This window comes from Mizuhopecten yessoensis, unplaced genomic scaffold (genome assembly GCF_002113885.1).
Source record: "Mizuhopecten yessoensis strain PY_sf001 unplaced genomic scaffold, ASM211388v2 scaffold2711.2, whole genome shotgun sequence".
NCBI lineage: Eukaryota > Metazoa > Mollusca > Bivalvia > Pectinida > Pectinidae > Mizuhopecten > Mizuhopecten yessoensis.
In genome coordinates this window covers 1,858,314-1,988,751 of record NW_018485984.1, presented here as the reverse complement: position 1 = coordinate 1,988,751, position 130,438 = coordinate 1,858,314, and the positions used below count along the sequence as shown (strand labels likewise).

At 34.0% G+C, this 130,438-nt stretch overlaps 1 protein-coding gene across 2 annotated transcripts; it reads right to left on the bottom strand.

Moving 5' to 3' along the window:
• Positions 1-31,870: 31,870 nt before the first annotated feature.
• Positions 31,871-101,137, bottom strand: LOC110445097 (homeobox protein Hox-D12-like). Of its 2 annotated transcripts, none has more exons than XM_021489487.1 (2): positions 100,207-101,137; positions 31,871-33,575 (listed from the first exon to the last, which is right to left on the bottom strand). In XM_021489487.1, the coding sequence occupies exons 1-2, from the start codon at positions 100,676-100,678 to the stop codon at positions 33,280-33,282; spliced, it is 768 nt and encodes a 255-aa protein (XP_021345162.1). In that variant the 5' UTR covers positions 100,679-101,137; the 3' UTR covers positions 31,871-33,279. The 2 variants fall into 2 exon arrangements, with proteins under 2 accessions (XP_021345162.1, XP_021345164.1); XM_021489489.1 differs by having other exon boundaries at positions 100,465-101,137.
• Positions 101,138-130,438: the final 29,301 nt, after the last annotated feature.

Genomic DNA, 130,438 nt, shown 5'->3' with positions numbered 1-130,438 from the left:
CTACATTGTACGTTTTGTGTGCTGCATAATTAGTTTTGTGTGCTACATTATTAGTTTTGTGTGCTACATTATTAGTTTTGTGTGCTACATTGTTCGTTTTGTGTGCTACATTATTAGTTTTGTGTGCTACATTGTACGTTTTGTGTGCTACATTATTAGTTTTGTCTGCTACATTGTAAGTTTTGTGTGATATGGTTAGTTTTGTGTGCTACATTATTAGTTTTGTGTGCTACATTGTAAGTTTTATGTGCTACATTGTTAGTTTTATGTGCTACATTTTAAGTTTTGTGTGCTACATTGTTAGTTTTGTGTGCTACATTATTAGTTTTGTGTGCTACATTATTAGTTTTGTGTGCTACATTATAAGTTTTGTGTGCTACATTGTACGATTTGTGTGCTACATTATTAGTTTTGTGTGCTACATTGTACGTTTTGTGTGCTACATTATTAGTTTTGTGTGCTACATTATTTGTTTTGTGTGCTACATTGTTAGTTTTGTGTGCTACATTGTTAGTTTTGTGTGCTACATTATTAGTTTTGTGTGCTACATTATTTGTTTTGTGTGCTACATTGTTAGTTTTGTGTGCTACATTGTACGTTTTGTGTGCTACATTATTAGTTTTGTGTGCTGCATTATTAGTTTTGTGTGCTACATTGTTAGTTTTGTGTGCTACATTATTAGTTTTGTGTGCTACATTATTAGTTTTGTGTGCTACATTGTAAGTGTTATAATTACTTTGTTACGTTTGTTGCTACTGCATTTTCGATTTTAGTGACGTTATGATTGTATATTTTATAAACGCTACTTGAATGATTTAATAAATGTTACATGTACAACTATTTATTTATTTTCATAGTTATAATGCTGCTACAACTGTTGCTATCACCATCGCTGTTGTTACCAGTGTTGTTGGTGTACTTCATAATAAACTAAATCTCGGGAAGCAGACTGCGCGCTTAAGTTTGCCATTCTTGTCAACAAGGTATCAAGTTGTATCAAGCACATATTGAAACTAATTTCTGCTTTAACCTAACAAAACACCATTGTGAAATACAAAATTTATGCATTTTTTTCTCTTTATATATTATGAGGTGTAATGTTTATTATTCATTTGCAAAAGAATAAAAGTAAGCTATTAATACAATATCTTTAATATATCGATCATATTTCATTCTTTGATTATATTTTGACGATAGATAACTTTCAACATAGTCAAAAATGTTTAAATTCATTAAGACGGTGCAAGTTGGTAAAATCCAAAGCTCACAAATTCGTTCGACTAAACTTTTGTTTTCAAAATGAAGGCAAAATAGTGAAAAATAGCAGAACAGGCGCTCGAGAAAAGATAGGTTACCTCTGAAATTGCAAGTATTTATTGTTATTTTATGTGTTTTAAATGCATACATAATTTAGACCACACAACTCGAACCAGAAGTGTTCGTTTTAATTAAACTATTATTTTAATCAATAGGACTTTCCAAGAATTGAATGGAGGACGAATTGATGGGACATCAAACACATTTGGTGAGTTTATGGTACATGTGCACTTACGGTTTAATATTTTCTTTCTAAATATTCCATAGATAAACCCCAACATGTTTACATATATTATCAATGCATTACATAGATATAAACACCTCTGTATCATAATTTAAAAGCCCATTGATACAGACACCAAAGATCACATTACAGACACATTAGAGGAAATGTGTTACCATTGAAAAAGCAGATATTGATATTTTATTGATGTATACTATGCATCTTTAATTAGTATTACACACTTCGTACCAGAGGAAATGATGCGTTTTATTGATGAAACAGGAATAGGATACGCTTAAAAAGGATATTTTATTTACTTTTAAATTATATTAAATTTATATAGGTTTTGACACACATGGTTGGCCATAGGATCGATGCATACATTCTCGAGTAAGGGATCTTAATAAACACTTCCTAGACCATAAATGGTATTCCTAGTTATCATAAGTTTAAATTTACTATATTCATTTTATATAATGTATTTAAACTTATGATAGCTAGCAATATATGTAGCTAGGTGATTTATAAATCTTACCAGTTTCGACTTTTGAATATGCGCGAATAAACATATTAAATCATTTAATCTAAAAATGTATCTGAGTTTTTTTTTTATTATACCTAGATAGATTTCAATAAAATTATTGCCGTCAATAGCAAAAGCATATACAAATACCACAGCATCAACAGACAAAAGTGGATCTCAAAGTTTTCAAGAACCGGCTAGATACCGAAATAAAAGAGAAGACAACAAGAACCGGCTAGATACCGAAATAACAGAGAAGACAACAAGAACCGGCTAGATACCGAAATATAAGGAAAGACAACAAGAACCGGCTAGATACCGAAATAAAAGAGAAGACAACAAGAACCGGCTAGATACCGAAATAAAAGAGATGACAACAAGAATCGGCTAGATACCGAAATATAAGGCAAGACAACAAGAACCGGCTAGTTACCGAAATATAACGGAAGACAACAAGAACCGGCTAGATACCGAAATATAAGGGAAGACAACAAGAACCATAAAGACAGGCAGAAACCTGAAGATCAGGAAGAATAAACTTTTCCTGTGCCAAAAGAAACACATGTTATGATATTTTATTTTCTTATTTCGGACAGTATGTCTGTTACCAACTCGGTAAAACATAGCAGTAAAACTTCACATATCTAGCATAGCCATTCGACTAGTATCGGGCAAATTTTATTATTTACTCAGGCTTAAAAAATGTTTTCCCGGACAAAAAAATGATAGAAATATGTGGTCGCCTTATTGTTAAGCATTGTAATTTATAAAACAAATGGTTACAATAACTTATTTATTGTATACTCTTTGCACAAATAAGAGAGTAGCACTAAACGGGTTATAATCATTACGTCTTAAGAGCTATGTTTATCGACTCAGAGTATTTGTTTTCGTTTTTCGTGTTGGGTTGCAGTGGATAAGTTCCGAGTTCGATCCTTGTAGCTTTTGCTCACTTTTATTATTATTATTTTTTTATTTCAAATACTTAAATGTTTCATTTTGTGAAATGCGTCGCAACTTGTGATTAATAATGAACAGGTCTGAAGAAATTGACAACCAATCATTCATAATAGCGATAATTTTAATAGTATACATGTATATTGACTTGATGGTCAGCTTTATTTTTCTAAAAGAAAAAGTCGACTCTCTGAAGTGATTACTTTAGTTGTGTTTTATTTTGTTTCTTACAATAACATAAAACACTAAATTAGACGTAATAATCGATACCGTCATGACACTGGAAGTCATACCCGCACAGTCAGGACACCAGAGTGACAAATGTTGTCGAACCCTAAAGATTCCACTGCAATCTAGAACAAGTCCAAATGACTGTGTTAGTGAGGTTCCTAAGCATTATTAGTCCACATAAAATCCTCGGGCGTCTGGGATGTTACCAAAAACACATATTTCAGATGTCAAACGTGTGCCATCTTTCCAGTAGCAACAGTATCATGTTGTTTGTAATTTGACTTTCTTCTAGAAACAAATAAATTAAATTAAGAGTACTAAAATGAATTAATGTACAAATTATTTTGTATTTATTGCAGTTGTGTTATATTTCAAAAGATCATCAACATTTTATTCCTTTACGCCTCTTAAAGAACAAAGAAGCGCTAAGGAAATTGATGTTCTCTTTGTTTAGACGAGACAAAAAGTTAAAGAATAATTTTCTTTTCATTTAGTTTTTAATGCAGACAAATACGTTTGAATGCCACATGCAATCTTTGTATTGATGATTTACTTGTAGTGCATACGTTCTTTACTTGGGTTCGAGCCTCATAAAACACATTAAAAGCCAAGCATTCATGCTAGCCTGTATACAATATTGTTTTTTAGGATTCCTTTTTGACGGTTATAAATATCATTTTGTAATGTAAACTATCTTCATACACTGTTTTCTGACGATTCGTATTTCAGAACTTTATTTGAAATGGATACATTCGCGAAATGGCCTATTTGAGATATATTCGTAGAGATGAGTATTAATTCTGCCATATTATAAACTGTTGCCATGCAGTGCTCTAAATTCCACAAAGAGTTATTATTCATCCTGTTTTCATACACTTTGGTACACGCCATTGTTTTATATATAGGTTCATGGTAGATGTTTTACTTTAATGTTAAATGTATGTATATGGTTGTTGCTTTATTGTACTGACATATATAAGATGTTAAGCGTAATATAACGATTATGTCTATGGTAGATGTTAAGCGTAATATAACGATTATGTCTATGGTAGATGTTAAGCGTAATATAACGATTATGTCTATGGTAGATGTTAAGTGNATCGATTATGTCTATGGTAGATGTTAAGTGTAATATAGCGATTATGTCTATGGTAGATGTTAAGTGTAATATATCGATTATGTCTATGGTAGATGTTTAGTGTAATAGATCGATTATGTCTATGGTAGATGGTTAGTGTAATATAACGAGTATGTCTATGATAGATGTTTAGTGTAATATATCGATTTTGTCTATGGTAGATGTTAAGTGTAATATAACGAGTATGTCTATGGTAGATGTTAAGTGTAATGTTACATGTATGTCTATGGTAGAAGTTAAGTGTAATATAACGAGTATGTCTATGGTAGATGTTTAGTGTAATATATCGATTATGTCTATGATAGATGTTTAGTGTAAAAAAACGATTATGTCTATGGTAAATGTTAAGTGTAAAATAACGATTATGTCTATGGAAGATGTTAAGTGATATATAACGATTATGTATATGGTAGATGTATAGTGTAATATAACGATAATGTCTATGGTAGATGTTAAGTGTAATATAACGATTATGTATATGTAGATGTATAGTGTAATATAACGATTATGTCTATGGTAGATGTTAAGTGTAATATAACGATTATGTCTATGGTAAATGTTAAGTGTTATATAACGATTATGTCTATGGTAGATGTTAAGTGTGATATAACGATTAGGTCTATGGTAGATGTTAAGTGTCATATAACGATTATGTCTATGGTAAATGTTAAGTGTTATATAACGATTATGTCTATGGTAGATGCTAAGTGTTATATAACGATTATGTCTATGGTAGATGTTAAGTGTCATATAACGATTATGTATATGTTAGATGTTAAGTGTCATATAACGATTATGTCTATGGTAGATGTTAAGTGTAATATATCGATTATGTATATGGTAGATATTAAGTGTAATATAACGATTATGTATATGGTAGATATTTAGTGTAATATAACGATTATGTCTATGGCGGATGCTTAGTGTAATATAACGATTATGTATATGGTAGATGCTTAGTGTAATATAACGATTATGTAAATGGTAGATGTTAAGTGTAAAATAACGATTATGTCTATGGTAGATGTTAGGTGTAATATAACGATTATGTATATGGTAGATGTTTTGTGTAATAAAACCATTATGTCTATGGTAGATGTTAAGTGTAACATTACGATTATGTCTATGGTAGATGTTTAGTGTAAAATAACGATTATGTATATGGTAGATGTTAAGTGTAATATAACGATTATGTATAAGGTAGATGTTTAGTGTAATATAACGATTATGTCTATGGTAGATATTAAGTGTAATATAACGATTATGTATAAGGTAGATGTTTAGTGTAATATAACGATTATGTCTATGGTAGATGTTAAGTGTAATATAACGATCATGTCTATGGTAGATGTTAGGTGTAATATAACGATTATGTCTATGGTAGATGTTTAGTGTAATATAACGATTTTGTAAATGGAAGATGTTTAGTGTAATATAACGATTATGTCTATGGTAGATATTAAGTGTAATATAACGATTATGTCTATGGTAGATGTTAAGTGCGATATAACGATTAGGTCTATGGTAGATGTTAAGTGTAATATAACGATTATGTATATGGTAGATGTTAAATGTAATATAACGATTATGTACAGTGTATAGGGTCACTAATTTATAACATAAAATACATTTTTAAAATGTATTGTATGTAGATAATCTCTACTGATATTGTTTGTGACGTCACTATGCTTGTTTATTGATGACGTCACTAAAATGGTTGACTATGCAAATATTGACCAACGGTGATACATACACATCAAACCGCCTGAAGAAGCCCTAGAGGGCAGAAAGGCCTAGCGGAAGATCTGACAGATTTATGTTTTATTCTATATTTTCCTTCGCAAAGACTTGTTTATTCATTATCTACTATATATATGTTATATATAGGTATGTGACAGACAATTTTATCTCTTTATGAAAGTGACGTAAGATAATTGACTGAGACATGGGACACCTGACAGGCCAGCGAGCTATTCGGTACATTTCCTAGTGCTTAATTTAATTTTATTGTTTCAGACGTCTTTGATTCGATTGAGACTACTGTCGGTTTTACAGCTTAATTCCAATCGCGAAATTACAAGGACATCTCTGTATCAAAATAAACGATTGAAGTAAATATGTGTGCTAAGTTCGGTTCGTTATAAGTAAAATGGAGAAAGAAATGCTCCATCCTCAAAGATTAGATTAGAGTTAAAGACTAAATCGAGCATTATACTCAAATCGATCATTAGTACGAAAAGGTCAAACGTAATGGCAGTTTTACAGTGTTGTCACGTGTTAATTATCCACTGTCAAATGTTTAACTATTATGAGTAATGTTTGACATATGATAATTATATCGTTGTATTATTCGAACAATATCTGCGAGACGTTCAATTTAAATACAGCCACAAGACGTTGTAGTGGTGTTATCAATTGTTAATTACCATTTGTATTTGTTTGTTAATAGATACACAGCTAGGTAATGTAAATAATATTTGTTTCGTGATTGGCTCATATGACACACCTATATATATATATATATATATATATATATTATAAAAGCAGTAAAATGATCTTTACGGACGAAGAAATATCACAAAAAGAAAAATTCTCAACAACGAGTCTTTAGAACTTTCATCTCGTCAAGGAGGTTCTTCAGACTCATATATAATATTGATTAGAATGTTAGCAAGCAAGTTTTTACAATCTGCATACGGGATATTAAGGTGACTATAACAGGCGTTTTAGACCGTTAAAATGTGACAAATCTAGAAATAACACTAATGTAAATGTGAAATATCTTAAAAAATCACCGATGTCAAATGTGACAGAAAATGTACATTTAGCGTCACTTGCACAATTGAGCTAAAGCATGTGTACTGTAGGAAGATATAATGGGACAAAAAGAAATCTGAAGGGTTGTGACCAAAAAGTGTGTAAACGTTATAAAATGTGACAAAAAATGTGTATAACATCTCATAAAATGTGACAAAACATGCATTAAAACCTTTAACACATGACAAAGCACATATGTAACCCTTAGAAAATGTGACAAAACATGTATAAAAACCCTTATAATACAAGACAAAGCACATATATAACCCTTTTTAAACGTGACAAAACATGTATTTAACTCTTAGATAATGGGACAAAACATGTAACAAAACCCTATATCATGTGACAAAACATATAACAAACTCATATATCATGTGACAAAACATGTATTAAACTCCTATATCATGTGACAAAAAATGTAACAAACACCTATATCATGTGACAAAACATGTAACAAACACCTATATCATGTGACAAAACATGTAACAAACCCCTATATCATGTGACAAAACATGTAACAAACCCCTAAATCATGTGACAAAACATGCATTTAACTCATATATCATGTGCAAAAAACATGTAATAAACCCCTATATCATGTGACAAAACATGTATTTCACTCCTACACAATGTGACAAGACATGTAACAAACTCCTATATCATGTGACAAAACATGTATTAAACTCCTATACCATGTGCCAAATATGTAATAAACCCCTATATCATGTGACAAGACATGTATTTAACTCCTATATAATGTGACAAAACATGTAACAAACTCCTATATAATGTGACAAAACATGCATTTAACTCCTATATAATGTGACAAAACATGCATTTAACTTCTATATAATGTGACAAAACATGTATTTGACCCTTATATAATGTGACAAAACATGTATTTGACCCTTATATAATGTGACAAAACATGTATTTGACCCTTATTAAACGTGAGAAAAAACGTGAATATAACGCAAGTAAATTTTGAAAAACGTGCAAATGTAAGTCTGATAATATGTGATAAACAGGTATAAAACACTGGTTAACTGTTACAAAATAATGTGCATTCGTATATACAACTGATAAAAAGACAAAACAACTATGGTAAAAAGTGACAAAACAGACAATGAAATGTGACAAAACAGATAATGAAATGTGACAAAACAGATAATGAAATGTGACAAAACAGATAATGAAACGTGACAAAAAGACTTTTGTATAAATAACTCATAACTGATAAAACATGAAAAAAAATCCAGGTAATAACACTGGTAAAATGAATTGACCATTGTAAAATGTAAAAAAAATATCCTGTGGTAACACTAACAAACAGGAATATTACCCCTCGAAAACAAAGGATACATAAACATGTCATTAAAAGTTAACTAAAAGTTAACTATTACTACCCTTAACACAAAATATCAACGTCTGCACTAGGAACCAAGGGACACCTAATTTTGGATTAATTTCAGTTTTTTGAAGTATCTGGTAACATGTTAGCTGATGTATGTGTAATTAGGATTCAAAATTAATAATTAAATATACAGCTTATATATATTGTTGTGGTAACTGCATCGAGCTATATCAATGATAATACAAATATTTCAATTGAAATCTAATTTAAACACAAAATAAAAATATATAATGAGAAAAAAAAAATCGTTAGTTCTGAAAACAAGTCCACATAAACATTCATTATGTGGTTCCTCATCCATTTTACGTGTAGAGAATGTATTGGTTAAATGTTACATTGTGCATGATCAGTGATAACCATCATTGAAATGGATTACGTCACATGGTTTATGAAGAGGCACGGTTAACGTGTTATTTATGTTACTACAGTCAGTCATTATTTATCAGTGGCTTCATTTATTTTAAAATAAAATTTTGTCAGAAAAATAAAATTATAAACAGAAGTAAATTAAATGTTTTAATTTAAATGTACTGGAGTGATGCCGTAATGTTAATGGCAGCCAGAATGACGTAATGCTAATGAAGATATGATTGGAGAACGACTTTCAAGGTGGAGATATTTCATTCGTCCAAAATTTTGTTGTGAATGTCAATCAAAATAGATAACATTTGTATAGATTTAAGTGATTTAAATCTCTTCACACAGAACAAGCTGCGCATGCATTTCCTGATGGCAAGATAGCAGTTCATACAACGCTAGCAGGGTGGCATGGAAGTTATCTGTGCAATGATCTGTTATTACGAAATTTTCACTTTCATCCATATGCCATGCGAATGGAATGTGGATTATGTCATACGATTTAATGAAACCTCCATATGCTATACCTTAACGTTTATAAAAGTCATAAAATTGGGAATGAAAGGGAATGTTACATAGTCTACCAATGGGGGCATGTCTCCTTACGAGGACAGTGTTGCGTATAATCCACAATATCACTTATCAGAAACATCGTATAACATGTGAGCTGTGTGTTTCATCTGATACCATTGAAATTAATAGTAATTGTTATTTGCCGAATTGTCTCTCGAGGACCGTTCACCATACGAACAAATCCCTGTTGTTCTCACCAAATATATCTCAGTATGAAAATAAATAGAATCTGTGATGTTTTTCATACGAAAACCTGTACATTAGATACATGTTATTATAGTTTAATTTGTGATAACCAAAATAGAACTGTTCCCAATTGTAACATTTCTTAGAGAATTATTGCTAAAAACAAATGTGTAATGCAAATATGCAACGAGTCTGCACCATATAGGTGGTGGTTGAGCATGTACTGTTATGATCAATGTGTTGTCCTGAAAACGATAAGCCAAATGAATGTTTAGTCGAAAAATGCTTTGGTTTTTGTTTACATCGTATTCTACTCAGAAAACCACGTGATCGGAATCTTTAGTCTGGGTTGTGTTTCAGCTACAATAGTATCTGTTGCTTTCTATTTCGTTTTACAAGGAAGTCGTTTCATGTCTCAATTTTGCTATTATGTCGTTATTATCTAGAATTTTGATCTCTCTGAGGTAATCTTTAGACAAATTTGATTTTGTCACTTGCTATGAGAAGAAGTGGTTGCGCTAATGGTACAAAAAGATAAGACCCTGCCAAAAAATACAACACAGACATGCAGCCATTCTCAGGAATTGCGTGTTACATTAATGATAAAAAAGCAACTTGGAGCGAAAGTTTGATTCGTAAATGTAACACTGGATAAAACGGCATCATGATAGCCAGTCATCGCCAAGCTTCCTATCACGTGACGTAACATTGGGTGTCCTTTGCATTACTTGGTTCACGAAGAAATATTTGTCTCTCGTTTATTCAGAAGAAGTGTCAATATCGCATATATTTATCAAGAAACCGGTTTATGGTTATTTCTGTGATTTTGCTTTTTTTAAAACTGTTGTTTGAATCGTAAAAAAAATTGCCCCATGATGATCATAAGAGAAATTAATAGCTATAATTGGTCAAGTGTAATAGAAATGAAATATTTGCCTGTCACCAAAGCGACACCACACCAGGACAAAATCCGATATCGGAGACGATACAAATATACGACACAGGACGAGTGACGTCTAAAGGAAAGCATGGACAACAAGAACATCAAAAAGTTATCTACCCATGGATATATCAGTAGTTCTTAGTTAGCGTAAAAATATTCTGACTTGAAGATTATAATTAACTTCAACTGTTAATATGCTTACGTAGGTCGATATTTGGATGAAATAGTGCTATATTTCCTAGAAAAGTTAAAACACTATTGTCGACTTATTTAAGATATCAAATTATATTCTGACAAACACTTTTAATACTGAGATTAAGATTTTTTTTTTTTATAATAAATCATCAAATTGCTGAAATGACAGTTATCCATTTGATGATATCACCTTGTGTTGATGAAAACTGGAAAAAAAAAGATAAATCTTACCCGAACATGAATAGAAAGTTGACATATTGCCACAAGTCTATTCCAACTTTGTACGTGTGTGTTGTCAATGTGGTTTATCATTTTCTATTTCACTTAAACTCAAGATCAGACATCTTTATTAGGTTTCACTCGCAATGGTAACATACAAGTTAAAGCCATTCACAGTTTCTATTAATCAGTTTAGTAGACGCTATAAATAGTTACCAGAGTTGTAAGTACAGCTGTAGTTACGTTGTAATTATAGTCAACTATGTTTTCTCTGGTCGCTTGTGTCAACTGTATGTAACTATACTTATAGTTCAATACGTGAATTCACGCAAACCAGTTTAGTAAATGTTATAGGCAAGTGTTATGCGAAATAATGTTCGTCTCCAACATGCTACTGTCTACTTCTAGTGGATGCAATCACAGTGATAGTACAAGTAGTGAATTTACTTATAATGTGGTAAATGAAAGCTCACTGGAAGCGCACTAGCCATTCAAGTAGTAAACATATTTATATCAGGAAAGCATACGTCTCGCATGTCGTACGTTTCGTACGTAAAATGAAAATTGCTGTATTTGGCAAGTAGAAGACAGGTGTCTGTAATCCTAAGTACGTTTAAGACCTGCCTTTTAACCCCTAATTTTTAAATGTGTTTGTTTCCAAACAAAACTTCAACCCATGTACTGTTGTACCAATCATCACAATGGGGGACAATGGAAGCCATTATGAAACAGTAGCCTTTAGAGCGAAGCTAGAGAAGGCGGCAATGATCCCATGTTCAATTAAAACTGGCCTAAATATACTAACAATGCTCGTAGGAGAAACTAATATAGTTATATCAGATTAGCAGATGCTAGGTTTGACTGCAGTCAAGTATATAAATGGGCTACATTTATTTGAAGTCTTGATTTATGCCTTTTTCATGCAGATTTAGTCATTAGTATTAATTCTGAAATTGCGGAAAATGCAAAATATGATCCAACGCTTAAAAAACCCCCCAAAAAACTGATCAGTAAAAGGTTAGTTGATAAGCAAGATTATAAATCATTCGAAATCTATATTCAAACATAACCCCTTCCCGTAATGGTTTTAATAGTATATAAATGGCTCATGAAATACATAAATCCACACCTAACCTTTAATATACATGCAAATCCGATACCCAGTATAAAATACATAGAATGAAAATGAATTAATTAGTGGCGATGTTTCATTTTTTACCTAACAGGAATATATAACAACAAAACATTAATACATGGCAGTAAATCATATTGATTCGACATCAATAGCTGATTTTTTTTATTAGTTTGAAGTAGGCTTTATTTGAAGATTTGAGATAAAATCTTGTTGTATTTTATCTACTTCCAAGATATATCAAAAGGTGATACTGGCGAGCCCGATTTTTTTCTAGGTATGATTGAACTGTAGAATGATCAAACGACACCCAACCGCTGGAGACGATCACTTTTAAGATTTTCTGTTAATCGTGTGGTAACCATGTCCTATACCTGAGCGCCACCTGCAAAGACCATCCCCATTAACGAGACGCTGGTACGGTAAAATGAACATGAAAGGAACGAGGTACATGATGTTATGACTGATAACAGGCAAAGCTACAACACGTACACATTCACCGCTTTGATTCATGGACCGCGCACATTGTATCTGAACATGCAAGATAGCATCACGTGGTATGTAATCAACCAATCAAAATGTTTTCTACATAATGAAAACTTAGGTTCAATAACCGAACCATTCAGGAAAAGCATAACATGTATTGAATTGACAAATTGGTCATTTTTTTCATGATAGCATGACTGCGCTACCATTATGTGATTAATTTAATTTGAAGACGAATTACAAAAACGACAAAAACAGATTTAACGCAATCACTTATCAACGAAAACTTTAAAAAAGGATTAACTAAAATGACAAAGGAAACACATTTGTTTAAGTTAATGATTTTTTTTGTTATTAGTGAGTAGACTTTGACATGACATATAAATGTGAAAACCCGTATAAAATCCTGAAAAAAACCCAAGAAAAGAAAACAAAAGAAAAATCATCATGAACTGCCACAAAACAAACTGGAAATGAGACCAGATACGTCAGAAGGGTAAGCGTTTCCTCTCCCGCTTGTGACACCCGGCATGTTGTCTCCCGTCATCAAACACAGGAACGTTTTTAAAAATCACCAAGATCTCAGAACAAATCTTTGATCATGTGTAGACACTAACATTTCATTATCTGGAAATAATATCAGATCATTACTTTTCAAAGTGAATTGAGGTTACTATAGTAGATAACTCTTGTTAAATAAGAATCCATTAGTTGAGAAATCCTTACAGTCCTATAGACTCGGCTGTGACCAATCAACTGTGACATGTAAATCCCATAGGCATAGGAAGCTGATAAGTCACGCTGTTATTTAATATGGCAGTGGCGTCACAACTGTCATGCTTTAGGTAAGTTGGATACAAAGGAAGGGGACTGCGTGGTTTCGGTATTTTAAAATTTAGAAGACACCGAGATGAACGTTTTTTTTCTCATAGAAATTTATGTTATTCTTTGATAAAACTGTATCAAGAATTTCCATACCACACCAATAAACTGTAATTATGCATTGGAAAGAGTTTTTTTCGCATAATTATAGCTTTGTTAAATCATTTCTGAACACAAAACCAAACCTTGTGGGAGGTTGAAGACATAAAAAAGAATCTATTCAACAACAGTTTATTGGGAGAAAAATTCAGAGGGTCTAGACCGGGATACAAACTCTTGGTCACTTCAGATTGTAATACCATCGGTCTAAATGACACAGCTACCTGGTCAACGAAAGTGTCCTGGCCGGGCTGTGCTACAGTTATATCTAAACGGAAGTGTCCTGGCCGGGCTGTGCTACAGTTACAGGGATCATAAATATAAACATGAATGTGAAAGTATTTAATCTTCCTTTCTTTTATATCTCATACGTCAGTATAGGAATAAAAAGAAAAGCCCGTTGAAATGTTAAAATGATTTCATCAAAAAAATGTTGGCGATCAAGTTGTATTATTAAGTCGTCATTGACAGACATCATGACAGATGTCACATGTGAATGAGAAGAAGGCTACCCGTCTTTATGTTTTTCCCTCAATGTCCGTGTCTCCTTCGTTCCTGGCCTTTCGTTTCGACTTTTAATTCCCCCATTTGGTCCTGGTGTGTTGACGCTGAATATGTCACATGCAATATCCTTTGTCATGTGCATACCAAAATATATAACAACTGAAATTAATATGTCACATAAAGGTTAAAGCGTTTTCTAGTGCTGGTAGTTCATCCAGCTGCCAACTAACTTACAGAACATCGACTGGTGACACTTGAGCATCGCGAGTTAGTATTATTGACGCAAAAAAGCGATTATTGTCCCTCTCATTTGCTCAGGAAAGATCTACATGGTTTAAAAATAAACGAAACAATAGCTTAGTAAACCATGTGATACAGTCTATGATGCTGATTGGGTAGTTTCATGGGTACAGTGAAGTGATAGTACCATCTCCTTGCAGTAAAGCAAGAGCACTATCACATATATGGTAGAGCGGCAGAGTAGCTGGCACCAGCTATCGTTACCTTTGGGCCAGTGATCACCTCATACGGAAGGCAACGAACAATTTGCGTTTCGTTCTCATTCAATTTTTTAACATATTGTTGCCTTTTATTTGTACATAAGAAAAAAAAGAAAAACAACCGGGCTTAGTATCAAGTCATCTAATATTCAGAATAGATGTTATCAATTTGCTAACTATACTTATACTATTTTCTATGCAGACACTCTGATTGGAACGTAAGAACGTGACGTTTTGTTTTAATTATGATTGATTATTCTTAAAAATAAAAAAAATGGTTGTAATTTAGTTTTAACTTCGCATACATCACATAAACAGCAACTGAAGAGGCACTAAATAAAAAGGGAAGTCAACATTAATTCACACAAAAATTGCGTGGCACTCATTACTATTCTTCCATTATTAACTTTGAGATGAAGTAATTACATCAAGTCATTGAAAACAAGTAGCAAACGATCTCTTACTGAATAACGACAAAAACTGTTGTAATTATTACTCGTTATAACCAGGTTTAAGACATATTTATATAGATTTCCCAGAATAACATCCACCGTTCTTTATTTACCCCAAAATTTTCCTTCGAAGGAAGAAACGCATAAGCTTAAAACAAAAAGAAATAAAAAAGAAAGAACACATATATTTACCGGTTTTTTAAATTTCATCTAAATATTTTGAAGAACACTTTATGTTAAGTAGACGAAAGAGGCATGTTTTTCAGGTCGTTAATACAACCATATATATTAGTCACGCTAATTAACGGTTACCTGTACGCTAGGTTACGGTAATATCTTCCGAGACGTGCGCCCCTTACACGCCCGTGTGGTATATGAGGATGCCTCGGCAGAAACGTCACAGTTAATGCTGGCTGTGCAGCCAGATTGGCAATATCTATCAAAGCAGGGTGCCAGATTAAAGAGAATATTGTGAAAACTTTTAACATGTAATGTTTAAAATCCAATAAATGTTGAATTAATATATTCATTATTTTAATGTTATTGTTGTAAATCGTAATTTGGATTGATGTGTCTGAAATGAACCACCTGTTTATTTTTACTTGATTGTTTTAAAGTACATATGACCAATTTTAGGCGAACATGAATCTCTCCGAAAAGCTATAGTCGCTAGTTGCCGGTATGTCTGGGCGGTAAATATTATAACAGTTCTTGAAATGAGAAGCAGTGCTTATTTGACAAGATATAACTAAAATGCAGTTATTTTTTTTTCATATCTTTTTTGTAAGATATGAATGTAAATATTTGAATGTCAAATAGTTTAAATCGCAGGCCATTCATTATCCTGTTCCCAGAGAGACAAATTGGATTTATTTGTAGAGTGGTAGGATGTCATTCTACTTTGCAATGATGATTACTCTTCAAAATAAATGGTCACACAACATTCAAAGTTGGAACGTCCTTGCATATCATTAAGGGATAACCCAAAATACCACCCACATGGAACGTTTTAATTGGAGTCGGGAACCTTTATAAACAGCAGACATACGATTCAAAAAGTTCGCCATTACATATTAATTCAAGAGGCGCAACTTGGAATACAATCCAGTTTAGCGTTTACAACTTACTGGAATATCATTATTTCGTCACAAATGCGCAAAAAATGGAATAAGCCATCTCATTGGTTGAGAGGCTGATGTAAGGGATAATCATGTTGACATTATTAATTATCATATTAATGTATAACAATTTCACTCGCATTTTCTTTTATTGATCTATCAGAAGAACATTTGTTCCCACTGATCATGTATTGCACTATATTTAAAAGGCTTATTTTAAAAATAAGTTTCAATATTTAGTCATAACTCATTTGCGGAAAGTAAAAAACATTTATTTTGAATTAAATATTTCTTATTTTTATAATAAAACCACTGCTATTAGCATATGGTAATTTGATATAATTTCCTGTCTAACAGAGCTAAACCATCTGGGAACAACTGAGTATCCTTTTTTTTTTTTACATTATTTCCGAATAAATATTGGCCCATAACATATAAAAGTAAGTCTGATATAAAAAAATAATCAATATAGAATATGTTAATCTAATTATTTAACAGGACAAGGTATTGTGCTTTAATCATTCAAGTAAACGTCAGTCTAAAACCTGTAATAAATATGATATAAGTTTAAAACTCTACAATAATTTTGTTGGATAGTCTTTCAATGCAATGTCGAAATTCAAGTGTCTTGTCGCGGTCTGTATGAAGTAACTAAAGCATTTCCACCTCTTTTTCACAGCCCGGGACTAATCAAGAACGTTAAAAAGCTAACAGTTCACGAGGAAACATTTATTTCCTTTAACTGAGCGTTGTTAAATAGTTATTATTTTCATGGTGATATGATAACGTTTCTTTACAGTTTTAATGACGTAGACTAAAATTTCGAAAAGTTTAGATCGCATTTATAAAAGGTGTTGTAATACTTGTTGAAATCAGCTGGTGTGATAAGGATGAGAGAGGGTATATTATCTTATTGCATCTATGTAACGTCGTATAGTAGTAACCGATATATGATAATGCATTATACTCCACGGAAATATAGTTTCCATTGAAAAAACGAACATACAATAAAACTTATATGACTACTCTCTTGTGTCTGTTCTTGAAAAGAAATATTCGTTACTTCTTTCTCATCTCAGAGACGTGAAATGATAACTTAAGTTCTCCTTTTGTTGAATAACTTGTAATTCCTAATTTCCTTAACGATAATAATACCATTACAATATCAAAAAAGTAAAACACAAATTCTGGCAAACGATTTGAATGTGCATGACTTTTTGCATTGACCTTTTAAGAAGTGTAACAGGAATATTTCTGATTACATTTCATAGATAATACTGATGCAAGCATAAGGTAAAAAGTTTCAATGGGAATTATTTATACAGAAATTTGGGAAGAAACAACGAACAGAATAGTTGCTATAACAGAGGTAAAACGTAGCTATGCTTGCTTTGCTAGCATTTAACTTTATTTTTTGTCACGGCAACAGCTGGGATAGGGATATCTTATTCAATCAGTTGTCTGGCTTGCTTTTTTTATCCTAAAATTATCAAAAAGGGAATTTATTTTTTCGTAAATGAAATCTGTGTCATTAAATTGTATTATTATAAAGTCACAAAACAATCAGGTAAAAAAGATCCTTGACAGACATTTGAATAAATAGTAGCATTTAAAAAAAGTTATAATCAAGACCGGGTTATGTAATTTATTTAAATGTTGCAATCTAGACTAACTATCGAAAACAACTTGTTGTTTATTTGTCATGTACCATAAAAAATGACAAATTATCTTTTAACAGATGTCCAAAACATATTCACGACTACGAGGCCCTATTATTTCTAGAACGCTTTCAAACACGGCTACACAGAAGTAACATATACTAATGTTGATCTCTGAGGTGTGTTCTGGTTATCCCTCAAAGTAAGTAACCATAACCATGAAATTCATACAACTAAAAAAGTAATAAGAATCCGTACTACTGTTGAAATGAAACTCAAGTTTGTTTTTAATTACAAGTATAATTGGGGCACACTATTGAGAAAAACATTATTTTGAGGGTTTAGTTTTACATTTTTGCCTTAACACCTTGTGTGTAATATCGATATCGAAGTAGCCATATGTACATCGAAACATGATTCTAAGAAGATATTCGCATCTAAGTCATGCATTCGCTGGCTACATTGAAATAATGTAATTTCTTTGATAATTTTTGTGAGATATCATAGAATGACAATTCTGTTCACTTCACGACCAAATACTAAGACAGACGCAATGAGTTTAATTCCACGATATGTAAATTACCCTTTCCTCAGTAGAAAGATTCCTCCCATGTTTATGCTGTTGTCACATTACAATCGGTGTTCCATATTCTTTTCGAAATATAAGAATAGATGTGTCATGTTGATCAATAAACTATGTAGCCAGGGGTTTCTACCTGTGATGCTTTAATCTACACTGAGTACATTTTACATCCGTCATGAATTCTACCTATGATATTTCAGCATATACCTTGATTAACGTTTATGTTCTCTAGACCTTAGGTGACCGTTTTTACGGACATTTTGACGGTGCCACATATGGTACAGAGAGTCTTTCGTCTACATGTATATTTCCGAATTACCTGGTTATGGTACATGTTTTTTTATCTGTTTAACTATTTTGAGACATTAATGATGCATCATTTCATGTGTTATTTTGTATTTTGTTATTTCTTATTAAGTGTTAAAAAACAAAAATCAAAGAACGTCAATGATGGCCCCCTTTTTATTTTCGCTCTTTCGATCTGAACACTATAGAGCGAGTTGAAAAATAGAGCGAAAAATATCTATAATTAGCAGTACCGATAAACATTGGTGGGTGAATTTAACACAGAGCGAATTTGGTAGACAGAAAAGGTTATTGTTTACAATATAGTACCTAAATATATAGTCATTGAATGTAATTTACTAGAATACCATATTCCTTAAAATATTTGAGTATATCAATTGATGAATTATCGTATCGTTCACCAAAACAATTTGACGGCTATATTTGCATACAATTTGAAATGGAAATAATTCATATGTTTTCATTATAAGATTATTTAAATAGAAAACGTAATTTACAAATAAAAACAGGATAGTGTTTGGTTTTGGTTTGAACACTGCTCGATAATGGGCGGCATGTCACTTCAATTAATATTTTTTAATATTTTAATCAGTATTGCATTGCACTCTGTTATTATCAAAGCAATCTTGAATTTTTATTTTAGGTTTTACATGGTGTTCAACAAAAGAATTACATTCTATTGTCAGTATGTTTTGTTATCAACTGAAAACAGCTGCAGCAATGCATTTTGCTATTGATATCCATTTTTATTGTTTCCTACCTATATCTAATATATCAATAATTTGCTATATTAAGTTCTTACAATGATAAAGATGCATCGAAAGATTATAAAATGTAGTTATAACGTAGATTATCTGTTAAAAATAACATTCCGTCAATAACATATAAATGGTACTTTGATAAATTTCAATATGAAAGTACATTTGTAGAACACAACTATCGCCAATACACAAGGAAAAATCCGAACTCATTCAATACGAACAAACAACAAGAACCCCACGAAAATACGGATGCGAAATAATGTACACTGGAAGAGTGAGCGTTTCCTGTAAACAAGCGGAGGTAGTCATATTTCCGTAAAACTCAGAAAAACGTGTAAGTCACAAACAATTAAAACCATAGTTACTAAGTCTTTAATTGTGGTAGACGCAGTTATGTCATAGATAGAACATTAATTATGTTAGGACGACAATCAGCGTAGATCGATGTCCGTCTGGTAGAAAACACTGGTTAAGTAGTAGATTGTTCAGCATGAAGTAACTACGAAGAAAGGCTTGATACACATAGGTGTTACAGAAGAGAATCAAGGTTCATTAAGCATGAAAAAGAAGAAACGGTTAGGGTGGTGTTTGGAATGTATTAATGAAATTAATCAGTATACTTATTTCTTTCTCTTTAATAGATTTTTGGATGAGTTAGACAAACATATAACTCTTTATTGGAAAATAATGAAAATTCATGCAAGGGAACTGGTTTCAAAACATCATTGCTTTTCATTAAATAGAAGAAACGTTTAATAACCTTATATTCAGACCAATTTACAAAACCAAAGATTATGCAAATAATAGTTAAGACAAATGAAGCAGCTCTATTATAGCCCCTTAAATGTTTACAAGATGAGTCTTACTGGTTTTTTAAACGTTACATTTCCTTTTTAGAATTACAGTTAATGTCTACACTGTACAGTGTACAAATATATAAAAATGTTAATGACAATGTTTGTTGTTGAAAAGTAGCACTAGCAAGATTATATTAGCATTGGCGACATAACGTCTTTATTAAAGGAGGGTATATACTTGTCCTGTAAACTGTAAATAATGATATCCTTTCATCTGTCAACATGTTTATAGTCGTGTTTTCTTCATTTTTGTCAAACACAGAATATACTCAAATATCTCAACAGACTTCTGAAGATGTGCAATAAGCTCAACTCGCCTTCACGTGTCAGTGAGCATGACCTCAGCTCTATTCATGCCAGCCAAACCTTATTACGCCCGTTGAACATATTTGAAATTTACGATCCCAATTTTGAATTGTTTGCTCAAATTCACAATCCTTATTGTCTGGTATTTTATACTATATTTATTGTTTATCGATCTGTAAATGACAGGGTCTATTTACTTGTCAAACTTGTTTTTAAACGTCAACATCTGTTCTTAATCTATATAATTATTTATATGTTCGTAATGGTTTTAACTTCATCAGATAAAACATTGTCACCTTTTACGCGTGTTTTTATTGGTAGTTTCATCCTGGACAAGTACAGTTCATGCTATTTTCGTCGACAGCTGGTAATACGTTAATGTGTCAGCTCTGTTTCATTAATCCGATGATGTGATCATTATACTTTGGATACAGAATTAATCCATTTCCATGTTTCATATGATGTTTAGTTCCAACATACATCTATTTCGAAGTATAATTTCCTCAATGTTGCTTAACAAACGCCTAACTCAATTACAACGTCAAAATGTTGCCTGACAATTGATGGCAACATAGAGAAGCTTAACTGTGCATTCCTTTCTCGACTTTTAACTTTTAGCTTCAATTAAATTTATTATGTCAGAATATTAATACATTGTTCTTTCAAGAATGTCATTCTTTGAAGTCACTGTAACGAAATTAATTGAAGAACGAGTTCCATGTTACCTATATCCAGATTGGCCTCACTATGATATAGGCTTTTTCATGAACATAAGAATTAAACGGCATTTGTTTCAACTTCATGCTGTATGAACCTAAATATTCCTAAAAGCACACTAGTCTTCATTGTAAAAAATGTATTTAACCAGTTTGCGTTCATACTGGCATGAACATTAAAAAATGTCGTTCAATTCTGATATTTACATTGTAGATATTAAGTTATCATTGACATAAATATAGATCTTCCCTTATCGTTTCAATATTGAAGTATATGCGTTGTCAGTGCAAACGTTATTCATGGAACAGCCAAAATGTTGCTTAGATGCTGGAGGAGAATCTTCAAAATGACGCTGATCTAATTGCGTTCATAGCTGTATGAATGCAATATCGTCTTGTAATTCTTATAAAAAGAAGAATTTGTCTGCGCAGTACAATGTAAAAACGATGAAAATGTTAATTCAACAGGTACACTGCTTTTATATTTTCTATAGTAAAACAATTGCACTAGCGAAACTTTATTACCATTGTAGACATAACTCCTTTATAAAAGGTTTTGGTATACTGTAAAATAACCATATCCTTTCACCTGAAACACAAATAGATTCGATATAATTCATTGACAGTGTCAGTTTAAAAAAATCGCTGTTTAGACTTATGTATTATGAAAATATAATGACATTGTTTGGATTTGAAAGTGAGTAATTATAACAATGAAAGTGTCATTTCAAAAAGGGTAAAATGAAAAAGTTAAGGTAATAAATGTATTAATTAATGAAGCATTATAACATTATAACTTCACTTTTTTTTTTAATACACAATCATCATTTTAATCTTCAAAACGTTGTTAGTAGGTACACTAATTATTCTGTCATTATGTTCGAAGTAGGTAAAAGTTTGATGATGTCTGTGCAGAACTTTTGACTTGAGATAATGCCAAAGCATCAACAGGAACCAAGGAGCCACCAGAAAAATGAAGAGAAAAAACAAAAACCGAGGATAAACCAAAACAAAAGGGAAGACAACAACGGAAACCAAGGAGACATCAAAACAAAAGGGAAGACAACAACGGAAACCAAGGAGACATCAAAACAAAAGAGAAGACAACAACAGGAACCAATGAGACATCAAAACAAAAGGGAAGACAACGACAGAAACCAAGGAGACATCAAAACAAAAGGGAAGACAACGACAGAAACCAAGGAGACATCAAAACAAAAGGGAAGACCACAACAGGAACCAAGGAGAAATCAAAGCAAAAGGGAAGACAACAACGGGAACCGTAGAGACACCAAAACAAATGTGAAAACAACAACAGCAGCCGAGGAAACATCAAAACAAAAGGACAAAACAACAACAGCAACTGATAAATAGAAAAATAAAAGTGAAGACAACAACCAGAACCGAAGACATTGTCAATCAATCGAAATGTCTTACCCACGGACGCTTTCGGAGGTCAATATGTATTTTATGGTTTTTATCAATTCATCCGTCGACAACAGCTGAAGTATGCAGTTGTTTTATTGTTTATTTAAAGTTAAATTACAGTTCTTATTGGTATTCTATTTTAAAAGTGAGTCTATTGTAAGAAACATCCATTAAGCACGCGCTTCAAAGAAATACAATAAACTGTCAGGTGACAGTATAAGTGAAATGGGAAAAGGTATAATATAGGTATTTGCGACAGTTATCCAGTAAGAATGAATCAATGTCTGCAAGAGGGAAATGATTATCAATTTCAAACTATAGTTTTTTTCCTTTTTTCTAATGGTTTGTAGTACATACGTTTTGAGTTTTTGTCATTATGTGTTGATGCTGTGGTATACGCTGTCATTGTGTTCTTACATTGTAGCGTTATTTGTCATTTTATATTTTATCAATACTTACTGCCGCTCGGGTGTATTTTATCCTAGTGCAATGACGGCGGGGTATAGTTTGTCTTATTTTGGGGAACAGTTTGTCCTTTTTTTAGCCCTGTAGTTTATCTTGCTATTTGGGATTGCCACGAAGACATATGTTGTGATTTTGTCATTCTGGGTTGACTCTGTTTGGTATTCAAAGCCGATATACCTATATACTAAGAATCCTTCATATCCCTTAAAACCTTAGGCATAAGGTTGATCTATCTCTACAATGTATGCAGAAACAGTTTACATAATTTATTAATGCATATAGCTTCAGGAAGTGGCTTTGGTGTCTTCGCTTCGGGCTTGGATTCAGACTCGGGATAGCAAATTGGAAACAGCGATATTGTGTCGGTTTAAACATAATAGTTTTATCTTACTGGTTCGGTAAATGCAAGGGGCGTATAGATAGTCCTTGTTCGGAGTGGATTCATTTAGGAGCGGGTCCATGGCGGGGTCTTGTTAAGGGGACAAGGGGACAAGGGGATGCAACAATCAGTGCTTTTGTTTTGTTTTGTTTGCTAAGAGGATCCATCTGTGTACCAGGGTATAGGCAGCTACACGGCCGAAATGTCACATCTTTGCTGCTTATGTAACTATAAGCACATCTTCCCTGCATTCCGATACATTATCTCCCTTCCATCCCTTCACGACTTTGTCGACTGTTTCTTACTGTAGAGAGACCAAGATATGCATTTCTCATTTAATTGGAACTTTGGTAGTCATTTTATTACCAATCAAAGCACTTTAACGATTTGATTTCCATGTCTTGGTGGTGCGTTTTCATATAAATGATGAGTGTGTTCTCTAGGTATGCTATACGTTTTACGTGTAACTTGGACGTTATGTAAATAAAGTGCGGCCATGCATTCTTAAGTAAAAACTTTATAAAATATTCAGGAAAAGCTGCTTTCATAATTGTCTATAAATTCATAAAATGAAATGGAAAAATGGTATGCAATGTTTCAGCATGTTTTTGCTCATTTGCGTATGTAAACTTATAAAAAAGCATAATTACATTTTTGTTTTGTATGGTTTTAAATGCTTATTTTGTGAATGTCTAGAGATTGGATTGGAGTATTTGCTAACCATCTTGCGTTCTAATCTCAACACATCATCTTGAACACTTCTGCAAATGAGTATGATGTTAGCGGCATCAGAGTTACTGTATACCGGTAAATGTTCGCCGCAGTTTCACTTTCGCTTTTTCCTCAATAAGGGCGAATTAATCATGACAGCGAGTTTTAGTACGCAACATGCAATATACAGTAATTACATGTGAATGGGTGAAATTAACACTAGGCGCACATGTATTTTATCAGCAAAGGGCGAATATTTAACTGGGCGACAGTTATCCGGTACTGATTCTACATTTCATGTTACAGTGAACAATACTGGGTAACTATACTAAAGATATACAGAGTAATGTTCGAATGTAATTATACATTAGTATTTGTTACACCTCAAGTGAATTTCTAGCTATTTGATTGGTTGGGAGAAAATTAAACAAAAATCTCTGTCACCCTCCGAAAATACATTGGTTTTAAGGGGCGCGGGTGATATTGCCATGAGACAGTTAAAAATATCACATGCGCAAAAAATGTGCGTGCACCGCTTCGTTTCCCCACCGTGATGGTCACAAGAACGTTTGACGGCAACAGCCAATTTCATCAAGCGCCGGTATATAGCGATTGTAAACAGCAGACTATCAACAAACAAGATGTCATTATCGAGGTTTGCTGCCGTTTCTGCATGAGCTACAAAGACTTTTGGTGTAACAAAATAGATAAGACATTCATTAGCAGGTGACAGTGAATAGTGTCAACCCTCAAAACCCCATTGTCACCCTCGGCTTCGCCTCGGTTGACAATGGTTTTCTCGGGTTGACAATATTCACTGTCACCTGCTAATGAATGTCATATTTATATATTATAACATAACTTGTTATACGTATTCAATCCCATATATGAAATTCCAAAAAGATAAAGCTAGCGCAAAATATGAACAAAGAAAAGATTTACAACATTACAAGGACTCGTGGCGAATACGACCAAGTGTTCCGGAAGGGGAAGCTTATTCTGCTTCCTCGGCGACAACCGTTATGCATATCTAGTTTAAATTGTAGTAATATCACATACTCGAAGCGAAAACCAGGGTATTAGAAACGAAGCAACAATGCAATTACCGTGTAATGACATACATAACACCATCAACAGACCAGGACGAAGTTTTAAGAACAATGTTAACTCAACATTAACGCAGGTTTCAAAATGTAATATTGGAGAAATACCTAAAATAAGAACAATCCGTGTTTTCGTTGTTTTTTTCGTTGCGTTGTTTTTGCCTTCAAAAGATCATCCCGAGTCCCTCTAAGTGTAATTTTAGTTTTGCATTTTAATATTTTTGAAAATATACTAGATGAACGTTTTAATAAAATTTGTTGTTAATCTTAACAGGTTTGAACGACTGGGTCCAGCTGTGCTATTGAATGTTGGGTTATCATTGAAAATGACAACCTGGTGTCCTCAGAAAGGGTAACCTTTTTTTCAAATTTAAACCTGGTTTTGTCAGATAACAAGGAAAGAATCAGTTCCAAGTGATAACATATCTACTTAGTTCTGTTCTATGTTTTAAAATATTTCTGTAACTTTTTGAGCATTAAAGTGAGCATAATGTTCTGAATGTGTTCATTAGATACAATTCTAACCCGTAGTTGTAATATAATCCTCTGAATGTCGAGTTTTCAATATCATAATCTTCCATTTTATATGAGACATTGAAAACTAGTTACTACACATGAAACTTTAAAGTTTACGTAATGTGCTAGCAGTACATAATGTAAATGTTATTTAATATTAATGATATATTCCATTAGTGTTTTTTGTTATCTCTTTATTCATTAAACGACAGAGATAATCATAAGTGTTTATACGTTGATTTTGTTAAAATCCTAAACTAAGACACATGTTGTTTTAATATGCATCAAGGTTTACGTTTTTACACAAACAATGTACGTACCAAATATGTAGCAACGTTTCAAGACCGACTGATTCCTTTGCCAAGGTTTATGCACCAAACGTGTTGCAACGTTTAAAGGCCTTGGTTCCTTTTTCACTCATCTTGATTGGGACCTTGACAAAAGAACCAGTCGGTCTTGAAACGTTGCGACACGTTGTTGACGTAAACCTTGACAAAAGAACCAGTCGGTCTTAAAACGTTGCGACACGTTTAGTGCGTAAACATTTACAAATGAATCAGTCGGTCTTGAAACGTTGCGACACGTTTAGTGCGTAGACAGTGACAAATGAATCAGTCGGTGTTGAAACCTTGCGACACGTTTAGTGCGTAAACATTGACAACGGAATCAGTCGGTCTTGAAACTTTGCGACACGTTTAGTGCGTAAACAGTGACAAAGGAATCAGTCAGTCTTGAAACGTTGCGACACGTTTGTTGCGTAAACATTGACAAAGGAACCAGTCGGTCTTGAAACGTTGCGACACGGTTAGTGCGTAAACATTGACAAATGAATCAGTCGGTCTTGAAACGTTGTGACACGTTTGTTACGTAAACATTGACAAAAGACCCAGTCTGTCTTTAAACGTTGCGACACGTATCAGTCGGTCTTGAAACGTTGCGACACGGTTAGTGCGTAAACATTGACAAATGAATCAGTCAGTCTTGAAACGTTGCGACACGTTTGTTGCGTAAACATTGACAAAGGAACCAGTCGGTCTTGAAACGTTGCGACACGTGTAGTGCGTAAACATTTACAAATGAATCAGTCGGTCTTGAAACGTTGTGACACGTTTGTTACGTAAACATTGACAAAGGAGCCAGTCGGTCTTTAAACGTTGCGACACGTTTAGTGCGTAAACATTGACAACGGAATCAGTCGGTCTTGAAACTTTGCGACACGTTTGTTACGTTAACATTGACAAATGAATCAGTCGGTCTTGAAACGTTGCGACACGTTTAGTGCGTAAATATTGACAAATGAATCAGTCGGTCTTGAAACGTTGCGACACGTTTGTTACGTAAACATTGACAAAAGAGCCAGTCTGTCTTTAAACGTTGCGACACGTTTAGTGCGTAAACATTGACAAAGGAACCAGTCGGTCTTGAAACGTTGCGACATGTTTAGTGCGTAAACAGTGACAAAGGAATCAGTCAGTCTTGAAACGTTGCGACACGTTTGTTACGTTAACATTGACAAAGGAACCAGTCGGTCTTGAAACGTTGCGACATGTTTAGTGCGTAAACAGTGACAAAGGAATCAGTCAGTCTTGAAACGTTGCGACACGTTTGTTACGTAAACATTGACAAAAGAGCCAGTCGGTCTTGAAACGTTGCGACACGTTTGTTACGTTAACATTGACAAATGAATCAGTCGGTCTTGAAACGTTGCGACACGTTTAGTGCGTAAACAATGACAAAGGAATTAGTCGGTCTTGAAACGTTGCGACACGTTTAGTGCGTAAACAGTGACAAAAGAACCAGTCGGTCTTGAATCGTTGCGACACGTTTGTTACGTAAACATTGACAAACTAATCAGTCGGTCTTGAAACGTTACAACATGTTTGTTACGTAAACCTTGACAAATGAATCAGTCAGTCTTGAAACGTTGCGACACGTTTAGTGCGTAAACATTGACAAAGGAATCAGTCGGTCTTGAAACGTTGCGACACGTTTAGTGCGTAAACATTGACAAATGAATCAGTCGGTCTTGAAACGCTGCGACACGTTTGTTACGTAAAATGTTAGAGTAAAACGTAAAACCTTGATACATACATCTTTCCAAACTGATTAAATCTTACCGAAGATATGGTGGTTTGATGTTGAGCGACCTCTCCTTGAGGTCGATGTTCTAATGGACCTTGTTGTGATGTTGTCACTTCCTGTGATGTTCTCGCTATGAGTACCTGAGATTATATGTCGGATGACTGTGTTCCAATGAATCAGAAGACGGTTAGCCATTTGGAGCACCAGGGCTTATATTTATTCACATACTTCATGTAGAAAGATAAACCATTGTATCCAATGCCAAGTGAAGTTATTTAGTTGTTGAAAAATGTTGCTATCGTTCTTGTTGGGTTATTTCGAATATGCATAGAAAGTTTGTTTCCATCCTTATGTCATGGATCCTAATTGAGTTGTGTTGTCTTTCACAGTCAATGAACCAATCAACTTGCTGTATTACGTTTCGAGTATATATACTCAGATGTCAATTTTATATGCAATAACTCTATGCGCAATATTTGCCTACAAAGCTTAACTATTTCCATTTTTTCACGTTTTTTGTCATATATATATGTGCTAATATTTTTCACATTAAAAGAAACTTGTTCCTGTCTGTTTTTGTGTTGTTACTGTTCGCTCGTCCGTAACGCCTTTCTTTCTCTATGTCTGATTTTATCCTTTGTTAATTATCGATACCGATAATGTTTATTTAGTTTGATAGGTTTTTCCCGATTTACGATATAAATTATCTCTAGAAAATAATGTAATTGCGAAATGACTTTTGTGAGAACGCTGCCGATTCTCAGCTGATGATGCACAAGTGGTAGGCCTAGTATTTTTAACGTTTCTGAGGTCGGCACTGATCGAGCAATCAAAACCTGTATCGCTAAAATATTTCTTTTGAAAGTAAGAAAAATATCAATATTGACTCAAGATGATGAAATATTAATATTTTTGGCAGTTTTATTATTATATGCAATAAGCATTAGTAAAAGTAACGTTTTATTATGGTGCTTTTATGTGTCTGTAATAAAGTAATCGATACGCCGTTTCAGTGTGAAATGATGACTTATCAGAGATTCAGGTGCTAACATGGCATTCGGGTAAATCAACTAACACTTAGATAAACTACTGATAAGAAAAAGTGCTTTATTTGACTGAAAATTATAAAACTAGCAAATGATATGTGCACCGTATGGTCTTTCTCACATTGTTGTTTGCCCCTAAATGACGCGAATTGTCGATGTACCGTAAAACAATACAGAATACAAATACTTATCGTCTCGCCATTCCGGGTTTAGCCGAAATGTCTATTCGTCTCTTAATCTTTCCGTCCTTGCTTTAGTATAAGAGATAGAACTGTCTTTTTGTCTTTCCGTCTCTGCGTTCTTGGTATAATTTCGGATTTGGTAAATACTTTGCAACGTAGCAGTAAGCTTGCGGTTATGCATTGGGTGACATTCAGATCTCCGACAATATCAACTATCTAGTAATATAAAAATTCAGGCTGATGAATCCAATGTCTTCGCTACTCAGCTTTGTTTGTTTCAATCTTTGGTGCACATAAATATGTCTTCTTTCTATAAAGTTGAGTCTTTTTCAGTTTTGGTATTATTTGATATCAAAATGCCACGATAACGCACATGACTGTCAATGAACAAAAATACCCCATTTCATTTACAATCTGTATTGTAGCATTCCATATATTGTAGCATTCCGTAAATAAAGCTTTATTTTTTCGTTTCTTTTTGTATAGTGTATCATTCCGTAAACTGTATAATTCCATGTGTTGTTCTTCTAAATAATAAGAGGTGTATGTTGTGAGGAAGAGCTTAAATGTAGTGACAGTTTCCCGTTTGCTTTGTCTCAATACACAGCACTGACATATACTAGTCAAGAAGTACATGATCTCAAAAAAGATGCATGGATGGTTTTTTTTGGAGAAAATGCTTAAAAGATTCACACTTTACCTGAATTTATTGCTAAGCCCTGATGAATAAAAGCATATGCTTGTAATGACATAATTAGCATGAGGACCTCAGACAGATACATTGACATTGGGTCGTAACTGAATAAAAAGACAAAGAACAGAAAACAACATTATATCTAACAAAAGTGCCAGTTTTAAAAGGGTTCGTGTAAATTCCGAATCAGCATCACATCATTAGAAACCGTATACTTATAGGAAAGGTAGTCAATGTGTTTTCTACTTTCCGAAAATAATACAGATTTTCTGGTATCAAAACGGTGTTGTCAGGTTCAGGTGCCTCAACATTGAGTGCCCCCAGTTGACGTGCAAGTTGACAATGTGGGATTTCAGGTCAGTTAACTCGGATGGTTTAAATAAGAAAAATATAAACATGATTCTAGTTTCTGTCCTTGCCATCATATATCTAGCAAGTACATCTGTACCACGTCATGGCCCGGTATTACTGCTAAGTGTGAAATTAGTTTCAGCACCGATGTTTCAATTAGATAGCAATGCAATCTGTTTTGATATGGTTGTCGTTTGTGTGGCATGCTTTTTTTTTTAAACACTTAAAAGATTGAACCTCATTTGTGCAGTAATCTTTGAAATTAAAATATTCTCACCAGTTTGACAGGAATTCCTGGGAGGTAATAAGGCTTGCTCCATTACTGTCCGTCTAGACTTACTGGGTGGTAACAGAACAAAACAGATATATCGTATACATATACGCTTTATTTATCATTTCAAATATTTCGTATTTAATACACAAATGACGTATTACATCGCTAATTCGAGATGTAAATAGCACGTTAAAGAAGACATAACTTACTCTATGTTATACATTTGCACTCATACACCCATATCTACGGATTGGATTTACCCACAGGACCATGAGTATCACATGATACCTCTTAGTTATGATTCTTATACATTGTACATGTGATTTCAGAAATAAGATATGAATTTGGTGAATATTTTTGGTACTGCATTGATAGAGTGTGATTCAGTTTCGAACCATTTAAACTTCGTCCAGTAGTTGTTACAGTGATAACCGTAGAAATAAAAGATTTTAATGTAAACATAAGCCCGTGAACGCGCTATCGACTGCAGCCATTGGGCTATTGAACTTCACCGTGAAGCTTGCCGTAACTTGATATATTTCAGCCTCCCTATTAATAAGGTGAAAATGTTTAGAGTTCGATTTGCAATACAAATGTTGTTTAGTTCGCTATTTAATTACGATTATATTAGATTCCAAAAATGTGCCATGCATTTATGAGAATTTGACAGATGCTTTTCGCATAAGTGCTTTTCAATATTTGTTTCCAGTGTATGAAAACATTTTTAGGAAAATACTATTTATCACATTTCGAATTTTTACCTTTTTTTTAAAGTCGATAGTGATTCTGTTTACGGGAACACTGTGACTGATCGATCGTTCATGACCAGACACCGTTATTAATCAAATGGAATAAATAAATTGATGAACTATTTAACAGATGTTGTATATGACATATATATGAGATAACATCACACTTAATTCTGTGTCGATGACCATCACGTGGTCAGAGATCTAGACCTGTCCAACAAGGCCAACATAAAGATAAATACTGTATTTCATTGAGTTGAAAATTAGGAACGCTTTCAAGGTTAAGAAGTCTTGTGATGTGGGAGCCTTATAGAAAAACCCCATTATATTTTACATTTAACGACGATTATTTTCAAAGCTTGTGAAATCAATTTCTAATCATAAAATTATTACTTATAAAACAAATTAAATTTGGTCCATAGCTCTATATCGTTTAGAGATGTGTCTGAACACCAGTTTTACTTCTCTATCGACATCGTTAACAGAGTTACATTAGTTCTGGTAAGCCGTGTCGTACGATAAAGTATATTTCTGCGTTAGATGTCACTGTTGTCTTAAATCAATTTAATTAGAGACCTTCAGAAAGATATTGTCATTTGACAGAAAATAGCTTGTTATATCGAAAGACTGCTTATCGCTGGACATTGGCCTAAAGGGTAATGCCATTTAGATGTTAACTAAAAAACTACCGAACTGTGTACAAAGAGATTCATGTTAAATAAATGAGATAACAGGAAACATTATTTCCCCTGTGACAAAAGATATTGTATCAGTAAGAACGACTAATAATGCTTAAACTTCCAGAGAATAAAAACACTTACTGTTGTTATTAGGAATTTTAATAATTGACATTCGATTGACCTTGTCTTATGACTATCATATTCAGTATTATTTATTCAATTTGAAAATTCATGTTAACGTTTCTGTCCGAGTTATGAGGGGCGCTATTTTAAATATTACGTCAGTTTAAAGCTAACAATCGCTAACTCATTCCTTATACACAACTTAATCTAGAACTTCTAACATATATACTAAATAATATACGATCATCTCTGCGAATTGTACACAGAAATTAACAAAATAATCATACGATACATTTACATGACAGACACTCAGGCTATCGGACATTACCAGGAAACACCTAATCAGAACATTGAGGTTCCGGGGGCAACAAACTATACTCCACAATGACGTCATCAAATACCGAGTCATGATAAACAAATACATGCGCATTTGAGGTAAACTAGCGTCCTGTTTGTCTAATCACCCGGATCTAGGTTCATGATATGATGATCTGCCCGTCAAATTAAAACTTGTAGCGGAAACATGTCTATCTAAGTATATAAACCATGGCAACAGGCACGGCGACAGCGTCAGCACTGTTTAAGACACGTGACAACATTGTCAATACTTTAATCGTCATATATACTCATCAACCAGTCACATTCATTAAAGCTGGTTTCTTTCTACACATTTTCAGCCACGTGACAGAAGCCTTCCAAGTCATGTTGTGGTCACCTACCACTTGACCGAGATAACTCGTCCCTCTATATCTGCTTCTCAAGCTACGCCAATACGTATGAATCGGGGACAATATCATTGTCCGGGGACAGTGTTCCTGCGAACACTATTTATTGTAGTTCTTTGTCAATGTGGGACCGTTATAATGTTGATGTGCGAAAATGAGACATGTCCTCATGACGTCACGCGTTAGCACTAAGTTTACGTCACATCTCACGTCGTGTGTTTGATTATGTCACGTGACATCACATCGATTGGTCACAACTGAGAGACAAATGTTTTTCATTGTTTGACGATGAAATGTTGTTTAATGTAACGAATAAACTCATTGGGCCATCTGCTGACCCATGCATGGTCCTTGGGGTTTTCCAGGAGAGTCCTCCCGTTTTTGCACTTTCTTCGCTTTGATTCTTCTGTTCTGGAACCATATTTTGATCTGTCGTTCAGACAAGTTTATGAGCTGTGACAGTTCCCATCTTCTAGATTTTGAAATATATGTGGAGTTGTTGTATTCTCTTTCGAGTTCTGCTATTTGAAACTTTGAGTATGGTCTCCGTCGCTTCCTCAGGGTAACTGTAGTTGGAGCCAGTGTTGTCGAAGGAAGGTGAATCTGTTGCATTTCTGAAATATACAAAAGGACATATATTTAGTGACAGCAACCTTGAAAAGAGTCAATTGCATAAAACAAACACGTGGCTACTTTTTAATTCAGGACAGATGCCATGACAGACTTCCGTGTTGGCATAAAGTGTAAAGGTAAATAATTGGGACGTTCACCGTAATAACAAAAGATCGCTATATAACACAATTTATTATATCAAAATGCGATTGGAATGCTAAGGCGGAAAAATTCTACATAAGGATCGAAGTTGTATTAAAGAGAAAGCATATATTGATATCAAAGACCAAACAAAATACAATTGACTCGCCGACAATCTAGGCATTAAATTGTAGACGCAGCCTGGTATCCCCCGGAACAAAATCCGTCCGGGGAGCAGAGGGAGGTATACGTTACAGTTACGCTTGTATCTACAATGTAACTCCTGTTAGGTACAAACGTTACGTACGCCATGATCAACACAAAGCATCCACAAGTAACTGTATATAGCAACAGTTACACAAGATGGATTCTAATTGAAAGCCGACCATCTCTTTCTCTCGTTTCCCGTCGTGCAATTGTTCTGTCATCAGCGATCACAAACGATTCATTTCTGTGGGAAAGCATTCTCTTTGCAGAATAAATGTATTTTTTTCATCATGTAGAAAAAACATCATCAAAGACAATATATACGTGTGAGGAGTATTCCCGCGGGTAAGGCGGTCTACACGAGTAGTGTCCCCGGGGGAGGGCTGGTCTGATGCCAGACGTAGATCTAGAGTCTGTCAACAAAAGTTCCGCTACAATCCAATCCAGTCACACTTCAGTGATCACCGGCAGGACCCCCTTCATCCTCCCCCTCCCAATAGTGCCGCCGTGGACCATCCCTTACTTTGATGAAGTTGGGTTCATTTAGAGACGGCATAATGTTTTGTCTGAATATGATTCGTTGATCAGATTATAACTTAAAAATGACACTGACAAGAAATCTTTCATTCATGCTTATCTAATTACTTTTAAGGTGTAGTTTATTTCTAATTTTGAGTGGTTGTATTGTAGTAAGTGGCACTATAGTCGATCCGTTACATTGATGCCCTAATGTATCATTTGTATTCGATACACACCGAAAACATCACCTAGATCATCAGGCTGATATTTCTAGTCCAAGGTCAAAAGTAGATTAAAATCATCAACCGGCTACAACTTGCGTCTTTGATTTCGCCAATTTAATTAGTCCTATAGACAGAATACTTTGGAAAGTCATGGATAAATCCATTTTGACGAAAATTGTTATCTGCTGCTCAGCCAACGATTCCCTAGGTAGGTGTTGCGGGAGGGGCCCCCTTAAGGTGCCATATTGAATTTTTCACATAGTGAGCTTCACATTCAATCTAGAGATCCTTATCTTACACAATAAGAAAACTGAGACGATATTTAAAGTAGACGTTTGTGAGTTATATTTGGTATTTATAAACCTAGATATGTTACGTACACGGGGATTGGACAGTAAAGATTTCTCTTAAAAACAATAAAAAATAATAACGACAAAGTATATGAGATTTTTTAAATTCATGTTTGAGAAGATCTGTTCTGTTGAGTTCCTTTTCTTGTTTCAGATTGTTTAAATTTCCGGCATACAAAAGCATTCCTATCGGTGGCCCCAATCGCGTTCCGCTACCACATCAGTCATGAAACACTTGTATCCGACTTGATGGGAAAATTAAAGTCCAATTGAGTTTTTTACCCTTTAACACGAAGTGTTTGTGTATTATAAGATAGTAAGATGAGCGTATTGATCAAAGGAAATTGTTACATTTCTAAAACATTTAATGAAGGGTTTCAATTGAGATATTGCGTCAGTGTGGCCTGTTGACCACAAATACATTTATATATGATCTGATTTCGGGCCTTATCTTAGCAATGAATTAATTTGATTGGATAGATAGAAAGATCAGACTGCGATACTAACACCTAACAATTCCTAAACAATCAGTTTTTACAGAAAAACGCGACTGTATCCGTAAAAATCTGCATAAATATGTAATGAAGATTATCTCCGAGTAACAGTTTCATCGGTGTTATTAGACCTCAGTACCGTCTTCAAGATCGAATCCAAGCCGTTTGCTTTAAAAATATATACAAATGTTCGCAATCAAAGAACTTATTTGTTGTAATATTTTTTACGTTCGTTTACCAAGTCTCTTTAATTTTAATCTTATTTAGTCATCAACCTAAGTCTGGTCAGTACAAGTCTCGCTATTCTCAGTCTTGTGCATTCAGAGTCTCGCAAGTCCTAGTCTTCTCAGCCTCAGTCTCGTTAATCTAAGTCTCGTTAATCTAAGTCTCGTCAGTCTTATATTACTCTCCATAGGACCATATATATTTTTTTGTCAAAGTCTCGTTAGTCTTGGACTCTGCAGTAGCGTTCAATACTTCTCATTCAATATAACTCTCATCGGTCTGAACCTCGCGAAGCATTTCTCATTCAGTATGAGTCTCATCGGTCTAAGTGTTTGTCAGTCCAACTCTCATCAGTTCATTCTAATCAGTCCAACTCTTATCAGTCTCAGCCTCGTGAGTCTCCGTCTCGTTCAGTCTAAGTCTCATCGGTGTAAGTCTCGTCAGGCTATATCTAAGTCTCGTCGGTCTAAGTCTCGTTAGGCTAGATCTAAGTCTCGTCGGTCTGAGGGTTGTCAACTAAAGTATCGTCGGACTAAATTTCGTCAACCAAAATCCTGTAAGTGTCGGGCTCGTTCAGTGTAAATATGTAGAAGTTTTGTGGACTTGTCAGCTTGAATTGCGTATGGCAATTGTGTAAAACAATATCATTTAATAGTTTAACAGTTTATATACATTTCTTACTAGAGTAGTACAATTATATTTCATTTTAAGTAGTCGAGTGGTGCACATTTTCCCGGTATCAAAGAATATTAAAAGAATGTTTTTGTAGGTCAAAATGGTGATAACTGTGAAAGTAAAGGCAATGGGGTGATTGTAGGTGTTAGAAAATTACCTAAACCTAAATTCATTTAACCCCTCCCCATTACGCTTCTCAAATATCCAGTCACTAAGTTTCTCACCCTTCCAGACACAAAATATTATGTACATTGTAGTAATGTTTTCCCCTCAAAATTTCCAAGAACAGTGTTACTGTTGAATAACCTCTCTCCGGATACGACCGGAGCACCTGCATGTACCTTGGATGTATTCAAAGCGAGGTTGTCAACCAAACAGAAGTAGACAGATACTGGTGTACATAGGTTTACTAGATGACCTGTGTTGACTCTATCATCATATATCATGTGCAATCAGCGTTATATCCAAAAGGACGTTGCTGATTAAGAACCAGAACCACTAGTTGTGAAAGTGGTTCAGTGTAACGATTACTGACTAGTTAGTGTTCAGGGTACGGATGGCCACTGACTGTTTGTGGTAAGCGGTTTTCCACTGACTAGTTGTAGATAAGTGATTCGTGGTACGGATTACCACTAACTTTTTGTGGTAGTGGGATTACATTCATGCGAAAAGTTGAACACACATCAGAATTGAAATAGTACGGAATCCTCAATTATTTATATCATCTGTTTTAGATCGTGTCGACACATTTAGATGACAGAACTTTTCCTGTGTCGGAAGAGAAAAAAACCAGCACAGTGAAACGGAAACAGAAAAAATGTAAAATTAGAAAGGGTGCGCGGAGGGACCAAGAGACGGAAAGTCTGGTGTTTGTAGCGTGACCATTGTGCAGGGAAGAGATCACGCAGAATTATTGATACTTTTCTTTGTTAATATTTGATGGCAGATATGGGTGTCCCTACGGTAACTCGATATGGTCTAGGGTATGTAACTACGGAACGGATCCGGTCACGGCTAACTATTCCGGAATGACATATATTGCTTACATCATAAACCTCTGTTGTGTTATTGTAACCAGTAATTAAACTTGAAGATAAAGAAACCCTAAATAACTGTTAGAGTACAATCAAACTGTTTTAATGTAAATCAGTGTTTAAGGCAACACAATTTACGTAATAAGAGAGGTAATTAAATCATTAAATTGTAATATATATAAATGGTTTTATCATAATCAGAAAATAAAATAATACATAAAATATTGTTAAAATTTAAAGATGAATATCATATTTTGCTCGATATCCAAGTCATTTTTTTCAAGTGTTTTTCTCACAAATTTGACTATGATATGCTCAAAAGAGATTATTTCAATTTCTCTTATATACTTGTACATGCAGTTTTAAAAAAAATGCGAAATAAAGTCGTGTAGTTGATTTTCAGATTTTCTTTCATTAAATTTCATTAAGTCAAGTTACGGGATGGAATTGAAAAATACGGGATATAGTAGAATTATATCACCTTCAGAATATTGATATACAATGTGTCTCCTCATTCAAGTTCTTATAGACTCTTGACAGACTGCGTGTATATGTAAAAATCACATAGATCACATAGATGATGACAAATTTTGTATATGTTTGGATTTATTTTTGTATTTATGTCCGTTGGCCTGTATATGTAAAAATGGAATCAAAATTTATTTCAAACGTTTTTAGATTGGTGTTCTCTTGTCATTTTTATCAGACCTGTATTTGCCTGCGAGGTGCGCTAGTCGCACTTTGAATGAAAATAAATGCAGATACATTATATTGATTAGAGTTTTTTTTACCTCGCGCCTTGTGTGGTCCTACCGCTTATCGAGATACTACGAAAGTGCATTTTTTCTCCGTTTAGCTATGTAGCTATACAACATTTAGCGATCTGATGCACTGACAGTTTTAAAGGTAGGTACAGTACAGAGCAGTCTCCTGGGGACTTAGAACAGGTAGATATCGCTATAACAAAAAGAAACAACTTGTGAATCGGGGACATTTTACATGTGTCGCCAAGTCATCGCTAGGACTGGCAAAACATGCAGAAGTACAATAAAACATGGGTAGACTGTCTTTTTTTTTTTATCGGCATTAAATATTATTTATGAGATTGAAATTAATTGTGAAAAAAAGAGGAACTGAAGCGCGTTGGCGGTAAGCGAGGTTCCAACTGAAATGAGGGGCTTTTTAGTAGGTTTTCAAAACACAGTCCCTGTAGGACTGCTGCTGAAATCTAGAAACATCTTACGACAATTTCACGACATATTTGCACTGCATCGTTTTTAGGTTATGCTAATAATTAATTTAATTATAAAATGTATGTGTGTGAATGTATATGGATGTGTTTGCACAGGTGTATACTCGAGTAAACAATCTTTCCCCATCGGTGAAGCTGAATATTTTTGGCTCTGTTACTTTCTCTCTCTATCTCTATCTCTCTTTTTCTCATACAAATATAATTTCATACAATCTGTATCTAGCCATCTTATGATGATCTATAGATATTACGTTAAGAAAAAAGCCAGATTATGCTGGAGTCATAAACATTTTTTTTTGCGTTAGAAATATTGGGAGGATCTTACTTATCTTTACAAGAAAATTAAAACAAATCTTCAGTGTAAAATACTAGTAATTTTTATATCCGTATTTTTAATTTTTAAAGGAAATTTGAAATCTCTCAATATGTGTTAGCTCATCACAAGTAGTACTTGTGTAATATATACAAATATACGAGGAACATGTTTAGCCGACATCCCTAGGCCTGGTTCAAGAAGCATAACCCGTATAAGATACTGGCTAAGTACGCTAAGCGCCTGTAGGCAGACCTGTATGTTGGTCCCCCTATACTAAGCTGGTTTGAGTATCAGACGGTAATTTACAAGGGTTGAACAATACGCAGAAGATTACTCTCAAACACACCAAAGAAATGCACTAGTATTATTACAAGTTTAACACCTGTCTTCACAAACGGATTGTTAGTCTCACACCAGCATTGGAAACAATTTATTGTAACAAAATAGTAGAACAAACTCTAAACATGTGTTAACTCTCATCATTAATTATTATTATTTATTTTTATTTTTATTTTCAAATTAAGATATTAAAAAATCCAATTTCAAATAATTGCTTTTGAAGACAATTTAGTTCGACTTTCTGCGAATAAAAGCAGGCGTTTGATTCGACCTCCCAAAATATCGGACTTGGGCAAGGCTAATACTAGTATACTACAGTTTGTACTATCGTACTGGCAGAAGCCTTGCTCAAGTCCGACAGTCTTTTTAAGACGAAGGCGCCAATAGATTTATTAGGAACACTATTTCTCCTAAGAAAATCATAAACTGATGAAAATGAGACTTAGAAAAAATGAAAATCCATTGATCTCTAAATATAAATATTCAGCAAACAATTAACGGCAGTCACTATTTGTAACAATGGCTATTGTTGGCGTGTGTCCATTTGGTAGTGACCTCTCCGTGCCTCACTATAGAGACACACTGGGTAAGGAATGCGCGTTTCTTTCAAATTGATTTTATCGTTTGCCCTTAAACTTCTCATATCCTGAATACCTTCGCCAATTGCTTGTGAATACATTATATTTAAGGCGTAAACACACCAAACGTTTCTCTAAGATAAAGCAAGTTTACATTTCCTATGAAAATAGACCTAAATTTATACAAGTGATACCACTTTTGGAGAGGACCATAAAATTATATTTACTTTCTTTTCTCATTGAATAAGGAATAGATTGATACCCCGGCTAATTTCACGGCTAGCACGATCACAGATGAGAGACGAAATGTGAACTATCATAAAACTAGGCCAATAAATTCCTGGGGCTTTCTCGGAGCATAAAGTTAACATGCTGTTAAATTATAAGATCAAAACCTGACGAATCAGAGACGCGCACTCTACGACAGTTTAGTGTTTGTTTATAAACTCCATCGTCATGCTTAAATATTTTGTTCCTTTCATTTATAAATCAAGATCTATCTGTAAATCAAACGAATTTCTGTAGCGTTTAGAAACTTCTCGATATGACGTGAAATTAGTCATGTCAGCTGTGGTCTCGCACAGATCACCCAGGTGATGAGGAACCGCGAGATTTTACGAGCGCAACATGGAACAGCACACTCTGAGGATGAAAGAGAGTGAGAGTAGAGAATGTCAATTGGAAAACCCAGAACAAACAACATTAAACTGACTCTAACAAATCTCGTACTGTAGATCTAGTTTGGATATACTTACAAAAAAATAAAGAAATAAAGAGAAAGAATGTTTTTACTATAGAAAACAGCTTTATATCCCCTTGAAATAGGCATTGTTTACTTTTCGGAATGAACCCGGATTTGTCCTAAGGTGCGATGCAATAAACCACTCGCGTTTATTCACTTTCAATCGCGATAATACGGTCATTAATATGAACACTGACTTTGTGAATTTATTTTATTGAAGTACATTAATAATAAATATATTGGTGTTTAAATAATTTTGTTCTTAAATTTTATTTCGTTATCGATATTTGTAGAGAATAAAAACGACATACATAATTTTGTAAGTAGATTTTCGTATATTACATAACTTAATCGTTTTGGAACTATAAGCCATAACATGTATAATTATTAAAAAATAAATAATTCTGTAAGATATCCATTTGAAACAAAACATGCTATAGAAGAATATAATGTTTTGGATAGTAATAGATGTTAAAATAAGAATTAAATTAGTAAAAAAACCAGATTAACTTGACGTTTTATTCCAACGGAAAATATTTGAATTCAAATTTTCTTCGGGGTTAATATTGGCAAGGATAGATTAAATATTTATAAAAATAATCTTTTTACCGTCGACACATGTATTCGGCTGTTAATAAATAACTTTTTATTTCAGATGAACAGATACATGCATTTATCAAAAAAGTATTGATGAGTAAGTCAAGGTTACGAAAATGTATACCGTATTTTGAGGATGAAAACTGAAAACGTCCTATATGCTAGTTTAGTGTAGGCTAGAAATCCTAATATCTATTCAACGTGTCTAGATTTCAAAACTTTTATGCATTAAGTAAAATCTTAATTTACCACAAAAAAAACACCCAATGAAACAAATGCATTATAATACTAGAAGGTCGGGTGACAGCTTATAATTAGATTGGTAATCTTCATAACCGATTAATTAGTGATGACGGACTTCTCAATAAGATATACTTTTGAGCGTATGACATGTGTGGTGGATGGTTTCTACGGATAGCGACACGAACCACCACCAGATGTCGCCCTAGTCGATTGCATTGTTCCGTACATTGTAAGTTAATATTTCATATATTTGAACAGTCAAAGAGAAAATTGTAAATATCAAACAATAGCTGAATGTGCGATGATTCCAAAGGTTATCAGGTAAGATACAACTAATTAAATTTTACGATTTCGAACAATGCTCAATTGACTTGGAAACCTAATTAGTGTGTCTGGTTTTACAGACTACGGTGACTTTGAGATAATTTTTGGTTTTTACCTATTATTTGAAAGTTTGCAATTGAGACATACTCGAAATAGATTTTATTATTTTTATTATTTATTTTTCTTGACGAGAACACAAAGATGGTATCGTAATTCTTATTGCGGCTATCTGACAGATCTATATATGGAAATGCGAAATGAATATTAACAGGCAGCTCTAATCAGGTGGTAAACAACATTTGTTAAAGCTGCACGTGTGTAAGAAATGTGAACTATTGTGTGTTTAGGCTCCCTACTTTGAATTTAATCCATATGTGTGTGTGTTTTTAAGATATCTTCAGAAAATCAACATTTTTTTTTACCTTCGTGTTGTACACATGAATTTATAAGAATTTAAACTTCGGTATTATCTTGATTAAACGAATTAGATAATTTCAATATTGATTAAAATATCTTTAAAAACATTAATAAAAATATTTTTCATTTTAAAAATCTAGTTCCCAAGAAACCCTTATATGTACATGCATATTTAAATTTTATAAATCTTATCGATTATTTCATGTAGATTATTCTAAATCTTTAAAATATTAGCAATCAAGAACTTCTGGAAATTAAAACTTTTTTTTTAACAATCTGTTTCGAATCAACACGTATACAGCACTGCATATTTTATTCATTTCATACTGATAAGGTTGCTTTTTTAATAAGTATTGTTAAATTGTTTCCAAATTTGAAAGTCTAATGCATAACACTTCCATAGATACATGTTGTAAATACCCCTCTTTATGAACTCTAACATTGTCGTTTCCTGTAAATAATTTAAAAAAAATGAATAATTTCTAATCTTGCGTATGCAAATAAATAATCGCGTTTATTTTCCCACAACAAAAAGTAAACAATTTTACAAAACGATAATAAAAACATCCTGTTTCAATTTTAAAGTACATAAATTATCATAACACGTATCATTCGTCTCTTCGTTTGCAGTGAATATTGTCGGTCATTTTAATTCATCTGACGTCTGCTATATATGAACAATATACAGTTGAGAGTGTGCTATACATATACAGGTAGTAACAAAATATGTGACACATACACGGTCAAGGCAAAATTGTATTGAAACGAGGTTACGACAAAGGGTCACGACATACGACCTCCCTGGTCACTGGGCTGATGGTTGGGTATAGAACAAAACGCAGTGAAACGCTAGTATGATTACACCCTAGAGGCCGTGTACAAATCAATTTAATGGTGGCGATAACTGTTTTATCATCAACTGGTCAACTTGGGGCTATCCGCATACACACAACCAGTTGTAGATTCTAACATCATGTTACATGCACTGAACCGGAATTCCATCTCTTTGTTTCCCCCTCTCTACGTCTTCCCCTCCCCTCCTAGACATATGAATGTGTCTTCCTTGTAATCACCCTCCCCAACCCATCCCGCGCCTATCCCTCTCCCTCGTCCTCTGACTCTCTTATTTCTCTCTCCCTATTATTGTCTGACTATCCCAAACTCATCTCGGTTACTTCTCCTTGTAACGATCTCTGCTATTCGTCAATCTGCTTACCCGTGACGATAAGTGTCCCCATGTTAATTCATTCACCTGACACATTGGTCGCTCTGCAAATATACCTGCTTTCGATCGATACGAAACTGTTGTTCTAGCTCTATCAAACTGTCATAAAGTAAAGCTAATTTTATTTCATTAGCCACCTTTTCTATTATCAGTAGTTTGTTCGCGTCTGTAGGAATTTTAACGTCAGATTGATTCCGGATCAAATGGCTCCCAAGTCTGGTTGATTGAAACACTTCCTTAACCCAAAAATATCGTCTTACACGAGATAACAGGCTAACGTCGTAAAATGGCGATATAAGGGATTGAACCTGCTAAATATCTGGCGTTAACTAGTAGTAGCGATAGTCAAAGTCTTTAGATGTCCAGAACGAATATGTCTGGGAGTTTTTGCATCGCACACATGTTGTTGGCTAATCAAACGACGGCTTAACACAATAAAGGTCAATACCAAATACGGGAGATCATTTTTTGTATTAATTGAGAGATATTGCAGACCAGCTAATTTAATTAATTAAAGTACTGATATGTATATTAGTATAATAGAAAGGTGCATGTTGATTGCAGCTGAATTGCTGTATTTTAATACTATTTTAATGAATAAGCAGAACCTCTTCAATGAATTCTTTGAAATCAAAATATACTAAAATTCAATTTTACTTTAAATATGGCCAACATCGTCTTATTGTTGATGAAAAGTTTAAAGTATTGCCGTAGGACATAAATCCATTAACAAATGTTCTACCGGGACAGTTTTTACTAGACTTATTATGCTCCTGTGCTTTTGACGATATATTTAGTTTTAGCAGTAAGGTGTTAATGCCCTTCCCTCAAATCGTTTGATCCCGTCCATCAGTTTAGGAAGTCATTACGTGGGTTTAGAGGTAGATATACGTGGGACTGTACCACGTGGCGGACACATCGAGGTGTTAGGATGTACTCGTCTGTAGACATCGAGTACATACCGGTTGTGTTTACGTATATATATGTAACAAGGTGTGTCTTATACATACTATCTATATCAAGATTATCGATACACGTATGAACATGTTTATTTATAAAGTGGATTCATCCATTCATGAATTTAATGCGTAAGGTTCAGTGAAACAAATTAAAGATAACATGCCGATCCTTAGTTTATACAACTAGCTGAGTCATAAAACCAATTAGAGGTATACATTATGTGTTTACCTATACCGTTTACGGTGTTTGAGTACAAGCCATTTCGTGGTACATATATGATATCAATAAATACAAAACAATCTTCATGATCCGAATAAGCTCATTAGGCCTACTGACACGGTAACTATATCTTAATAAGTATAATGAAACAGTAACCTTTTATCAAGTAGTTTACTGATACGATTATGTTGTCTCAATAAGCATAAACAGATGGTTATCTCATCTCAATAAGCATATTGATACAATAACTTTATCTCAATTAGTATACTGATACGGTAATCTGATCTCAATAAGCATACTGAGACGGTTACATCATCTCAATAAGTATTATGATACAGTTATCTTATCCCAGTAAGTATACTGAGACGGTTACCTAATCTCAATGAGCATAATGAGACGGTTACCTAATCTCAATAAGCATACTGAGACGGTTACTTTATCTCAATAAGTATACTGACACGGTTATCATATCTTAATAAGCATGCTGGGAGGTTATTTTTTCCCAATAAGCATACTGGAACGGTTACTTAATCTCTATAAGCAAACTGAAACGGTTAATTAATCTCAAGAAGTTAACTGAGATGGTTATCTTATCCCATTAAGTATATTGAGACGGTTATCTTATCTCAATAAGCATACCGAAACGGTTACTTAATCTCAATAATTTTACTGAGACGGTTATCTTATCCCAGTAATTATACTGAGACGATTACTTTATCTCAATAAGTATACGGAGACAGTTATCTTATCTCAATAAGTATACTGAAACGGTTATCTTATCTCAATAAGTATACTGAAACGGTTATCTTATCTCAGTAAGTATACTGAGACGGTTACTTAATCTCAAGAAATATACTTAGACGGTTATATTTACTCAGTCAATAAGTACAAGAAAGTTTACTTATATTAATCAGTGAATGACGGTTAACCTATCTCAATAAATACAAGAACGTTAACTTATCTCAATTAGTAAATGCAAGACGGTAAAGTGCAAAAATGATAGAAGAGTGATCACTTACGTTTCGTTTTGTATTTGATTTGGCTACAGTTTTAATGCAAGTAACACAAAGCAAGTACATCCGGAAAGACACTCCATGTTGTTTATACCTATATGGGATTTTAGTTGTTGACATTTTGTTTTATAAATATTGCGTGAATGCGTCACACGTTTTGTTCAGTGAACACTTGACATCCATCGGGTAGAGTGTTAATTTATTCAGGATGAATCAATAAGTTTAAATCAATTTTATTGCAACAAAAGACAAATGGATTGGACAAAAGTTATTGCAACTTACTTACGTCCTTTCCGTAACAGAAAATATATATACAAAATTAATGAGTCACGTAATAACCTAATACAAATTCATATATGTATATATATATATAAGATGTTAAAGATGGATAACAGCAAAAGAGGTAATGATAGGATTAGGGACACCAACGTATAGTTTTTAAATATGTATTCGGAGAGTTTACTTGAGATCGCGTGTGTGATTTTCCCAATCAAGTCGGCGTAAGTAGTATAACTAATCTATACATACATGTCCTTCTGCTTTTCTAAAGTTCAATCACATTCCGTGCCGCATTTGCCTTTCTCCTGTGTCACTCCAAGTCCTTCTGTGAATTCCTGCCTTACATACTTAGCCGACTAGATTAGGAAAACCGAACACGCACTCTTTGTCATATGGAAACGGTTATGATATTGATGGACGCTAAGATTGAAGTTAGTACACAGAGATCGTTGGTGTTGGAAAAAGGGAGAGGGGCTGGAATAAGAGAGGAGGTGGAGGGGAGAGACAGATGAGAATAGTCGAAATAGGTATCCTGGTTATTCAATAAGACTATTGGGTATTACATGTTAAACCGTTTGGAGCTTAAAATGAACAGTTGTACAGACCTACAAATTTGAATGTTTAGATTGTAGTCAAGGTTTGCATCTCCGAAGAGAAGGTGTTCAACAGTGATCTCGTTATACCAATCGAGGGATTGGAGCATTATATTACGGGATTGGTCAAATTTTTTACAATTTAGTAAGAAATGGGAAGAGTCTTCCGAGTCATTTCCGCAGTCGCAAGTAGAGTTGTCTCGAAGGTGGGCTTTAAAAAGGTCGTAATTTAAAGAGCTACTGCGGTTTCGTAATTGGCAATGTATAATATTTACTTTTCTGGACCCATATTCAAGAAAACATTTAATATAAGAAGGGGTAGTGACTTGGGGCTGAATAAGAGATTTAAATTGTTTAATGGATGCTGATGACTTTGTTTCTATAGATAGATTGTTCCAGTAGTCTTGGTACTTGGTATGAAGGAGAATCAATAATAAATGAATTCGTTCAGCTACCATATCCATACTTTTTTATATTTGTTTTTACCGTTCTCATTTCGATCGTAAATGAATTAAAAATCGCCGGTAAAAATATTTACGTGTATATTGAAGTTAAGATAATTACAAAATTGCTTAAACTTGAAATTACAGGTGTATACGTTTAATTTACAAAAGTGAGTAGGGTGACGGATGAGTCATAAAGGGAGATAACACCGGTTCTAATTAACGAGAAATACAACTGTTTTCTGCACGAATTAGATTAAGATGAAATATGAGATAAATGGTTCCGGTAATGACTCTGATCACGAATTACAAATTGTCTACTTCCTTTTCTATGTCACCAAATCGCTTCACTTACTCCTACAATGATGTGTAATAATACATCATATTTTAAACCTTTTTTAATGTAAATATGTACATAATGTGTTATTTGAATATTCAGATATTCATTACTATGTACCGATATGTGATAAAAAAGATCAGTTAGAATTGGACTTAATGATACTCATGATACTCGTGATACTCAATATGAATTAAAAATCGACCCTATTTCAAACTTGTCATCCACCCCTTTAATCTGATAATGAAATAGCGATCGCCAAATCCAATTAAATGCGACTTTCACATTTTTTTTCTTTGTGAGAGAACTACAATCCGTTCATCGGCGTTTTTTTGGGAAATTGACAATTTGTACATTTATCTCAGTTTTCGTATATTTATCAAGCCTGTCTGAAATATGATCTTCCACTGAAATTCGCATTTATTGCTCCAATTAGGAAGACAATTTCCACTGGATAAAAGAACCAGAGAGGCGTTTCAAACATTGACTTTTACTTTTTATGTTTATCAGAGATAATATACAAAATTGCCTGATTTGTCATTGGGATTAAAATGATTAATGTCTTTAACATTTGATTTATTTCATCAAAGTAAGGTCGGTATGGCTCATACCGATGTAGGTGTATAGCTACGATATTATCACACTTAGATAATCACCTTTCATAGTTGAAAGAAACAATTTTCTTGGGTGCATTCAAAATCGAAGTCCACTCTCCGATGTCTCATTGTTAAAATCGGTATAAAACTTTGAACTTAGGCTTCAATCTCCTGAAATCTATAAAAGACTATCGAATCTTTAAATTTAAAAGTTAAACACATTAAAATTTTATAAAATAACCGATATAATTTTGCTTGTTTAGATATTTTCATTTAAATTTTACTTTTTAAAAATGTCATAATGTTAAATTCTGTTTATACTCATTAAACTTAAGTTCCTTTTATGCACGTGATATATCTATTTTAGGCTAATATAAGTAAAGTCAGTATCATTGTAATTGTAATTAGTAGCACGTAGCATATCACACTATCAGCAAATATTATACCAGACATGTTCACCATGCACAAACATTTGTCGGATTCCGTGTTTCTCAAAATACATGAGTTTTATGACAAAATTTACACAAAATCTCAATCGGAGTCGCACCGGCGCTTGTCCCAGGTTGCTGCACCTGCAAAGTGCAGTAAACTATCGACAATTTCGTGTTATCTCTTATTTGTTACTGCCGTGTAAAGCGTGGCAGAGATCTAGCATCTGTCATGGACCAGCGTCCATATTTGGTGACTTTGGAGGTAAGAGTTTATGGGGAGTCCCACATGACGACTGTCATAGTGGGGTTCTGATTCCATCTCACTTTTTTCTACAACACTCAGGAAAGCATGAAAGGGACCTATCAGAGCAGAGTACGTACTGGATGTGTATCTTTGGTTTAACATAACATCTTCAAACAGAAAGTGCATTTGTACTTAAGTTCGATTTTACTGACCTATAGTATATAGTGCCAAAGCTATGTGAAATAAAGAAAAGGCGATCTCTTCCATGACATCTGCTGTTCAAATAAAGTTTTTGTTTCAAATTAGTTGTTAGTTTTTTTGAGGTAGAACCCTAAGGGAGCCTCACGCATCGTTGTCATGTGACGTGCGGACCACACCGGCGAGTCATTAGTTGAGTAGTGTTATGCTTGTGATCGGCGTGACAACTTCATAACGTCGCGGTAACCCCACGTGGGCTAAATCCAATGTATTGAAAACGCCATATTATAGTATAACATACGACTTTAAACGGTTTTACTTGGTACAACAGCGACTTCAAACAAAACTTTGCACGATAAAGCAGAGACCTCACACATAGTTATACACGCAAAAGCAGCGACTTTACATACACACTTTTACATGTTTAAACAGAGACTTACTGTTTTACGTGGTAAAGCAGATATTTCACACATAGTTAAACACATGATGAACTTCACACACAGCTTTACAGAGTAGATACTTCAAACAGAGCTTTAAGTATAGAGACAATACACATTTTAACTCGACAAAGCATGCTTCACACACAGTTAAACACGGTAAAGCATGCTTCTCACAGTTAAACACGGTAAAGCAAGCTTCTCACAGTTAAACAAGGCAAAGCATGCTTCTCACACAGTTTAACACGGTAAAGCATACTTCTCACAGAGTTTAACACGGTTAATCATGCCTCATACACAGTTAAACACGGTAAAGCATGCTTCATACACAGTTTAACACGGTAAAGCATGCCTCACTCACAGTTTAACACCGTAAAGCATGCTTCTCACAGTTAAACACGGTAAAGCAAGCTTCTCACAGTTAAACACGGTAAAGCATGCTTCTCACAGTTTAACACGGTAAAGCATGCTTCACACAGTTTAACACGGTAAAGCATGCCTCACACACAGTTTAACACGGTAAAGCATACTTCTCACACAGTTTAACACGGTTAATCATGCCTCATACACAGTTTAACACGGTAAAGCATGCTTCTCACAGTTTAACACGGTAAAGCATGCTTCATACACAGTTTAACACGGTAAAGCATGCCTCACACACATTTTAACACGGTAAAGCATGCTTCTCACAGTTAAACACGGTAAAGCATGCTTCAAACACAGTTTGACACGGTAAAGCATACTTCTCACATAGTTTAACACGGTAAAGCATGCTTCTCACACAGTTTAACACGGTAAAGCATGCCTCACACACAGCTTAACACGGTAAAGCATGCTTCTCACACAGTTAAACACGGTAAAGCATGCCTCACACACAGTTTAACACGGTAAAGCATGCTTCTCACAGTTAAACACGGTAAAGCATGCTTTTCACAGTTAAACACAGTAAAGCATGCTTTTCACAGTAAAACACGGTAAAGCATGCTTCTCACAGTTTAACACGGTAAAGCATGCTTCTCACACAGTTTAACACGGTAAAGCATGCTTCTCACACAGTTTAAAACAGTAACACATGCTTCTGATACAGTTAAACACGGTAAAGCATGCTTATCACAGTTAAACACGGTAAAGCATGCTTCACACAGTTTAACACGGTAAAGCATGCTTCTCACAGTTTAACACAGTAAAGCCGATATTTCACACACAGTCTAACACGGGAAAGCATACTTCTCGCACTTTTTGACACGGGAAAGCATACTTCTCACACTTTTTGACACGGTAAAGCATACTTCTCACACAATTTAACACGGTAAAGCAGGCTTCACACACTGTTTAGCACGGTAAAGCCGATATTTCACACACAGTTTATCAAGGTAAAGCCGATACTTCATACACGGGTTTACACGGTAAAACAGAAACTTCATACACGGGTTTACTCGGTAAAACAGAAACTTCATACACGGGTTTACACGGTAAAACAGAATCTTCATACACGGATTTACACGGTAAAACAGAAACTTCATACACAGGTTTACACGGTAAAACAGCAATTTCAATCAGTCTTATATAGTACAATAGCTTTGATTAATTCAAATAAAATTTTGCTACTTTTCCAGGAAGGTATGATTATATATGGTATTTCTACGAACCATCTTTGAGAAGTTTGCAGACGGTGTTCGTGGTATTTCTTACCCTTAACATAATCTCGACCATCAAGAGATTATGTACCGCCCATCATCGTGGTCATGTTTTGGTAACTTCGTTTGCAAATCAGGTTCATTTGACGCAAATGACACAGCATCACAAAAGGAACAGAAAAATAACAAAACTAGATAATGTTTAATTCTATCCAAAATCATATACAATAGTTTTTGTTATAATGATATTTGTTGAAATAAAATATGAATTAAAAAATGCATCCAGTTCCAAATTCGAATTTTCATGTAACCTCTAAAACAATATAATACGGCGTGAAATCTCATTTGCAGGGTTTTCGGGAAAAAGAAACTTGTACATAATTATGAAAGCCGCCAGGCGTTCTTGATGTAAAAGTTACATTCGGTAAAATGGCGTGTTCCTAGTGCCAGAAAGGTGATTCACGTTTAACACAATTAAAGATTCAATAAAACTACACTTATTCACTTCCTTTATTAAAATACAAATGTTTCAAATACAAGATCATCTCCGTGAGAACTTTTCAATATGATGTCATAAATGACATTTATAATGATTAATTCGTCATGAGATATCATGTCGTTCCGGTCACGTGATAGAGGTGAGAATATTACCGGATATCTGTTTGGCCTGTCACCGTCTGGTGAGTTTGATAAAGAAACACGACTACGGAGAAGTTATGGAAACTTAATGGCAGTTGTAGACTTATCGGGTCGGAACAAAACCGTTATCTATTGATTACGGCTAAAACATGAGAAAAACGGAATTATACGTGATTACCTTCGTCAGCACGCGCTTGTCTGTCACGTGAGAGTAGAATGCTGGGTAGGCAGGGGAGATAATTGACCGGATGCATTTCACTGCGTTTACAAATATGAAACATTAAAATCCATTATCGCAAATACAACAATCTAGTTTTGATTTCTGTATGTTACAGTCAGCACTTAATGATTAAAAGAAGTATAGGTAACGAGACTAATTGAATATATGTACATATACAGGACGTTTGCAAGTTCATAGAGGAATTCCGTCACGTGAAACACTTAGGTGTGAATGTAAAGCATGCCATGGAATCGAAATTTAAAAAACCCATAGGCAACAGATAAAAAGAAGAATTGCAACGTTAAAAAATCGCAATGGATAAAAATAAAGATAAATTATGTCGAAATATGTAGTTTTTCCGTCATTGTCAAAAAGTTTGAAATGAACATAATATGTATTTTTTTCATGGCCCTATACCGTCACACCGGAAACAGAAACGGGATGTACCGAGCTCCAAATATCCCAAACGTACGATCCAACAGAACAGTAGTTTTATTCCTATATCTTCTTCAATAGTAACGCTCTCGCTATATTGACAGTAGGTATTTGTAGACTTTATATAGCACACATTTATATAAAACGCAATAATAGTCAGTTCGGCTGTTAAATCGACTTGCTTGAATCTGACACTATCATTCCATAGTTTTCATTGTGACGTCACTTGTATGAGTTAGCCATGGCAATAGTTTCGTTATAAAAGCTTCAAAATACCACACTAAAATATTACAGTATGTTTTGTTGGCGAAACAATACATTATTAGGCCATTGGTCACATACGAGTGATTATAGCCGCAGCTATGTAAATGTATGTGGAAGTATATGTGTAGCTGTTAATTTCAACACCTATGTGTTTATGTTGATCGCATTAGGTATTCAAAACGTTATAAATGTATATAGTTCGGCCCATAGCCGCCAAGGTAAGTTATACATAATCCACTACTATAAATTACGGACTAGACCGTTACGTTGTCTACGGAAGTAGTATTCGTAGTGTAATTTACGAAACAGAGCCGGAGGCTGAAAAGTATGCAAATATTGCCACCCAAGCCATGGCTACAATTTATTCCAAGATTCTAGCTATAAATTACAAATAATTCCAGAGATAGGCACTATCCCTATTATAATGTACAAGACGTGGGGGCGACATAATGACTCCTAGCCGAAATATGCAAATTAGTTGCCACCCATGTTGTAATCCGAAGAAACAATAAACTGATTTAGCCACCGCTGATGATTTAGGCATCCGGATATTTTTCACCGGTCTCTATTTAAAACTATTTGTAACTTTATATAAATACACTGTTCAAGACAATGGAGAATGGGCAACATTTATCTAGCTTTTACATTGTAACACCGTTGGCTCCAGACGGCCACGCATAAACTGAAAAATTATACAAAAAGAGGACAAGATTTATGAATTAGAATAAATCACATTCTAATTAAAAATATCCGATGATATGAGACTTTACAAAAAGGTGAAAATGTATCCGTCTGTTGTACTACCAGGTTTGAACTGCTGGTCAAACAGGTAGTAACCTTTTCTACATCGGAGTATAAAACTTCACGCCCGCGCCGGAATGCTTGTCACCGAGTCCGTATATTTATTTAGGATGTGCCCAATAGATCACGGACTGTCACGTCAAGTGGTCGGTGTTTATTACTTAACAAAAGACCGGCGTAACGTTGTTTCATGGAGGTAATAAGAGCCATTCATTTTCTGCATGGTCCCAGCCCCCATGAAGACCCGAGCCGTCAACACCGTGTGGCGCTATTCAAGCTAATGGGATAGAGGTTTGACAGCACCCAGATAGACTTTCTGTTTATGACGTTAGGCGTACAATCCGGCTCCACCCAATGGTTGAATGGGTCGGACAGGCAAAGAGTGGCGTTTTTTTCTATTAAAATATTTACAAAGCTGTCACATCCGAATGCATACAATATTAAGTCAAGTGAAGTCTTTAGCGGTTAAGCTATTTCAAACGTTTATGATAGGTTGAAATTTTAACCTGTTTTGTATCAAATCTATTTAAAATGCTATTAAAATTTGCGGTTGAAAAAAATGTTTGTGTCATTGAATTCATTTCTTGTTTCACATGATTGTGGTAAATTCGCGTTTGCTGAAGAATACTATTTTGAAGGGACATAAAACTGTTAAATATTATACATGTATTCCAGACGCGTATTGGCAATTATACACCATACTAGTAGATTTTTTTTATCGTTTGAAATACGATTTTGGATACGTAGAAACAAGTTTAACATTTTGGAGTTTATCATTCACATTTTCAAAGCTTTCATCAGGCGTTTCGGGTATCGCCTGCATATGACGAGTGTCATATGTACTTGTTAGTCGTGACTGTTTGATTCCGATTTTGTAGTGAGGGTAATTATCAAGGTGACGAGCACACACTCTAGCATTTGTTTTTGTCAACAATATAATGTTATTTTTTGTTATGTCGAACGTACACGATTATTACTTTAAATATAAACGTGTGTTTAGAGGTTTGTAGTACTGAGAAGGACATCATCATGAATCAGAATACCCACGTGGTCTAAGCACCATCAAATAACCATACGTGGTAGCGGTGAATATGTCCACATGTTCTCCTTACACCACTACGTTACCACGTAATAGCAGTAAGGATACCCACGTGGTTTCCGACCACCACCACATTGTAGCAAGCCCACGTGGTCTGACCGTCATCAAAGAGCTACCGCGTGGTAGTGGTAAATAGATCCACGTTGTCTCACTATACCACCAGACTACCACCTAATAGTACAATGTAGCAAGAACATCCACGTGCTTTGTCCTCACCACACTACCACGTAGTAGTAGTGAGTAGGTCCACGTGCTCCGCGCGCCACCACCCACTACACACACATCTGTCCGACTAACACTGCACGTTGTATTATCGCTTCGCAACTAAATTATCTTTCAAGTGGATCAACAGTTGAACAACATCCGTCTAATTCCGTACGCCCTGGAACACCGTCATCCGATCCCAAAATTTTGATTTAGTTTCTTTTACCTACTTCCGTTGATAGTTGGTTGATGTAACAGAGCCTGATGGTGGTGACCCTAAGGCCAACAATTCAATTTGCATGTTGTTGTGAATGTATCATAATAGCCTATCAGTAGCTGGCTTCTCATTAACGCTTCCGTGTCCCTGCCCTCACAATACGGAGCTACTCGAGAACGTCTTCATTGCGTTTGATGCTGGTTATAGACGCTTGATTTCATGAGGTGCTGAGCTATCAGCGATATGCTTGTCTCGTCAAGTTTTTCCACAAGTATACTAACCACGACCTACTGTTAACAGTCCGTTTTTTATTTGATTAAATTCATCTATTTTTGTGATTCATTGTTGTATCTGTAACCATGGAAACACGGTGTATACTAAATGACGGATCAAACAGAATTTGCTAATGAAATACAATGTATTTTGAGATATAAATCGTTAAATGTGAATTTTGATTACTAAGATAACCATGTGTTGTTTACATCTGGCATTAGTAAATACACTTAAATCTATTATTAGAGAGGAAAAAGGCGTAATATCGCTATGAACATTTAGAGTGAAAACTAATTATTTCCTTTTTGTTTTTTTTAAAACATTTTTTTATAATGTGAAACTGTTATTGAGAACACCACCGATCATCCTTTTATTTGATTACTTGATTGAATTATTTCTAAATGAATATTATCTCCAATCTCAAATAGCAATTTCATTTAAATATCTTTAAAGTCGACCTTAATGTTTGAAAAAAAACACGAGTAGACTACAAATATGTATACAAAAACGGTTGCTATTGATGTTTGTATTGAGAGGCGGGGTGTACAGCAGTCAGTGACAGGGTGCCTAACAGATCTGGCGGGGGGGTACACCGGTCAGTGACAGGGTGCCTAACAGATCTGGCGTAGTGTACACCGGTCGGTGACAGGGTGCCTTACAGATCTGGCGGAGGGTACACCGGTCGGTGACAGGGGGCCTAACAGATCTGGCGGGGTGTACACCAGTCAGTGACAGGGTGCCTAACAGATCTGGCGGAGTGTACAGCAGTCAGTGACAGCGTGCCTAACAGATCTGGCGGGGTGGACACCGGTCGGTGACAGGGTGCCTAACAGATCTGGTGGAGGGTACACCGGTCAGTGACAGGGTGCCTAACAGATCTGGCGTAGTGTACACCGGTCGGTGACAGGGTGCCTTACAGGTCTGGCGGGGTGTGGTGTACACCAGTCAGTGACAGCGTGCCTAACAGATCTGGCGGGGGGTACACCGGTCGGTGACAGGGTGCCTAACAGATCTGGGGGAGTGTACACCGGTCAGTGACAGGGTGCCTAACAGATCTGGCGGAGTGTACACCGGTCGGTGACAGGGTGCCTTACAGATCTGGCGGAGTGTACACCGGTCAGTGACAGGGTGCCTAACAGATCTGGCGTAGTGTACACCGGTCGGTGACAGGGTGCCTTACAGGTCTGGCGGGGTCTGGTGTACAACAGTCAGTGACAGCGTGCCTAACAGATCTGGCGGGGTGTACACCGGTCGGTGACAGGGTGCCTAACAGATCTGGCGGGTGTACACCGGTCGGTGACAGGGTGCCTAACAGATCTGGCGGAGTGTACAGCAGTCAGTGACAGCGTGCCTAACAGATCTGGCGGGGCGTACACCGGTCGGTGACAGGGTGCCTAACAGATCTGCCGGGTGTACACCGGTCGGTGACAGGGTGCCTAACAGAGCTGGGGGGTGTACACCGGTCGGTGACAGGGTGCCTAACATATCTGACGGGGTGTACACCGGTCGGTGACAAGGATGCCTTACAGATCTGGCGGGGGCCGGTGTACACCAGTCAGTGACAGGGTGCCTAACAGATCTGGCGGAGTGTACAGCAGTCAGTGACAGCGGGCCTAACAGATCTGGCGGGGTGTACACCGGTCGTTGACAGGGTGCCTAACATATCTGGCGGGGTCCGGTGTACACCAGTCAGTGACAGGGCGCCTAACAGATCTGACGGGGTGTACACCGGTCGGGGACAGGGTGCCTTACAGATCTGGCGGGGTCCGGTGTACACCAGTCAGCGAAAGCGTGCCTAACAGATCTGGCGGGGTGTACACCGGTCGGTGGCAGGGTGCCTAACAGATCTGACGGGGTGTACACCGGTCGGTGACAGGGTGCCTAACAGATCTGACGGGGTGTACACCGGTCGGTGACAGGGTGCCTTACAGATCTGGCGGGGTCCGGTGTACACCAGGCAGTGACAGGGTGCCTAACACATCTGGCGGGGTGTACACCAGTCAGGGACAGGGTGCCTAACAGATTTGGCGGGGGGTACACCAGTCAGTGACAGCGTGCCTAACAGATCTGGTGGAGTGTACACCGGTCAGTGACAAGGATGCCTTACAGATCTGGCGGGATGTACACCGGTCGATGACAGGGTGCCTAACAGATCTGACGGGGGGTACACCGGTCGGTGACAGCGTGCCTAACAGATCTGGTGGAGTGTACACCGGTCAGTGACAAGGATGCCTTACAGATCTGGCGGAGTGTACAGCAGTCAGTGACAGCGTGCCTAACAGATCTGGCGGAGTGTACACCGGTCGGTGACAGGTTGCCTAACATATTTGGCGGGGGGTACACCGGTCGGTGACAGCGTGCCTAACAGATCTGGTGGAGTGTACACCGGTCAGTGACAGGGTGCCTAACAGATTTGGCGGGGTGTACACCGGTCGGAGACAAGGATGCCTTACAGATCTGGCGAGGTCCGGTGTACACCAGTCAGTGAGAGCGTGCCTAACAGATCTGGCGGAGCGTACACCGGTCGGTGATAGGGTGCCTAACAGATCTGACGGGGTGTACCCCAGTCAGTGACAGGGTGCCTAACAGATTTGGCGGGGTGTACACCAGTCGGTCACAGGGTGGCTTACAGATCTGGCGGGGGCCGGGGTACACCAGTCAGTGACAGCGTGCCTAACAGATCTGGCGGAGCGTACACCGGTCGGTGATAGGGTGCCTAACAGATCTGGTGGAGTGTACACCGGTCAGTGACAAGGATGCCTTACAGATCTGGCGAGGTCCGGTGTACACCAGTCAGCGAAAGCGTGCCTAACAGATCTGGCGGAGTGTACACCAGTCAGTGACAGGGCGCCTAACAGATCTGACGGGGTGTACCCCAGTCAGTGACAGGGTGCCCAACATATCTGACGGGGTGTACGCCGGTCGGTGACAAGGATGCCTTACAGATCTGGCGGGGTCCGGTGTACACCAGTCAGTGACAGGATGCTACAAATAACACTTCTAAAAGTGTACCCAAATTACATCTATCTCCGCTCAAAAAATTAAACAGAATACATAAATTCCTGTCATTTTAATCTACTTCCGTATAACTATTTAACACTGGAAACTATTCACCATGACGGATTCTCGTAAGAGAAATGTCAATAATGAGTTAATTTACAGTAAAGTAGTAAAAGTCACATTTAATATTTTAAAAGTATTTGATGCTCTTTAAAAGATACCTCATTTACATAGACGAACCAATTGTAATCAGTGATAAATGGATTTTCGGTCGTGTCTGTTGTATAACGCTAGACCCTAATGCCCTTGTCAGATTTGTCTTAAGTACTTGTTTTGTCCCCTTGAGGGACAGGTAGACCATCAATACAGCCCACCTTTGTACCTTCATCATCACCATGTTTTTTTAAAATATACATAATGAATTCATTTATTTTGGTACCACGTGCTGTATACAAAAGTGATCATCTTTATAAGGAAATATACACGTTTCATGTTCATTCTACAGAATTTCATTTGCAATATATGCATTTAGTTTTATCCCCTCCCCCGTATTCAATATATGGTTCTTTTATACTACAAAGCAAAATTTGATAATGCATCAATATTGAAACAAACCTATCTGGCAACACGACCCTTATTGACTAACCGGCCCCTCCTGTTACCACGATTCAATTCCGCCCTTTCAAGCTAACTCTCGCCTATCTCCATCAGTTGGTACTTCTACCGCCTCACCCTCATCATCCCACAACGAGGCTCGCGGAGTAACCACCCACGTCGTAAATAGTTCTGATTTTGATCTGACCTCAACATCCTTTCACAAATAGGCTATTTCCATCTTAATACCTTCTTTTCTTCATTCATTCATTTCTTCTCTCCATCTTATAATTTCTTCTCTCAATCTTTCAATTTCCTCTCCCCATCCCCTTTTATATCCTCACTCCATCTTATTCATTTTTAGCCTATTTCTTCTCTCCATCTTAAATATGTCTTTTCTCAATCTCGTTTATTACTTCTCTCTCCATCTTAATCATTTTTATCTTATATCTTTTCTCCATCCGACACATTTCTTCTTGCCATCTCACTTTTTTCTTCTCGCCATCTTCCTCATTTCAGTCTTACGTGCTTTACTTCTCTTTTCTTTCTGACTGAATTATTCTCTCTAACTCTCTTATTTCTCCTCGCGTGCCATCTTACTCATTTTCATCTAACTTATGTTTTCACTTCGTCATACACATTCCTTCGCTCCATCTTACTTATCAACGCGATCTTACATTTCATCTCGCCATCTCACTTATATCTTTTCACCACTTACTCATTTCAGTCATATTTATCTTTCTTCTTTATCTTACCCTTTTCCTCTCTGCGGTTACGATTGAGATTGATACTAAATACGATTCAACATTATCTGTTCTCTATTTTCGTCGTTCTTTTCAGAAAACGTTTTATTTAACACTTGCGGGCGCATTTCTTTATCACACTTTTATTCAAATACACAAAAAACTTGCAGGACGATGAATGGATACGGTATGCAAATTTGGCTATCTCTTGATATAAGTTGAAGACGTCTTGTCTGGAGGAAACGGATGTTTTCATAATTACACTAAAGTTGTAATGTGACATTTCAAATTTATGAATGCAACCTAACCCTCGGGTTGTCCGTCCGTTCGTCTGTATCACGGCTGGCAGGGAACCGTTAGCAGTCGGATAAATTTCAAATTAAATTCATATATCCTTAAACTCTCGTGGAAATTCACATTATATGCTAATTAGGCTGGTATTAATGTATCTGGTTACAAGCAGTGCGTTATATATTAATAAGAAATGGAGTAACAATGGGATCGGTTACGTTCGTTGACCTGTATGTGAAATCAACGCCGTATGCATGGAATGCTGGATAACACTATACGTTATTGATACTCCGGGTATGATAGTACCAGTTTATTGAATTGAAAAGTAGCATATTAAATATAAGGATTGAATATCATTTCATACTAGAATTTCCGGAATGCAAAAACGTTGTGAACACCATCAGAATTGAGATTTTTTTTTAAAAAAAGTGATCAAACTGTATTTTTTATCGTAATGGATGCCGAGGCAACATCTGACTTGTGAAAGTTTAAGGATTAAGCATCAATTTTGTGCACGTTTAATACATCCGCAAAGTTTAAGTCACTCCTTATAATCTATTTCACAGACAGACAGACACTTTGGAATTCACAGTTAAGGCATATTTATTCCTGTTTTCGACAATAAAAAGAGATGTTTTATAGCGAAGTTCCGATACATGATGTAATATCTTTTCGCACTCCTTTCGTTTTGATATACAATATGGTATATCATCAAGGGCTGGTCTCAACATGGTTAAGAATAGCAAACGGGATTTGTTATTGAAACGTTAGATAATAAGGAAAGTGAAATAGAATTTATATTTTCCATAATTTAGCATTGTAATTGGAGTGTCCATTATCATATCATTATTCATGAATGCATTAAGCTTTCATCCCTATATATAAGGAAAAGTTTCTCGTAGGAAAAGTTTCTCGTTTGAATACAATCAAATTCAGTCAAATTTTAATTGTTCGCATTCGAATTACTATCTCAATTGCAAAAAAGAAATAAATAACAAATTAACCATTATAATTTCTTTTGAATGATCGAACTTTAATTGATCATTCGTATTCGGTAATTAGTATATGCCATAAGTTAACAGCTGCAATGGGTCAGGAACTAATGAATTTTAAATTGAAATCTGAATTGTTAAACACTTTAAAATTAACATGTGCAAGAAAATATCAAATGTGTCAGAAAATCACTTAAGAAACAACTCAATTTAAATCGTACAAATGACTTTCCTTTTATATATGTCAGCATTGTTTTTTACTTTTTATTAAATTCAATATCCTGCAACTTTATTGCTAAATTATAATTACAAAAACGTAAATTTGATGACATAAAATACACTGTAAGAACATTACATTCCTCAGGTCAACTGCATTCGGTTCTAGACAGTCTAATCAATAAGCAAACGAGCGACTCAGGATTGTCAGTGGGCAGAATGGCAAGTTGCCCTCCTGGTGATTATGTTAACAGTTATATGTTATATAATGTAGTCTGTATCGAGATATTCCGGCAGAGCTAATTTGTTACTGTAACTCAGTGTAGTAATTTAAACCGCCTGTTAACGCACCGAGCCCATTTAGTGTGGACTACATAACTGGCGGTAGTTAAATGTCAAATTTTTATTTGATGTAGATCTAAGACGTTTTATGGACAAAAATAAAACTTAAATTGTCGATTTTAGCGAATGTATTTCCGTAGTGGTCCCACTATGGCCGGCGCCGTACGGAACTAAATCGACTCCCCCCATGAATCTAGTGCACAGTTAACGATATTTTTATGTGTTAATGGCGGGTTTTCAACAACAAAAACTTTCAAAGTGTTAAAATGATCAGACTGTTTGCCCTTAAATCTGAATGGTGATTTTATTGGCGGCGAGTCCTGTGTGCTAAGGTGTAAACTGTGGACTTCAAAGCCCGTGTCCCGTGCTGACTCCCAGTACGAAATGGTGTTCCTCTTTCTCCGTTTAATATGTATTAGTTTTTTATATTCCTTGCCTGGTTTTATGAAGACTTTGAACTTAAATCGACATATATCATGGTTTAAACAAGCTGGAATATCCGGCAAATGAATTCGATTTTTATCTTCTTAGGATAACCCTTATACTCTTTGTGAGGATTGAATTTCTAGCGAGATTCGTGTCGTTTTATTTCGAATCTAATCCTAGGGTATTGGGATTGTGTCACAAAATATTGGGGACCCACAGTGTCGGGGTCTGGCAGACCGGAAGTTCAGTCATGCTCGGAGTTCATGCGGGGTTGTTAGCCAGCTATGGGAAACATGCACTTAATGCACTAAACACAAGAAAGCGTTTCTGAACTGTTTTCTGTTAATTTAGATTGATACAATTACCAGCACATACTTTATTTTCCATTTTTCAACTACCTTTCGGATAAGTTAGTTTATTTCAGGTGGCAAAAAGCTAGCAACATTTAAACAGGAACACATTCGCTTAATACAATCTTCTCTACTTGCTAACAGTCATTTGGCAATCGTTCATCTTGCTTACTTATGTGACAGAATACTACTAGGCTAGGAGTAAGTAAACGATATGCTATATAGTCAACAAATATATAAAATTCAGTTCATGTCGGGCCGTGGAATAGTGAGACAACCAATGGATGTTTTATCAGTAATAGAAATCTTAGGACTTGCTCTATGTAATACACAGATAATATCCCTGTCATAAACGACAAAACCTCCCAACTGGAAACTTTTTGACATGCTAACCGTAATTTTATGAAAAATGTAATTTTTCACCTGAAAGGGTTATCTCTTGGTTCCCCGTTGCTTTGCTAATTTGTTTATTTCAATCAGACAGAGGGCAGAAATTGAGATTTATTGAAGTGGTACATAACCCTAGGGGGATTGATCAATTTATGAAATAAGACAAGTAGTATGTGCTTAATTAAATGATCATATCATCTCGACTTTTTGGTTGCATGGATTGCAGAGGCATCGAATATGCCATTCCGGATCACTGAGCAGTCATCCAATTTGGAAGTTAGAATTATTTTCAAAGTGAACCAATTACCTAAGCGAAGTGTGATTTTTAAAATTCAATATATCACAAGCGTGATAGCGTTTACCAGTTTGATTGGATTAAAAACGTAATATTTATCTTTCTCAATTTGTAAAAGCATTTTTTTTGGGTCAAAATTCCATTACTGAAGACGTTTTGAATCTTCTATCGGTAAGAAGTCGGCCTGAAAACGCCCCAAGGAGTATAAAGAATATATATGTAACGGGTTTCAACATTCATAGAAAGAACGAAACTAAACTGCTAATTCATCACTTATTTTTTCAGATCATGGTCTATAATTTTGTTTTCGAAATTTCGTTTTTACATAAGAATCAACGTCCTAAAGCTTCTTATATGTCATTTGCTGTTGTGAACTATTTTTGCAGTGCAAGTCTGTAAACGTTGCTAAACTGGATACGTTATACATTAGCTTGTTACCCATATATACATACAAATAAAGACAAATGTTATTGCAGCGATGAAATTGGAGACATTTGCTGATGTCACGCAAAAGAGTTTCATTGGATGCTGACGGTTTTCCAAACATCAAGCACGACAAGGAATTGACCAACCACAACATATGTATATCAGCCAGCGCATCTGTATTGTTTCCATGGAGACGATAGATAGGAACAAGACCAACCTACCGTCCCTATGAATTAGGCTTTGACACAATTGGTTGCACAGCTAAAAACTAGTTCTAACAGAATAGATTATTTGTTCCCGAAAACGAACAAAGAATAAGCTCATTGTGTTTTGAAATGACACGACGACTAATATAATAATGTGTAAAAGATTTGATTTGAAATAAATGGATGAAAAATGTTGATACCAACGTACTTTGTTATATATAGTTGAGTTCCTACTACTAAACTATCGTTTTGGAATGAATCTAAATATACCATTGATTCCGGACTAAACATGTCGGGTACTTGGACTAATTGGGTGTAATTTTGTTTGATTTAGTATCTACTTACTCATTTAAACACACTATTGATCTGAACAGTCACTCGTGAGGATAGCGAGCAGCTCGTCCAGACAATTGACACAGCAGGAGACATGTTAAATCCTGCACAATACATCAAATATCAACTCGGTTCTATAATCTTTTCGTAATTAAATTTACGCAATTGCGAGAGTTTGTAGATTTCGTCAAACTGCCAGGTACGCTTCCTTTGAAGCTATCGAACACACCAGTCCGGATTTTTCACCAAAAGGCCCGGCGTGGCTCCTCGTTAGTATCTACCTGCTCGTCACGTGAATCGAATCCCTATAGACCGGAACAAGAAACAAATGCCTTCCAAACACACAGAGGGGACGTTTCCCTAGGGAGTCGGTCGATAGATTGAAATACTTTTCATTAAAATAAATAACATAATTCACGAAACATCGAATGGGCTTGGGTGGTATAGCGTAGTGCCACAGTACACGACAGGTAGTGGAGCTCTTCATGAGGTAACTCCAACACGACAGGCTTCAGTATGGACTAAGGCATCAGGAAAGAATAATCTATCGAACAGGACGCACAAAGTCTGAAATGTTTTGATTTATTCGAAAGTTAAAAATCTCGCCCTGCATCTTTTAGATTGAAACACAAAGAAATATTCGGACGCCAAATGACCTCCCAATATATTTGATATATTGTTACAAAACTCTAACAGATACTCGGGGTTATGTTACGGGTTTTTTCATTGGCTTTTTCCAGATATTTTTGCGGAGAGGAAACTGTTACTAGGTGGCCCCCATCAAAATTGTCCTCGTTTGTCCTCAGAAAGACAATGACGTTTGATATCACCCATATACGACAGTTGGTATTTTTTTCGTGACGGTGACAAGCTAATTATTTGCTTACAGATGACTGTGGGGGTTATATAGGGACGAGTGGTGTAAAACATATAAAACCAGCAGACGGACACTGTCACACAGGTCGCTCCGGGCCATCAGAGCCTCACACCACTGCCGTCATCAAGACTCACCAAAATCCTGTTTATATGCCTTCCGTGTTTTACCCTGTATCTTACACATAATTACATCGTCTTCTACTCGTAGTCACCTACCTATATTACTGAAATATTTTGTCTTTTTGTGAGAAACAATAACAAAAAGCATGTAAAAAGAAAATCAAAATCAAAAATAAGAATATCACACGTTCAAACTGATACCGGAATAACGGAACTTCAAAACCGGAAAGTGCATTATAATATTCTAAAAGATAAAATGGGTCTCGAGCCGGAAATGTACTTATACAAAAGTCAAACTAGGTCCGGACCGGGTCGCCGCCTCCCACGTATTGGTCATCGATCACGTTCTGTCTATAATTGATAGATTTTGTAGCTTTATCAGTGTTGTTAGTTTTTTTATGTAGATGACAAGTCATAAAGTGATCGGGGTTGAGGTGTGGGCCATCCATCACTCTACAAGTAGGTGTGACCAGAGCACAGACTAAGGGTCCACAATGAGTAAACCACGGGCACCTGTTGTAAAACTCAAACACTCGAAATAGACTTATACGGGATTCATTGATGTTCACGGTGTATTTTCAGATTAAAATCCTCATACACTTTAGGTCTAAATTATCTAGTACTTGTTTCATCGGTATTGATCCGACAAATCAATTTGATATGTTGAGAATATTCATACAACTTCGGGGTTAGTAAGTGAAACACGAACTTTTAATTGCGCAAAACAACAAGGGACAATAGTCGACATTCGATCTATGACAATAAGTCATTATTTGCGACCCATGTAGAATTTCATAGCTGGATTTAAAAAAAATAAAAATAATTATCATTAAGATTTGTCATCGTACGTAGAGACTTTTGGAGGAGGACCAACATCTCTGTGAGAAGATGAAAATCAGCATTGATCTTTCAACGCCTGATTACAAAACGCACTTTGCAGATAATGATAAATGGATATTAAAGATGCGTTGATTAGCTATGAACGGACCTACAATATCAAAACAGAAAATCAACAACGCTCAAAACACAGTTTTTATCTTAATTCGTCCCTGCAATCACGAGGAAAATTTTGTAACAACCATTCGGTGGTTAGGTGCTCAGATGAGCGACGGAAATGTTGCAGGTTTTTTTTATACAGTTATTGTTTTTTGAAAAAGTCTCTCGTCTCTAGACTCGCAAACGAGCTACCACAAAATTAAACAAAAGCGGACCACACACGAGACCATCGTAAAAAAGAAACTAATTTCAAATGTAATTTATGCAAGCGCTAATGTGTACTTTAAACCGATCCTGCATGTGAACTTTGACCTTCTGTTATTGTCAAACTCACGACGTTTGACCTAACAAGAAATTACTTTTTATTTACTTTTAAATGGAATATACTTTAGCCCACTGCGTTTTGACAGCTATGTATCTGTGTGGGTCGGGATTAATGACGCGACGGCTCAAGGGGTCAAGGCCACATGACGTTATTTACTTAAACAACAAATTTTAGTTGATTGTTATTTTTCAAAAGCATTTGTTGTCATTATAATGTTGACGTCAGATTACTGACTGATATCACCGTAACAGGAGGAAGTGCAAATATTTTAGTATAATGTTTTTTTTACAAAAATTAAAATATATTCAATCAGTTTTCTCTGTGGTACTTAATGCTAAACGTAGTGAGATTTTGGTGACAGAAAAATAAATCCCGACTGACATTATATTTCCATTTCTTTATTCAACGCGATAGATTTGAAATTTTCCCATCGGAAAAATTACGAAATCAATTACCACCAAATTATTTTTTTATCATTTTATTTAAAATAAATTAATAAATAAAGGTGATATAATTAATGGGTTATGATTCAAACATCCCGATAGTATTAATGAAATAGGTTTATTTTCTTTCTAAAGTTTGCCGAATCAGTTTCCATTTTCTCATACACTCTATATACGTTATGTATTTAAAGTAACTATCTTAATATAGCTCGTTGTTGCCAGTGTATTATTCATTTGTGTATTTATCATAAAATACCTATATTTTATTTTCTTAAGCCTGTAATGTTATGGAAAACTACGAAAGCAGGTTGCTGTCATAGGCCTAATGCAAGTCAAGTCGAATATGAACTTTGACCCGCACCGTTGTTGAGATATACGGTATGGCTGTGACCCCCATGAGAGTGACAGGCGGGGGCTGTCAGTCTGTGTCACCACAAGGCGCCATCACTGATGAGAAACCCCAACACTCGCTCCGTAATGAATCGTTCTCATTAAGAAATTTTTGTTTCATTTCAAAACAGATAAGTAAAAAAAATAATTAGGCATTGTTCGATAGCCGAGTAGTCGTACCTACCACGACGCAGCTGTTGTGGTATGGAAACCGTCAGTATTTGACTCATATGCCACTAATCAGGTTTCCATACTGTCACAGTAGTGAACCATCTAGTGGCTTGTTACCGACACGGCTTAAGCAAATTTCCTTTTTGTTCGGTCGGTAGAGCTGTAGACTGATAATCTGTAGCTCTGGGTTCGACTCTTTTGGGAGACACTTGAAAAAGAGTGACACAGATACAGTGTACATCAAGTCAACAATGATTATATGTTTCCATACACTTTTACCATACATCACCATACACCATATTCCTTATCACACAGTCAACCATACGACACCATATACCTCACAAGATACGCCAGCAATACCACACCTCACCACATACTCAAACCATACGACACCATATACCTTACCACAAACTCAAACCATACGACACCATATACCTTACCACATACGACACCATATACCTTACCACATACGACACCATATACATTACAACATACTCAAACCATACGACACCATATTCCTTACCACAATCCAACCATACGACACCATATACCTTACCACATACGACACCATATATACCTTCCCACATACTCAAACCATACGACACCATATACCTTACCTCATACGACACCATATACCTTACCACATACGACACCATATATACCTTCCCACATACTCAAACCATACGACACCATATTCTTTACCACATACTCAAACCATACGACAGTATATATACCTTACCACATACTCAAACCATACGACAGCATATACTTTACCACATTTACAACCATACGACACCATATACCTTACCACATACGACACCAGATATACCTTACCACATACGACACCATATATACCTTACCACATACGACACCATATATACCTTACCACATTCTCAAACCATACGACAGCATATACTTTACCACATTTACAACCATACGAAACCATATACCTTACCACATATCCAACCATACGGCACCATATACCTTACCACACATCCAACCATACGACACCATATTCTTTACCACATACTCAAACCATACGACTAAAAAAATTACGTCACATACGACACCAGATATACCTTACCACATACGGCACCATATATACCTTACCACATACTCAAACCATACGACAGCATATACTTTACAACATTTACAACCATACGAAACCATATACCTTACCACATATCCAACCATACGGCACCATATACCTTACCACACATCCAACCATACGACACCATATTCTTTACCACATACTCAAACCATACGACAGTATATATACCTTACCACATACTCAAACCATACGACACCATATACCTTACCACATACCTTTACCACAGGACGTCTTACATCACATACCACGCACGTGCGTTGAATCAGATACATACTTATCAGATATGCTCTCTCGAGATCATTGCTGGGAGCCATCCTCATTTTCCAAGGTTGAATAATACACGACACTATTTTCAGTAATAACCTTTCTCAATCTTTAACGGAAGCGTTCTACATTTAATGAAATGACACATGCAAGTGATTTGTTTTTCTTTTACGATGAGTGGAACGACGGTATTGGTGTCGCTAAGTGTATGAAGATACATGTTTAGTAATAACTGGTATGGCCTCCCGACATTAACGATCATCGCAATTCATTGCAATGCTATCTTGAGCATAATTTCATACGGTTATGTTCCATTGTGACATGATTTTATGTCTCTGCTCAGATTCTGTCCCCCCCCCCCCCCCCCCCCNAAATATTATACTTTTTTGAAACCTGATCACGAGGTCGGCGGTGTATTAATGAACATAGCTGTTTGTAATGAGACCTGGCTTATATGCTACCCAAGTCGACATAGCAACTATCGATTCTTCACAGAAGCCATTTCAATTAAATTTTCGTCAATTGCAATATTTTGAATTTGTTTTTTTTGCGTGGATGTTTCTGTAAGTGTGTGTTACAAGCTGAACTTTGAGGTCTAGTCTAGCGTGTATCTGTTCAAGTCGTTGACGATTTTGAGAGTACAAACAAATAAACAGTTTACATGTTATTTAACTTTATACGCGCTTGGTGTCTGTTATGCTATGCCATATAGGTTATTGTAAACCCAATAAATAACAGTATATACAGTATAAAAACAGTATGTCACAAATAAGCTCAATAAACGCGATTAGCGTTCATATGTCACGTGACAACGAGTATTTGTGCAAATCAAATTGCAACTTTTACTTGCTCAACGTTTGCTGCATTTTCATTGGCTACCTTGGAAGATCACGTGACTCCTAATGCTTCTGCACACATTTGATACTGAACGACTGCATTGATAGTTAAGTAACGCACTGCAGAACTGTTTTGGTTATTTGGATATCGATAACATATTAACAGAAAGAGAGATTCTGGAGGGAGGGTTAGACTGACGAGGGTGTGTGAGTTGTATTCACACGGAAAGACAGGGGAGGGGCTTATCTTTACTACAGAGTACCTGTCCTGTGTACCGTCCAGGACGTATCCAGCCATCAGATGTTTTGTCCTATTCCTTTATTCATGTTACCCAATCTAAATCCCATTAACTGTATAATGGATCGATAATCTATGGTAACTATGTGTGTGCATCAGTGGCTATCGTAGAGCTAGTCGCACATGGCCTGCCTTACCCTACCGTAGACTTACTTAACTGTGTATAATAATCTCAACGCCGTGTATATTTCTATCACCGCTAATAAATATATTAGAGTCATCGCCTTTTCCATTACTCTCATTGCTCTACATATCACCTTCATCGCTGTTCCCATTTCTCTCATCGCTGTATGTACTGCTCTACGTAACGGGTTACTAATGGGACGCTGAAGTTTTACTTTCATCGCTGAAATCTATCACCATTGGACGTATATTTTTCTAATTGATTACGCATTTCTTTTATTGTTGTACTTAGCATCTAAACGACATTCCTGATATACCGTGTGTCTATATATACATGTGGTTATGTTATTACATATCATCGCCGGTATATATATATATTTACATCAAATTTTAATATGTAAAAATATATTTCATCAATATAACATTGTACATGAAATACTGTCGACTAACTTTTGAAGAAAAATGCAAGTCGCCTGATTTGAGAAGAATTATTATTATTTTAAAAGTAAATTGATATCACTTAAATGAAATTGAATTAAATTCGAAACATATTGATTTGAATCCTGATAACATGTTCGAAATGTCACGGTCCAGTTACCCTTCAATCTGAATAACCACATCACGCGCTTATATCCGTAATAACAGGTCACATGATCGGCATGCGCAACCGCAGTGACCACACAGCACTACAAATCATCTCACCACAGACTCGGGCTGTTCCGGAAGCAATCCCTATAAGAGGCGACATTTCAATGTAATACTATAAAATACAGCTATGTTCTCCTCAACTTTTATGGGATTACAAAATATGATATTTTGGATTTAAAAAAAAAAGAAGAAAAGTATTCATTCCCGCTTAATTCGTATACTGCAATCCTGCCAATGAGAATTTTTCATTTTGTCTTTCAGATAACTTTTCTTTAGTAGTTTTTGTCATAATTGCAGAATCTCTTCTACACTCAAAATCAAAATTTATCAACATCTTAATTCAAATCTGCATCGGACACCCTACTTAAAACAGCCCTTTTGGAACTGACCTTTTACCCCAGCAATGGGGGAAGCGGGGTTTCAAAACGACATTTCGAAGTAAAAATACATACAGTATAACGCACTGAAAATTTCTTTGCTTTTTTAAAAACGAAGAATCAATTGATTTCTAGTTCAAGTGATTATAGGTAAAAGGTGTGGATTGTGTAAATTTTGAATATTCAGTTTAACATAAGTAAGAAGTAGAGACTGACTAAAACAGATCTTGAGAAAGACTGATGCTATTCAGGGCAATAACTTATTTGAAACTATTTTAAAGATTCATGCTACATCAAATCCTAATCCACCAGTTCTTTTAAAATTGGAGCAAGAAAATAAAATAAAAAGATATAAGAGATTGCAAAAAGAATGTAACTTTGAGGAAGACAGATGGTATATAAACAAACAATCACTCCCACTCAAGGACATGTTGATAGACATATTTATACTCCAATGAGGCGAAAAACTCATAACATCCTTTTTATAACTTAATAACGAGACAATATACATTTGTTATGATTACAAAAGGTTGGCTATTGCAGTCATCAAACTTTGACTGGTAGATAGAAACTGTAAAAACTATGTCAACCAATTCAACGGCACCATCTTGATTCGAGTACCTATCAGAGTCAAGGGTGCGCTTAACAGTCTCGGGAGTATAGATAGGCAGAGAGTAGATTGGTAGCGACTATATATATAGCTATGATCAGCCAGGTATCAGCCGCGCGACTCAGGCCCCGGGGCACTCCCATCAAACAATTGCATTTAACGCGTCATTAATTTACGTGATATCGTACTTGGTGGTCCACAAACTCTACATGTATATCGGGGTAATTGAACTTACGGTTTATTTACTTGTGAATTACACATAGATTGTAGGGTATTTTTGAGAAGTATTATAGACAATCTATACGTGGTTATATACAGGAACCCTGACATACCTATACTACATAGGTTTACCGACTAGCTAACTGCAGCTACAGTATTAATTCACTTTAAAACTGTTAAGAACTGATAGAAAATAGAATTCGACACGGAATTGTGTAAATAATGAATACAAACTTCACGGTGACGATGTATGTAAACTATTGTTATGCACGGCCAAAGTCTGTCCGGAGAAGGATTGGCTAGGAATTACTTCACCTTGTTATGTAAATTATATAAACTATATACCGGATGACACACATTGTGTACATTTCATTAATATTGCATTATCTTCATCTTACGTAATACGAATAATAGCTATCGACTGATGTCGACTACCGGAAGTGTCAATAACAAATGATAACACGATCCTTCACTATACTGTATCATCACATAATGTCATTTTAAAATATGGTGCATTACTACAGCGCTGTGCTTAATCTCACAAAAGGAATAATTCACTTTTAAAATATATTTCCATCATATCTCATTATTACAAAAAATCATACCACTGATCATGATTTCATTTTGGAGTTATCTCCCTGGAAAACCGGTTGGGCGTTCTTGCGTAAGGATGCGTGGTATAAAGATAGATTGAAAACGCCTCCGCAATAACATATTCAAACAGATATTTTTGAGAAAAAAATGTATTCGATGAACGAGCAACCTGAGGTGATTGACTCACATACTATCATATATCTATTCTCTCAATAAAGACGATCTTTGAATTTTGAGAGCTCTATATATGATTTGAACATCATTGAACTTTAAAGCGACAAATCTACAAATTATATTTCAAATTTTGTCGAAATGACTTTTCCAAAGGTTTCTGCTCTAAACACAGAAACCTTGTGAAATTCAAGGAATTAATCAGTAGCTTGTGTGTTGTTAATGGGATTCCCGACACATGTGTCAACAACATCATATCTCAGTCTAGCAGGAACATGTTAAAGATTTAATATAACATACCTTAAAGAAATCTGTAGAAATGATGCTTTAAACAACATTATATTTCACCATTGGCTGTTTTACTTTAACATTTTTCTTATTGCATGAAAGCTGCCTAGATTGCTTACATTTCATTGTCTTAAATCACGTACACACAAGGATTCATCGTGAATTGTGTCAATGTCAAGGCCTTTTAATTATAGAAAATCATAATTCCTCGTAATGCTACCGAAAACAAAAACTAGACAAAATCACAGCACTTGAGCTGTGCCGTATATACAGACGAACATTTCCAGTATCACAAAGAATCTCAAGGGTCCTTTCAATTATTACGGAGACTATCATTTCGAGTAAGAAATATAATATGGAGAGCATCGTGTTACATAACGGAATTCGAAAGGAGATGCCCACAGCTGGGGAAAACCACCACTACCACACACGGTGTTGACATACTATTTTAAACATCTACACATGAATGAATACGTGTAAACTTGACGCGTTTTCAATATTTTCCGGGGTTGAGCAGTATCGTTACAAACGACGATTATATATCATAGGGGCATGCGAATTAATACTAGTTTGTATGTTTTGAACGCTTCTGATCTGACGAAAGTGGAATTAGACGCTTTAGGGGTTAAGATAAACACTGGGTAAAGCTTGAATGACTTTTTTACCGATTGTACATGCCATGGAATGAAATTATGAAAGTTCATGGTGAGCCAACAACTTTATAACGATTATTAATACCCTCCACACACCAGAACAGGAGAACTCCAAACATACATATACTGCATGTACTGTGATTGATACTTAAGCCCCTGTGTCACGATTTGATTTGACGATGCACATACCATTTGTATCAGTTAATGAGTGCATACATAAAACCAGAAAAAAAACATACATATATTATTATTTCAATTTAAAACGATGTATGCAAATGTGCTTTAAGGAGATATATTGATAACGTTGGCATGTTTGATTTGTTAAATAAAGTGTTTTATTTTTCACGTGAGTTGTGTCAGGTTTCAGTCATCTGCCGATGACTGGGCATGTAAACAGATGTCACAAGAGAGACTGTCAAGGAATTGTCGAAACATTACCCAGCAGTTTTTCTCGAATTGTATCGACATTTAAAATACATTATAAGCTGCCTTAAACAGGCTTTGTGATTTATTTCTTCCTCAAGCAAGATCAAATTTGAGATTGCTTAGGAAATGTACTTGCATATAAAAGTTTTATTTGCTATAAACAAGGAAAGACAAATATATTCTACTTTTTGGATCTATTATAATTCTTGATTGAATATGGAATCTAGTAAAATCAAACAAAACACAAATATAATTTACTTTTTGAGGCTATTACAATTCTTAATTGCGTTTTGCATGCTTGCAAAATCTGCTTAATTTGTGAAAATATCGGTTTTGTGTAATCAACGGGTTTACTATGCCCATGTACGTACAGTTGTTCATGCTTATAGGAATGTACCTTTCTTTATGACGTCATCAGTACTACAAGTGTTGCTAACCATATAACGATAAACAAAATCACAGCCCATCCATCAACCTATATGGCCAATATTCATGTACACTGTAGTTCTATACATCCTGACTTGCAGTTTTTGTAGGACCATTTTAAGATAATCATCTTTTTAAAATGCTACACCACAACGTAAAGCCATATTTCAATTGTTATCGCCAGTAATAGTGCATCACAGGTATTTGATGTCTACAACGCCAACGACCCTCTATGTATAATGAACGAAAGACATACACGTACGTATATATCTATCTATGTATACCATCAAATTGCACTGCAGTGCTAACCGATATTTATATTTTTTATAATTTATGAACCATCTCTTTAATTTTGGTATTTGATACGTATTGTATCGATATAGACAATAAAGACCAGGACCATCTTTCAGGAAGAAAACTAGAAAATATCTTTTAAAATTTTGAGTAGTCATACACAATGTAGATGGTACTAATTGTTTTGTGATTTTTTTCAATTACTCATTAGTGACATTACGGTAAATATTTTGTCCTAATATCAAAGACCTGTCGTCCCGTAAACAATACATTCTGGACGAATGTTTTTAATGGTCGATATCACACGTAGCGAAGTTTCTCCTGAAAGATGAAAGACATTGGCGTCATAGCTACGATAACTGTGGTGTATCGGGTCAACTTGTGACCTCTCCCGCCATCCCTATGACGTCACGATAGCAACGCACTTCCGAACATTCGGGCGACACCGTCCTCATTTCTCGCGGTATTTACTTACCAGAGAGGTAAGAGAAAGAGGGAAGGGTTGAGTATGAAGGGAATAGGGTAGAGACAAGGAAAGAGAGAGGAGGGTACTGGTGGATAAGCGAAAAGAAGGAAAAGTAAAGGGAGGGAGAGAGAGATGATGGAAAAAGGGAGGAATCGACGTAACATCAGTTCCATTACAAAAACATTTAAATAATAGTTTTTAGTATTTTAATTGCATTTTGGACCAGATCATAATGTCACAGAGGATATCTTAGTAATTGAAAATTGAAATAAATACATGCTATTTATTATGTTGCTAATAATCATTTCAATTTTACTACTCAAATATTTCGATTTTCAGTGATACCACGATGCAATTCATTTATAAAGCATGGTTTAAAAAATGAAATGTGTAATCCCCCTGTTTGACAATAAAAGAATAAAAGTTCTAGTCAATGACATAATGAGCGTTAGCAAGTCTAGTACGATCAGTCAATTTACTATATATATCCGCTCGTTGTTCTCCATGCTAGATCTGAAATCAGGCAAGTTTAAACATTCTTACTGTTTGCATTTTTCTCGTCAAGGAACGCTTATATATGTTTTGATATTCTGAAATTGATCCCCTGGGCGATAGATAACAATCGTATTCATGTATTCAGATAAAAATGTCATACATATGTCTATTTTGGTTTGAATTATTAGTGAGTAAAAGATTGACATCTATAATCAACGTTTAACATCTGCCATTAACCGTTCATCGTAAGTGACACTTGGAAGTCAAGATCCTATGATCAAATATATTCATAAGACATCACCAAAAGATGCTCGTCGTGAAAAGAAGTTTTGATTTAAGAAAATACATGTGCATGTAGGTTCAGTATTTTCAATAAATTTTACGATGTCAAAAAATTATAATAAAAAAATTCCAACGAAATCAAGGAAATGTTCTTTTAAAAAAAAAGGTAATTGAGTTAATTCAGGGAAATCACTCTCTAAAATAAAGAAGCAATAACGCACAAATTGATAATCAACTGCCTGGGCAGTACGATTGCTAATTAACCAGACCATCCCTACTCCTCCAAGACGAGTGAGTAAGCTCATAGAAAAAGGTCCCATATAATACAGATTATACCTGGTCATACAGATCTTTGGGGCCAGATTCTCACAATATTCACCAATGATGAGGTAGTGAGGGCTTTATAAGTGTAGCGATGCCGGGCGATCGTAGATGATAACAGCGTCGTTGACACATTGGCTATTGTGACGATATATGAAAGCAACCGGAAGTTATAAAGGAAATATCAAATGAAGATATCACCTGTTTAGATTTCATGTCAATAATAGACCCTAAATAACGAGGTACAATAACAATTTGCCGAGAACATCTGCATACAAAGTAGTTCTTTCACTTTTGCTGACTAACTAAGAAAAAAAACCCACCAAGTGTCGACATTTCGTTTCGTTACCTATCTACAAGATAAAGGTTCCAAGTAACATGTGCAGTTCAAGATTTTATATATCCTTCAGCTTGCATATATTTAAACTTAAATTTCCATTAGAAAAACATTAAGTACTTTTTTCTTTATTTTCGTCATTTTAACCTGTACAAGTATCACTTTACTTCATCGGCTAGAACGTCACAAACACGGTGGCACAAGCTTCAATGTGATCGAGTCGTACAGAAATCGTAATCTTTTCATCGCTTAATTTTACGCATGGATCTACCGACTACATATGCTGGCGATATAGACAAGCTTATTTATATAGATACGGTATCTAGCCGGAAGGGATCACAATTTGACTAAACTGACAAAGAAGAACAATTGAACCGTGAGAAAAAAGGGGTTTTAAGTACATTTATTTCATGACAAATCTTTAACGCAAAAAAAATGAAATGAATATTTTCATCAAAAGATAACAGTTATTGATAAATCGAAGCACAAATAAGGTTTCAACCAATAATAATGTGATCCCGATACCACACGTACATTTTGATGACATTTATACACTATCTTAAACTTTGACTGTAGTCATCAAGCTTTACCTAGACTGTCCACAGTGACCCCGGATATCACAGCCTCCGCCATTCATAGGTGACTCCATTTCTTTTAAATCCTGAACGTTTGGAGTCATTACACATTAGACAAGTAAATTCATCGTCTGTCCAGGTACGACAGCCCAAACAAGCGAACGACACAAAATTAAGTAATTGTGTTTATTTAAAGTATTTCGAATTGCTGGAAATATCCCGATGATATGATAATATTGTTTACTTATGGAATAAAATCCCCTTACAAAGTGTTGTAATAGAGTGTAATTATAGTAGTTATAGATTATGTTCTCATTCGTTAACCTTGCTCAACAAATCCTTTATGCATTATGCATGTTTAGAATATGAAGTGTTTTCTGTGTTTATTCTGCCATGAATCCCATTCGTAAACCGAAGGTGCACGAAACAGCGCGCACAGACGTGTTGGTTTCACTCTAAGGATTTTTTGACAAGGTCGGTTTAAATAATTTAAAGTACAAGGAACCGTGGTATCTACGTCATAAATTAATTTGGAGCTTCTACAGTGCAATGAAATTAAATTCCGTATTTAGGATATGGGATATTATTCGTATTTTTGTAACATTACGAGACAGAAAGTGATAAACCCGCTCTTAATTGGACATTAAGAAATCAACCCCTTTACATAAAAACACCGATCTCCTGATATATAGTTTTATATATGTAATTAGGCGACTACTTCGAAAACTGTTTCGAGCATTTCGCGATTTTTATCATTGAATTTGTACTTTTCTAACGTAAAAAACTATAAACACATTAAAAATAGATCCCTGAACAGGAATGCAAAATGCAAACATTTCAACTCGATATGTAGCAATCATTTCGTAACGATATGAGATAGGTGTATCTATAAATATATATTCATATTCACAAATTTTGTTTATGTCGAAGTGTTCCGATCTTTGCAATGTTTCTGATCAACTAAATGATAAAACACTTTGCCGTTAAATCTAGCTAGCGCAGGCAATTTATTACGTTATGGTCACTTGGTGGCATTATTTCGGACACTGACCAGGCTTGACAGTGGTCAGCGTTGTGGACAATGATCAAGGGGAGATGGTTAGAAGTTGTGGTCAAGAATTATGTTGTCCAGAGATGTTAAGTGACGATTTAATGACCAGTGGCCCTGGGGATGTTTATGAAGTCGAGACGCTGGCCAGACATAAACGAGGTTTATAGACATACCCTCGATAACGCGGAGGTAACGTCCCTTCACCTGAGATCTGATAACGCAAATAAGAAAGGATCCCCCGGAAGTATGTACTGATATCGTCAAGGTCAAAGGTCAAAGAACTCCACAGAGAAGCTACACATGAGGTCACCACCTTATAACAATCTTTTGGCCCAAGCCAATTGGCTCTAGGGCGAGTTGTAATGATATACGTGAGAAAAAGATTTCCCACCCCGAACAATAGCCATGAGTTTTCGTGTAGAACTTCCTTTTATATACATTATACAAAGTTAAAATTTCACATGGACGATTGAAACCGATTTCAAATATACAGAATGCACTTCTTTCGAATTTAATTACAATAAACTGTTCGATGTCACAGTTATGAATTAACAAAATATAAACGATTTCCTCGTTATAAGGCACTACATGCCCTCTTCACACAACCTTACAATAAGTTAGGAGCAATACAGTCATAATACGGGTCACACTACTATACGCACGTGCCGATGGGCGTGCTAAACGTCGTATAACGACACACACTTATAATATATTATTAAATATGCATCTTCTTCCAAAAGGAGCCATGCAGCGCTGGCATGATACTGCACAATGGCTGCTGACACCTCGGGTTAAGGTTGTTGGTTCATTCACAAAGCAAGTGTCAATCCATTAAACGTGCATGGCAAACACTGACACCTCTCTATTTTAGTAAGCCTGAATTATTCACAAGCAGTTAGCCTAGGAGTCAATCAGGTACAGAGAGAGAATCGACTTAGAGTCTCTGTCCACAGATTATTGACTCTCCTTAGAGTATTAACTCACAAGAATATAGACTGCCGTTAGAGTAGTAGATCATTGACTCTAATGCTGAGTATGAACTCTCGTCAGTGTATTCACTCTTATTGTGGGTTGACCCCCATCAGAATGATATCTGACTCTCATGCAGAGCATTGACTCACAGCAGAGTATTGACTCTCGTTGTTGGATTGATTCTCAGCAGAGTATTGACTCTCGTCATAGTATTGACTCTAATCTATATATTTACTCTGATCAGAACACTGACTCTTATAAGAGTAATAACTCTCATAAGAGCATTGACTCTCATCAAAACATTGAATCTTACAAGAACACTGACTCTCATGCGAGTATTGACTCATCAGAGTATAAGCTCTTATAAGAGTTAGAAATCTTCTAAGAAGATTAACTCTTAATAGAGCATTAATTAACTGTCGAGAAGAATACTGATTCTTATCAGAGTTTTGTTAGTATATTTACTCTCACCAAATTTCTGGAACTTTCGAACTTAAAACGGAATCCATCCAATCATTTCTTTCACGAGTAGTGTTAAAGTCCTATTTATGATAAATATTTTTTAACGCGATTATTCAAGGATTGACCTGCATTTTGACGGCGTATACGGTTGTATGAACGCAGTTGGCAGCGAACATACTGTGCGTTACTGTACGGACTTATGATAATTCAAACAAGAAATATGCTGTTTTGTCTAAGATTATACATGTGGATGTCTTTTTGTCAAACGTTCATTATCAATATAGAATAACTAGCTATTCAACTTATTTCTTAATCCCTCCAATCCAAAAGAAAAACGTCCAACCAAGCAAACTATATCAAATAAAGAAAAAAAAGTTTATTGTGTACTTAGAAACAATTAGAAGCTATAACCATTTACATTTAAACTCTGAAAGATGGAGCTTTTCTATTAAATGCGCATAAATAGAGCCCGTTTACCTTCGTCCCTAGAGCAATATATTTAAACTCGCTTCGGTGATTCTGTAATGTATAGTCAGGTCGCAACGTCGGTCTAGCATTAAAGTGATCTTGTTGTCATAAGATGCTGATCTTAATCTCAAGTGTGATGAAATAAATAGGTAACAAAGCGCCCAGGTAGGTATCAGCGTCACCTAGAATTGTTGTGGTCAGGTATCCGTCAATAGATGTATTTAAATAGTAATACAAGTTCCTCCAGTACATGTTAGGACTGTGCTTCATTCGGGGACTGGGGTGTAGCATTATCGTAAAATAGTAGTATATTCAGTAAGTATCGCGTTATCGTAAAATAGCAGTATCTTCAGTAAGTATAACGTTATCGTTAAATAGTAGTATATTCAGTAAGTATAGCGTTATCGTAAAATAGCAGTATCTTCAGTAAGTATAGCGTTATCGTAAAATAGCAGTATCTTCAGTAAGTATAGCGTTATCGTAAAATAGTAGTATCTTCAGCTAGTGAAGTTTTATCATAAAATAGAAACATCTTCATTGAGCGCAATGTTGTCGTATACTGGTAGTGTCTTCAGTCAGTGTGATGTTGTTTTAATATGCTAGGACTATTTCTATATCATAAACTACTTCAGTGTAGCAAAATATAAAAAAAAAAAATCAAATATCGACATGAGTGAAAAAAACGTTCTGAAAAATTTGAAAAAGATTCAAAGTTGCTCCCGGTGAGTCTGGAATGCAGAAAAGAACTATTTGGTGTTGACATCGGCTCAAAACATAATTATAATATTTGCAGTAAAGCGTCTTGAGATCAAGTGTTCAGATAATTGAAAACAATCCTTGAAATGATAATCGTTCATTTTATTTTACTTTATATTCATAAAATAAATATTTAGGCACCTATGGAAAAGTTAGCAAAACAAGACGAAATGATAAAAGGTTAATACACTTCATAGAAAACGATTCGCCTCTACTCTCACTGATTTGTTTATAAAGATAATATAATTTGTTTATGTTTTGTTCAACAGAATAAATCTTGGTATAATTAACGGAAATGAAACGCTACACCAAGAATAATTACTGTAGGGTTTGGTACCGAATTCTACCGATTTTAAAGGACCCAGGTGAGGAACAATCTGCTACGCGACAAGACTAAATTGTAATTTTTCTTTCAGACTGTTGCACACCTGGAGTGCACCTATATGTAAACACAACACATGTTTCGTCTTGTTAGGGCTTTGATGATAATTATGTTATACTATATATATGTGCGTGTGGAGCTTTCTAGTGAGACTTTCCGTGATAGTTTTGTCACAGACTACAAACCCATGATCTACACGAGGACGAGGATGTCTTCCCATTGCCTGTTGTATCTGTATGAATCACAAGGATGATTGTGTTTACATTGCCTGTTGTATCTGTATGAATCACAAGGATGATTGTGTTTATATTGTCTGTGGTATCTGTATAAATCACAAGGATGATTGTGTTTACATTGCCTGTTGTATCTGTATGAATCACAAGGATGATTGTGTTTACATTGCCTGTTGTATCTGTATGAATCACAAGGATGATTCTGTTTACATTGCCTGTTGTATCTTTATAATAAGATGTCTTATAACATTGCATACACTGAGTTCATTTCATTTGTTTACCTGCTGTGAAAGATTATTTTGTTCCAAATAAGCTTACACAAAATGTTCTGGAGATGAATCAATGTTTGCATATTGATTTGTTTTTGTATAATTAAGTATATGATATCCTTAGTAAGGAAATTGTAACATGTTGGGTTGTCAATTGCATTGAAAAGTTCCTGATATAACTTAGGTAGAAATAATAATTCTGCAGAGCTAATATTCCGTCTTTGCGTATTGCAGAGTTATCTTCTCTTGGGAGNCCAAATAAGCTTACACATAATTCTGCAGAGCTAATATTCCGTCTTTGCGTATTGCAGAGTTTTCTTCTATTGGGAGCAGGTATTGATTGTTACGTCATTGGTTTGTGTAAAAAAATTACGTCGTTTTCTCAAAAATTGATGACGTTACTCTCACAAACAAGTAACGTAACAATCAATACACGATTCCAAGAGAAGATAACTCTGCAATACGCAAAGACGGAATAATGTGAAGCTGTTTTATGAACTTACACAAAAAGAAGAGCAATGCATCTCATACCGTCAGAGTTGTGAATTAATAGTTTCATAAATACATTGTAGAAGGCTTTTTCTTTATCATCGTGCAAGATTGCCTTGGTGAAATTACAAATCTAATGGCTTTTCATTATCTTGTACGACTGTAATGCAATACTAATTTTGCTAAGGTGAAATACTAGAATATTTAATTGCAATGGTCGTTTGTTGTGAAATGCTATTTATTTCATTCAAAATGCATACCTATCAGTCCCTTCATCAAAGTTCACGGTCGCCGTGACACTTATTGTTTTTCAGTGTTTTGCACGGTTGTAGTGAGGTCTCAAAAATAAATAAAAATGAAATATAATAAGTTCAATAACAATAACATAAGTTCATGAAGGATTGTGTCAGGTTATGGGAAATTTAATAGTTAGGTTAAACAAATAGAAATTTGTTTGTCTTTTTGCTTTGGCCATGGGGGAGTTTTTTCTCAAGACACCACGATGCATTGAAACTGTATACAAGTTTATACATCGAGTCAAAATATTATTCATAAAAGGAAGAGAAATATTGAGTAATTATTGTTTTAAGAAGTTGATTTATTGAGGTAAGATATGTAGCAAATGCTTGAATTAAATGCCTGTGCATTTTGGGACATGTCTGACCGTTGACCTGGGCTAAAAAAATAATGTAACTGAACTCGCAAAATGGCGGCATATTATTTCTATTGTAACAGCAGACGACATCGCACGCCAAATGTGATACAGCCGACACTTCACAAAATGTTTCATTAACATTTATCAGAAACATAAGTTTCTTAAATGCCATTATAATTTAAGCTATGCGGATGTTTGACAATCTATCACAGTGTTATATATTTAACAAGTTCAAGGACACAAGACAATGGATGAGCTCGGTATTATATACAGGGCATAACTGTTTACCTGTCTGTATTAGCTATTTGCTCATGTGCGCTGCTTTTGACACTTGCGCGGAAACTAGTCTCAGAACAACGGTAAATAGATACAATGTTGCGGGACTACAAATGAATCTATGAACACTAGTACTGAGACCAGTTTTAATCTCAATATATCTATGCAAGGTTGTACTGAGACTTGTAGCCCTACCACATTGTGTAGCATTGTGACTTGATTCACTACCACAATGGACGATAGTCCTGTGCTAGGTTCCCAGAACAATGTATCTATAGACGCTAGTACTGAAATTAGATTCTACACCAAATGTATCTATGGACACTTAAATTGGGACTGGTAGCCTTACCACATTGTATCTATGGACGCTGGTACAAGGACTGTCAGCCCTACCACATCGTATCTACGGACGCTTATAATGGGAAAAGTTTCCGAATCACATTGTATTTATGGACGCTGGTACTGGGACTGGCAGCCCTACCACATCGTATCTAAGGGCGCTGGTACTGAAACAAGTTTCCCCACGACATTGCATCTATGGACCCTGGTACTGGGACTCGTCGCCCTACCACATTGCCTGTGCCATTATGCTGTTCGTCTCGGTCGTGACTATGAGCTAATGGTTTCACGACGGCTAGTATCACCAGCATCGCGACAGTCGCCAATAAAACGGGGCACCAACACACTCATGAGCAATGTGATTGCTGCCTTCTTTTATAGCTGACTTTGAACCTATAGAAATTTAATATCTTCTGTAAAATATTTTGAACAATTGCACCTGGTTATAACATCTACTGTTACAGCTGTGTTGTATGCCGTATTGCATGCAGAACTAGAAATCTATCTCCATCGAGCATGGCGTATGTGTTTCACACGGAAACGCAAGGTACATACTGCTCTATACAATAGTTCATACCCATCAAACTGTTTATCATGCTAATCTAACGTCGTATTTTCCAACGGACTAGCGAGAAATGAAAGCATCGAAACAATTAAAATAGGTTGTGCAATCGCTACGAATTTGCACATAGAGGATAATCTTACAAAAGAGTAATTTGTCACCCTGTATATATGAAATTGGACCAGTGTTTGAATACTGCTCCAGACGGCATGTGCTACCTGTAAACATTGGAGTTTCAGATCCCGCCATCTTGTCTCGTTAGTTACAAATGAAAGAGACAATTTCAAATAATGATTTCTCTAGTAAATGGTACCCTAGGGCTTAGGAGGGATCTGATAGGGATTACTACAAACGAAGCCCGTCCTGTCCTACATCATATTAGGCTATTCCATTAACACCAGATAAGAGTTTAAACTATACGGACTGAGCATATGGCAGAGGCATGTATCAAACCGCTTGTAAAGAAACACCAGAGATAGGAAGTAATTCTGTGTTTCCTATCTTCACAGATAGTGTCCGATCTAGTCGCGAGTAGTCCTATCTATTTCTCGTATTTGTACATGTACATTGACTTTTAAAATGCATTATAGTCGCACTCTGGATTCGGAGGTCTGTACATGTTTTACATGGGCAATTAAAACTAGCCTACAGGGGGGTGTAGCGACGCTTACACCCGTTAAACATAGCCATTAATTCTGTACTATCGGCTTGATACTGGCAGACACGACCTCATATTCAGTACTGTCGGTGACACTGTAAGAAATATTCACTCTTTCTGTTTTGTTAGTATAAATTTTCTATCATAGCAATTGGTTTAGAACCGCTAATTATGCTGGGCGAAATAGCTAATTCTATAGACTGTCATTGATACTGGCAGACACAGCCATTACAATAGCTCTCTGAGTTATACGAGCGTTATAAATCACTAACATAACACTATCAATGATATTGGCAGACACAGCCACTAATTCAGTACTGTCTGTAAAACTGGCATACTTATCCACAAAGTCAGTACTGTCAATGATGCCTTCATAATCAGCGTACATACACAGCTTCTTATTCAGAACTGTCAATGATGCCTTCATAATCAGCGTACATAACCAGCTTCTTATTCAGAACTGTCAATGACATTGGCAGACAAACCCACTTATTTATCAACGTCTGTTGCTCAGCCACAAATTCAGTACTGTTTGTTTTACAGATAAATAAAGCCCTATACACAGTAGGGTCAATAATATTGGCAGACACAACCACTAATTCAACAATGTCTGTGATACTGACAGACAGCCACAAATTCAGTACTGATTGGGATATTGGCAGACAAAGCAATTAATTCAGTACTGATTGTGATATTGACAGACAAAGCCACTAATTCGGTATTTTTTGTAAAACTGGCAGACAAAGTCACTAATTCATTACTGATTGTAATTCTTGCAGACAAAACCACTAATTCAGTACTGTATGTGATATTGACAGACAAAGCCACTAATTCAGTACTGATTGTGATATTGACAAACAAAACCATTAATTCAGTACGGGATTGTGATATTGACAGACAAAGCCACTAATTCAGTACGGGATTGTGATATTGACAGACAAAGCCACTAATTCAGTACTGTATGTGATATTGACAGACAAAGCCACTAATTCAGTACTGTATGTGATATTGACAGACAAAGCCACTAATTCAGTACTGTTTGTGATATTGACANCAGACACAGACACTCATTCAGTTCTGTATGTGATATTGACAGACATAGGCACTTATTCAGTACTGTATGTGATATTGACGGACACAGACACAACTTCAGTACTGTAGGTGATATTGACAGACATAATCACTCATTCAGTACTGATTGAGATATTGACAGACACAATCACTCATTCAGTAATGTGAATGTTATAAACAGAAATAGTCAACTTTTCAGTACTGTTACTCATACTGGCTAAAACAATGCATTGACTAAAAAGATATTCACTAGAATGAATAAATTTCCTTCACATAAAGATTTCAAACAGATGCCAAATATCAACATAAAATTTACCAAATATATCCGGTATAAAATATATGAATTTGAACTGAAAGACGTTAAAGTCAATTATCAAAAGTTTGTAAATTGTAAAGGAAGTCGTTTTCTTTATAATATGTCATTGGAAAATCAGCCCAGTAATAATTATGAAAATAATGAACAAAATAAATTAAGTTATAGTGAAATAAGGCTCATGTAATCTGACGAAATAATTTATTTATTCGCGACCTTAAGTCCGACCATTAACCAAGAAGCTTTTTTTTTTTAAATAATGTATTTTTAAATTATGTAATAAAAAATATTCTTTTATATCAATTCATAAATTATGAAATATCAAGCAGTCTTTAGCACAATGTATGTTGGATCAAGGCTATGGAAGCAAGTTGCTCGGTTATGAAAGACATAAAACAGTTACAAAGCTAAAATATTAACAGTTTTTTTTAATGAGAATGAGGGAATGAATAGATGAAAAGCAAAACAAAAGTAATAAAAGAGAACGAGGAAAAAAATTAAGATGCCCCCTTCGTGAGGCATCATATAGTTAGATGGATGAGCCGAGGGCTCCTGATGTTGGGCAATAGCATTACTTTGTCCCTCGCTATTACTTCTTTGATTATATGTATATACATATATTTGTTTTGGATTACATATTTCATTGAACTACTTATATTCTAAACTACTAAAATACATTCAGAAGTATGAATAACAAAATTTACTCTGAACTATCGTTTACTCGACATAAATGTTGAAGTTGTCATAAGAAAGAAAGGAATCAAAGTGTCTTGCATATGTTTTACTTAAAGATAAAATTGCTAATATATATATTTGTGTTAAATTTCGTAAACATGTTTTTAAGGTTTTGTTGCTTTACTAGGTAAATATTCATGGAGCCATGGACATAAACACTATAATACACTGTATAGCAATTGTCCCTTCAAACGCCTCTATTCTTGTTAAGCAAGTTCATTCGCTGTTTACACTTCATACACAAGATATCAATGAAAGCAACAACACGTGTTTATATCACCCCGAGTGAATTAATTGGAAAAGCTTTACGGTAAAAGGGTCCAATTTATATTGATGTGTACACTTTCATTCTTTATTAATGTTCAGAAATAAATACTCCTATTAGATATTCTTTATACGTATTCTTTGTTTCATTTTTTATGAATAATTAAATAAGTATACCATGAAGAAAGCACTTTATAATTCTCAGAATAGTCCTAAAATAAAGGCGAAAGCTTCATGAAGAATTCGAAATGTAAATATATTACACTTTTGCAATTAATTACATTGTTGATTACCGTTTCATGATTCATTTCAATCGGTCATTAAAATCTGAGCTTGACTTGATCAGGAAGTTTAAAGTATTGTATTGTTTCTGAACGTATAGAACAAACACCATTAAAACCTTTAATGCATTTCAGGGCTTTTGATTAAGAGATCAATGAGAAAGGGATAAAGGTTTTCAAAACAGGTTTTTAACTAAAATTAGTTTCCCTTTTTCGTAGCGTTCCTGATTATACTTCAAAGTGCTGAACTGAACACATAATTTAAGATAATCCCGGCTATGGGGATTGAGCAACAGATGACCAAGACGTCATCGTATGAGGAAGCATCGTTTGTGAGTATTTCATGTCCCTACGCGAGAAATGCATACTTCTAGCAGGGACAGGTACGATTTTATTGGTATATGTTACGGCAATGGCATTGCATGTGATGATTATTCCGTCGGTGAGATAAACCATTAACACTGTACCGGCCACTTAGCATGGACCCCTTTCCAGTGTTATATTTTGTTCTGGTATTAATTGAAATTTTGACTATTGGATGGTTTTTGTATTTGCATTCAGGATTTGTGTTCGAGTTAAACGTATGTTAATATGCAAGTACAAAGACAACATTAAACTGTCATGTGTTGACTTTAAACTGTATGTATCTGTATATATTCTACTTACATTATCATGCAGTTATTTTGTTCTAGAAATCATCTGGGCAATTTAAAAATGAATACAAAACGACTCTTTTTACTAAGGTGAAATAGATACTGCATTGATAATAAACAGAAACCAGAGAACAATACAAAAACTGTTGTGTGTGAAGAAATTAATGCACAAATGTCTCCTGATTTACAAGTGTTGTGTTCCTGTAAACACCATGCAGGTGTAACAATAAAATGTAAATAATACTGTACAGTATACGTATCTTAGCCTTATATTACTGACTTATCAAATTTTGTTAAATCTAGATTAATCGTGATTGTAAATTATATCGCAATATAGAGAGGTATAAAGTCAGATAAGACAAGTTATTTGGATTTTAATGGACCAACAAGTTTTAAAGATTATATATTAGCAATGAATAAATCTCCAAACTGCATATTCCTAAAGCAATCTATTAAGGGTTATTTGTGATTGGGTGAAGAGTATTCATGTCTTTTATGATTCAATAAAACTCCAGCCTGTAGTTTAAGTAAATGTATTATCAGACCTTCCTTCCTTCCCTTATGGGTTTATGCTCGCTTTAAAAATGTTACACGTTTGAGTTAAATATGATATATATTTGATTTCTTTGCAACTGCTGAATCCGATGTGATGACGTATATCTATTTCATGCATTATTTCTATTGAGAAATTTGGTTATGAGTAGCCATACATTTGAAGCAAGTTCGACTGCTGAGTTGGATGTGAGTAGCTATACATGATGTTCTTACGAGTGATGAATTGAATGTGAATATCTCCATACAGGACATACCACTCGATTTCTGAGTTCCATATGAATAGTTATATGTTTATCATACCATTCGATTGTTGAATTGGATATGGATAGTTAGATAGTAATGTAGCACTCGACTGTTGAGCTCTATAGGAAAGTTACATATTCAGAGTACTTCCGAACGATGAGTTTGATTGAATAGATAAATATGATGTTCTTATGATTGTTGAACACATTTGATGCAGTTTCGACTATTGAGTTGGATTTGATCAGCAATCTAGCTGATATATTACGACTGTTAGATTAAAAGTTATTCCTACGACTTTTGAGCTTAAGAGTAGCTTCATGCTTATTATCCTTCTGGCGTTTGAGTTTCAGATTAGTATCTATATATGGTGTTCTGACGACGGTTGAGTTTCAGATTAGTATCTGTATATGGTGTTCTGACGACGGTTGAGTTTCAGATTAGTATCTGTATATGGTGTTCTGACGACGGTTGAGTTTCAGATTAGTATCTGTATATGGTGTTCTGACGACGGTTGAGTTTCAGATTAGTATCTGTATATGGTGTTCTGACGACGGTTGAGTTTCAGATTAGTATCTGTATATGGTGTTCTGACGACGGTTGAGTTTCAGATTAGTATCTGTATATGGTGTTCTGACGACGGTTGAGTTTCAGATTAGTATCTGTATATGGTGTTCTGACGACGGTTGAGTTTCAGATTAGTATCTATATATGGTGTTCTGACGACGGATGAGTTCATTGTGAGAAGCTTTATATTCAATGTACCTACAAAAGTTGAGTTGGATATGGATAGCTATTTGTAATATTCTTTAGACTATTGAGTTCGATATGATCAGCTATATTCGATTTATAACAATTTTTCAGTTCGATGTAAGTAATTATAGGTTTCTTGTAATAACGACTTTTGAGTTTGATGTGGTGAGCATATTTTGATGTAATTACGACTATATATTGAGTTTGATGAGCCATATATTTGATGTGATTACGATCATTGACTTCGATGTGTTAAGCTATATATTTGATGTAATTCCGACTATTAAGTTAGATGCTTTAAGCTATATATATAATGTAATTCCGACCATTGAGTTCGATGTGTTAAGCTATATATTTGATGTAATTCCGACTATTAAGTTAGATGCTTTAAGCTATATATATAATGTAATTCCGACTATTGACTTCGATGTGTTAAGCTATGTATTTGATGTGATTTCGACTACAGCATTGAGTTCGATGTGCTAAGCTATATATTTGGTGGAGATAAGACTATTGAGTTGATGTGATAAGTCATATGTTTGATATACTGGCAACTATTGAGTTCTGCGTGAGGTTCTATATATTTAATTATGTTTGACGTTTTGTTTTAACACCTACATATCGCAGCCATACAAATGGAACTCATACTCGATTACTTAATAGTACACATGACTGGGATACCTACGGTATATTAAAATATCTACCTGATTCATTAAACGCTTGTCAGGGAAAACAACAAAATGAAATATAGACGTGTTTCCCGAATAGTAACATTATTCTTACAAAATTGCTCAAAGCTAGTGTAATTCTTATCTTCACCACTTTCTATTTCCATGACAGTTCTAGTCTGTGTGAATGATAAGATTATCCTTTTGGAAGGATATTTATTTTGGAAAGCTGCGTTAATTGAACTATTTTGCCTTGCGTATGTTTTATCACTCAGATAAAACCGAAAACGATTTCAAATGTATTGTAAAGATATGTTTATAGTTAAACTCTATCTTTTATTGATACAATAAATACACGCGATATATAAGATACAACGCTAAGTGGTTTGTTGTTTCGCGATTCTGTGGTACATTAATATTGCTCCTTGAGATACCAGGGCCTATCTGATTAGCGTCTTACCGTATAACAAAGACACACGCGAGTTATTAACCGCTGTACATTGCTATTGTTGCAGAGGTGTTATATACCATCATACCACTTAATGGTCATCAGGAAGAACTCCTAGTAGACAATATTTCTTCATAACTTATCGTTTGATTCAACAGTTAATTGTTATTTCATAAATTATTCTACTTAGTTTTGATTAATAATTTCATATGTGATGGCAAATGGAAGAGATACAATGCTTTTTGTTGATTCACGTTGCTTTATACTACTTGGAGTATATGATAAACAAACCTAAATAATCATTGTAATCATGTCACACAAGTTTTGTTGTATAGAATGATATTCTGTGTGATTCCATTTTACTCGGTCAATTCCCTTGTTGGTAACATTTCACACTGGCCATTTATCTCTTATGCTAAAACACGTCAACCATCGTCCCACTCAAGCTATGTAAACAGAATGCTAGTCTGTGTGATATTCATTGATAATCCGATTTATGGAAACACGATCGAAACAAATATTTATCTGTGATACTAAATAATATTAAAACGTGATGTAGGATGAGCCATTGTTCGTTCTATGTAGATGGTAACTTGGTTATATTTACAAATACAAACATCATATATTAAATATCAGATGTGTTAGTGAAACGTTTCACAGATTGGATATTCAGCAAATGCTATACAAAAATAATAATAAAAAAATCACCCAGGAATTTTTTAAAATCCTATTTATACAAAAGTACGCATAGGGAATGAATATATTCATCAGTTTGATTTAACAATGACCTACTTATCATGTTCTAACAAGCTATAAAAACAGATAATATGGGCATGCTAATGATATGCAGTAATAATCTGATTTCGCAGTGATTTGTTTATCATGTACATACAAGAAATGATAGGAAAGATAATTACGTTCTAAGAAATCACGAAGTCCACAAATTATTTAAAATATATATCTTTAGATACAACCGCATTTTAGTGATGTTGTTCTGGTTTCGGGAATGTATTGCTATTTATCACATACATTTTGTAAGCTGATGTCGTTTGTCGCATTTATTCGCTATTAGAGACAATCGTGAATTCCAACAAGCGAGAATATTTATTCTGGCACAAGTAATTGTCATTGTTCCTTTATCGAATTAAATAAAATTGCAAAAAGTAAGATATAGAAATAATGGAAATGTATTGAAAGAATAAGCATAGATTTTGCATTTTAAAAATTGATTTTTATCTCCATTCACATGGTTTTTGTTTTATGTTTTCGCATAGTTTTTATAAAATTCTTATTTAAATAAAAGTCTTTCCATAAAAGAATATTTTATTAGACAAGTGTCATTGATTTATTGTCATCTGCACGCGACAACATAAACTAGGCAAGCAACGAGGTATTATTTACGCAACTCATTTAAAACAGGAAATATAAGATTTCAACTTAAGTACTTGATTTGATAAGATTGGGAATAATTATTAGTTTGAAGATATTACAATGAAATATTAATGTACTTTTTCTTTAGCGATATAGTTAGTGAATTCGTGAGCAATACTCGTTCAACATTCTATCTCAGAGACAGTTTGTATGGAGAGCGTCTGATGACAAGAGCGAAAGCACGAAGCATAGTAAAAACACGCCATGGACATTTAATTTTATAATTAAATATATTTGAGAATATTTCATTGATTCTGGTATTAATTAATGCATCATTAATAGAAATATTATATCATCACATAATCGCTTTATTGAAACTAATTCATATTGCTGAATATGAACAACGGAGATTTTGTCGATATAAAATTGTAAAAGTACAAATTAAAAAATTGTCTTTGAGAATGTCTTCATTTAAGTAATCTTTATAAGTAAATGTCAATGGGTAAAAATGATTACAAGTGCTGCTTTCTGTGCAGATTAAAATTTAAGCAAATTATAGTTATAATATAATACTGATAAGATATCTAATACCTAAATAAGTTTTATGGTGCAGATACTAAGGGAAAATATATTCAAGACAACTTATAAGTTAAAAGGGTAAATTAAAAGTAGAAAAAAACTCCGACGTGTATACACAGTTATGTTCTTACTTGTTTAAGTAAATTGAATCGACTGATTAATGTAAATAAATTGACAGATAATTATACTAGAAAAAAACGGACAAAAACAGGAATAAAAGGACACAAGTACAAGGCGAACCATCTTCAACTATAAACTTGACTTAACTATCACCTCAGTGTTTCCATATTCTTTGGGTCGATTTGTTTGTAATCCCTGTCCATAATTTCCGCGGGAAAACGATCAAAGCTGCGTCGTCTTTAAGTGCCTGATAAACAAGGTACATTGATCGCGTCCCTCACACAGGCGACATCATGTACAGATAAGATGCCAAAAGAGTTTACATCTTGTGCAATATTTGTAAAATCATTGTCCATGAGCTCGTGTGAGGCCTGCCTAGTACCCACCTTGATATGTGTGCATTTATATATCAATTCACACAAGCAGAATGCTGGATGATTATGGTCTGAAGCAATGCAACATCAGAACTATTGTGTTTCCTTTGATTAGCTTCAATAAATTTATGGCAATGAACACGAAAAATCTAAGTTATGATTTTATCTTTTTGAGAAGAGATTAAAAAGAAATGATTTCAGATAATGGATTAAAAAAGAATGGCAATGTATCAAATTTCAAAATCATCAATAGTATTGGTTTCACGTCTGAAATATTTGTAATTAATCTTTCATTAAAAATGTACTATTCCTTTTTGAATTTAATCGATGAAGTCTCTAAGATTTATTTCCTAGTTAAAGTTTATTTCTCTTTCTTTAAAGATCAAAAAGTAAGGTTGGGTAATATGGGTTCAACATTTGGTTTGCGAAACATAATGCTACATGGTATTTTGTCCTGCATAGTCCCCCAATGTCTGGTTTGCGATTTGTATGATAATTTACAAAACAATGCTCATTTTTGTCTTATATATTGTCTAAACAAAACCAAAATGGAAAAGTAATTCTTAATGTCATATCTAGAACAACTTGGGTATTTAAAAGTAAAAACAATATAACAAAGATTTATGAATAAATCTATATACGCATTGTCACTACATTCATACCTCGTTTATGTACTATTTGTTACTTTTTCAGTATATACATTATTCAAACTCGTAATATGGATTATTCAGTTGAACAAGATTTGTAGAAGAGAAGCTTGTCTAGTTATAAGTGGTAATCCCAAGAAAATATATTCACGCTTTTCCTACTTCTGGTATTGTCCTTTTTAATTTAGTTGCAGATATAACTGAATGTTATAGCTATGTAACTACATATCCCAAAACATAATCTGACATTAGCACTTGATAAATCTAATCATTTACACTGACCGCACAGTACTAAAATGACCACACAATATGTATTTATAGAAATATCTCTATCTATAGTAATTCGGCGTTATGTTGTTGCATCCTTTCTTAGCTACGTGTTCGTTCATTTCATGTTAATATTAATATACAAGAGAGGAAGTTTCTTTATCTTACTCGTTAATGTATTATAACATGTATATATATATATATATTTTAAATATTTGTATAATAGTTGTAACTTCAACATCTTCTTCTTTAATATTGAAAAAGATAAACACTAATAGAAAACCACCTGCAGAATATTTTAATGATGATTTTAATATTGGAACATATTTATTTGATCATATATATATTTATAAGGATAGTGAAACCATATCAAACATATAATCCTGTTTATAAAACAGGGTGTATAAAACATAAAAAGATAAAATTATCTACATGCCGATTAAGGGTTTTCACTATAACTTAATGATAGTTTTAGCGAAAAGTACGTTAATTTATGTACATCTTATTACAAAACTGTCAAAAATCTATATTTAATCTTGTTTACTTTATCAATCTAGTTTGTAAAATTATTATTATCAACCGCAACTTTGTGTTTTACTGTGAATGAGAAGAATCAGGTAGACATGTATTGATATCAACTACTGGATTAGGAATATAATGTCTAGAGTTAAGATAGATGTCGGTGTTTTAGTTACGAACCAATACCAAATCAGGATAAAATAAACGTCAAAATTTTATCAAAATTACGCCATAGATCAAACAAAACATGAATCAGTTCCCCTAATTTGTGTCTTAAAAAAAAAGTCATGTTCTGTTTACGAAGAGAAAAAATCGATTGTGCCGAGAAGCTTAAAAGAACTGTTGGAAGTTTATAGTCCGTGTATCACCCTACGACCGTATCTACTCGGGGGAACTCTTGTGACGATCAGGGATCATATAAAACGGCCATTTTGTCGTAAAAAAGTCAGTGATTTTACATGAGAATGCGTGTGGTATGAAGAGAACCAAACACATACACACATGCCCAGTAAGGATTGGTGCCCGGTATGTGTGTGGCATCACGTTACTCACGAGATTACCAACAGACAACGGTTAATGCTAATTACATTTAAAGCTGGTTAAATTCATATTCAATGCATGTGACTCGATTGCTGTAGTTATATCTCGAGGCTAGGGGACGTTACATCAATCATATAGCTTTGTTTAGGACCGAAATGTTGCTTGCCGTAGGATATTAACGCATTGTTAGATATCACAGAAAATACACACGCCATTTTACTAACGAGCATTGAGTTATTTGAAAGTGAATTCTCTCTAATACTAAACTGATAAATAAAATACAATGCTTTCTTTATTTTTGCATTTAAATTGCATTCGTATTCGTTAATTTAAAGACTAAAAGAAAATATAAGGATAAAAATAAAAAATAAACCAATATGTTAATATGTCTATTTGATGTTTTTGGATTAAATAACAGCTATTTTTGTGTGAAATCTATATAAAGTTTATGTTGCCAGGTGCTTACATTTATCTAAATACTATCTATTTAAATCGTCAATTATATATCTGGTTTATGTACTGATTTTTTAAGTAAACCACGAGGTAATTCTAAATCATTTTAACAACAAATCACAAATGTATTTATACACAATTTACACCAAACAATAATACGGTTAGTAAGACAATCATATTTTACAAATTAATAACAATTCATTACTAAATAATATTTGAATATTAATCATATTCTAATATCAGTGAAATTATGCTTTAGACAAGGCATATTTAAAGAAAAAATAAAAATACACTAAAAAATATGTCGATTAGATTTTTGTATTCAAATTATGTTGATGTAGTTTAAAAATATAACGCAAGGTATTGTAAATCTCCTTTGAATATCAAAAGTATAAGGTCTTATTTAATTCAAAATTGAAAAAGAAAATTTTTAATTTAGATTTTCCTTTTCACTTTAGAAAAATTGGAAATTTTGAGATTAAAGGGGAAATGTTTTTTATTTAACATGTGATTCTCTCATGAAACTTTTTTGAGTGAATCAGCCTACTATAGCCATAAACTATATATTTAAATATGTATTCACAGCTTATTTTTTGCATCCTGCTAATAATAATGATAATGCACTTTATCAAAACCAACTGTTATTATCGAAGAAAAAAATGCAAACATAATTAAATAAGAAGTCTGACTGACTCCATCTTACAAATGGACATACGGAGATATTTTTGTAAGTCAAAATCTTATTATAATTGTATTCTGTATGATAATAAAATAGTACACTTGGGTGGTCCGGTCGTCAAGTCTTACCTGAGAAAAGCATGCCAGGTATTATGCCTGGCCGCGACGCCGTTGTCACCATACTCATTTTATACTATATTTCATATAAAATAAGAATATACATACTACGTAGTGTAGTGATAGGATACAGGCGCTTCCTCATTGATTATACAAACGTATATGTAATGCTTATATTGATGCATGTCTTGTTATGCTAACATACAATGTAAAGCATGTCCCCTATGTATAAGTACTTATATATAAATATATGTATATATATCTATCATAAACGATACTAAAGACTGGTAGAATTTTGTTATTTCTAATGCTAAACACATCTTAGATTGACTCGACCTCTGACATTAGACGTATCTATAACGAAGATTTATAGGCAAATTAATGTACATTTATCATTGCAAGTCTTTGTTTTTACTTTCACTAAACAGACACGTGTCATCTATAAATTAGCGCGAGGAATTAGGAACTACAATTGCGGTAATCATCAGTAAAAGCAGCTCAACTAGGAACAGGGACATATTTATAAAACATGCTAATACTAGTATATGAACAAAGGAAATTCCTAGGTTGAAAATTATTCATCCATGTAATATATCCATACATAACGTTTCACATGGACCCTATTCTGTTTTTTTAGTAAGACTGCAATGTTGATATCTCATTGAAAACAACAATAGAATAAGAAGACTATGTCGTGTTATGAAAACATGATATTCCTGCTATTAAAAAATTCATATACGATCAGTTAATCCTATACAATAATATTATTCGATATAAATTACAAAATGCAGATATATTCAACAAAATTATTAACCATCGCCCATCAACTCTATTCACAAGTTGTCAAGATAAAATTATATGATGTCTAGATTTATTCTGAATATATATCCGTTAGTGTTTATAGAATGATTTATCATCAAACAAGTTACTTAAGGTGTTATATTTTCCAAGCTTATATTTATTATAAACGTATAAAGTGTGTACCTTTATTTGAGCACAGCTATGCAATGTATTCGAGGTTCAACTAATGTTTTGTCTGGCCTACTATTTTAGGTAGCACTAATTTATGTTTATTTTATCTATGTTATAATAAATATTATTTAGTTAAGTTTAACCATTGCCGCTGTTTCTTTTATTCCGATGTATACTTGTACTCTTGATTCGATTATATAAGAATGTTAAATAGATGTTAATTTAATGTAATTTAATTTAATTTAATTTCATTACAACATGGAAGAGAAATGACATAATGGATTATGTATACAAATTCTTGATTAAACTATGAACAGTAATAACAAACTACATTCATTTAAACTGATTACTTTCTGTAAGTTATATTAAATTATCATAACCAACGGTTCTATTATAATGTTTCACACACATGCATACTTCCATTGTAAATTTTGTTTTTCTGGTGTTTTCCCTTTAACAGATAAATTAACTTTTTATGTATTAAATAAGAAAACAATCATCAATAACTCTTCAATGAATGAAGGGAGATGTCGTCTGACTATTCGTGATGCTAGTATATAAATAATTTCTTCATATCTCGTGAAATAATGTAAAATCAACATGTGTCGAATATCAAACACAGTACCTAGCCTGTAGACTTTCTGTCGCCTTTCGGAGAAGATATACATTTATATAAAATAATATAAAAGTTAATCAATGTGTTGCTAATGCAACAGAGGCAAGGTCTAGGAACATGTGAGCATGTTGTTATATAGAACGTTTGTATAGTTGTGTATATAATTTAAGCTTGAAGTTATATTTTTGATGTTGATCACTTTTATGATGATGTATAACATATTTTCAAAATTATTATATCAATTATTTTGCATACAATTTGTCGAAAAATGCACATTTTATTATACTCGTTTTGATAATCTTATAACTACATATTTATAATATTGACTGAATGGATATTTTGTATCAAAGTTTGCTTTGTTTACCATTGAGTATTCACGATGTTTTCTTAATATCATACTTTTGATTTATTTCGAATATATTTTACAAGAACTGTAGTTAAGGATGATGAACCCTTCTGTCAAAAGTTTTAACTTCATGACATTTTTCTTGTCGCAAATACACTTTTATGCAGGAATACGGATGACATAATGATCCGCCCAGTAGGAGGGTCGTCACAAATTATCTCCCTTTGACTGGTCGGGGATGTTAGGAGCGTTACAATTATATCCTGTGTTGGCTTTCATAATGAAATTAGGTTCTTGTCAATAGTTAAAGTTGTGCCAAACATATAATGTATTATGATGTCTAATTTATGAGAACTTCTGCTCTCAACAAATAGTACGGTAGATATGGTAAATGAATTGTAATTGATTCTATAAACATGAATAATAAAGCTATAATTCAGCGCATGGTCCAAACGCACATACATCTTCACATTCAATATTTTAAACCCATATCAATGATATTTACATATATTGTGCTAAATTTGTCGTTATCTACTTTTCCATTATGACAATTTCTCGCCTCCTTTCCTTTTCAAACGATAATGTTACCGGGTCTAAAGTACTATATATATATATATATATGTTAACGTTTTTGAGGAGGAAATCCTTTTATCGTCGCTCCATTTTATTTTTTACTTTACTCCAAAAGGTGTGAATTTGCCATTCATGTTTAAAATTTTCCATAAATCATTATTATCTAAAATAAGTTTAAATATCTTACATCCCTTGCTTGTTAAAGCGTTAAGAACGGAGGACTAAGTGAAATGTTCGCTGTTGGATTTACCTTTTAAGTACTAGGGAAACATTTCTACCTATGGGCATTGACAATTTACTGTTATCATCCCTACAGATGAATGTCGCGACACCGAATCAGAGAAATCTCTAAATACGTCTACCGTCAAACTTATCAGATATTACAAATCCCTGTACTTTGCTGTTCAGACATCACATTCAGAGGACATAACGACTTAAATGATAAAACAGTCTCAGATTTGCCTACATATCCTGTCTATTTTGGTATTTATCCTCATGAATAGTCGTCAAACTTGAAATAAAAAAGGGCATTCGCTTTTAAAAAAGGAAAAAAATGGAGTGATGTTAATGTGAATATATTTTTTGGTCGTTATGAAAGGGAAAATTACAGTACTACAGCGTTTATGCACAAACGGAAACTGAAATACATTTACAGAAACAGTTATTACCTTTGTGATATCATTATAATATATCACTGAATGGTAAAAATCTTCAAAGGGTTAATTCTCTTTATCTTTACTGAACAGCTATCAGAAAACTTTCCTACTTCTGATAACCCATATCAATTTATTAGTCAAAATGCAGTAGAAAAATAAATTTATATACAGAACAGATTAAAATTTCAAATAATGCCCCCCGGTTCATTTATTGGGTGGATGATGGACGCTAACGTTTTGTTAATTCACAAGAGCTTAATTCATTAAAGCAGAAATAATCATTTCGTTTTAATACGAATTTTATCTTTAACATCATTCAGGGTGTTCTTGCAGCTCCATCATCAATATATAATGCAGTGCTACGTTACCAAGTTGCGTGCGAAGAGATTTTATATATCAATAATAGAATTAAAGAGAATTTTTGCCGATATTGAAATGTAGTTACATTGGTATATACATGGTATATCAGCATAAAACGAATAAAAAATATATATAGATATATCTTTATGTCCATTACATTGAATGACAATTGATCAATATCCATTAAAAGTGTTAAATATCCAGAAAAATATAAATAATTATAATCTATTTTAAACCTTTAATGCATAATATGTTTTTTATCATGAAATTTGTGAGGTTTTAACTTATCTTTGTGTTACAGCTCTTTGCATTGATTAAACCATTGAATAGGACATTGACATTATATGGGCGCTTGTTTATCAGGTGTAAACCAAGCCTATTGCATACTAGTTAAATGTTTATTGTTAATTAGTAATATAATTGATTGCATGTGATTCTTAAAATAAGTAGTTTTGATAAATAGTCATAATAGAAATGTCATAAAAACTTAAAGTGTTTTCACAATAAATGAATAGTATTAACTTAAGTTAATGAAGTCTACCTGTGATAGTAGGTAAGTTCATTTCAATTCATTTAATACCTGAATTTTTTACTATTAAAGTTGTTTGTTTACTGTTGACAAGTTACGCCACGATAAGGAGATTGTTTACAAATGATTATCGACAGGTAATATGTCTATATGACATATACCTGTCATTATTTTAACCCTTACCTCTTTGGCAAAACGAGGGGTATGCTGTTACAGAGGATGCTTTGTTAAGGTCCAGGGCTGAGGGCATCTCTGAACCCCGCCAAGTATTGTCTAGCACGTTCAAACGCTGATGACTGTTGCACGTGCATGAAATTGCACAACAACTCCTTTGAGGGTCCTCGCGACATGAATTTTCACATTCATTCCTGTTATTCGAAGCTTTATAAATCAAACTTTCATAGCCAGACTTCATTAACGATGGATCTCGAGGAGACGTACCTTCCGACGATGAGGTGCAGATAGATTGCAATTTCCAGTCGGCATTTCCGTGCTGTTTGGGTGTGTCTGTCTGTAGGGAGTACATAGACCCGGGTGGAAAGTACCCCGAGTGTGGCCAGGATCCATACATATGGTAGTTACGGTCACAGTTAGCCCCGTCCGCATATGAGGGCAAGTGCCACCCACGAAAAGCATATGGGTTCATCGCTGCCATAGTTCGTCCACACTAACTGAGAAAACTCCGTATGATTATGTAGTTGTGATAGTCTTAATATCACTGTTGTCGAGAATATCCTACTCTACACTTAATGCTGCCACTACCATGTAATGGTGTAAGATATCTGTGACGTATGATAGCTCTTTCACTACCGACCGTAAAATTCTATTGCTTTTCTCAATTCCCCTTCTGCTTGCCTGTCTCACAACTACTAACTGTAGGCTCGCTACATCAACAGTTACTACCGATGTTACTCTCCCCTCCTCAGTATCCTGTGATCGCAGTGAGACTGAGGTATTCCACCAGCCAACCGTGTGGACGACATAGATAGTGTCTATCGGTCCGTTTCTTTTTGTCAAACCAACTCATTAAAATAATAACTACACATCGATAGCTGGCGATCAATTGATTGGTCCTTATGAACGCGGAGTGATGGCGTATGTCGACTGTGCTCTACCTAGGCCCAGTCAGGTCACCGTGCGGCTGCCACTGTCGTCACACATCACTGATTCGCTAGCTTGCTCGTGCATAAAACTAGGGAAAAAACACCATACAGTTGAAGATATAACAAACTGAATGGCTAAATTGCTTTTGTTTTTCTATTATAAATCTATTTGAACGGCTAATTTAAAATTCGATACATCAGCTTCGAGGCAGACCACCTACCGCCAATGAAAAAAAAATACTGTAGAGATGTACGGATATTCAAGTATTCTTTCAATTTGATAATTTTCTACAAGTGCTTCTGAACAACCAGAGTTGTGTCCGGACCTAAGCTATTGGCGTAGCTGCCGTACTTATGGTGGCGGAGGTGAGAACTACCCCTTAAGATTTACCGATGTTTCTTTAGTGAGTGCTAGGGAGAGGAAGTGTTCTTTTCTCGTTGTAGAAGAAATTAATTTTTGTGGAAAAAAAGAAAATGTTGTTTTATCTTCAAAGGAGGTTGTCGGATCATTAGTATTTTAATCACTGACTTTTACTCGGGATGACAGAAGGATATTTCTTATTTAGATTTTATGTACCAGTAAAGGGAGCTCTAGCTGTATACATTGCTACAAAATTCTTGTATTGCAGACACTTTATGAAGGTTCTGAGATAGGTTTTCATGCCGGTCGGTGCCTAGATAAGAGGAAACCAAGCTAATTACTACTGACTAGTGTTATAAATTCTCCTTTATTGAAGTAAATACTAACAGACTACGTATGTATACAGGACCACGAGAGAAGTTGAGAGCATCGGAGACATTGCATGCTGAAAATTTATTTTGTGACTAATAAAAAGTGGCCGAGTAGCCATTCGATACTATGCTGTTTGTCATCAATGTCGCAATTCGATGGATTATAGGGAACAGACTTGTAGTTGTTTTTATCGCAAAATAACTGGTACGTTACCACCATATATATATAATCTTATGATGTTTGTATAGATCTATGGCTTCGGCTTCGATAGTTAAAAACGATATATGTAGGTTTTATATACGTCAATATCATACACTCCGATATCAACATACAGGGGACACATGGTGAACTAATACAAAAAGATAAGGCAATTTATATTATAAATTTATTTTAAATGAAAAAGTATTTTGAAAGCATTTTTATCGTAGATGACATAACAGAAGATATATTTCATAATTGAACATAAAACAGAATTTATTCATTTAGATATGAAATATAGGATTACACTTTTCATATAATACTGTATTCTAAATTTAATTGAATAAAATGAAAAATGCATTTCGTTAAATCTAATTAACTTTTATGAGACACATTTCAGCAAGACAGGCCAACCTCTGAAATAACATAGATTGTAATGCAAAAAAGATACTATTGTTTTTACAAATACCATACAAAATACATGAGATATTATCTTCAATCGCCTTTCTTCAGATATTTCTGTTGAAGAAAATATAAATGATTTTATATCGCATAACGTAAAATGATCTTTTCCTATATCCGATCAAAGAGGATATTTATTTCAATAGCTTCTTCTGTTTCATCGAAGGTTAAACATGTCAAAATCAATTTAATACTTGTCCCAATACTGATTTCATTTGTCTTATTATCAAATTATATGTTTCCCCGCGATTATATTGGTTCATGGGTGGCCCGCTTTATACAATTATGTTTGCTTGTTTACTGGATAAACATTATACAAGCTATGTAAACAACTCTTTGATGTTACAGCTCATATTATTGAAATATGTGAAAATGACAAAATACATAGAAACTTGAATACATTTTATGATAGATGGCTTTTGTCTTTAGATGTAATCAATCAATTTCAATTTAATGTCAATTCATATTTTCAGTTAATAAAATTTTCCGCTAAATTATAATAAAGACAGGTCTTTTTGACATTATCAGAGTATATGACTACTTACTGAAATAACATCTTTTATATACTTTGTAATTGTTATAAAGTGATATGTATTGTTCATTCCTGTATATAGTTATATTCAATGACATATAATTAGAAAAAGGAAGATAATTACTTTCATTATTTAAATATGCGTTAAACTATTTTCCCACAGTTTTAAATGGAAATATTAACTTTGGACATTAAATTTGTCAAATGTGTACAATCAGACATCGCTGCGTGCAAGCTATGTATATATCATTTTTAAATAACAAAACAATAATACCTGTTTTACTTATTAGACCAATTAATGTACGTTGACATCGGAATCAAGTTAACATAGGTTTACATATTAGTCTATTTAATATGTTAGTAGTCAAAGTTACTGAAGATATGACACCACAATTCCGACTAAGCTATTGTAAGTATAGTTTAGTTCAGTACAAATTGCCTTAAGCTATATTAATTATTTTATGGTACTTTGTGTAAGTTATCCAAGATATATATATATATGAATGATCATATGTCAACATTTTGATGATAAAATTAAATATGGTTAATAAGGTTGTTATAACAGAAACGGTAGTTAATGCTTATTTACCGTGGGCAATCAATTACAATAATATGCAATAAGTTTTAGGTTTCTTCCCTTGCTCACGTTAAAAAGATCAAATCCTTACCACTTTTAATTGTGCCTGGAATTTCTGTGTTAACAATTGCCAAATTGCTTTATATACTTTATACATTTTGTACACTCATCAACACAGTGTAGTGAGATTTGATACTGAGCTACCGGCTAGTTCACAATTATGATACATAGCAGGGAACATAAAACAATATATTTGAACTGAAGTTTCTATGATCAGGAAGCTTCATAAACAACTTTCAATTATGGACAATGAATACATGTTATATTTATATATTAATATATAATTTAATAAATGTCATTATAGTCGGTTTTTGAAATGTTGCATTTTGTCATGCATTTATATTAAAGAGAGTCATGATCATACTTTATCAGAAGACAAATTTGAAAAGTTACCTTACTCAGTGCCTATATAAAAATTATCTGTGTTCAGTATGAACACAAAATGCATGTTTCAACACTATTAGATCTCATAGTTCCCCAAGTGAATCCATTGCATATTACACTTTAAGTTAAGAATAAAACATACATCCTAGATGGATTCAGAAAGAAATTAAACACAATATACTACAGTGACAAAACCCCTAAAATTAATGATGGGCCGAAACGGTTAGTTTTAAGAATGATAATTATTATGATAAATAAATGGGCGAATTTTCTTTTCGGGATGACAATGACGTATTTCTTCTTCCGAAATATCTTACTTCTTTTTCTTTCAAATCATTTATTTTCATTTAATGATTTTACAATGAACTAAAACTGCATCGATATGTTAACAGCAAAACACAATCATGAAAGCGCATAAAACGTGGTTGACATATAACATAAGTATTTATTTCCAAACAAAATTCATGTTTAAGAGCAAACTAACCAATGCGTAGTCTACTTCCATATAATTGAAGTATTCAGCACTTATCAGTCTCAATACGTAGACGAAAGGAAGAGTGCATAATAAACTCGAATAGAGTACTTTATAGTTTAACCTAAAAAGATACATATGAGCGATATGCCATTGAACATTGGAACATCTCTTCCTTTCATTGTGTAAAGTTACTTACACTTGGGTGGCCAAACAGAAACAAACTATGATATTATCAAAACATGATACTGAATACTAATATCTAGAAAAAACGTCGGTGTATGGAAAGACTAGAAGGACATTGTATGTTGAATGTATAAGAATAGTGACTTCTTAAAAGACATTTCATTAAAAGGATTTCATTTCAAACACATCGTGTGAATTGTTCTCCAAATGTGTCGGTTTATGAACAATATGAAATTTGACAATTGTAGAAAATACTGTTGAATGACGGTGAAAAAAATGTAACAATTTGAAGGAAAATATTAATGCATTTTTCAAAAGTGATTAAAGGACAAGTTCTGTCTACAGTACTACACAATATCATAGCACTACCAAAACTTCAACAATTCAGGACCCCGCCTCCCCCTCCCAATTGTTTTTAAGAAAATAGATACAACTAACGAATGTATGAATATCACTTTTTCATTTTTCTTCAATTGAATAAAAAACAATCTTAACATATGACCCTATAAAATCACTTAGCCCTGGAGTGATATATAAATTGTTTAAATGTACCTTACCTTTTACAATCCTTAAGCCACATAAACTCAGACTTATGATAAATCTAATGTGTATACGATATGAGCCCGCCCTATAGGCATGCTATTGTTTTGATAATGCTTTAGACATACGAGTATATCGTACGTTACGTCTACGACTGTACTACACATATATACACTAAAAGTTGTTTCAAATCAATAGTTTATTCATATTTATAAATAAGGGTAAAACATTAATATGATAATGTAATTAACGTCAGGTAAGTTGTCATTTTCAAAATGCAATTCGCATGCCAACAATTATAATTATATGCTAATGTTACCTTTACGCAAAATAGATGTTTACCTGTGTACTTGTTACATAACCTAGACGTATAAACTTATGTATTTAAATATATTTGATTTGTCATATCTCATGTTCTCGTGCGAGATAAATAATACTATTAATTGGCATTCATACTATTTTCGATTTGCCATAAATGAATTATTTTAACGAAAATGTTTTATTTCACATGTAAATATCAATACATCTCATTAAATGCTTGTATATTCATCGCAAAAATAACCCCATAGTTTGTAGTTACAATATGCATCTATATAGCGAACAGTTAAAATAATGAAGTTTATAGTATAACAAGTACTTATGTTAATATACATTCTATTGTGCATCTTTAAAAATATTCTTTACTTCTTACCATCAACATGACATTCCAAGCTGAATTACAATATTAATAATCTCTTGATAATATCGTAATCGTATATAGCGTATACTGTTTTCTTTATATCAACTCCATACTTATAACTGTGTGGTTTTCACCAGAAGGATTCTATCATAACTTTTGCATTTAGTGAGAGCAAATATATGAATATGTATTTTGTTTTTTTACTAAAATGTTACTTGCATTATATCGAAATAAACTCAATAGTTCGGGGAAAACACTGAGTCTTAATAAATCTGATCATGGTTTCGATTTTATTCGACATAATACTAAGCAAGCACATATTTAATTTGAATATAATAATTAAGTAGACAAAAATATTATTGAATTAAAAACATGATTACAATATTTGAACATTTAAAATATTTTCTACCTTGGTACATTGTTTGATTTATTTACTTTGTTTGATATAGCACATCATTGGTTTAACATTTTGTTAACAATAATCAATCATCAGTCTGTTATAAACAACTGCATCAATAACAGTTTGTATTTACCTCTTTATGGTTTAATTAAAACATAAAATCTAAAAGATTCCGAAATAATTTAAATCAGAATACTAAAATGCAATTTCCGGATAATCATATTCAAAATATTCAAAAGAATTCTTAAAAGCCATTTGTATTTTATTTATACAGATAATTATTACAAGAAGCGGTGTTTGAAGATAAGTGTTACAAAGTTATAATCTTCACGGCTTTTTATGTTCTGCTGAAATGTGCATATTATGAATTTTAGATTTCAGGTAGGACATTTTATCAGTACGTTTGTATTTAATGTTGGGCTGCAATCACCATCAGATCACACTCGTTCCTTGTATCTTGCATTCAATACTATCTTTGCGGCTTTATAAGGATTAAGTTTAAAAACGGAACTCGAGCCACACACGACGAAATTGTAAAAACAAAATAAAATCCGAAGCAAAATGAAGGCATGTACATTGATTCCGAAAAAAGAAAGCTTTCACGTCTGTTTATTCTTTTTGTTCGTTGGTTTCTGTAATGCTGTCTATTTGTACGGTCAGGACATTTCTTCAAGGTGAGTTTTTAGAGAGACTGTTTTTCCAGGATTACAAAATCATATAAAGCTGACAAAGTAAAAAAACACAACAACGTATTAATGAATTAACAGTCTTGTTTAACTAACAACGAGTATTGCTTTATAATATCTGTAAAAGAGAGTATGAGTTTCCTGAAATAATATTCAAACAAAAGTTACGTTTCAAACATGATCAATGCACGTTGTAACGAACAATTGTACATCCGTCAGTCTTTAGAAGATCGTTAATCACATCAGAACAACTAATTAACAGTCTTTATAACTGGTTTGGATACTTGTGAAGGAAATAAGCAATATGGTTCGCCACCGCGGCTCTTCAGAAGAGGCAGTGATTTTCTCTGTATCTTCTGTATCTTTTGTTAGTTGTGACTTACGTTTGTTTTACATAAACATTTATCGTGTGTTTTGCTTGACACATTTTGGCAAAAATAAAAATTTGCGACATTGTTGGAATGTAGAATAAATAAAAGGAAAATATATTTTAATACTATGTTGATAAAAGGATGTGATTATCGTAATTAAAACAATAGATTACGGTTAATTACCTAAAGTATAAGTACTCGATCATTCATGGAAATAAGCGTACATTTTATTAAGTGTGAATTATCCTTTGATGGTCTTCTCTATCCAGCTTGTTGAGCAGCACACTAAACAATGTTAATCTATTTTTGACTGCAAAGTCATTTTTAAAACCATTACAGATAGTTGCCGTATTTTCTATGTTAAGAATTAATAAGCAATGTCATCATTGTTTTATCTCCTTGAATTCGGCATGTTGTTCACATGAATCATAAATTAATAAAGGTTAGGGGGAAACAGACCAGCTGGAAAGATGAAGTAATGGATTAAATATAACATGAACATTATTTCATACAAGGTTGCACGCTATTTGTATTGTTGGTTTGGTGATTAACAGTATAAAAATCATCTCATTCATCTAATAGCGATGATGTTACTAATTAAAGTGAATTAATTAATTGCCTCGTCAGTTTTACAAAGATTTGATCTTTTGAAAATGATCATTACTTCTTTGCTTTGTATTGTCAAAAATGATGCGTTAATTTACATGTAAGTACACATTAATAGCATGCATACTATTTCAGAGAAATGATATATCAAGCTTAGCGTCTATATAATTCCTATTACATGCGGCTTACATTCTAATAGGACATTCTCTAGATGAAAAATAAGTTGTTTTATATGTACATTTTGTCTTAACCTATATCTTATACTATCAAACTAGCAAATGACAAATTTAAATTGAATGATTTAGACTTAAGTTACTGATATCATGTCATTTTATTGAAGCTTCTTCTTCTTAAACATATGAACAAATAAACACATCGTAAAACAGTTATGTTTTTGATAATACAATCCTCATTTCAATGCACTAACATTATAGATAGAGTGAAGGAAATAGAATAATGGTATTGTTTAAAAACAGTGATGAATTCCCGAACGCTTTTCTCCAAATCCTCTTTATATTCTTTTATTTCGCTCTATATTATTTCACAAAACATGTATTCAACATTGAAACTGACACGAACAATCGATCCCGAAACAAACAATGATTTGCTTATTTAATAACTTTAGTCCCTGTTTGGAGGTCCAGTATATATGGAAGTTTCCCTTGACATCGGGGTCGAACCCACGATAACAACATACCCAAGTTCACATGTTGTTTAGACTTTAAAACCAAAGGGCTGCCTGAGGCTGAAATATAGTATTATATGATATGATAAAAAGACAAAATGATAAAATTACTTTCGAAAAACTTTCTCAAATACCGTTTTTAACATTATTTTGTAATATTTATACATTTTTCATAAAGATTAGTGTAACAAAATACCATTGAAAACATGAATATTTCACTCAATATTTGATTACCGAATAAAATATTCTTACAAGCACCAATACACCTCTTATTTTGCATGACGGATTAAATCTTTGCATTTGTGATGCCAATAGCATGACCTCTTAAAGGTAAGTCGATATCACTGTAGATATGTCATGATCACTGTATCATATCATAATGTAGGTCTTACTAAACACCACGCAGTCACTACGATATACTGATTACACATGAATATACATTCTACGATAGGCCTGCTTATTGAAACACAAGCATAGTCGCAAGTTTCAATCAAATAATATGTAACAGATAAATAAGCACAAGGAAGTTTAGAATAATTCAACAGAACTGTAAATTGAACGTGTTTTATGTAATCGACAGCTGATTAAGATACTGTACTTAAAAAGCCATAATGCATTTAATCCTACTGTACAATGTAAACGTTAGACATACATTACTAGTGTCCACCTAACATCTACAGATGACTCCCGAGTATCTTGTGCACAATATGAAACCAATTTTGTAACTAGACATCCTTTCCTACAGAACAGTGTCACACACTTTATAAAACACATATCAACTCCTTCTTTTTGAAGAATCAGAAACGGCAATAGATATTTACTTTCTCTTGATCGCAATCCAAGGTTCTAGTTATGACGTCAGAAGTAATTCGATCACTTACAATACAGAAATAAAATCTTGCAACGTATTTATAAAAGTTATGACTTGAAATATCGTTTTCCTGACCTATTTAATTGTTATGAAAACACGTCATGTTTAAAAACATAAAATCACATTGTATGTTTACAGCAATCGTTTGAAAATCTAAATTATCAATGCACATTATTTAAATATTGGCTGAATGTTAGTGTATATGTGACTAAACAAAGATATAGAACTAATAAGGTTAGCAAATATATTTCAATATAACTATAACAAGTATTTCTCAGACTTTATTAAAATCGAAACTGTATGATATAGTCGACATATGTCCAAACCATCTCGGTGGTACTAGATACCATGCCATCAGGTTGTTGATATGCAATAGGTTTAAACCTTCACGCCATGTTTTCAACTTTTGTCTGCTGAAGGCACTACTTAAGAACCTTGTCATGCTGTTCCTTATTAGCATGAACGGCATGGATGTATTCGAATCCTTGTGCTGCTAGTTATATCTCGTTTTGGTTCTATTAATAGATAATTAAATAATATGTTGTATTTTAGTCGTTCTGGTGAAAATATGCACAAGGATCCAATTGTTATATAAAGGAATTAGCTTAATCAGTGTTTAACGACACTTTTCAACCTCTAATAATTTGGCTAATATACAAGGTAAAACTCTGAAGTTTGCATGTAGTTTTACTTTACTTATATATTTGTACTTTGGACATTTTAACTTAGTTAATAGTTGTATTACTAACGATGCACATTAAAAGAATAGAAAATATTGCGCTAATTACTGATTAAGCTAATCAACGTTTGAGAAACCTGGTCCTGACCTCTAAACCCACAGGTCCATGACCCCTGAATTCCAAAACAATGAATGAATTAAGACTTCAGTCAAATCTGAATTGTTGTCCAAACATTCGGTTCCATGTTAAAATGTGATTAACACACGTATATATATGACCTTTGGTGAGATCGGCTTTATTTATTTAGAGCAAAATTAAAGGGAAAAGTCTCCGTTCCTTCTGGAAGTCTTAACTCTGGAATGTTTTAAAGAGTGTATTTTTTTCTCCATCAAAAACATGCAAATCCATTATTCTGGTTTTTCAAATTGTTACAGTGTAATTCTATGCAAACACAATGACCAAAAATAACTTAAACTGTACGATCGACAAAATGATCAGCAACGATACACGGAGTTTCATCATATTAGGTTCTATTTCAATATATTCGACAGTGTATTATAAATAAGCTTCGAGGTGCCACTCTGTCTGGGTTGCATCATACCTCATTAGTGTAATCGTAAACTGATAATTGAAAACACGATAAATCTGTATCCAAATAAACGAAATCTGAAAAACAGCACAAAAATTTCAAGTGTTTGTAAAAAAATGGAGCATTTAATTTCAGGTACCAAATAAGCTTACGAAACTTGGTCAAAGATCTGAAAAAAATTACTTTCAAAAAGTATTTATCGTCTAAGGTTTATTATTTAGGTGAATAGAAACTCATTTTTACATTTATTTATATAAATTGCTGAATTATTTATCAATACACACATTTACACATTAAAAAACAAGTATCAACTGATGAAATATCATATTCCTACGTGCAGGATTTATAGACAGTATTGATTCGCAGATAATACTTAAATCCCTAATAAGCAAGCTTAACGTTTAGCTGTGAAATGCTTACAGAACGGTACATGGTATTATATACTATTAACCCTACAGTTTGTGATATTATCTTCTCTCCTTTAGGTTTGATAGTATTCAATCAAGATACGAAATTTAACACATAATAAAAATGTAAACCCTACCTCAAAATTAAAAAGACTGTTATTAGGAAAACTTCCATTAGTTATGTATATCGTGTGTTACTTACAACCAATCTGATATACTTACTGCTTCATTGCTTACGAAATGGTATTTTACTGTAATGGATATTTATAGCGTTTTCTTAACGTAACGAAAAAACTACCTTATTTACAAATAGAAGAGGAAAATCACGAGAAAAATATCTTTAAATTGGAAAACTGAGTAAGAGATGTTTTATCTCTATATATGCAGCTTTTAATTATGAGAGCATCATATTCAAGAATGTTAGTTCCTACCTAAGTACAGACAAAAACATTGCCTACAAGATTTAGTTATATGAAATTAAGTTTATGTTTCGTCACGTTTTTTAGCTGCTACGTACTGACTTTGTATGTCTAAGCTCAGATTTCCTCCTTGTGTGTGGACACTGTGGTTATTTCCCGTTTACACAATTTAACTTTCAAACCAATCAATCGTTCGTAGAGTGATAGTTTTGCTTCACATCAAAGTCTTCAATAAGCCAATGCAAAAACCGTTACGTTTATGTTCTATAAGCGTTTAGTAAATTACGAAATAATCTATTTCGGTCAAATTTCTCCGTAGGGAATTTCGTGAGAGAAATAATGGTGTTTTATTTCACATTGGCAACAGCGGAATTCAATTTTGGATGAAACTATTGTATTAAGTTGTCCGTTAATTTGAAAACAAATGTAAGATCAGATGCCTTATTGACGTCGGTTTCAGAATTGCACAATTGCGGAAATGATCAAGGGAAAACTAAAATAGTATATTCATATTTGTTTATGCATGTAAAAGGATTAGTTCAAATGGTAGATGTGACAAAAATGGCATCTGGATATGGTTACCCTTTCATATTACATAGGCCCATTTTTGTAAGCAGAAAACAATACATGTGTCACTGTATATCAGGTGGCTAGCTCCAACGAGGAAACCCTTGAAAAAGGACAAGGGTAATAAGACCAGGTGTTCCAGAAGGGTAAGCAATTTAAAAAAAAAGTTTTACACAGCTTTAACACATAGGTCAAAATCAGAACTAATTTCTATAAGAAAACACAATAACATGAACTGAAACCACATCAAATAAGGAAAACTTAATGAACACGCAAGGAGGCAAAACCAGGGCCAGTATTCATGTAACCGTTCACGTGCTGCATGGGATCTCTGATCAAGCCAACTTTTCTTGAAACTCGCTTAAATCATTTAAAACCTTATTTAAGTCTCTCCCAACTCTTCCAAATCACCAATAAAATGAGAAATCATAGTAATTTATCACCGGAAAAATATGAGCACAAAATATCACTTTCAGCATGAGAATGGTTTAATAAGTACATTACCCAGGCGTTTCGGTGGTGCAAGCGGTTCCTGGATAACATACGGTACTAGTTATCATTGCCAAATCCAGGAACGTAAGAAGAAAAAAGTAAAGATCACACAGTAGAATAGTCTTGACCTTTGTAGACACTGAACGTATTATGACATCAAAGTCATTTTGGTTTAATTGCACCTGTAGTGTTATATATTTTCACTTTTTGAATGAAGTTTTAATTCATAATTATAATAAATATAATTCGAGGTTCTTATATACCACTTTATCACAAACTAGTTCGTAGGTCGTCTCAAAGCGGTTAACAAATTATTATCCGTGGTTAAAGGGCCTTTACAACCAGTCAATATCTTTCTCAACTCCCTGGGGAGCATACAATCGTCGCTGCCATTTCGGCGCTCACAGCTAGCATTCTAGAAGTATTGCACTGCCCAACCACGTACTCATTTACAGCTAAGTAGGCTGGAACAATCAGAGTAAAGCATTTTGCTCAAAGATACAACAAAATGCACTGCCGTGACACGAACCCGCAACCCTTCGGTCAAGAGCCCAGCGTCCTACCACTATACTACCGTGCTTCCTTACTTACCTTTACTTTCATATCCCCCTCCAGTTGTATCGATTTTGAGTTGGATTGATGGTTTTGTTCACATTTCGGCATTACTAGATCGTTCTTTACAGCTAGGATATACCGTATTGAGCGAAATTCTTCGAGTTCTTGTTTTAAGAAAGGCTTTGAATTTTGGATATTTTGTTTTGTTTATGCAAACATACGTAGATCAATATACACTTATATTCCAATTATTGGGTGATCAGATGGCGCAGTGGATAGCGCACTCGCCTTTCACACATAAGAATAATGAATAAGGACAGCAAGAAGAAACAAAAAGGTTCCAATAATTAATTAGTATTCTGATGGTGATGACATTTGTATTTGACGATATCTGTATATGTAGTAAAAATAATACAGACCTTTTCCTATGATATGTCATTTCCAAGTGTTTAAAAAATGATTGATATTAATTCCCTAAAAGATTCATGATTTGAAACGAATGATTATGTTCATATGATCTAAGATTGATATTAATTCCCTAAAATATTCATGATTTGAAACGAATGATTATGTTCATATGATCTAAGATTGATATTAATTCCCTAAAATATTCATGATATAAAACGATTGGTTGACTGTAAAAACGGAGTAATGTAAACCGCGCAAGGTCTTATTTTACTCGCCGTAAATGATATAAGTACAGCAAAGACATATTCAGTGCATGAGAGTCAGGTTAAAGGATAAATATAAAAGATGAATTGTCATTCATGTTTCATTTCAATACGCCATGTATATGTGATATTGATATCTTAATACAAGGAATACAAATTCCTTGGTACTAATAACCGGATTTGTCATTGGAAGGACACAATTGGTTAGGAAGGTAATGAACAAAGTCATTAATCCAAGTTAATAAAAATAAGCAATATCATTGGAAAACACAAAACTGGAATCACGGCTGAACGAGATGATTGGAGAACCAAGAGAGCTACCGTTCCTTTTAGTCAGTTATCCTGACCATGTATTTTTCTGTACAGAATACTTTCAGATATCGTTACTTTCATGTAATTAAAAGCAAATAATGGTGGACGAGTTCAATTCATGCAATTTGCCTGATCATATATAGTAAATGCCTGGACATCAAAGAGGTAAAAAGTCAGGGAAATCATACATAGTAATGTCTGGTCAAGTTTGCTGGAAGTCTTGTTAGCCTACACTAGCGTTAAAAAGATAAGCGATTACTTTATACTTTTAACATTGTTTTTAACATGAAGTGGTAAATATGTTCGGATTTGATGTTATCCATTTTTCTATAGAATCAAGTATCAATTAAACATCAATATATAAATTATGCTCATTTACGCAGTAGAAGTAAGTGGATTCCACCTTTTAAAGTTGAGAGGTCTTTGTACAGTAAAAAGCAATGTCGTCACACTGTTGGTTGTGTCTGTAGTATGTTGTAGACACCACCGGAAATAAAACTTTTCTTATATTCAGCTTGCATGTGTGTGGTATTTCGAAAAGAACATTAAATACGACATAAAGCAATCCTTTGCGTTTGGCTCTGAAACATATCTTCCCCGCTGCATCTGTGCTTGCACTTTCAAAGGTTTGATGTGCGGTGATGACGGAGCCGGCATTGTGAACTTAAATTGAATATTAACCTGATTGAGCGCGAGAGGTGTTCAACAGATGACAAAAATCGTTATGTCGTATATCTTAATTTTATTACCCCCAAAAATATCATAATAATATGCATATTACACTCAAGTAATAACAGATACAAGTAAGTGATCCAGATGCGCGGTAGGGAATGCGCAACGTTTAAAAAAGACAAGTTGTTCTCTAAACAGCTTAACCGATCTACATGATCAAATATTACATATGAAAGCCCTTTATCAGATTATACCCTAACGACTAGGAGGAGGGGAATTGGAACCAGCTTTGATGTTGGAGCAGTAAAGAACTCAAACAGGCAGATTCGCACAAGAAGAATATCATTTCTGCGACAGGGCAGGTGTATGGATGTGGATTCACAAGAGGAAAGGCGTTAACTTAACATAATTGAATTAAAATGTATCTATTGAGTTAGAGAGCTGCTTGCCAAAACCAATTTCATACACTGCATTAATCTCAGGTTGTTAAATGAGAATTCCTAAAGAGGTGATTGCGGTAGAGAATATATAATAGGACGGATAATTTAAAATTAATCACCCGTTGTAATGCTAATGTTGTTTCAAATCAGAAAAAAATACAATAATATAAATTGATATAACTTAAAATGATTTACTTGAAAAATTGTCAAATAAGCAAGTGACTTATAACACTAACATGTAATGATGTTGAAATGTTTTGCATTTTGTTAATATAACATATTTCAGTGTTCATACTTATAAGTGATCTTATTATTTCATAAAGTTTTGGTGGAGGCAGACTTCCTACAATACAGTTTAATCAACTATTTTAACAATCACATAAATATGTGTAAAACGTTTCATATATGCGGTACAAATATTATTTGGCCAACAAAAATTGTTTTATTAATTTGTCATCTTAGCGATTGACGGTAAGCTATAATTGGGGTATGTGTAGGATTAATTCTTTGCTTATATGTTGTCGTCAAATAAAAAAGTAAATTTGCCCACATTTTATTTTGATAAATTGTTATTTAAGGAATCTACGAATAGTTCTAATTGTAGTTTTATATGATGCTGATGTTAGTATCACATAAAGAGTGAAAATGGCAACGTTGCATTTTGTTTCATGTTGATCTGATGAGGAATGTGTTGTTTGAATGATATCTACTTTTCCTTCCGCTTACTTAGATATGTAGGAATACATCTGTCTTCGTTAAGTACCATTTTAAATATTGGTTTGTTCCTTTTAATTTAGATTTCAGTTTTGTTTGCCAAACTATCACATACAGCATTCATCACTTGCATTTCATATCTCTTAATTGAATGTTAAAAACAAAATTGGGAAACACAAATTATTGATTTTGTTTGATAAATGTTTAATTTTCATTACCAATAAACAATTTCATCTAATGATATGTAAAACGAAAACCTAGAGCTTTCGCACATGCTCTTTACCCAATTTTTTGTTTTCAATTTGCCTGTTTAACAGGAATAATGGTTTGGTTATAAGGAATGTTTATATTGATATGGAATATATACATATAAACAATATCATTTTTTTAAAAAAAGAGTTGAATCTAAATGTAACTTCTATCAAGCTAGTTCAAAGATATTTAAATTAGCCTTTTTGATGAGTCCCGAACAAGAAATGGGAGTTAGACAAAACATAACAGTTGAGAATTTCAAACGAAGTATCATCAATACTAGACTATTATAGTTATTTATCAGCCAGACTTTGACGGATAGTCAATACTTACGATATATACAAGTGCATGTGTGAACAGTTACATTTTGATTCGAAAAATTAACATAAACTACATTTAAATGTTAGCTTATTTCAGTATTATTTCGTGATTCGTCGTTCAGGACTCAAAAACTGCTTTGCGGAAACAGGTGTAGCGCAACTTTAGTAACCATAGTGGAAGTCTTTATCTGCCGTCCATATGTTGAGGTCTCTAAAATACTTTTCATTTACACAAGTTACAAAGAAATATAAAAACAAAACAGTCTTGTTTATGCAATTACATTTTAACGTTTAATAATATAACTATCTACGTTTTAACTTTCAAAATATCATCACCTACACTTTTTGCGTTTGATAGTGACCCCCTCCTACATTTTGCACATCTAACTGTGTTATCGCATTCATTTTCACAACTAAGAGTGCTCTGACAAACCTCGCAACATTGATATTGTAATCAAATACATAATATTGTTCAACCATATCATGATTTTTTTTCTAACTTTAATGTGTCATTGCCAACACTTCTACGTTTTATTGTGTCATAACTTACATGTCCATGTTTAACGGTGTCATGAACTACGTACACTGAGAAGTAATATAAAGTCATCACATATATTTTAACAACACCGTTCATTGTTTTTTGAAAGAAATAAGTGAGTTTTCACACAACTAGGAAAACATTCTTGTTTCTTTTTCAATTTTTATATATTTAGAGGATGCAATGTTCATGATAACAAGTATTAAGATTAATATTTGGTCATTTTTGGTAAACATACTATATACATATGTCAACTAAAATTTAACAACCCAGGTGGAGTATGAAATGGTCTGGGGTGGGTGTTGCGGTATCTGTGCTGTAGCATTCAAGTGAGGTGGCACTATAAATGATACCGTTTGAAGCATGGTCCCACTACAAAACAGAACACATTACATCTCCAGCACACACACAGGCATACACACAAAGGGAGATATTAGTCAGGTGGCATTGGGCTAGTAGTAAGCGCCTGATAAGGCAGCTCCTGCGAATTCCTTAATATTGTATTGATTAATATATATGCTAATTATATTGACTGAATAAAATGGTATATCTATGTACTGTAAAGCGCTTTAGAGTTGCTTATGTTAGCTAGATAGGGCGCTATATCAGATGTTGTATATTCATTTTATTTTTATTTAAAGTCATTGCATTTTGATCTTTCTTGACATGGTGTAAATAAAATAGGTTCGCGTATTTATGGTAAATATGTGATAACGTAAAAGAAATCTTTTCAAGAATAAGAAGGAAGCTTTCATATGGCGACATCTTTCCTATGAAGAGTACCAGTATAATCAATGTGAAATTATTAATCAAACGAGTTGGAATAATGTTTTCGTTCGAACACTACCAAACATGTTCCGTAAATATTTAAAATGCACTTATTTCAGTTTCATTCAAAAGTTTATTTTCAAAACGTACATGGAATTGTTTTAAAGATAATACAACATTGACATGATTTCGTTCAGACATGTCTTAATTGTATAAGGTCAAATGGTCTGACAAAGACTTTGTTATTCTGTATAACTAATGAATATTGTACAATGATCTGTATCGGGCTTATATGTCTGCGTGGAACCATCAGTTTGAGATCAAATAAAAATCAAATCAGCATGCTGAGTTTCGTTTGTGTATCTTACACTGAAATTGATATTATTCCGTTAAATATACTTTGTTGGATACCACCCCCTTTTGAAATTTTACTTTGATCATTTATTGTTCTTTCTGTTGCAAAAACATGTTTTATTTTAAAATATGTATAGGCTATAGTAAGGTACTGGTAAATCATTAAACATGCAAAAATGTACATCTAGAAAAAACAGACTCCATCATCAGTGATTGCAATAGCGTAGTCTTAAGTTTTTCTTGCTGAAATTAAAAAGAATATATAACAGCTTAAAAATAAAATTAAGTAGCAAATATCAACAAAATATTGAAACAAAAATCTAAAAATGAAGATCTGGTTAACAAAGTCAACATTAATCAAAATAAATCTGTAACTTTCAATTAGATAAGTTGTAACATGTTATGGCGTCTACAGACAAGAATGGAAATAGAGATGTAAAGACCTCAAGTATTGAGCCAAAATATGAAACACCGTAACCTCGCAAAAGGAAGAGCAGGCGAAAACAAATATTTCAAACTACCTAACAAAACACTCAAACCAATGATTGAACTAATATTTATGATAGTACTAATATTTATGATAGTACTAATATTTATGATAGAAATGGGCAAAAATGTTTACGAAAAGTGACAATAAAAATAAACAAACATTCGACATACAAAACATGAATTAACAATACCAAGTAAACAAAAACACAAGACAAATTCCATTTGAAGAGAAAGAACAGGATCAATTATACAACCAACAACTTTTAACAATTTTATGACCATAACATTTGCCTTCAAATATTTAAATAAAAACAATTTAATGACTTTGCAATAGTACCATGCTCTCATAACAAACAATTACCAGAATAAAAATACCGAAGCATCACTTTACAAGGACCTAAATTAACAACAGTTAAGACAACAACAGGAACCTTGGAGATATCACAACAAATAGAAAAACATAATTAAAAGTCACAAAATACTTGCGGCAAAACACTGTGTTCTGGAAGGGCGAGTGTTTTGTTGCAACATATGTGCTACCCGTTTTAATGTCTTTTGCCACATCGAAGTATGTTATTAGACACCAGCAACTCTTCAGTGCTTCATAACAATGTAACAATAAAAAACAATTTATATTTGACAATATCATTTCAAGATGGTTTTCCGCTGATTTCGAGCCAAATTTTATTGTTGTGATAATCGAATTGCTTTCAGTATCAATATGTTCTGAGTGTGTCATATATACTACCAATGAAACCAAGGTCAAAAGAAAACTCCTCGGATACTAATCAAATATGAATTTTGCACTCAACTGGGGCTGCGATAAAACATACGTTTCAGCCGCATACAGTTCAATTATGAAAATATTTATATAGTCAATTTGTGTTATTAAATGATATTTAGAAAATGACCTGTGTCATTATTCAACATGTCTGAACGCTTAAACATATATTTTAAGTAGGCTCTACCAATATCCACGCATAGAAACAGTGAAGCCCTGGTACGGGTTACAATAAGTTGATATAGGAATTTTACGCGTATTAAAACAATCAAAATTTCTTTTTCTTGCGTGTTTTATTTAACAGCTTCGAATTAATAACAAGACTAATGCTTAAAAATGCAAATTATTTACGGAATCCTTCTTTTAATGCAACCGTTCCATCGTTTATCATACACATTCATCTGCCAAAAAATGTATGCGTGGTTTTCGCTTAAAATAACTGAACTGTTTATAATGTCTAAGGTTACAAGGCTTGTGACGTGTTAAGCATTTGCATAACATGGCCACATTCAGTCAAATGATTCCACACAATATAAGAAAAAGCGTAAATGCATCTCATGCTTATTTCAGTTATTGAAACTATGATAAAGATAATAGCTAAATATGAAGATAGATCCATATCAGGTTAATAATGATTTACCCCATATGCATGATCAAGAGCTGTAAGTAAAATGTCATTGCCAATTCTTTATTTTTCCTCAACATAGTGCTTAATGAAAAATCGTCCTGGCATTAGATAAAAAAGTACAAAAAAATGACTTTAAATCATCACTTTAAATAAAGGAAAATGTGAATATAAATGTAGATTGATTTTGACAAATAATGATTTTACGCGAGTAATAGCAATATTTTCTCTAGTCTCGTGGTAAGTTACGACTGTATCATAGGCTACTGTCAAAGTTTCCTTGACGCTTGTGTTCCTTGTGGCTACAGACCACGGGGTCCATTAGCCCAGATATGCTTACCTGGTCACCACAGATACATTGGCATGTAGAATACACATTCTTCTTTAAATCTATTTTGTTTATTACGCCAAAACGTGTAGTGAAATATAAACATTTAATTGATCACACGGGCTCCTTTTCCTACAGGTTTCAGTCTGGCACACAACAATGTAATGAAAAATATCAATAAAAATTTTAAAGGCCATAGTCGCCACATTGTTGAAGTAGATATCCTCTTTTCCGTTGTTATAGGCAAACGATTATCTTATTACTCCTAGTTTAACTAAGTGAAGGGAATACTTTATGACGTACTAGGTTAGTCTTATCTCTGCAGACAAAACTGCAATTAAAATCCAGACGCTGTGTGTCTTGGTCTCAAATTGAAAAATAAGTTCGGGGTTTTGCATTTCCATGTGTTCGATTTCGAACACAGATTATCATTAAGTGAGAACTGAAGTAAAATGCGATTACATAATATGTGGGTTAGGTTCCAACAGTAGGTTAAGAAGTGCATTCAATGACTCAATTTTGAAAATTTGAGACGAAAAGATGTTATATGATGTAGAATCACAAGACCAAAGCATCAAAATAAGGATTTTTCTGAATAGTTCTATAAAACATTGATTGTCCTATTAACCGAATTAATTTACTTTAGGTGATTTGAATCATATTCAATTTGGTTCGGTTTTAAAGTATGTGAATTTTCAATGACGTGAACGGTTCTATTTACCGTAATATGAATATATATATCATGTGTAAAACAATCTGTATAACGGATATTATTTCATACATAATGAATTTAAAACCTTGATAATTTTATATTTCTATATCAATACACGCCAAAATTGAGTCAATGTCTATAATTTTAAAAACATCGATGAAAATAGCCCATACGAAATAAACATGTCATCTATGATCCATCGGGTGTTAATTCAATGCATCATGCTATTATGACAAGTTACATCCGGTTGTGGTTGGGTGGCACATTCGTTAAACGACACTGTAGTACGTAGAGGATTGGTTAAGAAACACTATTAAACACATAGCGTTATAGGTTAGTACAATGTTAATTAAAAATTTAACGGAAAGCGATTTGTTACTTTCTTCATTCGAACATGTCAGTAAATCAAATACAGTACATGAGGGTTGAACGTTTTTGAAGACAAGATGGATAAAGGAAAACTTTCTCAATATTAGTTTGATACAAATATTTGAAAACGAAAACGGTTTTTTTTTCTAATTAATTATTACTGAGCCTCAAAGGAAAACAGTTATTTGACATTGATTCAATCAGTAACTAAATCCACAATTGGCAGCTTCACCATAAGGTTACGATATTCACGTTTAAAGATAAATTGGTCGTGTTTTACAAAGATAATATTTATCCTTACCAAATTGATTTAAAATAAATATTCCTATATCTTAAACATTTTATTACATCTTTCATTTCAAAAACTGTTTCCTGCTAATCTGAAGTAACATACATTTATTTTACCTAATAATTATTCACTAAAATGGAGAAAAGATTAAGAAAAGATGTACTCCAATTGTTATCATACTGTACATTGAAAATTTGAACATATGTATGCAATGGTCAATACGCAAGAACAAAATCCTAGCTCTTATTCGATACTAAATGACAACCGGAGTCGAAAAAGCACCAACAATTGCAAGGAAATGCGAGAAGAGGCAGAACAACGGAGGACAAAAATATGCTAAAGAAGGACAAGCATGTCCATGATGTGTGCAGGAAAGTAAGTACTAACAACTGTTACTTTATCATGGTATTTAGTAACATTTGATTCTATCATGGTTATGTCGAGATTGAGAATAAAATCTAAATGAAAAATCGAAAAACAATCTAAATATGTTTGTTTAGATACATTTCAACGATGCAGCAATCGTTTAGGAGTGTTTTTAAGGATCATTTGTGATTTGTACTGAGAAAGTTTCGAGACATGATTTTAATACTGAAATCCAAAATCAAACCTAAGAACAAATAACAACGGCAAATTTTCTTATAAAACTGTTAAATTTACTGTCTCAGTTTTACAATGAACCGATCAAAAAACAATTGAACCGAACAATAAAAAAGCGTATACCCAAATATAATCTCTAAATAAAATGCATTGGCTTGAAATTTCAAAACCATAAAAAATACTAAGTGATATACAATTGAATTGTATATGGACATGAGTAAGATTTTCCGTTAGAGTATATTTACTAAAACATTTTAGTAAATCCCACTTAAGTCACAGGAGATTCGCACGAGTGATTTTTAAATCGGTTTTTATATGATGAAATAAAAAAACAGAAAGATAATTTCCATAGTACACAGTGGTATCATATATTCCTGAACGTATGAGTTAAACATAAGACACCGCACGAAGAGTCAAGTCAAGAAATTGACACTTTATGATAGTATAATATAACTGGCTATATCCTGAGGGTAAGTAGCAGTTATTAGTTATTTTTCATTTATGTGAAATCTTTTAGATACGTTTATATCAAATGTTTCTTAAATGCTAAATGAATTCAATCCGAATTTAAAACGGAAAAAAACATTTTTGTTGGTATTGGTTGTAAAATCAGAAAGCATTTATCTTGTATAATAACTCGCCTTGAGTTATGATTAATACATTTTAAGACTTATATTGGATAATACACAATGCAAATATTTTTATTTGAATCCATATATTTATTTTGATTTCAAATTTGATTGGATATAGGTGTATCTTACGTTCTGACATGAATAATTCAATGCATTTTTGCAATAAAATAATATAATGTTGAAATGAAATATGTGATTTGACTGCCAATTGCAAAAGACCAAACGATTATCTACTCATTATAGTGGCGATGTCATTTGCATTATTGAATATTTGAAAAGGAAATTACCAGGACTGTTACACAAATTCAGACAACATCATATTTCATATTAATTTCGAAAACGTATATTATCGCTGAACGTCGCAGCAGGATTTTATTTTATTTTGGAACGGTCTCTAGGAACTCAAATTTAAAATAAATTGTTACCTGTAACCAAAAAATAGTCAATTTGAAACTTATTTAGGGATTTTATTAATTCTTTCCCATTTTTTATATTTCTACAAATGTTTTTACGTGAAGTATATACATTTTGATTCTCTCGATCCTTTTCGATTTTAAGTAGTACTGATGAGTTCAAAAGTGACAAAATGGTCGTGTGGTTCGGTTTCTTGTGTCTTTCTGCTTCGACTTATTAAATTGGTAAATATGAGTTCCTTACATCCTTCGATCTGACCTTATTTACAATTTATGTTTTTCAGTATGTGAAATAATGGTATTGATTTAGTTCCTGTCTTACACAATAAACAAGAAAACTCCGACGTGTCAGCAAAACCGTATTTCTAATTACAAATCGTTAAAGTAAAGCAGCAAAATATGAACAAAGGACTGATTTTCACGGAGACTCTTGAAAATACACAAGATATTTTACTCTCGAAATGTAATGATCAAAATTTATTTACTTAACAAACAAACCCTTGATATTTAGGATATACAGTTTTTCTTAAATTCTACATTTTGACTGTTCATTGTCATATCTAGTTCAGTAGGCCGATAGGACACCTGTTCATATTTCCGTAGACTTATATATATATATATATAATTGCTGTGTTTTTATGACCAAACTTATGTCTACAAATATGTATACACGTTTAAATGTATTATTTTAATAGATGTTTGGTTAACAATATATCAATTAGATTACCCTTGTAAACAATAACCATTATTCAGGTTAAACATTTTTATGACATCTAGATCTAAGAGATGCATTGCTCAATCTAATCGTAATAATAAATTATTAATGAATATTGAAACAGTTCAAGAAAAAGGCAAAGTAAATGAAAATCATATAATGAAACCATATTTTATCATAAACTATAATAGTTATGCATATTTGTACTTTGTTGATAAAGAAAATATGCAATGAAAGGTACTTTGAAACATCCATGCATCAAATTATTGCTATGACACCATTCGGTATAAATAAAAATAGCGTACATTGAAACAATACAGTTGTAAGGGGAAATATTGACATGTTCAAGATGTGATGGAGTTCTGTTGTACCGCTAATAAACTGTACCTAAACAAAGGATCAAAGGTCACAAATATATTTATATACATATTGAGACAACAATAACATAAAACCATACCGTATTTAGATATCTAAGGTTTTTGTCGTACCGTAATTAAACTATCACCAATGGCCACTGGTTAGAAATGTATTTTTATAATATTGAATTTACAATAATTGTTAGTTAAATTTGGGTAAAATAAATTGATACGTCCTGAACTATTATCTATATATCATACTATTAGCATTCATAGCTGTATTACAATAGCGTGTTTGGAATTGGTAAAACAATGCATTCGATATGTTCAATAACCGTGTAAAGACATATTTAAAATATTTTTCCATATAATATGATATCGTGTAAGCACTATAACAAAGTGCGAGGATCTATACGTCTAGAGTAAAATACGAAGTATCAAAACCGAAATATCACGTTTACACATTTGATTGCAATCTCAAACCGTTACAAACTTGAAATACACAAGTGTTTACACACAAAGCTAATGTAGTTGACCGTTATGCTATAAAACTGTATTAAAGTATGTATTTGCATTTCTAAAGGAACCTTCGTATCAATTACACGGTCCAACTAATATCTAAAAACGTGTGAAATACATTTAAATTGGGTAGATGCGTTATTCAAAACGAGTAAATACTTAATGTTCAAAATGCATTAACAGTAAAAGCTAAGTCCATACTTGAATCAATGTCAGGCTGTAATTCATTAAAGAGAAAACTGTGCAGAGGAATTGACAAATGTTTGACTTTGGATTACTGCTTTAAATCTATAATATGCGATGCATATAACCAGTACAGTTGTGAAAGAGGTAAAGCGCTTATTTTGGATTGCTGTAAGTATACAAAATACAAACAATTAAGGAATTTATTTTCAAGACGAATATCGGAATATTAGACTTAATCCAACAATTCTGTACGCATGAGGGAATGAAACAAAAATGCGATGTGTTTAATGTATGAAAGTAGACACATTTGATCCACGAGTTGATACTCGATTTACTTTCTAGAAGTTACAAGAGTAACAAACTGATACAGATACAGAAAATGTAGCAAACATTTTGTGTCTATAGTTTATGTTGCCTGCAGTTTCCAAACTAAACGTTTTTGATTCAATACTTCGCAGACATTTTTACAAAACGTTATTTTCGGAATAGCAAAGCACAAAAAATGTACAATAACGATATACGAAACAAATAGGTAAAGAAATACGAGCGTCGCGAAAACAATTTTGAGTCTTAAAATAGAAGCTTTACAGGATACTAGAATACTACTGCGAATTCAACAAAGGCAACAACGAACAACACAATGGCAATATCTAGCAACAACATTAGCGTTGCCATTTGTTGATAAGTAACTGTTATATCACGACACACGCAGTCGTAGTTCAGCGTTTGTCTAACAGATATATACCTATTAGTTTTTAGAATTGAAGACAAACACAAAGCAATTAAACCATTATAATACAGTAAAACATAACTCTTCTAGCTCTTCACGTCTGCATTTTAGGCTCATTGCAAAGACGTCATGTAAAAACCACCCTTTATATATTCATTTATGTTCACATTGTGATGATTATCTGCTTGCTTAAATGTATAGAAGTGATTGTAAGCCTTTGTTTTTGTTTCACAATTATAACTTATTACTAATACTATTATCCATATGTTGTAAAGCGCTTTAAAGTAATTTTACAAATTATATAGGGCGCTATATAAATGTTGTATATTATTGATATTATCATTATCATTAAAAACAACGATATTATTTCCATATAAAAATGGAAAAAAATAATTCAAAGAGCTAGACATAATAACAAATTTCTAATTGCGTTTTTAATGAATGCATTTCTTTGTTACATTGATAATAAAAGACGTAATGTTGCCTCTGAAATATACGAAATTTCAAGGACAGAAAAATCAATATCTTTTAAAGACCTAATTAATACTCTTGTATAATCGGTAGGAAAGGATAATGTGGTACTTTTATTAACTAAACAAGGAAAAAAGGACCGAAAGCCATTCACCCAGTATGTAAAAACAAGAATTCGATTGGCGTGTGAAAATACTAGTTCACCCGACCGAATGTGAACAACTAGAACTCCCTTCCTCAGGAATTGCTTCAGGCATCTCCCTTTATAGCAATCAAAAACTGTGGGGGAAAAACTCAGGTATGGTAATGTCAGGAGATTAGTGTTATCATTAGAGTGACGTCATATAAAGCATAATATATGATCGTGGATCAAGATATCAATGTAATATCAATGCTGCTGCAATAATGCAACATACTGAATACTTCTAAACAGTAAGATCTCAAACTAATCTCCAATGTCACAAGGAGAACATTATTATGTTAATGAAGCAGGGCGAAAAGACATTAGCAGATTGCTTCTGTTTGAATCGTTTTTTGCCATGCATCTCGTAAAAGAATATAATAGTTCTTATACTAATGAAATTGGTAAAATTCGCATAATTAGCATGGACAATATGTATCCGATAGTAAACACAATATTATACTTTTTTGTATTCCAAACGTGTTACATTTGGCTAATGCTATGAGGTGTATACCTTGTTTGTGGAACAGATTCTTGCTCAATATCCAAGAAATACTAGTTCTATAATTTGATAGAGTTTGTAAATGTGTCTTTCGCTATAGTTCATATGGAAGAAATGGCCAAATGGTTATAATGTTTGACTTTCTACATCGATAAAAGATATTTAAAAAATGCTTCCTTTATTTTTTTTTTAGAACCTATTTATCAATCGTAATGCATCAAGTTTATAAATAGCGAACTTTGCAAAAAGGATTAGAAAATCAATCAAAAAGTAAGTGATGTACAGATATTCTTTTAAAATGTTTGTGATTTATTCAAAGTCACGAATTTGAGTGTAAACCTGCAGTGGAAAAGAAACCTGTTCATTTAAAAGAACATTTCAAATTTATTGGCAAATTGTCTGCTATGAGGTCTTAATTAATGATAATTTAATTTCAATGATTGGGTGTACATATTTTGATAATTTAAAGCAAAAGCAGATTTTTAAAATAAAATATTATGATTGAATGTGGAAAACTGCAAATGTGTTTGATTTAATACGTTTTTAAAGTAAGCTTGTGACATGAAAAAGGATAAATTAGATATTGATAGTATGTGATAAGAGAAGTTGTCTTTCATAACGGACATTTTGCTTCTACAGAAGGCTGTTGCTGCTATTAATTATCTTCCAAAAGTGTCAGTTCGCAGAAGACTACTGATATTGACATACTTTTTCCTATGCAAAAAAACCTTAGTTAACACGTATGTCTGATTGATGTTAATAGGATGCACTTTCATAGTGTTATCGTAAATTGGGAAAGGAAAAATTTGAGATTCAGACTGCTATTCTAAATTGAAAAGTGATTATCTTTATTTGTGATAAAGTCAAACAGTGTGTTACGGGTAAACTACCATAACTGTAGTAGCATCATTCCTCAAATCAATATCACCATGCAGATATCTCGAAAGGAGACCAGCATTTGGCGCGCAAGATATTGATATTTAATAAGTTTACAATGCGTGTATTGAATAGATGTTGATGTAAACCTTTGATATCTAGGTGAAAGTGTTTCATCCTAGACCAATACTGATGTACACGGCCTGTCTGTGGGGAACTTCACTAGTTGTAAATATTTCTTTATCGAACAATTTTTCCTTAAATTCCCGAACCGGTTTCTTCTTTCATAGTATTAATTAAGCAATGTTAACATATTGTTACGTTTCTTATTTGTGAAAATGGTAACAAAACATAAAACGAAACACACACAGGCGTCTTTAAAAATTGGTAATACATACATGCCAAAAATGAAGTACACTGCATCATACATTTGTTTTGGTCTTCTTGGATTGTTGATACTACGGGCAAGAAGGTTGGAAATCTAAGAACGTCTTAACTACGGTTAAAACAGAAGGAGAAGTTCATAAAATCCTTAATTATATGAATTTTAAAATTAATTAAATTACGTGTTAACATCAAATTACATAACGGGTAAACTCTGTGTATATTATTAACTGTGCCAAGATAACTGTGGCTATCCTGGTTACAGCAAACTTTTGGGACTAATGGATCCACCAACAGAATCTACAATCTCGTATCTTGAAGCACAAGGTAACATCACACATACGTGATTGCACGTTTAGACGTATTGGTAATAGGAACTGTATGCCAAAAAGGAATTACACTGCATCCTACAGCGGTTAATCTAAAAGTTTGAAATACAATTGGTGGAATCTATTGTTCGAATGTATGTACAAGAAATATGACATATGAAGATATATGTACAACAATGGAGTAACACTTTAATTGCTCACTTTAAAAATAGAAATAAGTGCTTTATGTGGAGCTAGCTACGACCATCCTTTCTCCAACATTTTGTATGCACGAACTACGATACACCCGTCATCAATATTTGCAGAAAGCTAGTATAGTCTATCATCTATTTGTAGGGGAGATATGGAAATCCTATACCCGAGGGTAAAATGTCGATATGCCTCACCACTACATAACGATTGACTCATTTCTTCTCGCTGTGTACTCGGTAACTATCATAAATGACTTTGCTAATGAAACCATATGTAATGTAGGTTTTCTAAATTAAGTACAGTCTATGACACATAAGAAAGAGTAGGTCAAAGTAAGGTATACCGGGAGTTTGTAAGTAGTGAGGCCGCAAGACGTTTAACGTCGACAATGTTTTGGCGGGAAATATTCGTCAACCGACCAAAAACAAAAGACAAACAATTTCATGAACTAAAATTTTAGAACGTAAGCTGATAAAATAGCGAACATAAGAAAATCAACGACTTGTATTGATACACTTTAAGGTCAGGGATTAGGGAAAAATGGTGTTCAACAATCCAGGATGTTTACAGGTACACATAAAGGGTTTGTGATTGACGTTGTATCTACCATACGTGGAACACATGAGTATTGCATACGCAGAGATTGGAAATTATTATGGTAATTCACTCTTTGACGTCATACAAATATCATGCCCCGGGAATTACTTCGTTGGTAAGACAAGAATACAAAAGTACCTCAAATCAGGAAAATTGCGGATACATGTCTCCTGGCTCAGAAAATGGTCTTATCCTGCGGAAATAGCTTTAAAGATTTCCAAAAAAGATTCAAGTGAGTGTGAATCAATGCTGTCCAGGAAATAGATAAGACGAAAGTGTCACTTCTGGTGACTCCTCTCGAGAAGATCTGTGTACATGAAAGGCCCCAAAAGATACGCAAGAAGATGTCTATACAGGGTGTCACGAAGAAAGTGTCATCTTGTATCTCATATTAAGCACGCTTTACTCATTATAAATTTTACATTAACCATTACACCTCTACTCCTAAAGGGACGAAACTGCTGTGTGGGGCAGTGTTATTTATCTTTAGCATACTGAATCAACATGTTTGTGTCATACGTTCATCTTTAGCATATTGAATCAACATGTTTGTGTAATACGTTCATCTTTAGCATACTGAATCAACATGTTTGTGTCATACATTTATCTTTAGCATACTGAATCTTTAGCATACGTAATATACATGTTTGTGTCATACATTCATCTTTAGTATACTGAATCAACATGTTTGTGTCATACGTTCATCTTTAGCATACTGAATCAACATGTTTGTGTCATACGTTCAACGTACGCATACTGAATCAACATGTTTGTGTCATACGTTCATCTTTAGCATATTGAATCAACATGTTTGTGTCATACGTTCATCTTCAGCATACTGAAT

Bases quoted from the DNA above. Each gene is read 5' to 3' on its own strand.
- LOC110445097 (XM_021489487.1), bottom strand. From the start codon at position 100,678: ATGGCAGCGATGAACCCATATGCTTTTCGTGGGTGGCACTTGCCCTCA. The intron at 33,576-100,206 runs GTAAGGGTTAAA...TGTATATTTCAG, and splicing joins CCCCTCGTTTTGCCAAAGAG to AAATGCAACAGATTCACCTT.